Raw genomic sequence first — 115,191 nt, 5'->3', positions numbered from 1 at the left:
GCGGGGCGGGGACACCTCAGACCATCTAGGCAGTCACTTATGACTTTTTTTTGTTTTTAAATCTTTCTTCTTCTTTTTCATTGGAAAGTCAGATATACAGAGAGAAGGAGAGGCAGAGAGGAAGATCTTCCATCTGCTGGTTCACCACTGCTTTCCCAGGCTACAAGCAGGGAGCTGGATGGGAAGTGGAGCAGCTGGGATTAGAACTGGCGCCCACACAGGATCCAGGCACTTGCAAGGTGAGGATTTAGCCATTGCGCCAGGCCTACTTTGGTCTTAAGATACCTGGCTGGGAGGGTACCAATGATAGGATTGGCACTGCCTATGTGGACGGAGGTGGCCAGGTCTGTCCCCACAGGGAGAGGCCACAAAACAGCTGGGCCAGGGCTGCCACAGGTGTGTGGGTCAGGCTGCTTCTGCCTCCAGTTGTTGGCTCAACAAATAACTCCTTGTGTGAGGCGGTGGCCCAGGACTGGATGGGGGCAGCCAGGGGCCCGCTGGTGTGTCATAGTTGGCGAGTGCTGGGCACAGGTTGGAACTCACTGCCAGGAGCTGGCGTGTGATGCTTCTGACATGGCCAGTGGCATCCTCACTGGCCAGACCCTTATCAGGACCCAGCAGGTGTGGAAGGGCGGAGATGGGAGGGGGAGTGGGGTGAAGCCTCCCAATCCCGCCCGGTGTTTCCTGCAGGTCAGTCCCCATTCCAGGACCCAAGCAGTCTTCAGCAGGCATGCTGTTTGCCAGTCTGAAAGCCCTGGTGCCTCCCCGGAGCCCCGGCCAGCAGGCTCAGCTGGCCTTGTGGCTTTCTGCCCTGTGTCCTCTGGCACCTGCCAAGCCAGGTACCCTCTTCCTTGCACCTGGAGCCTCCACATGGCAGGAAACAACGGATCCAGAGCTTTCCTCCCCCGTGGGGGGGAAGGGCAGGGGGCCAGGTCAGCGGCGTCGTGCCAGGAGCCCCTTGCAGGTGTCAGTGGTCAGCCTGAGGTGCCACGGAAGCCCGGATGAACCTCTCTGGTGGCCGTGGGCTCTCCTCCACATCGCACGGGCAGCTCACGCACATATGCCCGCTGGCTCCTCGGCAGGGCAGGCCAAGTTGGGAGGTGGGCGTGGCTGGGATTGAGTGGGATCGGGAGGGGCCCGTCTCCCAAGTCGGGGGCAGGTGGTGGTGTCACGGGGGCTGGCGGCCCAGCCACATCTAGTCACACCTGGGAGCTTTGGAGAAAACCCAGACTCCTCACGCTGTGCTCAGGGCCTGGCTGTCCTGGACACGGCCCTGGCTGCACGGCTTTCACTCGGCCTCCTGTGGCTCAGGCTTCCCTCTGGGGGCTGCGCGCTGGGCCTCACAGCCCTCTGCTTATCTGCTTGACTGTGGGCTGCCAGGGGGTGGCTCCCAGCCCTGGGCATCTGGGGGTACGGTGTACACTTGGCATACACAGTTCTCTGTTCTTTTGGGGATGTCCCTGAGGATAAGACCACTGGGCCATACACCCCCTTTTTCGGGAGGGGGAGATTTATTTATTTAAAAGTCAGAATTAGGGAGAGAAGAAAACGTCTCCTTCCATCCACTAGGTCATTCCCCAAATGGCTGCAACACCCAGGGTGGACCAGACAGGAGCCTGGAGCTTCTTCCAGATCTCCCACAGGGGCACGGGGTCCCAAGCACTCAGGCCCTCCCCCACTGCTTTCCCAGACCTTTAGCAGGGAGCTGGGCAGGAAGTGGAACAGCTGGGACTCGAACCAGTGTCCGTTTGGGATGCTGGCGACTCTGGCAATGACTTAACTTGCCACAGTGCCGCTTTGCCTTTTCTTGGGGTACCCTCAGCCCGTTTCTTTCCCTCATTTCTGGGGACGCTGAAGCTCTGTGGGCCCAGGGCACCTGCTGGCGAGAAGGAGCAGCCGAGGTGACCGGCTCTGTGCCGTTCCTGTCCACGCCAGGACCCCTGGCCGGAGCCTGGGGGTGGCGGGGGCCTCATGCTGCCTGGAGCCCAGCGCCTGGGCGGTGCCGCCTCTGGCTGCCACGGCCTTCTCATGCTACACCCTAGTTCCTGGCCCCAACCCTGGAGCATGTCTCCTTTACGAATGACAAAATCCTGATTCCTAGCGGCCTCTGTGGGCTCCCGGCTGCTCCCGTGGCGCGGCCTTGGCCTGGTTAGACCCGACTCACTCGGCAGCGGCCATGGGGCTCCGTGCCTGTGGTGGCGTTGGGTGAAGCGCCGGTCAGCTGGCTCCTGGAGACCCTGGGTAACTCGTGGAGGATCGTGCGTTTGAGCAACAGGATGGCAATGATGAGAGGCCTCCATCGCTCTGTGTCTCTCCTGGAAAGGGGGTGCTCCCCTGCCCTCACAGGCCCAGGGCATATGCTAATGTCCCAACAAATGGGGCACCAAATAGATGCACGGTGTTCGGTGCCCGATCTTGCTGTGCGGCTGGAGCGATCCCTCTGGCTTCGCTGGGGACCATAAAGTTTTATGAGCTATTAAACGGTCCTAAAGCTCCTTGAACATACGAACTCGAGTTTCTGCGTCGCCCATTAAGAGAAAGTGGGTTACAGCGGAGGACTGCTACCAAGCACACCTGTTCCATCAACACAGCCCCCAGGCAGCCACGGTGCTTGGCACAGAGTCAGGTACCCCCATTCCCCCTGCCACGCCAGCCCCATCGGCTGCTCTGGACCCCCAGGTTGATCTACAGGGAGAGAACAAAGCTGTCAGGTGGGGGCCGCCCTGCACCCTCTTACCCAGGAGAATGGTCCCCAGTGAGAAGCAAGGTGGGGGCTCACAGACCAGCACTGCCTACCAGGTGTGTGGCTGGGAGTGGGGGAACCCTGGCACACACAGGGATTCCAACCCTCCCTGGGTGGGGCATTGATGGGGGTGTGAATGCGTATGGCCGCCTAGGCAGCAGGGGTGCACCCTCCTTCTGGGCCCAGCGGTGGGTGACTATACTATATCCCTTAGAGATGGGCCCCAGAGGCTCCTGGGAGCAGTGGACAGCTGCCGCTAATCTGGTCTGCCCTGGGACATAGGTGAGGCAGGGGGCCTGGCCAGCTAAAGACAGGTCCTGGATACAAGGCCTGGGGCTGAGGACTCTGTGAAAACAAGCTCAGAATGGGGTTGGAGGTGGCCCTCAGGAGGGGGGCCTGGGAAGGGTCACCTTCCATGGGTGGCTCAAGGACACCCCCAAGAGGCCCAGGCCACAGCCTGCTGTCCCCCGTCATGACCACCCTCGGCCGTGCACCCATGCCCGGTGGTGGGGCAAGCTTGACTCCTGTTTGGGGTAGGGAGAGGGCTGCTGAGTGGCCGTGTCTGAGCACTATGCCAGCGTACAGCCTGCGGAGTTGAGGCCACAACGCTAGGGGCCTCATCTGGGCAGGACCAGAGCTTAGGGGGCATTCTGGAGGCAGGGCCTGGGAGGGGGTCCTGGAAGGGGGTCCTATAGCTTTCCTAAATGTGTGTGTATTGCACGGGTTGGGGGAGGAGCCTGGCTTTTCCCTGCTTCCTGGGAATCAGCCAGTGGTGGTCCTGGGATCTTCCTGGGCCCCCAGCCAGGTCCGTCCCTGCTGTGGGGTATCCGACCCCTGACCCCAGGAGCTGGGGGTGTCTGCAGGCACTGGGCTGGGATCTGTTGCAACAGATCCATTGGGCAATTCCTGCGGGTGGGGGATGTGGGGGGATGTGGTCAGCCAGGCAGGGGCCAGCGCCTGTGTCCCGCCGTCTGCATGGCTGCCCTCGTCTCCTCCGAGCCCCTGCGGGGTGGTTGGACACTCGGCCAGGGCGATGTCACACAGGCCTGTGGCCCCTGGCCCCATGGGGGCCTGCACTTGGTGGGCTGGGGGAAGTGGGGGGTACAGCCAGTGTGCAGAGCAGAGCTGGCGGCAGGCCACTGTCCGGGAGTGTGTGTACTGCCAGGCCCCAATTAGCCCAGTATGTGGGGCCTGTGACCCGGGCCGACTGTCACGGCCCCAGATCCTCTCCCAGGGTCCTCTGGGTCCCACGACCCAGGGACATTTCCGGGGGCCAGAGGGTGCTCAGCACCCCCCCGGCTACCATCCCCCCAACCCTGGACCTGGTCCCCACCCTGGGGACAGGGCAGGGAGGAAGGAGGGGGCGTGAGGTGGCTTGGCAGTCCCATGGAGACCTTGGGCAGTAGGGGTGACCTGGGCCCTGCGGCCCCTCTTGGCTGGGAAGCTACGTACATTTGGCTTCAGGGGGCTCAGATCACAGGTCCCCAGGAGCCCCTGGCATGCTGACCTCGAGGGTGGTGATGAGTGGGGGCATCGGGGGAGGGGAGATTCCTGGCGGAGGGCCCAGGAGGAGGAGCGGAGTTGGGAAGCCAAGGCCCAAGTCCAGGCCCCTGTGTGAGCCACTGGGCCAGCCTGGGCCTGGGGGCGGTAGTCGGCAGCGGGGAGCTGCCTGGCCCTGGCCCCCGTTGGGTCCCCACTGGTCACCTGTGCAGCAGCTCTGGCTTCTAGCTGGGGCCCCCTGGGGCTCTGGCTGTGGTCCCTGGCACAAGTTGTGGGGTGGGCCTGGGCCAAGCCACGTCCTGCGCAGAGCCTGTCCGGCACCCCAGGCCCGCAGAGACTGCCTGGTCCCACTGAGTTGGGCTGTGCTTGCCCTCGTCTCAGCACCTCCCCCAGCACCCCATGTCTGTAGGTCTGTCGGGCAGCTGTCCGTGCGGCCAAAGGGGCCTTTCCTGCAGGCCTGGCCTCCAGCGCAGAGGCAGCGGCTGTGTGTGCCAGTGGGCAGGAAGGTCCCACAGGTCCTGTGTCAGGTGCTCTGGGCTCTGGGGACCCTCCATGGTCTTGGGGACAGTGGGAGGAAGAGGGGCTTCCTGTACCTGCACCCCCTCTGCCTGGCCGAGGCACCTACGTGCTGGTGTGTCTTCTGTGCCCCCTGCCTGATCCATCTGGACCTGCCTGTCTACTTGGGGCTGGGTGTGGATGGGGGTGGCTTGGGCGCTCGGCCTGAACTGCCCACCTCTGCCCACCACTCCGTCCCCTTCTTGCCCTGCTCCCCAAACTGGGGCCTCTGGCTCCTTTCTTACTTTTCCTCTTGTGGGGCGCTAGGCGACCTTGGGGTCCAGGCCCGAGGTCCAGGGCAGACCCCGGGCTCAGAGCCAGTTTCGCCCTGGTGTGTCTGTTGGCTGTGCCTGGCTCGTGAGCCATGAGGCAGGAGGGGCAGTGCCTGCCAACCTGCAGGCACAGGGGTGTGTCCTGTTTCCTGGGGCAGGGCACAATGAGGGGCAAGCAGGTCAGCCAGGCTGGGAGTGGGCTACCCCTGCCCTTCACCCTGGGACCCCTCCCTGGCTGGGGCCCTTCTGTGGACTCCTGGAGCAGGCGGGACTCGGGTGCCAGCCTGGGGAGGCCGGGACCAGGCGGCATTCTCGCTGTGTGTCCTCAGGTGGGTCCCCCAGACTTTGGTAGCCTGAGGAGGGGTCTGTCCCCCTCCTGCCATGCTGTCTGTGTTCACAGATCACGGGGTGACATGGCGGAGTCCCCTCACTGGGCCCTCAGTGGACTTCCTCAGCCCTGTGACCTCCCAGTGGTTTTTGGCACACAGGTAGCTGGGGGCGGGGCCTTGCCTGGGACTCCCCAACTCAGCTGCCAGGAGCCCAAGGGGCGGATGGCCTGGCGGCCCCAGCATTGGCTGGCCCTGCTCCCCAGTGGGCCTCCTGCTGCGGTCAGCCCGGGGTGTGGGGGGCTATGCCCTTGCTCCAGGCTGCCGGCTTCCAGCAGTCACAGGAGACCATGCCCACTGTGGCTGCCAGTGTGGGTCCTGGGGGCAGAGGTGCTGACTCTAGGGCTAGGCTGCTTCCCAGCCATGCCCACTGGAGGGGGTTGGCATAATGCGGCTGGCAGGCACTGCCCACCGTGGCTGCAGAGGGACATGCCTGCTTCTGCTTCTCCTTGCGGCACAATGGTGGATGGGGTGCTGCTGGGTGCCGGCACTGCGCCCAGCCCAGTGTCTCCACCCTCTGCTCTCTCTCTGAGAAGGAACCCTGCCTTCCCAGGGGGTTCTGTGTGTCTCTCCCAGTTGCCCCAGTAGCGTTGACCTGGACACTCGGAGGTGCTCCCAAGCCTGTCCCTACAGCTCCCGAGCTGTCCAGCAGACAGCAGGTGGCAGAGCTGGGGGTGTTGGGGCTCATGTCACCAACCCCAAGAGTGGTGCTAGGCTTGCAGGCTCTGGGTAGGAAGTGGCTGTGCCCATCTTACAGGCGTGAATGGGAACCCCAGGGTGCAGTGATGGTGCTCAGGGCAGGGCCAGTGTCTCCCCTGTGGTTGGGCCTGGTGTCTAGGGCTCACAGAGGCAATGCCTCCGCGGGACTGGAGTGTTGCCCGGAGGGGATCCCTGTGCCCTCGGAGCCTTCAGCTGTGCCCTGTGCAGCAGGCCCGGGCGCTCCAGGAGACCTGGGGGTGCTAGGCGGCCAGCCATGGAGCAGGCCCGGGAGCTAGGAGGCTGACCCTGAGCGGTGTGGCTCTGCAGTGTCTCTGCCTTCAGTGCAGGTCCCCGAGTGGCTCCTGGAACTGGGCTCTGGGCCCTCCTGTCCGTTGTAGGGAAGGCTTGGCACTCAGGCTGCCAACCCTGATGCCCCAACTGGGCTCTGGGGAGAGCAGGGAAAAGGGAGCAGTGCCACCCACGCCTGAGAGAAACACACAGAGGCAGGGCACCCTCCTGGCACACACCCACGGGCTTCAACATGCTTGTACAGGCAGCTGTCTGTGTACGCTGGCCGACTGTTGGACATGGGCACACCAGAGCTGTGCAGAGGATGTGGGACTGGACATGCAACACAGACAAAGCTGGGCACAGGGGTGAGCGCACATATGTGCACACACTCAGAGCTGAGCACACACACGGGTGAGCTCACACACATGACACACTCAGAGCTGAGCACACACGGGTGAGCTCACACATGACACACTCAGAGCTGAGCACACACATGGGTGAGCTCACACACATGACACACACTCAGAGCTGAGCACACACACGGGTGAGCGCACACATGACACACTCAGAGCTGAGCACACATGGGTGAGCTCACACACACGACACACTCAGAGCTGAGCACACACATGGGTGAGCTCACACACACACTCAGAGCTGAGCACACACGGGTGAGCTCACACATGACACACTCAGAGCTGAGCACACACACGGGTGAGCTCACACATGACACACTCAGAGCTGAGCACACACACACGGGTGAGCTCACACACACACACTCAGAGCTGAGCACACACACAGGTGAGCTCACACATGACACACTCAGAGCTGAGCACACACACAGGTGAGCTCACACACACACACACTCAGAGCTGAGCACACACGGGTGAGCTCACACACACACTCAGAGCTGGGCACACACACACGGGTGAGCTCACACACACACTCAGAGCTGAGCACACACATGGGTGAGCTCACACACATGACACACACTCAGAGCTGAGCACACACACGGGTGAGCGCACACATGACACACTCAGAGCTGAGCACACATGGGTGAGCTCACACACACGACACACTCAGAGCTGAGCACACACATGGGTGAGCTCACACACACACTCAGAGCTGAGCACACACGGGTGAGCTCACACATGACACACTCAGAGCTGAGCACACACACGGGTGAGCTCACACATGACACACTCAGAGCTGAGCACACATGGGTGAGCTCACACACACACACTCAGAGCTGAGCACACACACAGGTGAGCTCACACATGACACACTCAGAGCTGAGCACACACACAGGTGAGCTCACACACACACACACTCAGAGCTGAGCACACACGGGTGAGCTCACACACACACTCAGAGCTGGGCACACACACACGGGTGAGCTCACACACACACTCAGAGCTGGGCACACACACGGGTGAGCTCACACACACACTCAGAGCTGAGCACACACACGGGTGAGCTCACACATGTGCACACACTCAGAGCTGAGCACACACACGGGTGAGCTCACACATGACACACTCAGAGCTGAGCACACACACGGGTGAGCTCACACACATGACACACTCAGAGCTGAGCACACACACGGGTGAGCTCACACACATGACACACTCAGAGCTGAGCACACACACACGGGTGAGCTCACACATGACACCCTCAGAGCTGAGCACACACACGGGTGAGCTCACACACATGACACACTCAGAGCTGAGCACACACACGGGTGAGCTCACACACACACTCAGAGCTGAGCACACACACGGGTGAGCTCACACACATGACACACTCAGAGCTGAGCACACACACGGGTGAGCTCACACATGACACCCTCAGAGCTGAGCACACACATGGGTGAGCTCACACACATGTCCACACACAGCCACCTGGAGCCAGGCCACGGGCAGCCGCCTCCCCCACACCTGTCTGTGCAGCTGGAGCGTCCTCTTGCAATCCTTGCATTTATTCCCAGCCCTTTGTATCGGCAGAAGCTTTCAAAACACTCTGGGCTTGTTTACTGAGCAGTGTGAGAACATTTTGTCTCCTCTCCAACTTGGTCTTCCAGAAGCATAGGTACGTGCCCATTGTCTGTACATTGGGCCAACCCCGCGCCAGCCAGCCAGCAGCAGCCTGAGCGCCTTAAAGGGCCAGCAGGGCCACCTGGGAGGGCGATGGCGGAGCCTTGCACAGTGCCTCCTGGTCCTGATGCCAGGCCCTGAACAATGAGGCAGTGGAAAGCAGGAGACGGGCCGATGTCGGGGGGCCTGGGAAGAGAGGAGCTGCCTCCTGTCCTGGTGCACCCCTCCCTGTTAGGGCCCTGGGCTGTGGGCCACAGGGCACGCACAGGCTGCTTTCCTCCTGTTGGCAAGAGGCTGGGCACCTTCAGACTACTGTTTGGGCTGCACCCCCAGGCCCCTCCCTGGGCTGCACCCCCAGGCCCCTCCCTGGGCTGCACCCCCAGGCCCCTCCCTGGGCTGCATCCCCAGGCCCCTCCCTGGGCTGCACCCCCAGGCCCCTCCCTGGGCTGCATCCCCAGGCCCCTCCCTGGGCTGAGCCCCAGACCCTTCCCTGGGCTGCATCCCCAGGCCCTTCCCTGGGCTGCATCCCCAGGCCCCTCCCTGGGCTGAGCCCCAGACCCCTCTCCTGGGCTGAGCCCCTGACCCCTCTCCTTTTTTTTTTATTATTATCCATAACGTTGTATTATGTGACACAGTTCCATAGGTACTGGGATTCCTCCCACTCCTCCCAAATCCCTCCTCTCATGGTGGGTTCCTCCACCTTGCTGTGTAACCACAGTTCAAGTTCAGTTGAGATTCCTTCATTGTAAGCATGTACCAAGCATAGAGTCCAACATCTTATCATCCAGATAAATTCAACGGTTTTTTAGGGAGACCTTCTCTGGTCTGAAGGCAGAGCCAACAGAGTAAAATCCCGACCAATCAAAAGCCCCAATATAATATCAGCAACAATATACAATGTTATGGTGCTAATTGACATAGTATTGAGTGAACAATATATTGAAAATAATGCAAGTTCTTAACCACATCCTGTGACCACTCCATTGACATTTCAACAATTGAGGTGCATAGCCATTATAGGAGGGTGTGCAGTTCCGTGGACTGTGTGAGTTTGAGCAAATGAGGGTGAGCCCACCTTGGCCTGCTGAGCTTGACGTGGCGCCAGGAGACATGGGACTCTCGGAGGGTGGACAAGAAGGAAAGCAAAGCCCCCCTGCCTCCTGGGGTAGGCTGGGGGCGGTGGCAATCTGGGAGCAGCGTTGAGCTTCCTGGCAGCTGAGGTGAAAAGGGAAATGCGGCCTTTCCCGTTGAGGAAATCGTCTGTGGCGCTCGTTCCTGGAGGGTCCTTTCACCAGCCTTGTGAGGCAGAGGAGGACACAGCTAGGGGTGCCGTAACCCAGCTTCCTGGCCTCCCGCAGCTGCGAGTGAACCTGCGGGGGCTCAAGCTGTGCCTGGCTGCATGTCAGCAGGGAGGGGTGCCTGCTGGGTGATGATAACTTGGGCTGGCCCCCAAGGCTGCAGACCCCAAGTGTGGGGAGGCCTTGCTGGGGGGCTGGGCCCTTGGTGTTATTGCACTGGCATGAGCTCAGTGGCAGGCCAAGAGTGGACGAGTGGACACCCGCTGGCCGCGAGGGAAGCCCCGGCCAGAGGGTCTCTGGATCTTTCCCTCCTCACTGTTGGTTTGGTCTGCACCCTAGTGGACAGGGGCTGACCTGTCCAAGGCTCCGCTTCTTCCAGGAGCCGATCAGCTTGGGCACCGGGTGCATCCAGGGCAGGGGATGCAAGGTGAGGCCCAGGTGCCCGGCCCGTACCTGAGGGTGGCGCCTGCACGGCCGTGTGGGGGCTGTGGGGCTCGTGCTTGGCCTGCTCCTTCCAGAGAAGAAGAGGTGCCCCTGGTGCCCCTCTCACCGCAGGGGGACCCCTCCCCTCACCGCTTGAACCTGGCTTTGAGGAGGCTGGTGGGTACGCCTGGGGGCTGGATGTGTGGTCGGCTCCCTGCTTCTCTTCCGCCCGCCCCTCCCCACCCCGCAGCCAGCAGGATCTCTCTAGAACACAGAGCTGAGCGTGTCACGTGAGGGGTTGTATAGCTGGGCACGCTGCCCTGGAGTACAGCAGCACGGGCAGAGGCCCACCCGCATGGACCAGAGCAATGGTCTGTCCCTGACATTGTTCTCCCTGTCTATCCGCTTGCCCAGCCAGGCTGCCATCTCCTCCTGGCCCTGCCCGAATCTCGCTTCCTCCTGGGAGTCCCCTCATCCCTTCCCCACTTCCAGCAGAGGCTGGCTGCCCTCCAAGGAGCCTCATGGGATTGGAGCTCTTACCCCTGTGTGCTCAGGATGCCTCAGGCCAGGTGTGGCCACTGGCTCAGGAGCCCGTCTGCCCGATGTCTGGGCGTCCAGAGGCATGCAGGCACGTGTCTATCTCTGTTCCCATGGCGATGCCTTGGGCAGGGCAGCTGGGCTCCTTGCTTCTCTCCCGGGTCTCCTTCCCGCTACCCACTGCCATTCACTGTGCTGGCCTAAGGCTGCCCAGGGACGCCTGGGGGCTGCAGAGGACTGGCCAGGCTGGGGCGCCCCTCTACTCTCCTGAATGTGGCTCCCCCACCTTCCCCTCCCTCTTCTCTTCTCGCCCCTGCCACCCCTCACCATACCCCTGGGTGTCAGGCACCTGGCTGGGCCCTGCCTGAGGATGCTCTGTGTTTCCCAGCTGGCCCTGGTGCTGCCTGCAAGGTGGGCCACACAGGAGGTGTGAGGGGTGTCGCTCTGTCCGGGAGGCAGCCTGCGATTCCAGCATGGAGTTGGTGAGAGCTGGCCAGGAGGGAGGCAAGGCCGCTGTACCCGTTGAACAGGCATGTAAAGCAAGGTCAGGGAGAGGTGGACAGGCCCAGAAGCGAGCACCCAGGAGGACTTTCAGGAGAGAGTTGAGGCTGCAGTTTCCCCGTCTAGCTCCTGGGGCCCCAAGGATGAGTCAAGCCCACCTCCCAGCGCCCCAAAACCCACAGAACTCCTGGGGAGGTTGTGCTAGGAACTGGAGCTGGCTCTGGCATATGCTCACGTGGGAGAGGCAGTCGCTCACCCTGCCCCCTTCTCTGTTTCTCATTTAGTCCCAGGGTCCCCTGGGGCAGGGGCAGAGACAGAGTCCAGCCAAGAGGCAGGAAGGGCTGACGCTGCCCGGGGGGCGGGGTGCAGCCCCAGAAACTGACCTCTGGCCTCATGGTGTTCTAGCGCTGCCCTCCCCAGAGCCCCAGCATGCAGTGCCGTGGGCTCACTCTGGCCCCCTAGTCCAGGTCTCATCTGTGGGAACATCCCTGGGCACCTTCTCATAGGCCCTGTACGAGCCAGACTGCCCTGCCACCATGGGCACAGTAGGCCAAAGTGAGGCCGCGCCCGGGGGCATCCAGGTGACCAGCCCTGGGGTCACCAGGCACCTGGCTGGCAACTCTGCAGGACTCCCCGACACAGGCCCCTCCTGGTATCTGTTTTCTGCTTTGGGGACACTGTGTGACTGTACCCCAGGATTGTGGGAGAATAGAGAAGCTGGGGTGCTTGGAGAAAGACCCCCTGCCCTGGTCTGCGGGTAAGCCCTACCAGTGCTAGAAGCCCCTCCTGGGTGGAACTGGGGCTGCCTGGGGCCTGGCCCCTAAATCCTCAGTCCTGGGGATCCTCCTGGGGCTTAAGGAATCCGGGGAGACCCCAGGACCAGGAGGAGCTGGGTCGGGGTGCTGCCTGAGGCTGTCCCGGAAGCCCCAGACAGAGGCCTTTCCCTCCTTCTGAGGGTGACCCCAGCCTCAGCACAGTCTGTGCCCCCACCCCGTCCCCCACCCCGTCCCCCACCCCACCCTGTGACTCCACCAACTCAGCCCTGGCGCCCCTCCCCCGCTTGTCCCTCGGGGCCAGCAGCCTGGTCTCCACGCCCGCTTGTCCCGTCCCACCGCTAGGCTCCAAGTCCCCCTTCCGCGTCTGAGAGCAGAGGCCTAGCCGCAGCCACGAGGGGCTCCGGGCCTCCGAGAGGGGTCTCTCAGGAAATGCCCGATGGGGGTGTAGGGGTCCGGGACAGCCGACGCTCCCCTGGCTGTGGTTGGAACGCTTCTCTGAGCTGTGTCTGGTGATCAGAGCAGGGCATTCGGTTGGGGGGGGGGCAGGTATCCCTCTGGCTGTAGCACCCCTGCGGGGCCTCCACTGTTCGAGGGGTGCTGGTTGGCAGGGCTGGGGAGGCTGGTCCAAGCCTGGAGCCGCACGAGGTTGCGAGCCAAGACGGTTTCCTCGGGCCAGCTTTCTGACCAGACTAGGGGCTCTGTCCGATTCACGAGGATTAATTAGGCACCCACGGAGTGCTGGTGCCAGCTGGCTCAACATTGTTCAGGCGGATCGCTCCACAGGCACCATGTGAGGGCCAGGCTGGCCCCAGGGCCTGGGATGGAAGGGGGTGGGGAACCCTCCCTCTGGGTGTCAGTGTGAGCCGCCAGGACAGTGACCAGCCAGTGGACAGTGTGTGTCCATGTGGGGCATGTGTCTCCTGCACGGTGCTTCTCCCATGACCCCTGCACAGGTGAGGGTGGGCACGGGTGGGGCGCTCGCTGGGCTCAACAGGAAAAGCTTAGACTTCTGGAGGTCCCCAGAGGACCCCAACAGCCATGTTCCCAGCCAGGGATTTGAACTTGAGGCTTGAGCCTCCTCTGGCCCTAGAATTCCAAGTCTCGTGGTCCAGGATGGTGGTGGGAAGTTGTGGAAAGCCACAGATGCATCCCTGCACCATTGCCCACGCATGGCCACTCCGCACCATGGTTTAACACCCTCTACCACCTCCCCCCCAGCAAAGGCTTCTCCTCTGGCTCTGGGCTACTGGGAGGGTGGGTGCTGAGAGCTGCAGTGGCAGGCCCATGGGCTGGGGGTCCATGGCGGGCAGCTGTCCCCAGGCGAGGTATGGGGCTCAGAACAGGAGCCGGAGGCAGTCACGGCCCTGTGTGTATGCATGTGAGGCAGGCTGGGGCAAGCCTGATTGACCACACTGTCCTAGTGGCTTCTCTGTGGCTCAGGGGCTCTGTCCTGTCCGCTCCTGGTCCTTTCCTCGCAGCTGGCCCACCCCTGCCCTTCGAGGTTGTCCCCCTTCCCTGAGGAGGAAGCCGAGGTGAAGAGAGAGGTCCCCACGCCGAGCCTGGAGGATGCAGTGGCCAGGTGGGTCCGCACGGAGGCTCGGCTCACATCCCTGTGGCCCCCACTGCCTCCTGGACCTGCCTGGGGAAGTGCAGGGCAAAGGGCAGAGGTATGCCAGGCTGGCACTGAATCACCGCCCACCTGCCTGTGCCCTCCTGTCACTCTTGTTCCCATTCTAGCCTTACCTTGTGGCGATGCCCTTACGAGCTCTAGCACCCTATGGACAGTTACCTAAAATGACTGTGGGTTCAGGGGATGAGCTGTGGCATAGCGACAGGGAGGAAACGTAGTGACATTTAGCAATCATCTTGTCTGAAGACGAGACCTGCGGGGGCGCAAGCCGGCTCTGCTGCTCGCCTTTCCAATGTGGAGTTTGCCAGGTCCCCGTCAAGGCAGGAGGCAGGGGTGCAGGCTGAGGTGGAGGGCCGCCCGTGCGAGTTCTGTGGGCCAGCCGGGGGTTTGGATGTGTTAACGCAGCGCAGGGAGGAGAGCTGAGCACGCTGAAGCTTGGGAGAGTCCCCTTGGTGGCCCAGCTGGCTAGGTCAGGCAAGACACCCTGGGAGCTCAGTACACCCACAGCTCCAGCTCTCAGCTGGGGTTGCTGGGACAGGTGGCTGGCCAGGAAGGGAACCCCGAGTACTACAGCACAGCCTGGTACCCCACAATGATACAGGAGTGGCAGAAGAGCAAGACGGAGCAACAGACCCACAGACCACCCAGTGGGCCGCGAGGTCACCCATGGCCGACACAAGCCTGCTTTATCTGGACAACTGGCATCAAGAAGGGGGTCAGGGCCGTGGCACAGTGTGTGAAGTCCCCACCTGTGGCAACAGCACGCCCAGTTCCACCTGCTCCCCTCCGAGCCGGCTCTCCGGTGGTGGTCTGGCCCTGCCTGGCCACTGTGACCCCCTGGGAAGTGAACCAGTGGATGGAAGATTTCTGCACCTTCCTCCCTGTCTCCCGCCTCCATAACTGCCCGGCTAACCAACTTCTGCAACTGGAAAATGCAATGATTGAAGCTAAAGACAGGATTAGCAGCCGGCAGGAGAGTTCAGTTCTGGTAAAGTGGAAACCTCGGCAGTTCAAAAACTGTCTCGGGAGAAGCGAGCTGACCAGGCAGAGCAGGACAGCTGCCAAGAGGCGATGAGCACAGCACAGCACGGCTGGGGCTGGACCGGGACAGGAGCGTGCAGGGAGCTGAGCAGTCCCCAGAACTGAAGGCAAAACGGCCAGCGCAGGGACAGCGGGCAGCGCGTGTCCCTGGCTAACACGATTAGAATGAAAGCCTCACGACCGGACACTCTCCAGCTTTGATTCTATTTTGAAGTTAAAATTAAAAACAAGCTGAAGACAGAGAGGGGATCTCACCCACTGAGCACCGAGTGTCCTCTGAGTCTGCTCAGAGACCGCAGGGCCAGGACGCGAGGCGGTGGCCCGGGTGTGCAGTGCCCGCTCAGAGACCGCAGGGTCAGGACGCGAGGCGGTGGCCCGGGTGTGCAGTGCCCGCTCAGAGACCGCAGGGCCAGGACGCGAGGCGGTGGCCCGGGTGTGCAGTGCCCGCTCAGAGACCGCAGGGTCAGGACGCGAGGCGGTGGCCCGGGTGTGCAGTGCCCGCTCAGAGACCGCAGGGTCAGGACGCGAGGCGGTGGCCCGGGTGTGCAGTGCCCGCTCAGAGACCGCAGGGCCAGGACGCGAGGTGGTGGCCCGGGTGTGCAGTGCCCGCTCAGAGACCGCAGGGCCAGGACGCGAGGCGGTGGCCCGGGTGTGCAGCGCCCGAACTCGGAGTGCAGGGTGGAACCCGAGCTGGTGGCACAGTGCATGCTCCTTCCACCGCTCGGTCCTACGTGTCCCCTGAAAAGGATACCTGTGTGACATGGCACACCTGGATGACAGCACCGCAGCAGCAGGAAGGTGAGGGTTTGCAGATGCCAGGAAAAAGGTCTGTTTAATTTCAAAGAGAAACAGAAAGAACTTCCATCTGCTGGTTCACTCTCCAGATGGCTGCTGAAGCCAGGGCAGGGCCAGGAGCCAGGAGCCTCTTCTGGGTTTCCCACGAGGGCGCAGGGATCCAAGCGCTTGGGCCATTCTCTGCTGCTTTCCAAGCACACGAGCAGGGAGCTGGGCTGGAAGTGGAGTAGCCGGGACTTGAACCTGTGCCCCTGAGGGGTGCTAGGGATTGCTTTATCTACATCACAGTGCTAGCTCCAGGAACAGGTTTGTAAGGAACAGGTGTGCACGTGCTGCTAGAATTGGTTCAGGATTCATCTGAACTGAATTGTTATGTTAATAGTGACTCCTAGAGCAGCTGTGGGAAATGAACACACACACACACACACACACACACACACACACACACACGACGACGTACAGATGGCAGAAGCATGTCCTTTCCTGCGATTCAGGAAATACAGAATAAACCCAAGTCAAGCAGATTGCAAGCTGGATAACGCGATGTGACCCAGCAATATGCTACCTATGGGTCTGTGTGGTCAGCTCTAGGACTTATTTGATTGACAGGCAGAGGGACAGAGGTTTTCCGCCAACACGAGATGCTGGCGTCACAGGTGGTGGCCCTTCTGGCCACAATGCAAGGCTGAGCCCAGCACCCAGTCAGGCTGACACCTACAAAGCTCCCGAGCCGCTGGCAGCTGACACGCCCACGGAATGTTCTCTAGGTTGGAGCTTGTGCCAGGGCGTTTACAAGGTCCCGGAATCATGCAAGGGCCCTCTCTGCTCACAGTGGGACCCGACTCACACGGAGGACATCTGAGCAAAGCGGAGGACTGGTGGAGGGAAGCAGCATTTTCTGTGATGACTGAGGTGTGGAGAGTTACGGAGACCAGCGAGCTGTGAGGACCGTGGTGACGGGGGATGCAGTTAAAGCAGCACCTAGAGGTACCCACAGCTCTGGCCGTCCACCGTGAACAGCAGGGGGGTTGGGTGACACGTCAGGGATCCCTGGGATGAGCGGCTGATGTCTCTGCCAGGGTGGTCTTCTGAGAAGACGGGCAGGATGGGCTTTCTGGGAGAAACCAGTAGTTCCTCCATGTCCCAGCCCCCTGACCCCATGTTCCTGGCTGCCTGTAGGTCTGGGGCCCCTTCAGAACCCAGGACCCCTGGGAAGAGGCTGCCTCAGGGATGCAAACTCATGGGGATGCCTCCTGGTGACCCTCTCCTGGCCCGGCCCCCAGCCCAACCTTAGTGAGCCTCAAGTCCAGTACTGCTGACCTGGGTTTGCCCAGGTTGGGCAGGAGGGCAAACATCGTCCCCAAGAGCAGGCGAAGACCTGTTGCTGGGAGAGGCTGTCCATGGCCGAGACCTCTTTAAGCAGCCTGAGCAACTGAAGACCAGACAAGATCCAGGCCCATCAGGATGAGTGCAGCTCTGAGGGCAGGGGGCTCCATGCCTGGACCGCAGCCTGGACCCCTGCCTGCCTGCCCTGGGCTCCCCCTCTCGGCCCTCAGGAGCTCCTCTGGGCAGGATAACCCGGGATGAACGTGACCACAGGGCACTCACTGCTCAGGAGAACTGGTCTCCAGGCCTTTGGGCAGCAGGCGGGGAGCTGAGCCGAGCTGTAGCCTGTGGGACTGTTGGTACACAGAGCCCGTTTACTGCATGGCAGCTCAACTCTAGCCAGGCCCGACCGTGCTGGGGCCGTTCAATGATGGGCTGCCAAGAGCTAAATTAGAGTCGCTGGCTTTGGGGTGGTTCTAACTGGGGCCCAGCAGAACGTCTCAAATGGCTAACCCTCTCCCCACCCCCAAGCACCGGGATCCCATATAGGTGCCCATTCGTGTCCTGGCTGCTCCACTTCCCATCCAGCTCCTGTTTGTGGCCTGGGGAAGCAGTAGAGGATGGCCCAAAGCCTTGGGATCTTGCACCCGGAATGTGAGAAACCCGGAAGACACTCCAGGCTCCTGGCTTTGGATTGGTTCAGCTTTGGCCAATATGACCATCTGGGGAGTGAATCAAGGGATGGGAGATCGCTCCTCTGTTTCTCTTTCTCTCTGTAAATCTGCCTTTCCAGTAAGAACAAATAAGTATTAAAAGAAAAACACAAAAAACCAGCTCCATTTGATGCTTGGGAGCAGGGATGGCCCAGCTGTCCACTTACCCTGCACTAGACAACAAGCCAGCTGCATCCTTCACGTGGGCATCCCCTCAGGGCGGGGGGGCATCCCCTCAGGGCTGGGGGACAGCGGGGGGCAGCTGGCCTTGCTCAGGGGACAGAGGAAGCTGTCTTCCCCTTAGCCTCGGCTGCACTGCCTGGCTCTGTCTCCACCATGTGGGCCGTCCTCCTGCCCTGCTCGCAAACATGTCAAGATGGGCGGGGTGGGGACCACTGCTTCCATCAGCCAAGGAAGGCCTGGTGCTTTGGAGCAGTCAGAGACCTTGGCTCTCAGTTCCTCTTGAGTTGGCCAGGGCTTGGGGGCAGAGCCAGGGCTTGGGGAGCTGCCCGCAGGTCTCCCACGTGGGTGACAGGGGCCCAGTGGTGAGCTGGTGTTGCCTGGCGGTGTCTGTGTTGGTAGGAATCTGGAGCTGCAAGGCGGGGCTGGGAGCTGAGCCCAGGCCCTCCAGTGTGGGGGGGCAGAACCACTGGACCTCGCTCCAGGAGTCTTTTCTGAGCACACCAATGGCATGTGACACCCCGTAATGCATGTGCAATTGTGTGTGTGTGTATGTGTGTGTCGGGGGTGAGGCCTGTGAGGAGGTGGCAGTGTGTTTTGGGGTCACGGCACATGTCTGGATCATGTGACCAGGAGCGGAGCCTCCAGCTTGCTTCTGGGTGGAGCTGAGGTGGGTCCTGCCCCTGCCCCAGTGCCCACCTTTTCTGGAGAGGCCAGAGTGCCTGTGCAATGGTGGGTGGGTACCTCTGGGGCGCCATTGTGGGCTGTGCCCCTCTGACCTGCAGGGGAGCCCAGCCAGCACCTCTGGGTGCAGGCTGTTCAGGCACACTGTGGGGGACAGGGGAGGGGCCTGGGGCCACCGGGCTGACCCAGGCAGGAGGACGAGGCTGTGGGCTGCCTGGGGAGCGGCTGGAACTAGGCTGAGGCACACAGAGGGAGGAAAGTCAGGGAGGGAACCGCTCTGGGGCCCAGGATGCCCCCATTCCTGCCCTGTTTGGACCCTGGGGCCACAGTCCGCCCCAGCTGGGCAGGGGTGGGCTCCTGGGAGCCTGTGTGTCATGGCATTGGTTGGCAGAGGTTGAACATCAAGCACTGTGGGCAGGGAAGCTGGCTCTGTCCCGAGGCCCCAGGGTCAAGGCTGCGGCCCCCAGTACCTCCCTCGGTTCCCCAGTGCAATCCACAGCAGCTCCTCCACTGTTCCCCGGGGAGCTCCGAGGGGCTCAGACGAGGGCCTGACCCTGGAACCTGGTGAACATTGTGGGGTGACCTTGTGTGCCCTGGACTGGGGCCCCCAGGGACACTTCTCAGGGCACCAAGTCCCCTCAGGAGGGCACTGGTGGCACCTGTGGCTATTGGAGGGCGGACGGATGGCCCGGGAGGATGAGCCAGGGTGGGTGAGCCCAGGGCCTGCCTACCCCTCCTTGCTTTCCTCCCTCCTCCCTGTCCCCTTCCCGCAAACACAGCTGAGACCTGCGGGTCCAGGGACAGTCAGGACCACGGGGGTGGCCATCAGGACTGGGCTGAGAGCCCAGGGCAGCAGGCGGCTCCCTCAGGTTACCCAGACATGGGTGAGCCCAGCTGTCCACTTCAGGGCAGAGGGCTCTGTGCTGGTCTGGAGACTGACGGGACAGCAGGAGAAGGGTCCTGACGGGTCTCAGGCCTGGGTGGGCCCCATCCAGTGTGACCTGGGGGCTTGATGTCCCCCAGGGGGCTCCTGGTCCTATGGGGGGTGTTGTTTTTTTATGTTAGCTCTCCTGCTATACACACAGGCGGGAGAGACCTGCCTGCGGGGCAGCCAGGACTCCATCCCTGGGACCTGCAGCACCTGTCCCTCGGGTCCCCCAGCAGGAAGGGAATGCAGCTAGCGGTTGGCCACTCCATCAGTCATGCGTGAGCCCCTGCCCTGGGGACAGTGCTGGCTCATCCTGAGTCCTCAGCAGGGTTGGCAGGGCAGGCAGAGCAGTGTGTGGGCAGTGGTGTGTTGGGGACATGGCGGGCAGTGGTGTGAGGGACATGGCGGGCAGTGATGTGTGTGGGGGGCATGGCGGGCAGTGGTGTGGGGGGCATGGTGGGCAGTGGTGTGGGGGACATGGCGGGCAGTGGTGTGGGGGACATGGTGGGCAGTGGTGTGGGGGACGTGGCGGGCAGTGGTGTGGGGGGCGTGGCAGGCAGTGGTGTGGGGGGCATGGTGGGCAGTGGTGTGGGAGAACATGGTGGGCAGTGGTGTGGGGGGCATGGTGGGCAGTGGTGTGGGGGACATGGCGGGCAGTGGTGTGGGGGACATGGTGGGCAGTGGTGTGGGGGACATGGCGGGCAGTGGTGTGGGGGGCGTGGCAGGCAGTGGTGTGGGGGACATGGTGGGCAGTGGTGTGAGGGACATGGTGGGCAGTGGTGTGGGGGACATGGTGGGCAGTGGTGTGAGGGACATGGTGGGCAGTGGTGTGGGGGGCATGGCAGGCAGTGGTGTGGGGGACATGGCGGGCAGTGGTGTGAGGGACATGGCGGGCAGTGGTGTGCAGAATGGGAAGGACCCACCATGTCTGCTTGTGGCAGTGCCGCCCTGTCCAGCAGGACCGAGGCGCCCTTGGGGCCTTGCAGGGTTAGGGGCATCGGCTGCGTGGTGCCTGGAACCCTGTGGCTGAGGTCCCAGTGGACTGTGCTCACTTCTGCTGGCATGTTTGAGTTGTACGCAGCTTGGGGTCCTTACCCCTGAAGGACGCTCCTCTGCAGGGCACTCCCCTACTCCCCCACAGGGCGCTCCCCCCACAGGGCACTGCCCCACTCCCCCATAGGGCGCTCCCTCCACAGGGTGCTCCCCCACAGGGTGCTCCCCCCACAGGGCGCTCCCCCCACAGGGCACTGCCCCACAGGGTGCCATCCCAACAGCTTCCAGTCACCCTCCCATGGGCAGCACCTTGCCACCTGGCCAAGTGGCCCAGCCAAAGGTCCTAGTGGCCACAGACCCCTCGGTCCTGCATATGGGGACGTCAAGGCCACTGCCCTGATGCCTGGGGAAGTAAGGTACAGAAATCACGCTGGGCAGGGCGGGGCGGGGGGGGCCGCTGGGAATCCTTAGACCAAAGTGAGGAGTGGGGCGAGAGGTGTGGCAGGAGACAGGTGGGTGCTGCTGAACTGAGCTGGGAGGCTTCCTGGGGGAGGAGACCAGCTTGGTGGTTCCATTCGGCAGCAGCTCCTTCTGTGTTCCTCGCTGCCCAGGTCCGGAGCGGCGGCCACCCAGGGGGAGGGGCTTGCCTCTACAGCCCCGGCCTCTGGGGGACCTGCTGGCAGGCGTGCTGAATGAGGGGGAGTGACCTTTCCATGTGCGGCCACAGCCATCCCGAAGGGCACATTCCTGCACCCTTTCTGCTGCTGCCCCAGCTGGAGGACTCCCTCGATGCCAGAGCTGGTAGGCAGCCTGCACCTCCATGCCAGAGGGAGTTTCTCGGGTCCTGGGGGTCCCTGTGGCCGCCCTTGGAGGGGGCTCTTAGGAGGGCTTTGGAGCATGGTCCCAGGGCCTCAGGTCTGGCCTAGGATCCCGGAACCCTGGGTGCTGGCCCATGCTGGGATCTGGACGCCGAGGGATGCCGAGGGAGCCCCCAGGGCCTCGTCCTCTCTACACTCAGGGTGTAGCTTCCAAGGCTCCCCTCTGCTTCCTTCCGGGAGAGCTGGGCCAGCTGGGGCCACGCCCCGCCCGGGCTCCCCGTGCCCTGCGTGCCCTGCGGACAGGGTGGGGAGCGGGGGTGTGAGGCCGACCCCCTGGGAGGCAGATCCGATTCTCCAGCAGGGCCAACTCACAGCAGCCAGGGGTGTGTGCATTTTAAATTATTATTTGAAATGTAAGAATTACAGAGAGAGAGAGATCTTCCATTTGCTGGCTTACTCCCCGGATGACCCCAATGGTCAGAGGTGGGCCAGTCCGGGATCGGGAGCTTCTTCCACGTGGGGGCAGGGCCCACGCACTTGGCCATCCTCCTCTGCGTTCCATGGCACATCAGCAGGGGGCTGGATCAGAAGTGGAGCAGGTGCCCATATGGAATGCCAGGGCCAGGACGGCTTTAAAGGGGGTGAGCCCCCTGCCGCCTGCAGCAGCCCAGGAGAGCCTGAGGGTCATCGCTTCCCGTGCAGTCACCAGCCGTGCTGCCCAGTGGTTGAGGAGCGTGCAGGCACTGCCTGCCCACGTGCCTGCGGCTGCCCCTGACCTTGGCCTCTGTCCTCTCTGGACAAACTTGACCCTAGAGGGCCTGGTGTTTGCTGACATGGCTTTGTAGCAGCCGGCATGACCTGATGAGACTGTACCTGCCCCGAGCTGCCGTATCCAGCAGAGCCAGGGGCTGCAGCAACAGGGGCCCACCCAGATCTCAGCCCTGCCTGGTGACCTGGGCTCTGGGTGGCTGCAGATACTCACAGGACCTGAGTCAGGGTCTCCTCCAGGCTCAGTGGTCTCAGAGACAGCCCCTCGGATGGACTTGCTGAGGTGTGTGTGTGGCTGCCAGGCTTCCGGGAGGGGCTGGGGCCACTGCCTGGGCCCAGGCCATCAGTTTCCTGTCCAGGTCCAAGGGCCTGCCAGCGTGACACACACACACACACACCCTTGCCTCCCAGAGCACCCAGCCAGGTCCACCGTGTCGGCCAGCACCCAGCCTCTGACCAGCAGCATCAGGACCCAGCTGAGCAGCTGACCCCACCACCGGCTGGGGCTCCTCAGGACTCGTCCTTGGATGTTCTCAGGACAATGCAGGGTACCCGCCACCCAGAGGTCTCCTCCCGCCACGGGGCCCCGCCCATCCCAGACTCAGTCAGGTGAGGGGCCAGGAGAGCCTAGGACCCCGCCTGCCTTTCCAGGACACCTGGTCGGTTTGCTGCCTGGGGCTGACTGCACTCCAGGGTCCTGCCTCCTCCAGCCGGCAGGAAGTTGACAGTAATGGCCGGGGGTGTGGCAAAGTGACAGGATAGGGAGGGGACTGGGGGGCCTTGGTGCAGGGCAGCCCTGTCCTGAGGGGCCAGGGGACACTTGCATGTGGTGTCTGGGTTCCTCTAATTTCTTGCTGAGCCCCCACGTTGACTGCCCAGATGAAGTGCAGCAAGAGACCACCCCTCAAATGTATCGTCTGCTTGCGCTCAGAGGAGGGGGCTCGAGTGGGGGTGGGTCTCCGTGCTGGGCTCTAGGGTACCATCCTCTGCCGAAGCCAGACATGCGAGGGAGTTGGGGGGTGCCCAGGCTGAGGGGAGGGCAGGGCAGGTGCCACCTCCTCCCAGAAACAGCCCCAGGCCCTGTCCAGCCTCGGGGGCCTTTGGTGGCACTGCTGCCCAGCCCAGTGATGGGGCAGGCTTTCCAGAAAACACAGCCCCCTGCAAGAGTGGGCAGGGAGGCCGGAGGGGGGAAGAGCAGGCCGGGAGGGGCGGCAGGTCGGGGCAGTGACCGGATGGGAGGGATGGGCCTGGAGAAGCCCAGAGCCCCCGAGGCCAGGGCGGGGCACCCACTGCTGTGTCCCTGGCACGGAGTCCTGCCCAAATGCCCACAACATTCTGCTGCCCTGGCTCCTGCTCCGGGACCTGGGCCCAGGTGGCCTTGGCAGCCTTACCCCTGGCTGGAGACGGCCAGGCGGGCTGGGCAGGGGCGTGTGTGTGTGTGTGTGTGTGTGTGTGTGTGTGTGTGTGGCCACCTGTGCAGAGCATCAGCCAGACCCCAGGCTTCATCCAGAGGCAAGAGCGAGTGAAGCCGTAGGGTCAGGCAGCTCCCCGGGAGCAGGACCTGGCGCCTCGGGGAAGGAGGTCTGCTGGATGCACACGTGCTGCCCAGCATCTGCCCACCTGAGGAGGTGGCACAGGGAACCACAAGGAGCAGGAGGCCCCGCCAGTCCACACCAGGCCCCCTGAGGTTCCCCCAGGGCCCAGCCAGGCCTCACCAGGCTCCACCAGGCCCCCTGAAATCCCCCCTGAGGCCCCGCCAGTCCCCCGTCTCAGAGAAACACTACTGTCATGAGCTCATAGAGCTACGCGCTTTCCCCGTTCCCCAGGGTCCGGAGCCTCGGGTGGGCGCAGGTGAGGGCCAGGGATTGGAGGATGCGGAGCGCGGTGCTGGAGGGAGGGGCAGGTCAGGCCCTCAGCAAACCTCCAGGGAAGGATGCCGGAGGTCTCATGCCTTTGTGAGCCCAGCACGCACTGGGGACGGGACACGCTGTGACCGTGGGCCCAGTACACCCCGGGGACGGGACGTGCTGTGACCGTGGGCCCAGCACGCACCGGGGACGGGACACGCTGTGACCGGGAGCCCAGCACGCACCGGGGACGGGACACGCTGTGACCGGGAGCCCAGCACGCGCTGGGGACGGGACACGCTGTGACCGTGAGCCCAGCACGCGCCGGGGACGGGACACGCTGTGACCGTGGGCCCAGCACGCACCGGGGACGGGACACGCTGTGACCGGGAGCCCAGCACGCACCGGGGACGGGACACGCTGTGACCAGGAGCCCAGCACGCACCGGGGACGGGACACGCTGTGACCGTGGGCCCCGCACACACCGGGGACGGGACACGCTGTGACCGTGGCTGTGTGGCTGGCTCAGGTGCTTGGAGCTGCATGCCTGCCTGTGTGTGTTCACGTGTGTGCACGTGTGCGTGGCAGCCGCTGCCTCACACAATGGCCACGATTGCCTGCTGAGGCACGGCTGTTCTTCAGCGAGGGCGCGTGTCTGCATGTCAATTGGCTGCCTCAACAATGGCCGTTTAATTAGCGTGTTTTGAAGGGGAAATGAGGAAACTCAGAACAAATCCCAGAAAAAGCCTCGGAGACGCGAGGGGGGGTGGGTAGTTGGGGTGGGGGCTGCCACCCTGTCCCCAGGACTTGACGGGCTCAGCTGTAGGACAGCACGGCTCGGTTCTGCCCCGACTGTGGGCCACGGGCCGGGGACGTGGCACGTGGGCACGAGACCTGCTCGGGACTGTGCCCAGGGACAGAAGCCTCCCCTTCGCGACCCGGCCCTGGCTCCCGTTCCCTGGGTTCCCTGCTGGCGATGCTGGGGGGACAGTGAGGCCAAAGGGGCACATGACCCCGGAAGGACAGAGGTCTGAGGGGGCTTCACAGCTGTGTGTGTTGCTGAGGCATCCCACTGACACTCCCACTGTGGAGGGAAGCCTCGGCCACCCCTTCCTGCGTGACCAGGCCACTCCAGGGCCGAGGCCCCTCTTCCCAGCTGCCCACTGGGCAGTGTGGAGGCCCAGGTCTCAGGTAGACGCAGGCAGAGCCAGGGCTACTCAAGCCCCGGACCAGTGGGCACCACCCCCAGCCCACCCACGTCCCGTATGGAGCACAGGCCGCCAAGCGCCCGTGCCTCCTGGGCCCCTGAAGTGTCTCAGTGGCCGCTGGCTTCCCCAGCCCCATTCCTTCCACTCAGGCTTGGGTGTATTCCTGGCTGGCCTCATAGCCAGGACTCCTCGCAGACCTGGCGGGCTGGGGACGGGGCGTGGGTGCTGGCCCAGACCCCGTGTCCGTGCCTCTCGCCTGGGAGCGGGGTGCCCCTGTGCCCAGCGTCCCTGCCTGCTCTTCCCCATCCTGACCTCACAGGGGTCCAGCAGTGGCCTGAGATCGGGCCGGGGACCCGGCAAGGTGCTCGTATCTCACAGCCTTTGTGTGTGATTTCTAAAGTTCACGTTGGGAAAAGCAAGTTGTGAAAACTGTGTAATAACTGTGTGAGCCAAAAGCAGTGTATATGTATTTATATATTTTCATGATTTCTTCATCAGCAGCGCCTGTGGAGAGGCATCCGTTCTCTCTCCCAACACTGTGGGCAGCAGGGCCTGTGCGGGGGCTGGACCTGGGCACCTGCAGGCACAGTGGCTGGCTCTGGGCCCAGCTCTGCCCCCACTGCCATGGGACGTGGCCTTGGCTCCTTCCCATAGAAGCGCTGGCTGCCACAGGGGGCTGTTGGGGACCCCGCAGGGAGGCCTAGCGTCGGTGGTTGGTGCCCTGCCACCAGGGGCAGCTTCGCTCCTGGGGCGTGGCTTTGAGCTGGCACCAACCTTGCTAGCTGCTGGGGGCTGCAGGCACTGGGCACGGCCACTCACAGCCCACTGACCTGGGTGGGTGGGTGGCCAGCAGGCTGTGGGGTGCAGGGCTGCACAGCCCCCTGCCCGCTGCAGCCAGCTAGGCAGCCTCACCCACCACCCACCGGCCACACACGGCCCTGCCTCCTTGCCCCATCAAAGTCAACAGACCCGTTTGAGCAAGCGTGGAAGTCACAGCAAAGCAGAAAGGTGTTAGCCGACGCCCAGCCCCACCCAGGGGCTCTGTCACTGTCCACTCCTGCCCACTTGCCCCCTTGACGGCCCTGTGTGTCCTCTGCACCCTCAGATCTGACCATCCTGTCTCAGCCTGGGAGACCTGGGTGGGCTCTCGGGGACCGCTGGACAGGACCAAGTCCTCCCAGAGGACTCTGTGCAAGGGGACAGGCCCACGCTGGGAATGGACCTGGTCAGGGCCCCCAAGTGTCCACGCGCATGTCAGACATATGAGACACCTCCCCGCCTCGGGGAGCCGGGCAGCAGTGGGGGTCAGGGTGGGGGCACCCCGTAGCTCCCCCCAAAGCAGGTCGGGAGGTTTTGCAGGCTTCTCCCGCCCCCTCCGCACCTTCCCCAGGGCAAGGTCTCTGTTTCCTCCACCACTGCCACAGGCGCCGGTGCCTTAGGGTGGGGGCAGGGGCGGAGGCCAGAGCGAGGTCTCCATCCATCATGCCTTGGCCCCCCGCCTCTCTCCCCCCAGGCCCTCCCAGGCTCGATTTGCTGGCTCGGTCAAGGCTGTCTTCCAGGTGACCATCGCTCAGAAACATAACCTCATTATCACCTTTGGCAGCTTGGCGCTGGGGACAGGCTGCCCGCGGCTGAGGGAGGCCCCCGAGCAGCTGAGCTCAGGGCAGGCACGCGCTGAAGCCCCTAGCAGGCCGGGACCCCGATCCGGGCAGGCCTGACGGAGACGGATCTGTGAGATTATGGGGCTGCGGGGAAATATTACATTATGATAACAAATCACTCAGCTGATTGGAATTTAATTACGTCTCTTTTATCTTGGTGATGTTCGTGCACCTGGGCTCGGGGCCCTGGATCTGGGGCTGCTGAAGCAGGCATGGGGGGGATTCAGTCCCAGGGGACTGTGAGGCCAAGCTCTCGCCCCCGCCTCGCCCCCGCCTCGCCCCTGCTGCTGCTGCCTCTGCAGAGAAGGCCAGGGGTCCTCCCCTACCCCCTGCTGAGAAGGACCTGTTTCAGCTGGGGTGGGGGACGGGTTGTGCCGGGTTCATGGCAGAGGCTGCTCAGGTGTGCCAACCCGTTCCAGCCCGGTCCTCCTAGGGGGCGTGGGAGCTGGCGGCTCAGGGGTACCCCAGAGCAGGTGCACAGGAAGGCAGTCTGAGTGCCGGCTCCCAGGCATCCACCGCTGGGGCCTCTTGGGCGGGACTCGATCCTGCTGCCGATGGGCACTGTCTGGGCTGGGCTTGCAGAAGCTGTTGTCTGAGGGATACACCTGGCCAGGTGGGTACAGGCCTGCGCTACAGTCACCATGGGGCCACTGCCCAGCGCCCGGCCTGGGGAGTTGGTGAGCAGTGAGGCGTTCATGGCCCCGAGGTACTCTGACCTCTGGGGACCCTCTGTGTCCCCTTTTTGGGGTGTAGCTACTCTGGGTGTTGGAGAGCATCGTCCTGGTGGCCCTGGGGCTGGGTGCACACTGCTCCGAAAGCTGCTGAGTTCATCTGCTCTTGGCTGTGCGGTGGAATTAGCGCTGTTACCGAGTCGGCTGGTGGCTGCTGAGTCATCGCGGGAGGCAGTCCGTCAGCTGGGCAGCCAAGGGCGACAGCAGCCGCAGCCATGTCACTGCCTTGGGGATGGAGGGAGGCGGGTGCCTGTCTTCTACCCTGTTTCTGACAGAAATTGAACTGTGTGTGTGTTTGTAAGTGCACGGGGGCCTGCAGCGCGCCCCTCTCACCTGTAGTGAGTGGACAGGGGCTGCACTGGGGCTGCCGGTTGCATGTGGGTGCCATGTGAGCTGGCGTCATGGGCCTGGGCAGGCAGCAGGTGGAGGTGGGTGCCCTCAGCAGCAGGTGCCTGGGGGTTGGCCCTGGAGCTTCCAGATTTGGGGTGGTCTGTGCTGCTTGTAGAGTCCCTGCTTTGTCCCCTGTACGGCCTCCCTCCTCTGGTCTGAGGACAGCGAGGTCAGCAGAGCTGGAGCCCCAGGGACAGAGGGAGGCAGAGCTGAGCTCTAGAGGGGCACTCCATCACAAGTGGCGTTCCTCGGGATCCTCCGAACAGAGCTGGAGTTCTGACACGGCATTGGCTTTGCGAGGTTTGATCATCGTTGGTCCTGCAAGATGGGAAGCTGGAGCAGGTGCAGCCAGCAGTGCACATCCCAGCACGCAGCCCCTGCCAGCTCCTGCCCTGGCTGTGTACCTATGTGTAACCGTGTAACCCTCCGTGTAACGGTCCCCTCGCTGTAGCTACAAAGTTGCCTCAACTCCCTTCTCAGCACTGCATTGCATCCTGAGTCCTGCCGTCAATTCATCACCTCGGGAGTTTTCCCTTCTGCACTCAGCGCTCAGTGCTCAGTGTTCAGCGCTCAGTGCTCAGTACTCAGTGCTCAGCGCTCAGTGCTCAGTGCTGAGTACTCAGTGCTCAGCGCTCAGTGCTGAGTACTCAGTGCTCAGCGCTCAGTACTCAGCGCTCAGTACTCAGTGCTCAGCGCTCAGTGCTCAGTGTTCAGTACTCAGCACTCAGTGCTCAGTGCTCAGCGCTCAGTGCTCAGTGCTCAGCGCTCAGTACTCAGTGCTCAGTGCTCAGTACTCAGTACTCAGTGCGCAGCACTCAGTGCTCAGTACTCAGTGCTCAGTACTCAGTACTCGGCACTCAGTGCTCAGTACTCAGTGCTCAGTACTCAGTACTCGGCACTCAGTGCTCAGTACTCAGTGCGCAGCACTCAGTGCTCAGTACTCAGTGCTCAGTACTCAGTACTCGGCACTCAGTGCTCAGTACTCAGTGCTCAGTACTCAGTGCTCAGTGCTCAGCGCTCAGCATGGGCAACCAGACACTTTCTTGCACTCCTCCCCCACCCCTGGATCAAAAGGTGCTGCCCACCTTGAGGGGCCCTCTGCCCTCAGGCATCAGGGGACACTCCTAAAACATGCCCAGAAATGTTTACCCGAATACAAGGGCTCCCCCGGGCAGCCAACGCAGCGAGGTGGCCACACGGGCCATGGCGGGGTGGCGTACACACGCGGGGCCTCTACACCCTGTGATGGCTTGTGCAGCAGGCGTGGGCCTGACTCCTGGGGTCATGTGTGTTCTGGCGTGGAGGGTTACACGCTGGGGCTATAAGGGGCGCTGCAGTGGCCTGGGGCGCACTAAGGACACGCAGCCTCTGCATGGGCGCAGCTGGGAGCAGAGTCCCTGTGTCCCAGTCCCCAGGAGGGCACCAGCCCCTCATTGTGGAGGGCAGAGCAGGGCCCTGACGGGGAGAGCCAGCCAGGTGCAGGGTCCCAAGATCTTGGGCCGTCCTCTGCTGCTTTCCCAGACCATGAGCAGGGAGCTGGATGGGAAGTGAAGCAGCTGGGACTTGAACTGGCGCCCATACGGGATCCTGGGGCTTGCGAGGCGAGGTGTGTGCTCATACGAGTGTGTGTAAGGCTGTGTGTTTGTGTGTCTCAGCGTGTATATTTATGGATGTGTATATTGCATAAGGTGCAGGGCAGCCCGGGCAGTGCCTGGACACCTGATATTCCATGGGATCGTCCGGTACAGTCTCATAGGTGACTCATGTGGCCGGTCCTTCTCCCAGGACCCAGGTGTCCCCCGCTTGGTCTGCCTCCTCCTGCTTCCCGTGCCTGGTGCCGGCCCTCCTGGAGTTCCGAGCTGCCTCTGGGTGGGGAGTGACATCCTTGGAGCCTGTAGCCCCCCCAGCAGCTCCCTCTCTGGGATGCCCAGGCTGACTGCACGGGGATCCTGAGGATACAGACTATGGTGGAGGTGCCAGGAGACCCCAGGGCACCTGCAGATTTAAGGGATCTTGGGTTGCTGAGTTGGGGGCTCCCACCAGGGGCCAGCGCCCACCAGACCAGAGGGCAGGGCCAGGCCTTCTTGAGGAGACGGCCTCTGCCCCTGAGCTGCCTCCGTAACACCCACCCCTGCCTGGGGGTGCCATCCCTGCACGGCTGCATGGCCCATGGGGGTCCCCTGCTCCTGTGCTCACTGGGTGAACGGATGGCAGGCAGAATGTGTGCACCCTCCCTCTGTCCAGCTCAGCCTTGCTGTATCCAGGGGAGCCCCTCTTCTGGGGACTGTGGGCCAGAGGGGCTTGGCTGGGCACTGACTCCTAGCCCAGCGGTGCCCCCAGCTCGCCCTGGGCCCAGTGCTTGCGAATCTGCAGTTGGGGCAGTCAGCAGGGCTGGGGGCTGGGGAACGGGTGGGGCCGTGCGGGGCTGACAGGATGGTTATTCCATACCTGGTGTCTGTGACCAGCTCAGGGCAACGCCGGGGCCCTGACCCCAGCTGGCAAGGAGCATCTTTCTCTGGGGCTTTCTCTCAAGGACACCTGATCCCTGAGGCTCTGACCCTGTGAGCTCGGGGCCCACGGCCTGGGTGCAGAGGGGCTGGTGTCTGCTGCTCCACAGGGGTGTGAGCCAGGGTGCAGGCTTGCGAAAACAGATTCTCCCTAGAATTTGGCAGGCAGCCCACCCGTGGGCAAAGGGAAGGCAGGGTCTCTGCGGCAGGACCGGAGAGCTGGCACCTTTAGCCAGTCAGTCACAGGGTCTTACACATCACCCTGCCCGCCATGCTGCTGTCCTCATCCCTCCTGAGGCCCCATGCCCCTGCTGCCACCCCCTCAGCCACCCCTTGCATGGTGGTGGGGGGAGCTACACTTGCCTCCCTGCAGGTCCCCAACCCCACACTCCCTAAGACAGGAGCTCGTGGCACACTCCAGGTGCCAGGTGAGGGTGCAGAAAGCCCAGGTCCCTGTGTGAGCCATCCAGGACCCGGCCTGTCAGGTCCCTGACTCTGGGGGCCAGGCGGGCTAGTACACCATCCCTCCTTCTTGTCCCCCTTTCTGTACACCAGCCAGCCCTGGAGCCCACACCCCTGGCTGCATCTGCTTTCCTGTGGGACTCCCGCCCCCACGAGCTCCTCTCTTTAGGGGGCAGGAGTGGGGTCTTCCAAAGTCCCTGCCAGACTCTGCCAGTACACTCCAGAGCCCCCAGGGAGATCCTGTCCATGAGTGGGATGGACTAGGCCTTGTGGGGCTGGTGCCGGCCCCTCATTCTACCCACTCAGGAGACAGACTCAGACTTAGAAGTACAGTGAAATCCACGAGGCTTGAGCACCACTGGTCCTGTAGCATCAGACATCCAAGGAGTGGGCACGCCTGGAGCAGGTGCAGCCAGCAGTGCGCATCTCAGCATGCAGTCCCCTCCCACTGCTGCCTGATTGGCTGAGCACTGCAGGTACACTGCAGGCCCCTCCCACCACTGCCTGATTGGCTGAATATTGCAGCTGCACTACAGGCCCCTCCCACCGCCACCTGATTGGCTGAGCACTGCAGCTGCACTGCAGGCCCCTCCCACCGCCGTCTGATTGGCTGAGCACTGCAGGCCCCTCCCACAGCCGTCTGATTGGCTAAGTACTGCAGCCGCACTGCAGTACCCTCCCGCCACCACCTGATTGGCTGAGCACTGCAGCTGCACACCCTGATCCCTGGCCATAGCTACAAGCTGCCTCCCTCCTCCTTTCTCTGCACTGCAGGTTCCCCGCCCGTGACTTACCCACTCCAGAGTGGGAGTTTGACGGCAGGTGCCAATCAGCTCTTGGTAGCTTTCTGTTCTGTGTTGAGCTGGACCACCAGACACTTGATCACAGCCAGGCGGAGCCTCCTATTATTGCCTCACACAGGCCAGGTACACCGACCACCCTGTAATGACCAGACCTCTGCGTCCACTCACACGTGGGCATCCGCTGGGTTGTTCTTTAGGTCCCAACGGGAGCTGGGGTGAGCGTGGGCAGAGTCCCTGGGTGAGCCCTCTGTGAGGGCTTCCTGTCACCTCTGACACACGGCGTGGCCTGTGGAGGCTCCTTGGGCTGCTGAGACGTGGTGGGGTCTGAGGGGGTTGCGGCTGGAGTAGGATCAGGGCTCAGCCACACACCTTCTTCCCATGGGGGCAGTGCCAGGAGCTCTGCCTGCAGCCTTCGCCCCTGGCCGGGAACCTGACAGACCTCCCGCAGTCCCCTTCGCTCTCGCCAGGCCTTGCAGGAAGAGGGGTAAACAAGGACACAGAGGCTGGCCTCTGGTCAGGCTTTTTCTCTCTTTGAAATCGGGTTTTAATAGGGTTAGAGGAAGATGGATGGCCCAGTCCGGGCAGGGGGCTGTGACTGGTCTCCCTCTCTGCCTGGAGCCGGACCCCAAGGCCCATGGGAGCATGGAGCTAGCTGTCATTGCCCTGGTCTTTCCTGAAGTCTCTGTGCTACCCCTAGGGTGGAACCCCTAGCTCCAGCCCAATTTCCAACCCTTTCCGTGCCCAGCCCTGATGTCAGCTTTAAACTCCTCCTGCCCAGCCTTCATCCCATTTTCCCCTCCTGTGGTCACTCGGTCACTTGTGCTGGATGCTCCGCGGGTCAGGGATCGGCTGCCCATGTTGTGGACATGGAGGGTTGGGCGTAAGCAGTGGCCCAGGTCCCCAGGCCCCAGCCTCCCCCACTGAGGACACCCTACCCCTGGGCACTGGGGGCACCAGGACAGGGGCAAGGCTGCAGCCAAGGGACATTTTGTCCTGGGCTCTTGGAGCCTGGGCAGCCACATCGGGCCTAGGGGCCCCAGGATCTGCTCAGGCCTTGGGGTGGGGGGCAGTGCTCCAGCCCCTGGCTGTCCCCAATCTCCCTCAAGGAAAGGGCGTGGTTTTGAAAGGAAAGGGAGATCAACTCACCGAACAAATAGCCAGGCTTGGGAGCTTGTATCCTCCCACCCCAGGACAGGCCCCAGCCGCCGAGGCCACTGCCCCTTTGCAAGCACAAGGGTGGCTCTGTCCGGGAAATCAAGAAGGGCAAGCAGCCGAGACGGCCACCAGCGGCTGAGTGGACGGCAGCAGCATGTTGCCCAGCCAGGAAATGGGAGGCTGGCTGGAGTCTGCGCAGCTCAGGAGCACCCAGGGGAGCAGCTGGCCCGGCCTGAGCGGCCACGTGCTGGGATTGGAACCGACACCCCCACGAAGGACGCGGGTGTTACAAGCGGCAATTTGGCTCAGTGTGCCACGGGGCACCCCCTGCTTGCTGACAGAGCGGGAAGGCTGGGGCTGTGCTCCCCTGGGCTTGCGCAGGTGGGCGTGAGAGGCCCCCCGTGTCAGCAGTGGGCGGGGCCTCTGGCAGCCCCTTGGGACTCCTTCACTGTGCAGGTGAGGGTCTCTTGCAGCGGCCGTGGCTCAGTCTCCCTGCCCGCGCTTTGGGCCCCTGCACCCGTGTGGGAGACCCAGAAGAAGCTCCTGGCTCCTGACTTCGGATCAGCTCAGCTCCAGTCTTTGTGGCCACTTGGGGAGTAAATCATTGGACGGAAGATCTTCCTCTCTGTCTCTCCTCCTCTCTATAAATCTGACTTTACAATAGAAAATACATAAGTAAATCTTTAAAAAAATAAGAAACTAAACAAAGCAGCAGCAGCAGCAGCATTTCCCACCCGTGGGGTCTGGGTCAGGCTGAGCCAGGAGGCTGTGGTGAGGGCACTGACAGGGTGGCAGCAGGGTGGTGAGAGAGCCATGTCGGGGCTCCCACACTGGCTGGTGGCGCTGGCTTCTTTCCTGCTCCCCTCCCTCGGCCGGCCGCCCACCAGGGCAAGGGACCAGAGACAGGGCAGGGCTGGCCCGCCTGTGTACCCACCAGCTCCCATGGGTTACACAGGGAGACCCTGGAGGAGGGAGCCCCAGGTGGAGGGTGCTGGGGTCCGTCCTGGTGTGCAGGTGACGCCGTGTGGGGCGCGGGAGCTCTTTGATCCGCTGTTTTCTGTCCTTCCAAGTAAATTAATGATAATTCCCTGTGATTACCCACACTGCAGTGCATCCTGGGAGCGGCTGCTGGCCCGAGGCGATATTTTTAAAGCTGCCTAACACGGTTGGCTTCGCAGACCGGCCAGCATCTCGCAGCAAAAGCGTCCCCGTGCACCTGCCAGGATCCGAACACTCCCTGGCAGATGTATGTGGCTGCGTGCCTGAAGCCAGCCCTCCTAGCCCCCTGAGCTGTTTGGGAGGCCTGGGCAGCTGTGGCACACTGCCTGCTGGGCGCCCCCTCCCACCCCAGGAGCCCCACCACCCGGGGCATGCCCAGGAGCACGCCCAGGGCTGTCCTCTGTCCCCGCTGCTTGAGGGTGCTGGATGTTGGGGGGGGGCCTGAGGCACAGGCGTCTCTAACTTCCGGTTCACCCTGACTTTTAGGGAGCCCCGGTCCGCGCGGTGTGGAGGAGGGCAAAGGTGTGAGGTGTGGCCAAGGCCTCGCTGAGAAACACCGGCTGGGACTCCTCTCCCACCTGAATGAGCATGCTAAAGGTATGGCCGAGCCCTGTCTGAACTTCCAGGCTACGGGGTTCAGCGAGGTTGACGGGCACCTGGCATGGCATACACTCCCAAGCTGCACCCCACTTCCCGCCCAGCTCCCTGCTAGCCCGGGAAGGCAGTGGAGGAGGCTTCCATGGGGCAGACCCAGATGGAGTTCCTGACTCCCAGCTATGGCCTGGTCCAGCCTGGCTGTTGTCACCAGACACTTCTTGGGAATTCTGTCCTTCTGAGCAGGGGGAGGGGGAGGCCCTCCCTGCCCAGGGTCCGGAAGCCTCTGAGCTGCGGGTGTCCGCTGAGTCTCAAGCTCCCTGCTCCCGGGGTCCTGTCACCAGCTGGAAGCTGAGCCTCCAGGCCTGCCAGGCTGAGCCCTGTGGCTGTGCTCCAGTCCCGTGCAGGGGGCAGGACGGGAGAGGTTGGGAGGACCCCTGTGTGGAGGGGGTGGAAGGACAGCCGCCAGGACACAGTGTCTCGGGCCTCCCCACAGGGCCTTCCCTGAGCCTGCGGCCGCGGGTCGGCCTCCCCCTCCGCCGAGGCCTGGGAGTACACGCACCTGCTGAACCCCCCCTCCCCCACTTCTCCTGCAGTAGGCTTGAGGGGTCATCCCTCCTAGTGCACCCCCTCCACTGGCTTCCTTCATGGGGCTCCCTTTCTGGAAAACCCCAGACTGGGGCCGGGTCCCTCCGACACCAAGCCTCTGCGACACGCTGGCCTCACCCCTGCCTCCACCCCCTGGGCCAGCCAGCCTGGCAGTGTTTACTGCTGGCTGTGTTCTCAGCTCTGAGCGCCAGGAGAGGTGCTTGGGGGCTGAACCCCAGACAGACACCCCAGTTGGGGAATGAGAGACCAGGCCCTTCCTGCTTGTTGTTGTCCAGCTGGGCCCTTGCAGAGCCCCTGCCCTGCTGTCCTTGGGTGTCTCTGCCCTGGGACCCCCGGGGCTGGCTGAGCTGGGGTTCCCTCGGCCTCCGTCTGCGGCCTGCGGTCCTGCTCTCCCCAGGCCCCAGGCCGGCCGGCCTGCTGGGGGCGGGGAGCATTTGGCAAGTCGTCACCTTGGTAAAACCCTATTAGAAGTTGGAAATCCATTCTCCTCCTGCTGATCTTTCTGCTTTTCATTTAGCAAACATTGATTTCCTGCTCTGAGTCTGCAGTCGGAGGCGCCCCTTTGGGGTGATTCAGTCGTCAGAGCCGCGGGCTGTGCGTCTCTTGTCACCTCCTCCACGGTGGCTTCATGACCCTTGACAGGCGTTTAGCCTTTTGCCGTGGCCCACCGCCTCCCTCAGCTAGGAAGGGTGCCCCCTGCCCTCGTCCCTGCGAGGCCCCAGCAGCCTCTGGCGGGAAGCCAAGTTCAAGGTTGTGTCAACACCAAACACCACCAAGTGGCAACGATCCAATTAACCTGATTAGTGTGGACAGCGCCTCCCGCTGCCCTCCCACCCCTTCTTGAGCCCCCACAGCTGTGGGGGCCCGTGAAGCCTCCTGGGGTGCAGGGGCAAAGGCCCTGTCCCTTCCACTCTGGGGGTCACAGGCCTCTCTTCGGGAACTGTGGCTGGCCCCCTATAAACCTCCCAAGAGAGCATGTGGTGTGGGCCGACTGGGTCTTGCTGTACCCCTCGGGGGTGGTGTGGCCCAGCACCCCTCCCTGGCCTGTGCTTGGTGTGCCCGGGAGCCCTGACCACCAGGCTGTGTGGGGAGGGAGGTGGAAGGAGGGAGGGGCCTCCCAGGGTGCTGATGGTGGCTGAGCAGGCCCTCAGCAGCCCTAGCTCTGAGTCTGTCAGCTCATCCTCGGCTTCCTGAGGATGCCTCCCGCCACCACCGCCCCCTCCCCCACCCGGGAAGTGCCTCTGGGTGAGGCTGCAGGACCCCTGGCCTGGGCAGCCCTTCTGGGCACTGGCCCTTGGTCCACAGCTTCTCCTTGCAGTTGGGCCCAAAAGGATGGCCATGGGACAAAGAACATGATGACAGTTGTAAAAATGACGATAATGAAGATGAGGATGGGGAAGGTGATGATGGTGATGATGGTGGTGATGGTGGTGATGGTGGTGATGGTGGTGATGGTGATGATGGTGATGATGGTGGTGATGGTGATGATGGTGGTGATGGTGGTGATGGTGATGGTGGTGATGATGGTGATGATGATGGTGATGATGGTGATGATGGTGGTGATGGCGATGGTGGCGATGATGGTGATGATGGTGATGATGGTGGTGATGATGATGATGGTGATGATGATGATGATGGTGATGATGATGGTGGTGATGATGGTGATGATGATGGTGGTGATGATGATGATGGTGATGGTGATGGTGGTGATGATGGTGATGATGATGGTGATGATGGTGATGATGGTGGTGATGGTGATGGTGGTGATGATGATGGTGGTGATGATGGTGATGGTGATGATGGTGGTGATGGTGATGGTGGTGATGATGGTGATGATGGTGATGATGGTGATGGTGGTGATGATGGTGATGGTGGTGATGGTGATGGTGGTGATGGTGGTGATGGTGATGATGGTGATGATGATGGTGATGATGGTGATGGTGGTGATGATGATGGTGATGATGATGATGGTGATGATGATGATGGTGATGGTGATGATGGTGGTGATGGTGGTGATGGTGATGGTGATGATGATGATGGTGATGATGGTGATGATGGTGATGATGATGATGATGATGGTGATGATGGTGATGATGGTGATGATGGTGATGATGGTGATGATGATGGTGATGATGATGATGGTGATGGTGATGATGGTGATGATGATGGTGATGATGATGATGGTGATGATGATGATGGTGATGGTGGTGATGATGATGATGATGGTGATGATGGTGATGATGGTGATGGTGATGATGATGATGGTGATGATGATGATGGTGATGGTGGTGATGATGATGATGGTGGTGATTTTGGTGATGGTGATGATGGTGATGATGGTGATGGTGGTGATGGTGATGGTGGTGATGGTGATGATGGTGGTGATGATGATGGTGATGATGGTGATGGTGGTGATGGTGATGATGGTGGTGATGGTGATGATGGTGATGATGATGATGATGATGGTGATAATGGTGATGATGGTGATGATGATGGTGATGATGGTGATGGTGATGATGGTGATGGTGGTGATGGTGGTGATGGTGGTGATGGTGATGGTGGTGATGGTGATGGTGGTGATGATGATGGTGATGGTGATGATGGTGGTGATTTTGGTGATGGTGATGATGGTGATGGTGGTGATGGTGATGATGATGGTGATGATGGTGATGATGATGGTGATAATGGTGATGATGGTGATGATGATGGTGATGATGGTGATGGTGATGATGGTGATGGTGGTGATGATAAAGATGGTGGTGATGGTGATGGTGGTGGTGGAGGTGATGATGATTGTGATGATAGTGGTGGTGATGGTAAAAATCTCACAAAACACTGGCTCACCCAGCAGCCAATCAGTGAAACACCTTCCCTGAGAGTCCTGGCCTGGTCATCCCCGCTCTGGGGAGAGCTGGGGTGCAGCTCCTCTCCTTGGGACCATGGGGTAGCTCTGCGGGCCACTGGTGCCACAGATCATGATGGAAATGGTGGCCAAGATGTCCAGGGCCATGCCAGCCTTGTAGCTGCCTTAACTGGCCCTTGGGGTGTTGTGGCAGCCCTGACCTGGGCCAGAGGTAAGAACATAACCCTGCAAGGCCGCAGGATGGTGAGGCAGTCACAAGAGGCCCACAGAGCAGCTGAGCCCCAGCCAGAGAAGAAGCCCTTTCATGCCGTGTGGAGCAGGGCAGTGACCAGGCAGACCCCAGAGAATGCCTGCACTGCTCTGTCACCGAATGCAGCCCACTGGCTGCTGTGGAGTGTGCCACACCCAACTGGAATGTTGAATCTGTATGGGTTCGCATCCCAGCCATGCCCTGAGAGCAGCACGCTGCATTCCCAGGCAGCTCCGGGCCTGAGCACTTGGCCTGGCCTCGGGATGCTACAGGCAGAGAGAGACCGAGGGCTCCTCACAGCGGGGTGGGCACACATGTGTCAAAGCTGGTATTCAGGCCCAGCGTAGAGGCCTAGTGGCTAATGTCCCTCCCTTAAACACGCCGGGATCCTATATGAGTGCCAGTTCTAATCCCAGCAGCTCTGCTTCCCATCTGGCTCCCTGCTCATAGCCTGGGAAGGCAGTCAAGGATGGCCCAAAGCCATGGGTCCCTGCACCCACATGGGAGACCCAGAAGAGCTCCTGGCTTCAGATCGGCACAGCACCGGTCATTGCACTCACTTGGGGAGTGAATCATCGGATGGAAGCTCTTCTCTGTCTCTCCTTCTCTCTGTACATCTCACTTTGTAATAAAAATAAATAAACTTTTTTAAAAAGCTGGTATTCACAGAATGAAGCTGGTCAGGAGCTCCCTGGGGCCCTGGGCAGGCCACTTGGCATGGGAAGCGGCCTGGAGGGTGAGGCTGGACAGCGTGTGAGATGGAGTGACCGGCCAGCCCAGGGATCCCTGTGCAGGCCAACGCACTGCCTTTGTCTTGCCAGGCCCTGCTGCAGGGGGAACCATTGGCAGGCCCTGGCTTACTTTCCGAGGGTAAAAAAGGATGGGCAATGCGGAGGAGCTAGGAGACTGATGGACTAGATGGGCTACCCCAGCCCACAGAATGCCAGTGCTGGCCCAGCAGGGCCGCCTCCCCTGGAAGGGAGCCCTGGGGGAGCTGTGCTGGGCCTGGACTTCCCTGGGTTTGCAGCCCCTGCATCCCTGCCCTCTGCCGCTTGCTCTCTGGCTGTCCAACACGGGACAGGGCAGGTGGCAGGTGTTCCGAGTCTTCCCACTCCGAGGCCCCGAGGGAGCCTCAGTGGGGTACACCGTCTGTCTCAGAGGGGCCTCCCTCCACCAGAGCCTCGCCATGTCTGATACCATGTCCTGGGCACCCAGAGCTGACACAGCACTGTGACACCCTGTTCCACTGTTCTGATCACTGGGCCGTTCTCATTTCAGGTACCTACGCCTTATACTCAAGCTCATACTACAGACACCCACCCCCAGGTCACACACCATGGACAAACCCCCCGTGTGCATGCCCTGGACACACGCCCACACTGCACGGCACATCCATGACCACTTCCGGTGCGCACTGCGCTCCCTGCCCCGGCCCTGGGAGCCTGATGCCCACTGCCCCCTCTGCCCTCTGGAAGCTCGTCCTGCAGGCTCTCCTGTCTCTTGGGCTCCCGGACGGGCAGAGGGCTGGAGAGAGGAGAGGACAGTGCTGACACAGGCACAGCCACGGGTCCCACAGGGGCAGCCACGTCCTGTGGAGACAGTCACATCCTATTGGGGCAGCTGTGTCCTTTGGGGGAAGCCACATCCTGGGGGGGGCAGGCATGTACTGTGGGGATAGCCACGGCCCACGGGAGCAGCCACGCCCCACGGGAGCAGCCACGTCCCACGGGAGCAGCCACATTCCATGGGGGCAGGAACAGCCCCCACTGAGCACTCTAGGCTTGCCTCTGTTCGGGTGACACACACGTACAGACCCTGGCTCGCTTTCCAATGTTCAGGTTTTGCTCCTATTTAATCTGAAATGTTATTTGCATATTCCAAGCATGACTTCTCTGTGGGTTATATGCCTTGCAAATAATTTCTCTCAATATGTGCGCTATTTATTTTCATTTCTATTTATTTTTAAAGGTTTATTTCTTCATTTGACAAGTCAGCACTGCGGAGAGAAAGAGAGAGATCTTCCATTTTCTGGCTTGTTCCTCAGTTGGGCACTAAGGCAGCACTGGGCCAGGCCAAAGACCAGAGCCAGGAACTTCCTCCAGGTCTCCTATGTGGGTTCAGGGTCCCAAGGCTTTCCCAGGCCTCAGGCAGGGAGCTGGATGGGAAGTGGGGCTGCCGGGATTAGAGCCAGCGCCCATATGGGATCCTGGCGCATTCAAGGCGAAGATTTTAGCCACTAGGCCACTGTGCCAGGCCCCTGCTTCATTTTTGTGTTCTTACAATCCTGAACCAAACTCCAGTTTGTAGAATTTGCCTCTTGATCTCCTTCTGGTGGTGTCAGTATTACATTCACCCCAAACTTTGGAATTTCATTTTTTTTTTTAAATTTTCAATGTATTTTGAAGGACAGCGGAAAAGCCTGCATCTGTCCAGTCCCAGCCCAGACGCCGGTGACACTCAGGCCGGGACAGGCAGAAGCCGAGAGCCAGGGACTGTGCCTGGGCCCCCCGTGGATGGCAGGGCCCGAGGACTTGAACCCTTGTCTGCTTCCCGCAGGGTGTGTGCTGGCAGGAAGCAGTGACAGCCAATGGAGCTGGGCCCGCACCCTGGCACCCTGGCACCCTGGCGTCCCGGCACCCCGGCATGAGTGTCCACACTGGGTGTTCACCCTGAGCTGGCCCCGCCATCCGTGCCAGGGGGCTGCTGTGCTGCTGTGTGAGCATCCAGTTGGTGCAGCAAAGCTGCTGGCGTGTGTCACACACACACAGACACACTCAGACACACATGGACACACACTGACACCGACACCAAGACACAATCAAGGCGAGCTCGTGGAGGGTGAAATTAAAAAGCAAAGCTGGAACATGCGAGTCGACTGGCACACTCGGACAGGTGCCCACCTCAGCGGCTCTGCCCTCCCCTAAAGACCAGAGGGCCCTGGGATTCCCTCACGTCGAGGAAATTGTGTTTGTGTAATTGAATGAAGACGAGTTCTACAGTCAGCATGCAGAAGTCAGAGGGCCACGCAGGACGGCCAGGTGGCTCCCACGGCGTCAGAGGGCCACGCAGGACGGCCAGGTGGCTCCCACAGCATCAGAGGGCCACGCAGGATGGCCAGGTGGCTCCCACGGCGTCAGAGGGCCACCCAGGACGGCCAGGTGGCTCCCACGGCGTCAGAGGGCCACCCAGGACGGCCAGGTGGCTCCCACGGCGTCAGAGGGCCACCCAGGACGGCCAGGTGGCTCCCACGGCGTCAGAGGACCACGCAGGACGGCCAGGTGGCGTCCACGGCGTCAGAGGGCCACCCAGGACGGCCAGGTGGTATCCACAGCATCAGAGGGCCACCCAGGACGGCCAGGTGGTATCCACGGCGTCAGAGGGCCACGCAGGACGGCCAGGTGACATCCACGGCGTCAGAGGGCCACGCAGGACGGCCAGGTGGCATCCACGGTGTCAGAGGGCCACTCAGGTGGCATCCACGGCGTCTCACAGTAGTCCTGGCCACGGAGGGGCGTCACTGTTGGCGGGGAGTGGTCTTCCCCAGGTGCTTCTCTGTCTGAGCTCGGGCTGGCTTTGTCCACCCACTTTCTGTGCACTTTCTGTGACTGACCCCAGCAGCACCTGACAACCCCACACACGTTCCCCTGGGCCGCCTGGGCCGCCTGCTCCTCGCAGTAGCCACTGCTTCGGTTGCGGCCGCCATCAGGACGGTAGGGGCAGAGCCGTGACGCGTTCGGGGTGTGCAGCGTTTCCACGGGGAGCCTGGCCCTGTCCACTGCTGGGCACTGCCCACGCAGGCCGTTGCTTCCACTTCCACATCTCGCTGAGCCGACGCAGCCGCCCGGTGTGCTGGTGTGTCTCCTGTTGTCATCGACGCCTTCCAGCTGGGGCCTGAACACGCTGGGTTTGCCTCCCCAAACGAGCGGGTAAGGACGGCCGACGCTTGTCTGGCTCTCCGTTTGGGGCTGGTGTGCAACGCGCTGGGTTGAGCTGGCTCTTGTAACGCCAGCACCCCTGGCTGGAGCCCGGCTGGGCTGTTTCTGTCGGTGCAGCGGGACATCACGGCTCTAGGAATTGCGTCCCTGCCGTCCCCGGCTCCCGGCTTCGGCCTCGCCCTGCCCCAGTGTGGCAGCCGTTCGGGGAGTGAACCAGCAGATGGAAGATCTCTCGCCTCTTCTCCGCTGTTGTTCTGGCTTTCAAACAATCTAAAAAGCCGAGCTGCCCCGTTGTAAGCTGCCGGCTTCCTGGAACGTCTTCCCCAGGGGGGCCCCTCTTCAGCCGGTCGCCACTGCCCTTTGCATGCCTGTCCCTGCTTTGGCTTTGGCAGGGTTCCTGGCTGAGGCCCCTGCTGCTCCTGTCTGCATTAAAATGAAGGTTCACTTATTTTTATCTAAGAGAGTAATGAGAGAGAGAGAGAGAAAGAATCTTCCTCCAGTGCCAGGTTCCATAAAAGCCACAGTGACCAGAGCTGAGTTGATCCGCAGCTGGGAGCTTCTTCCGGGCCTCCCACGTGGGCGCAGGAGCCCGAGGGCCTGGGCCGTCCTCCACCGCTTTCTCAAGACATCAGCTGGCAGCTGGCCGGGAAGTGGAGCAGCCGGGACAAGAACCGGTGTCCACATGGGATCCTGGCACTGCAGGCTGAGGGCTGGTCTACTATACCACCACATTGATATCTGAACCCCCAACCCCCAAGAATCAATTTTTTTTTTTGCATCTGGGGAACTTTTGTCTCCTTACCCAGTCCATTCTTGCCCACATTTATGGGTAGCTTCCTCAGCATTGCCTTTTGTGCTTCTCAGCAGGAAGGCCTTGGACAAACGTGTGAAACTGTGTGGGTTATTTTTCTCACTTTGCATGCTATTTTTGAGGTTTTCATTCCAGCCTACAGGAGGCAGGAGCTTTGCGCTGTCGGTCTTGTGTCTGTGACCACTGTCTCCTGATCCTCGTGGTGGCGGCTTCGGTCCGTCCCTGGACGTGACCAACCTTCGGCCTCCTCAGCTGCTGCCGGCCGCCTGGCTTCTGCTCCGGGCTGGCCGCCTGGCTGGCGAGTGTGGAGCACCTGGGGGTGGCCCAGCCGCGAGAGCCCTCTGCTCGCGAGCTCCCCTCCTGGGTCCTCATGGCAGCCGTGGCCACACCCTCTGCCCTCAGGAAGCCGTGTCCTGTCCCCCGTCTGAGCGGCGTGGACAACGGCACGGCTGCCAAGCTCCCGCTCCCCCGGGGCCCCAGTCCTGAAGGCCCGGCTCTGCGGGCAGGCCCCAGGTCACACCAGCAGGAGCCGAGACCTCCCCGGGGACCAGGCAGGCTCTGGTGACCACACGGAACTCAGCTTGAGGCAGATGACACGGAAGGGCCACAGTGTATTCTGTCTGGAGAATCTGCCCGGGAGGGTCCTGGCCTGCCGCTCAGTGCTGGGCCCCGGCGTTGGCCTTCCAGTGCGGCACTTCCCCTGGCCCGCCGGGCCCAGCTCAGCTCCCGCTGCCCACCGGGGAGCCCCAGTGCCCGGGGGTGTCTGGGCCGAGCTTACTCACGCTGGGCCATGCCGTAGGACGAGCTGTTTCCCTGCCAGGCCTGGCAGTCCTGGGGGCCGGCGTCTGCGTGGTATTTGCTCAAGGCAGGCCAGCGTCTCGTGCCTCTGTCCATGAGGGTCATAGGTCGCCTGTAGGGTGGACACAGAGCCCGGGGCTGACGTGGCCAGGATGCGAATGGCTTCTGCGGCTCCAGCCACAGCTGCTGTCCCAAGGCCCCAAGGGACCGGCAGGAGGGGATGGGGTCTCCAGGGCGCAGTGCAGGGAAGCCCTCCCTGCCTCAGGAACAGTGACTCCTTGGGCATGGGCATGACCTACCCAGAGGGGCAGAGCCTACCTGCAGACTTTGGGGTCTCCAGGAAGGCCTCCTCCAAGGTGGGCACCCTCCACCTCGCCCGCTTGGAAGGGCAGAGTACGGGGGTTGGCGAGGCTGAGCCCTTTGTGCCTCTCCTGATGGGCCCTGGCCCCTGGGCTGGTGGGGATGCGACCCCCACAGCCAGGCACACGACCTGGCAGGCAGCAGCATGGCCTCTGACAGGTAGGACCTATGTGAGAAACGTGGGAGCCTGTGGCTGGGGCGTCACTGCCCAAGGGAAGCCTCCGCTGTGGGTGGGGGCCACCCAGGAGGATGGAGTGCCCCCAGGGCGTGGTGAGGCTGGACCTGTACTCCAGAAATGTGTGCTGACACCTTCCCAGAGCCAGAGAGAGACACAGAGGAGAGACACAGAGTTGCCAGCTCTGGGTTCCCTCCCCAGACACAGCCAAGGCCAGGCTGGGCCAAGCCAGGCGCCCAGAGCTCCTCCACTGGGTGTCCCACACAGGTGGCTGGGCAGCACCCTGCGCTGCCTCCAGGAGCGTCAACAGGGGCCAGCTGCCCAGTGTGGGCTGCGGGGCCCCAAGCAGTGGCTGAAGCTGATGAGCCACCACGCCTGTTCCCACCGGGAAGCCGTCTCAGCCAAGGTGCTGAGCGATGGCAGAAAGTTAGTCCCGGCCCCCGCCCCGTGGGCCTGCCAGGGACTTGCTGCTTGCCACGGGCCCGGTACAGGGAGCTCTGGCCTGGGCTTCGTGGGCCTGCCTGCCTGTGTGTGCCTGCCTGTGTGTGCCTGTGTGTGCCTGCCTGTGTGTGTGTGTGCCTGCCTGTGTGTGTGTGCGTGCCTGTGTGTGAGCCTGTCTGCCTGTGTGTGCCTGCCTGTGTGTGAGCCTGCCTGTGTGTGTGTGTGTGTGCCTGCCTGTGTGTGTGTGTGCCTGCCTGTGTGTGTGTGCGTGCCTGTGTGTGAGCCTGTCTGCCTGTGTGTGCCTGCCTGTGTGTGTGTGTGCCTACCTGTGTGTGTGTGTGTGCCTGCCTGTGTGTGTGCCTGTGTGTGTGCCTGTGTGTGCCTGCCTGTGTGTGAGCCTGCCTCTGTGTGTGTGTGTGTGTGTGTGTGTGTGTGTGTGTGATTATCTGTGTGTGTGTGCCTGTCCTTCACCTGTGCTGCTGCTGGTGGTGGGGAGCACATACTGGCAGGGGAGGGTCCCCAGCTTTGGGGCCACATGGGAGCTGGGCTCCCTGGGCCTGCAGCAGCCAGTGGGGCAGACACAGGTGCCGGCTGGGGGTTGGGTTGTGGGCCGGGCTGGGTGCGGGCAGCAGGGAGTGACTCGGGCGGGTAGGCAGGAGGTAGAGTCGGGGAGGGCTGCCTGAATGGACTTTATCCTGAGAACAAGGGGTGCACGGGGAGGGGGCGGGGTGTTGGCTGGGAGTGTCGGGATGGGGGCGGGCAGGGGCGCTGCCCGTGTGTGTCCCAGGCAGGGGACAAGCCAACCAGCGAGAAGGTGGCCTTTGCGACATGACCGTGCAGACCCCCCGGGTGGACCTGGGCCGCCTCGAGGTGCAGCCTGGAGCCCAGACAGGCCCTCCAGGACATGCATGTGTTCCCGGCACTGGTGGCCAGCCACCTCTGCCCCTAGCTGCGCAGCTGGTCTGCACTCAGCCGCAGTCTGCAGAGCAAGCAGTGGGCACAGCCCGGGGCCCCAGTCCATCCTTCAGTGCCGCGAGCCCCTCTTCGGGCCACCATCAGTCATGGCTGCCACTGCAGCCACCCACAGCGGACTGGAACCGCGTGGCGGAGGGCTGAGGCCAACGGAGAGTCTTAACCTCGCAGCCAAAGATGGTTCAGAGCACGTCTGTCAAATAAACAGCGTGAATCACCACCTGTTATCTTTACGGGCAGGTGGGCCCCATCGGGGGCTGGGCCCGGGGCTTGGGCTGCGTATTCATCCGCCTCTTATGTTCACACAGGTGAACGGAGAGATTTACTGCGTGATTGTCGATCATAAATGCCCCCGAGAAAACAGTATCTTCTCACTCGAGGGGCGGCGTCTGCAGGGCCTGGCAGAGGAAGCCAGGCAGGACCTGCCAGCCTGAGCCAGGCGGGGTTGGGTTGGGACCTGCAGGCCGGCCCCCTCTCTTCCCCAGCCAGCTTCTGGGTGGTTCTTGTCTCCCATTGCTTGGACGCAGGGACTGAGGTTCAGGGAGGGCCTGCCCGAGGACCCTGCGAGGGTAGGCAGCAGAGCCGCCCCCAGCATCCGCCTTCTCCGTGCCCCAGCACGCTGCGTTCCAAGTCTGCGCCCCTTTCTCTTGGAATTCTGCTCACACCAGGCACCCCGGGCCTGCCCTCCCGGCCCGGGTAGCGGGACAGCAGACAGAGGTGGGAGAGCAAGGTGGCCTCACGGCCTCCAACCTCAGTGAGTGGGAGTCAGTCATGGGGGGGCTGTCGGCCTCAATGTTCCCAGCCGTGAAATGGGAGCAATGGCACCTCTCAGGGCTGTGCACAGTGGACTGGGCATGCCCTTGTCAGCCCGTGTCCTCTGCCTGGACTCCAAGCGGCCCAGGTACTCGCACAGGGCCCGTCGCTCCTTCCTCCAGGCAACTGGGTTGATCCAAGCCCCCACAAAGCTCCCTGGGGTTTGGCAAGCAGGATCCACTGCCGGCATTTTTGGGGCCCCGCTCCTTCCCTGGTCAGCACGGGGCTGTCTGCACACCTCACAACAGGCTGTGGATGCCGCCCCTTGCTCCAGAGTGCAGGGATGCAGGTCCTGTCCCAGGCCTGGCTGGCAGTGGCTAAGTGCCTCCCCCCGCTAGTCTGCCTGGTGAGGGGACCATGTGGTCCCCAGCCCTGGCATTCCTGGCACAGGCACAGCCGAGGTCCAGCAGCCTCAGGTGCCCGGCCTTGAGTCCAGGCAGGCCCAGCTGCAGATGGAGCAGAGGCAGGCGTGTGAAGCAGGCATAGCACCTTAAAAAGCACCTTTCAGGGACTTTAAAAAAAGCCAAAAACCAAAACCAAGACACAGAACCCTCTCACGGCCCGCGGGTAAATGGTCGGATATTACTACAAAAATATTCTTGGCTGGGGAGCGGTGGTGGGGGGGTGGTGGTGGTGTTTTTCCATGGTGGCTGCGACCTGGCAGTTCTGAGCCGGCAGCCAGACCCGGGAGCCCCGAGCAGAGCGGAGCGGACGGGAGACCACAGAGCCAGCGGCCCAGGCCTCTCCCAGCCGGCTGCAAGGCAGGGCTCCGGCAACAGTTCCCAAGACTCCCGGGCCAGGGGCGAGGCTGCAGGAGGGGAGGCCACCCCGCCCCGCGCCCCACTGCCCTCCCTGGGAGGCGGCCTTCTGCCCACACCACTTGGGGGTCTGCCAGGGGAGCTCGGGAGCTCCCCCAGCAACACTTTCTGGTGGTAGCCATGCCCCCTTTGCTGAGCCGTTCCTCCACAGCGCCTGCTGCCTCACAGGGCTCCCCAACTCAGGGCATCCCCCCCAAGCTCGCACAGCCCCCTCTGCCCCGAGACCCTCGGGCAGGGCCACGGCCGCACATGCCGGCATGCCGGTGGCTCTGGGCCCACAGGGAGCAGGGTGATGCGTACTTGGAGGCGGCTTCCCGGCCACTCTGGTCTCGTCGCCTCTCTGCAGGGCCAGGTGTGCTGGGCAGAGCTGGGCCGGCTGAGGCGGGCTCCAGCTGTGGGACCCAGGCCCACGTGAAGAACCGTGTCCAGGACAAGGGCTGCATGAAGGGCCACAGCCTGGGAGACGGGGCAGTGGCTGCTGTGACAGAGAACAGACAATTAAACAGACGGCTGGACACGGGCCTGGGTGGGGGAGGCTCATGGGAACGGACGAGGAAATGGCAGAAAGCGGGCAGAGGCAGGCAGAGCTGCCCACCCTGGGCCGCCGGCCGGCCTGGCCCGCGCCAGGGGCACCTCCTGCCTTCATGGTGCTGCGACTGGCCCATTTCCCAGAGACGCAAGTGAAGGCCAGAGCGTGGTCACCCAGGCCGCCCTTCTCTCTCTGCGGGGCAGCCTGCCAGCCACCAGCCCTGGGTGACCAGGGCCCTCGCAGCCCGCCCCCGGAGCCCCAGCCGGGCAGCAGCCCCCGAACCAGGGTCCGGCACCAGGCACGCGCCCGTGGAGGCGCGCAGGTCGCTGGTGCCCAGCCCCAACTCCAGCCACCCGGGGCCGCGCAGCACTTCCTTTCGTTTTCAAACAAACCAAATCACGATTTGAGAAGCCTGCGCGGGAGCCGGCTCCTGGGATGAAAAACAGCCGCGGGCCAGGCAGCGTCCAGCGCCCCCGCCCCGGGAGGCGCTGCCGGGCCTCGGGCAGGGGTCGCGGCCGGCGTCGGAGCGGGAGCCGGGCGAGAGCGTCCCGGGAACGCCGCAGCCCGCACCCCGGCCGGCCCCTTTGTGCGGCCGCCGCAGACAATGGCCCGGCGGCGGCCGCCGGACTCGGGGCCCCGCGCCCCTCCGCCCGCGCCGGCCGTGCGGTTTATTTTTTTTTTTTTTGGGCAGGCGGGGAGGGAATTCTGCGCCCGCCCCCGCGCGCGCTCGCCCCCGCCCCGCGCTCCTCCCACGCCGCCTGCTCGCGGCTCCCGGGAACCCCTGGCGGACGCAAACTTGCAAGTTTGCGCGGCGCTCGCAACTCGGCGGCGGAGCGGGGGAGCGAGCGGAGGAGCGAGCGGGCGGGCGCGGGGCCGGGGCCGGGCCGGGGCGCAGGGCGCAGGGCCGGGGCGCAGGACCCGGGGCGCAGGGCGCAGGACCCGGGGCGCAGGGCGCAGGACCCGGGGCGCGGGCGGCGGCGTTGCGCCCAGTCCGCGCCCGTCGCGGGCCCCCCGCCGCCCCCCCGCTGCAGCGCCGCGGGCACGCGCGGCGGGGGCGCGCGCGGGCGGCCGGACGCGCGCGCGCGCACACACACACACACACTCTCACACACACACACACACACACACACAAGTAGTTTACATTGTTGCCCGACTTTTGCAACAACTCGCCGCGCCGCGGCCTCCGCGCGCCGCCGCCGCCGGCTCCCCGCGCCCGGGCCCCGGCCGGCTGCCCGGGCCGCCGCCTCCCGCCGCCTCCCGCCGCGGCTGGGCATGAGTTAGTCGCAGACATGGACACCAAACATTTCCTGCCGCTCGGTGAGTGCTCGCGCCGCGCGGGGCCGACGGGGGCCGGGGCCGGGCCGGGCGGCGGGCGGGGGCGCGCAGCGGGGAGGGAGGGAGTGGGGGTGGTGGGCTCCCCGCCCGCCCGCGCCGAGAGTTGGGGCGCCGCGCCGGGCTGGGCCCGCGGCAACTTTTCCCCCTCCTCCCCTCTCCCGGCCCGGCGGACGGGGTGTTGGGGGGCCAGGGCGGTGCGCGCGAGGGTCCCCGCCAAGCCCCTCTGCTCTCCGCCCCTCCGTGCGGGCGCAGACCCGGGTCGAGCGGGAGGAGCAACTTGTGCGGCCGGCCGGCCTCCCTGGCATCGGGACGGGCCGGCGCGCCGGGCCGCGGGTGGCCTGTGCGCGGCCGGCCCGGAGGAATCGGGCCGGGCCCCCGAGCCGGGCGGGTCACCTCGGGCCCCCGCTGGGCAGGCCCCTTCCCGGGAGCGAGCGGGGGCCCTCACTCGGGCACCCCCCCATCCCGGTCCCTGCCTGCCCGTGCCTGGCCCTGCGCCGGCGAGGAGGAGGCGGAGGACAGCTCGGGTCTCCTGTCCTCCCACGGCCGGCCATCCTGCTCGCAGCTCCGGGCCCTGGACTGCCCGCCGCTCCCGGCCCTGGACTGCCCGCCAACTCCAGGCCCGGACCGAGCCAGGAGGAGGCGGAGGCGGAGGAGGCTCGGCCGCCCCCAACCCCCTGCGGCTCCACAGGGCCTGGGCACCCATGGGTACCCAGGAAGGAGACTTTATGAATGCGCTGGGGCAGGGTGGTGATCTGCTGTTCGGGGCGGTGGCCAGGCTGTCAGGCCCGGGTGAAGAATTTGTGCGGGATGGAAATGGAAATAGCCGAAGCCCCCAGGGACCCCTCCTGGCCTCTGCACCCCCTGCAGCCAGGGTGCACCCCTGAGGGGAGCTCCGGGGAGGTAGAGGTTGGGGTGGGCTACTTTTTAAGTTTCAGGGGTCCCAGGGGTTAAGTAACCCTGGGGGTACTGTCTCCAGGTGGGCCACCACTTTGATTTTGCAGAGTATGCATGGGGTGTGGGGCGGACAGGGCTGATCCTGGCCAGGCTCCCCAGTGGGACGTGGTGTCTTCCATGGGCACGGGTGCACGCTCACAGCCAGGCTCTCCCCGAGGGTCCCGGCTCCAGTGACACCCTGAGTACCGGCTGTGCTGCTTGACCACCCGGGAGGGAATGGGCTGGTGCTGGGAGCTGGCGCGTGAAGGGCAGGTTTGGGGGTGTCCAGGCTTGAGCCCCCCCAGAGTCTGGGCAGGACAGGCCGGAGCAGCAGGCCTGGCCACCCTGGCAGTCCCTGCCCTGAGCTGTGGGGAGAGACCCAGGTTCTCATGACATGCGATTTTTTTTTTCTAAGCTTCTGACTGGCTCTGGCGTCCAGCGCAGTTGAAGGTCCATTTAAGCGGCTACTTGCCTAAGCCCTTTTGTCAACAGCGCCTAATCCCTCGTGGGGGGTGAGTGTCAGAGGGCCTGGCTTGCCGTCCTGGGCCCTGCTGGCCTCGGGTTCCGTCCTGGAGCTGCTGCGAAGGTGTGGCTGCCCCTCTCGGTGCCCAGTGCCACCAGGCGTGGTGGGCCGGGGAGCTGCCTGGCCCGGAGCACTGGGAGAAATGCCACTGAGAGGCCCGCCTGGGGCAGCCCCGGCCCTGCTGCCCAGGGCTGGCCTGGCCCCCGTGCCTGTGGGGGAGAGGAGGGCCTGGCAGGCCCCGGGCTGCATGGCGAGTCTCTGGTCCGAAGGTCTCAGGCCACGCCAGACCCTGTCGGTTGCCAGGGCGGCCGGGAGCGGAGCCCAGGCTGCCTGACCGCCCTGGCGAGGGGGGCACGCAGGGAGCTCCGAGACGGGGGGCTTCTGGGAACCTCAGGACCCAAAATAGAACACCAGCCTCCCGAAATAACAGGGTCACGTGGCGTCACTGAGGCCGGGCCTGGCCGGGCAGCTCCCCGGCTGACTGCGGGGGGCTGCTGGGGGGGTTGTTTTCATAAACTCTGGAGTTGGGGAGGGTTTGTGTTTGTTGACTGGGAAAGTGTCAGGGCAGGAAAAACGGCCCTCAGATGCCAGACTGACCGTGGCCGTGGCCATGGCCTTGCTTGCCTGCTGGCCGGTCAGCCTGCCTTTCCACAGCCAGCTGCCACGCGTGGGCCCCAGCACACAGCCTGAGTCCTATGCCCTGAGTCGGGGCAGGGAGCGGGGGACCCCTGCATCCCTGTCCTGGCGTGTGGCGGCCCCAGGCCCCCCGGGCTGTGGGTGCAGAGTGGAGCCCGCGGCGCCGATCACACGGGCTCTGTCAGCACTTCCAGCTGGCTCTGTCCTTCAGGAGCCGTGGGGGACATCGTGGCCGGGGTGGTGGTTCCCTGGTGGTTGCAGAGGTCGGGATGGACAGGTGGCATGTCCGGAAGTCAGAGGTGTCCACCCAGAGCTGGGGGACACAGCCCGGGAGTTGCCTTCCCTGGGGCATGTGGGGTGTCGGCCCCTGTGAGTGTCTCAGGGCTGGGGGCCTGTGTGCTAAGCAAGGTCTGGCCCCTGGAGCTTGGGGGTCCTGGGCCTGGCTCAGCTGTGCTGTAAGCCCGGGCATGCGGCCTGTTGGCTGGCTCACAGCCGGGCGCTGTCGCTGCAAGCCGAGGCCTGCCTCTGCTTCCCTCCTGTGCGGGGCTGGTTTGTCTTCCCAGCTTAGAGGTGGGAGCTGAGCTGTTCGTGGGCTGGGCCGAGTGTGGGGCCGGGGTCTGGGGTGTCTAGTGGCGGCTGTTGTCTGTTTGGGGAGGGGAGACGTCTTCCAGACTCTCCTTCTGATGCTGTCCCTTTGCCGCCTCTGTCCCTTGCCCTCTCCGGCTCCAAAAGGCCAGGGGCCCCTCGAGCAGTCGGTGGGATGGGCGACCCTCACTGTCTGTGCGTGGCATGCTTTCTGGCAGCCCCTTGCGGGGGGTGAGGGTAGGGGTCGGGGCCTCTGGGCCTCTGGCCGAGGTCTGCAGAGCTCGATGGGAGGAGGCCATGGAGCAGGCACGGTCACTGGTGTTGCCGTGGGCAGCAGGCGCAGCAGGCCTGGGACAGGGCACGTTGCTGTACACGGAGAGGGGCCTGGGGCCAGCCTGGTCACCCCGTGGACTCTCGCTGGAGCTCCGCGAGAGAGTGAGCGGGCGAGCAGGGCACACCCCCACCCGCGCCTGGCGTGGGCTGCTCCGTGCGGTTGCACCCCAGCACCTCGCACGCGGGCAGACTATGCAGTAATGTTGGGAAGCGGTCGTTGGCTTCGGCAGCTGAGCGAGTGTGAAATGAGGCAGGGAACAGCTTCGTCAGACCGGCCGGCCGTGACGGGAGAGGGAGGGCCATGCTGCAGGCCCTTCCTCGTGCACGCCTGCTCGGCATGGGTGTGGCTGGGCGAGGCGGGCCTGGGGGGCTGGCGGAGGAGGGGGGTCCCTGGCTCTCTCCCTGCTGCCCGTGGACCTCCGCCCTGCCCAGCGAGCTTGCCCTCGGGCCCCTCCAGCGGGTGCTGCGGGGTACTGCGGACTTGCCTTCTGCCCTGAGCGGTGCCTTCCCGTGCTGCTCAGCTGATTTCACAGGCTGGGTGGGGGACAGGTGCTCTGCCCACCCCCCAGATATTCCTGTTCCCCGCCTGCTGGGGTCTGGGTCCTGCTGCGTTGACACCAGTGAGGGCTGCGGTCCCGCTGTGTCAGCCTGTCGCCTGACACCGGAGCTCTGGCCTGTCTGCGGAGGGGAGACCCCGCGTTCCTCACTTGGGGTCTACCTTGGCTGGGACAGAGGCCTACCAGAGCATGGGGCCATGGGCTGGGCGAGGGGTCCGAGTCTTGTCAGCTGCTGCCTCCCTCGACCTGAACAGGGCTGTGTGGCTGCTGAGGGACCCGGGGGGCACGGGCAGGGTCTGCCTGCACATGGTCGCCAGGGCAGGGATGCTGCAGATCTCAGCGGTCCCTGTCCTCAACACACACCATGTCCTCAGCACACACACACACCTACACACACACGGCCACACGTGGCCTCAGCACATACACACACACACCTACACACACACGGCCACACGTGGCCTCAGCGCACACACACACACACACGGCCATGAACCACACTGTGTCCTCAGCATGCATACACACATGTGGCCACGAGCCACACCATGGCCTCAGAACACACACATGGCCACGAGCCACACTGTGGCCTCAGCACACACACACACGTGGCCACGAGCCACACCGTGGCCTCAGCACACACACACGTGGCCACGAGCCACACCGTGGCCTCAGCGCGCGCACGCACACACACACACGTGGCCATGAGCCACACTGTGGCCTCAGCACACACACACGTGGCCACGAGCCACACTGTGGCCTCAGCGCGCGCACACACACGCACATACGTGGCCATGACCACACTGTGGCCTCAGCACACACACACACACACGTGGCCACGAGCCACACTGTGGCCTCAGCGCGTGCACACTCACACACGTGGCCACGAGCCACACTGTGGCCTCAGCACACACACACACACAGCCACAAGCCACACTGTGGCCTCAGCACATGTGTATACTGACACACACAAGCACACCTCACACCCTCTCTTCAACTTGCACGTGCACATAACCACACTTTACTTGAGCCCTGGCGCTCATGGTCCCCAGGGGCCCTCTGTGCACTCTTGTGGCCCCTGCCCTTGGGGGAGCAGCATCCTGAGGGGTCCTGCGGGGTGAGGACCGGGGTGAGTTGTGCGAAAGGAGGCTGGGGGCCTGGACACCTTCCTGGCTGGAGTTGAGCCTCCAGGGGCTGCTGCCAGGTGGTCCTGGGCTGACCTAGGGGTCCCCACCTTTCCACCGGCTGGAGGCTCAGCTGGTGCCATGGAGGGCACACGCCTGTGTGAGCTTTGCTCCCTCTGCCTGTGCCGGTTCACGGGGCCTGCCCTGCCGTTAACTGAGGCGTCTCAAGGCCTGGGAGTTGTGGTGTCTCCTCTGTGTGTGTTGGGGAGGGTCCTCAGTCAGTGAGGGCAGGTGGCAGAATGGGCAGCCGCCGGAAGGCCCGGCTCAGGCCCCCGAGTGCTGCGGGGGCAGCTGTACCACGTGGGCGCAGGGCAGGGTCCCCGAGGGCCATGGTGGGGACTCGGCACTCCCTGCCACTGTCCCTGGGATTGGTCCTTGGAGCCAGCCCGAGTGGTCTGTGCCCGCAAGAGGACACACACGAAGGCCCTGCCTGAGATGTGAGCCTCAGTTTCCCTGGCTGTGCCCCAGGGAACGGGCTCAGGGTGCCCGCCAGTCAGGGCTGGGCGGGGAGGGGCGGGGAGTTGGGCCGGGGCCAGGCTGTGTGTAAATCCTCCAGCCGCGCGGATAAGCCCCGCGGAGTTCAAAGCCAGCCCGGGGTTGGAGCGGGGCTGTAATGAGGTTACTGATTCAACAGGCTTCCTGGAGCTGCCGCCCAGAACGAGGGAGGCTGGGAAGCCCCGGGCAGGGATCTAAGTATCCCGTAATTGGCCAATTTAGCTTAAGTGTCCGAGCAGGTCCCGGGCAGAGGTCAGGTGGCCGCGGCCCAGGTGTCTGCACACCGGGTCCTCCCAGGCCCCTCCTGAACGCCCCTGCCCGAAGCACCCCCTTCCTGCCTCCAGCCCCCTCCCTGCAGCCCCTCATCTATGCAGGGCGGAGCCAGGTGCAGACCCCTGCTTTCCGTCACATCTGCATGTCCTCTGCACACCTGTGGTACTCGCTTTCCTCACGGTGGGGCACTGTGGGGTGACTGTGCCCTATGGGGGCTTTGGCCCTGGTGTGGCGGGCACAGGCTCAGCTTCAAGGCCTCCTTAAGGGAGCACCCAGCCCTGGGGCTGTGCCATGGAGGTGTGGCCAGGGCCCTGCTCTGCTGCTATCCCCTGGGTTGGTCACAGTGGGCACCCCTGTAGCCAGTAACCGTGGCCAGCACAAGGGCTGTGGGCAGCTATCTGTAGGACAGGCCCAAGCCAGGAGGATGGGCCCAAGGAGGCTCAGGCTCCTTGGCCAGGCTGAGGCGAGCCCCGGGGTGTACAGCCGGTTGTCCACTGTGGTGTGGGTCATGCCTGGCCTCTGACCTGTATCCCTCAGGGTGGCTTGGGGCCACCACGCCCCTCCAGGTGGTAGCATCTTGCGTGCTCAGCCGGTAGGTGAAGTGGGCTCAGGACAGCTCCGGCCCCTCTGGATAGCTCTCCGCCTGGCCCTGGGCTGCTCTGCCTCCTCCGTTAGGCCTGGGGCAGTCAGGGGAGCTTCACGGAGGAGGTGAGGCTGCGCTCGGGTTTTGAAGCGTGAGGAGGAGTTGGGAAAGCTTCTCCAGGGAGTTGTGGCCCGCGCCACGGGGGCAGCAGGGTCCTCCTCGGAGGGTGTCAGGAGCGTCTCCTCCAGTTGGGTGGCTGGCGGCTGTGGTCAGCTGGTCTGGGCCTCCCATGCCGTGAGCTATTTCCGTCCCCATGCTGGCTGCCCCTGGGTTGGCTAGGCATCCCTTATCCCTTATCCGCCAGGCACCCAGAAGGCTCTAGTGTGGAGCGTGACCCATGCTGTCCCTCCCCACCCTCTTTGCTGTCACCAGCTTGGGGTGCCAGCTCCTGGCCCTTCCTGGGGGGCAGGGATCCCTGCTGGGGGCCGCCCTGGGTGTTCCCCTGCTTGAGCACTGGGCTTGTGTTGACCCCTCGGCACCCGGGAAAACAGCTTCGACTGGGCCGGAGTCCACGGGAGGTGGCGGTGCCGACCCCACCGCACCCCTGCTGCTGGACTTTCAGCCTCAGATCAAGGTCGAGGGGAGGGCGGGGCGGCTGGGGCCGCAGTCATTGGGTGCCAGGCCTCTGTGGGCCGGCCGCAGGGGCAAGGCCGGGCGGGGGAGTGGCCCTTCCAGTCACTCTGGGCCAAAGTGCAGGGCACCTGTCCCGGTGGGTCCTCTGGAGCCGGGGCCCTGGCCTGCGGCATTCACTTCCTGTCTCAGTGCCCGGCTCCTTGTTGACACACTGCCAGGAAGGTGTCGGGCAGGGTGGAGCTGGGACGGTGGTCCCGAGACCTTGGGTCTGCTCCCTCTCCCCCAGGGTTTGCTGGCTCCCACCTGCTGCCACCATGCCAGGTGCTGCACAGGCCCGGTGGCATCTGCTGGGCCAGTCGGCACTCCCTGGGGTCCGAGAGCTGGGTCTGAGCTCAGCCCTGGGAGCGTGGGTGTGGAAGTCTTTCCCGTGGCACAGGCTCCCTGTCTCTAGGGGTCTCTGGCCAACTCCCAGAGGGGAGGGAGTCCTGCTGTATATATGGGGGTCTCTGGCCAATTCCAGGAGGGCGGGGCAGTCCTGCTGTGTGTGTCTGGGCCTGGTACCATTTATGGGAGTGGGACTAGATGGGTGCCAGGCTCAGAGCTCTGGGGTCCCTTGGGCTCACTCCTCCTGCTGGGCTCTGCCACCTGCTGGCAGACATAACCTGGGCTTCCCTGGACACAGATTCTGGGGTGCGGCACGAGGAGCCGTGCCCTCTGCCCCCGCGGGCCCTGGCTCCTTCCCAGCTGGGAGGGCCTGCACGAGCTGCCACCCGCTGTGGCCTGTCCATCTGTCCGATCTGGTTCCTGCTGGCCCAGGGAGGTCGAGCCCAGCCAGGCCCTACCCTGCAGGTGGCCAGGGTGGTCCTCAGGCTTGCCACTTCCCGTGGGTGATCCCAGACCAGGCCTTGGTTTTCTTATCTGTGAAGTGGGACTGATTGCAGGCTGGGGGGGGGTGTGTGAGCTTGTAGCTGGGGCAGTTGGGTGGCCTTCCTGTCCCAGCCGGGCTGGGCTGGCAGGAGGACGTGGCGGAAGCAGAGGTCACCCTGGTGGGCAGGGGCTGGGCTTTCCGCACGGGTCACGAGGGATGCACGGGCGTTGGTCTGGAGAACTCACGCTTGGACTTAGCTATGCCCTAAGAGCCTCAGTCCCCGCTCCCTGCCCTGTGGGACCCAGCAGTGTTTGCCCTTGGGGAGCCTGGTCCCCAGCCCCTCGTGGGGTCCCTGACTGCAGCCTAAGTGACTGTCGCGTGCTGGACTCGGATGCAGGGGGGGAAGGCAGCTCGAGAACTCGTGCAGGCCCACTGGTTGCAGGCCTGCCGCAGGCGGCTGCAGGGTCTCACACCTGCGGGGTCCCGGCCAGCAGGGAAGCGGGGTAAAGGGCGAGAGGTGGGGTCAGAGCACAGGACCTGCCTAGGAGGCCAGGGCGGAGCAGCTGCAGGGGCCTGGGCTCTGGGTGTGGAGCCTGAGGGGGGTGGGCAGGGTGCCCCGGGGTGGGGTGGGGGCTAGGCTGCCAGCCTGGAGTGTGTGGGGCCACCTGGAAGTCCCTGGGGGATTTGGGGCTCAGTGCCTAGAGGAAGAGGGGGCTGTTTGTGTGCCCATGGAGGGGACACCTGGCCAGGCTGTGGGGGTGGGGACCGAGCCGTTGCCAGGCTGGGCAGGATCCTGGGGTGGGGAGGGTGGAGGAGCCCATGAAATGCGCCCCGACCGCTCCTGTGGGAGGCGGCCCTGGAGCTGGCTTCTGGGGCCCCCAGCCCTGCCCCTCTGTGGCTTGGGGCTGTCCAGGTCCGGGGGAGCCGTCGGCTTGCCACTGCCCTGGGCCCCCGAGCAGGGAAGGGTCCTGGCAAGCCGACGAGGGATTCCCCGGAAGTAACGTCCTCCCTGTTCAGCTGGGACGCTGAGCCGGAAGTGGCATGTTCTGGATCCCCGCCAGCAGCTGACCTGGCGGGAGAGGGGGTTTCTGGGACCTGGGAATGCTTCCCTCCCCAGTGCACCCTGCTCGACCCTGTGTGTCCGTGGGGACAGCTGTACCTGGGGAGGCGGTAGTGGTGTGTGTGTGTCCGTGGGGACAGCTGTACCTGGGGAGGCGGTAGCGGGGTGTGTGTGTCTGCTTACTGTAGCTTAGTCTGTTTCTATTGGCCAGCTTGCCCGGGCTGCTGAGTGGGCAGGTGTCTGGGACACGGAGCTTGTCCAGCTCGCCGTGGCTGCCTTGTCTTGGGTTGCAGTTTGTGTCTGCTGTGGGTCCCAACAGGGCAGCATCTTCCAGGTCACTGAGTCCCAGTGAGGTGACAGCCGCTGGTGGTCCTCTGGAGAGGCTGTGCCCGGGCGCAGGGCTGCCGTGCCCGGCAGCCTCTCGTTTGAAGCCACTCCGTACTGCTCAGGCTCCTGGACACGGGTCTGCGGCACGGCAGGTCCGGGCAGGGGCTTGGGGGCCCAGGGCGACCCCCTGAGCTTGAAAGTCGCCAAGGCTCCGGCAGTAGCCCGCCCCTGCCTCCCTCCCCTGCTGGCCCTTCTGCCCTGCTTGGCCAATGCCCAGCCTGCGTCCCGCTTGCTCCTTGCCTCCCCTCCCTCAGGTCTGAGAACAACGGGGTGATTGTTGTTACCTCCGTCGGTCCGCGGCTGCTGGCCTCTGGCGGCCTTCGCGTGGGCACCTGGCTGGTGCCTGGTGTCTGGGCAGCGTGGGAAGAGCCACTCACCTGGGGTCGGCCCCAGCACTCGGCCCCCTCCATGCCTTGTGCGCAGGCGCTCTCTGGCCACGGACGCATGGTGGAGAGTTCGTGCTGCGCTCCTGCTCCCTGCTTGGCTGTCAGGGCCACACTTTCCTAACTGCCCTGCCCTCTGCCCACCAGGGCACCTGCAGCCAGAGCCACGTGTATGAAGGTAAGGGCAGGTGTATGCCAGTGGCCAGGGCTCTGAGCTGGAGTGCGCATGTGCGCGCTCGGTCCGGTGGGAGCCCGCGTTTCTGCATCACTGCCTTGCAACACGTGCCTGCCCATCTGAGCCTGGCTCCGCCGTTAGCCCAGGACCCTGCAGGAGAAGTCATGCCATGACTGCTGGCCGTGGAGCAGTGTGGTCACTCGGGCAGGCCCAGCCCTGTGTGTGCCGGGGGCAGCGCTCCAGCGGGTCAGGGGCAGGTGGGGTTATGAGAAGCCGTGCAAGGCCCCCGTGGCAGGCGTGGAGCCTGTGACAGGCCAGGGAGGATGAGGATGCTGATGCGTGGGGAGAGGCTAGGGGCCGGGGGCGCCGGGTCACCCTGTGACGTCAGTGCTGGGGGACAGGAGTGTTTTGGGTGTTGGGGAGGGAGGGAGGGGCACCTGAAGTCTCACCGTGAGCCGTGGGGACTTGCACCTGCCTCCCACCCCGATGCCGCCAGCCAGGGCTGTGGCAGGCATCGCTAATCTACCGCCACAGCCCGGTTCCCTCCCAGCAGGTGCCAGGGACAGTCCAGCGTCCAGGAGTGCCGAGCGGTGTCTTGACCTGGAGTCCCACACACTTGTGGGTGGGCTGGCAGCTTGGATGTGGCCTGCCCCTAGGACCCCTGGCTGCTGTATGGTTTGACGCCAAGAGCAAGGGGTCTGTCTGCTGTGAGGGTCTGTGTCCCCAGGAGACCTAGCCAGGCTGAGCCAGGGTCTGGAGCGCAAACGAGGCCGACTAGAACCCGGACAGGCTCCTGGGGAAGGGATAGGAAGGGAAGCTTCCGCGCATTGTGTGGGCGAGGAAGTGCAGGTTTGAGAGTTGTGTGGCGGCCTGCGGGGACAGGCTGCTCCGTGGCTGCTCCGTGGCTGCTCCGTGGCTGCTCCGCGGCTGCTCCGTGGCTGCTCCACGGCTGCTTTGTGGCTGCTCCGCGGCTGTCAGGCCAAGCCTGGAAGTGGAGGGGCCGTGCGAAGGCAGTGGGCGCAGGCCTGGGTGGCAGCCCCAGCCACGCAGGTCTGTGGGAGGGGTGCTCTGAGCTGTGTGCACCCCACATACCTGCTCCCCGGGAGTGTGCCTTGCTCCGTGCCCACTGCAGGAGGCTGAGGCCGGAGGGGTGCAGCTCCTGGTCCCTGCGCAGTGTTGGTGGCCGCGCGGAGGCGGGGGCGCCTGGAGCATGGCCCGCTTCCTACACCGGCAGCCAGCACTGGCTGCAGTGACTTTCTGTTTGTTTCCTATTTTTACTTCCCTGTTGGCTCTTTTTAGCAACTCTTGGGTTGGAGGGGCCCCGCCCTTGGGCCCAGGCCCGGGACCTCTGAGAAGCTGAGTGTGTGCATGTGTGCATGTGTGGGCGTGCTTGGTGTGTGCACACACACGTGTGTGTGAGAGATGGGGTGAGCGGCAGCACAGAGCGCAGCTTAAGCAGCTCCTGGACTTGTTTTCTCTCTCCGACATGCTGTCCTCGGGGTCCCGGCCTGGAAGGGCTATGCCAGGAGGCGAACCAGTCTCCCCTCCTCCCCTCCCCTGGTCGAGGGGGTGTGTGTGCCCTGGGCAGGGGCCACGGTGGACTTGGATAAATAAACCCTCAGTGTCTGCCGGGCCTGGCTGGGCAGACGCTGGGAAGAGCAGAGCCCGGCCACGGTGCTGGGGGCTGTGCGAAGCCCCCTCCCGTGTGCTGCCTGTGTGGAGTGGTCTGCGGGCTGTGCGAAGCCCCCTCCTGTGTGCTGGCCTGTGTGGAGTGGTCTGCGGGCTGTGCGAAGCCCCCTCCCGTGTGCTGCCTGTGTGGAATGGTCTGCGGGCTGTGCGAAGCCCCCTCCTGTGTGCTGGCCTGTGTGGAGTGGTCTGCGGGCTGTGCGAAGCCCCCTCCCGTGTGCTGGCCTGTGTGGAGTGGTCTGCGGGCTGTGCGAAGCCCCCTCCCGTGTGCTGGCCTGTGTGGAGTGGTCTGCGGGCTGTGCGAAGCCCCCTCCCGTGTGCTGGCCTGTGTGGAGTGGTCTGGGGGCTGTGCGAAGCCCCCTCCCGTGTGCTGGCCTGTGTGGAATGGTCTGGGGGCTGTTGTCCCCACCCCCACGTGAGCGATGTGTGGGGCGTGGGCATTGGTGGTACTCAGTGTGGTGATGAGGTCAGGAAACTAGATCCTACAACCTTCCTAGCATGTGGGGCCGTCCTGGGCCAGGACGCTTGGCCTGGGGGAGGTGGAAGGGGACCCCAAGGCCGCGTGCGTCTCTGAGAGTTCATCTTACTGTGGATCCTGTGGAGCTGTGGCTGGGACCCCCTGGACTTCAGCCCTCCCCTGAGGGCTGAAAAGTCACTTGTGGGGTACCTGGGGGGCCGGGGAGGGACTGTCCATCAAGTTGTGCACTGGGTGGGAGGGGGCCCTTCCTGTGGGCCCTGGGAGGAAGCGCGTCCCAGGCACTTTCAGGGGCAGCTGGTTCCGGAACCATCCGGGGCCCCCGGGATTTCCCAGGCCAGGATGGGAGCCTGGGTGCTGTCTTCACCACGGGCCTGGGGGGCATAAGTGCCTTGTCCCCTGGGGTGAGTGGCCAGGTTGATTCCTCTGCAGCCGCAGGTGGCCCCAGGCGCCCCCCTGCCTTCCCTTCAGGACCTTCCATGGTTGTGGGAAGCCGTGTTCTCGTCCCAGTACCCACCATCTGGGTGCTGGCCTGGACTCCCCCCTCACTGCCCCTTGCAGCCTCAGAGAGGTGGGCACAGCCTGGCAGCCGTCCCAGCCGTGCTGGGCTCGGCCCGAGGTCCCTGGCGGCTGTGCCATGTGGTTCTCACCACTCAGCCTTCGTACCTGCCTGCTGCCTCCTCCCCCCGCCCCCACCCTGCAGGCCTGGCCCTGTGGGGGAGGTGGGGGTGCTGTGTGTGCCCTGGCTGGAGGGCAGAGTGGGTGCGCACCTGAGGCTCTGCACCCCATCCTGGGTCCTGACTCAGCAGCTGTCGAGTGGGGGACACAGGGATCTTTTAGCACAGCTGTACCCCAACGGGCTGAGTCAGAACACACAGTTCCTGCATGGGGTGGGGCCAGGGAACCTGGGGGCTGGCTTTTGGGGACCTCACTCCCTCGCTACTCCCTGGCACTGCTTTGGGGCTCCTTGGGTTCCAGCTCTGTGGTCTTGGGATGGCCTTGTTCTACTTCTGGGCCCCAGAACCCTGTGCCGCTTCCTACAGGAGGCCCTCCTGGGTTTGATTCCCCTGCAGCATCTGTGTCTGTGTGCTTTCTGTCCCATCACGCCAGTGGCAGCAGTGAGAGCCTATGCCAGCCTCAGTGATGTGTGCCATGGCCCATGGCAGTGTTAGGCAGTGGATGAGGAGCTGGGCAGGAGCCCGGAAGCCCCCAGAGTGGACTCGGCTGCATGGGCAGGAGAGAGCCAGGGTCAGCACCCCGAGGCCCACGGCTAGACCTGCTGCGTGGACGGCAGATCCAGCCAGCCTGGCAGCGCCTGCTCTGCCAGGACCCCGACGGGAGGTAAGCAGGTGGGAGTGGACGTGCTGGGGCGGGGCAGTGCCCGCGGCTTTCTGCTGGCCGCTGTGGGTGCCGGCTCCCTCAGGAGGGTAGCCGAGGGTGCACGTGCCCTGGGGACTTTTCCTGCTCCTTGCCCCCGTTGGCGGCTGTTGTTGGGGCATCTGGTGGATGAGCAGGGACCATGATGACGGTCAGTCCACCCCAGGTGACCGTGGCCCAGCCACCTGCCTGCAGTCTGCTGGGGGATTTGTGCGGTGGCTGAGCTCGGCTGGACACCAGGCTGGAGCTGGAGGCTCTCCCTGGCGCTGGCCGCCGTCTGTGGGTGAGGCACGAGGGAAGGTGCTCAAGCCCGGTCAGTCACCGCGGAATCTGGGTCAACTCCCGCCCACAGCAGGCCGGGCAGTGATGGTGCTGCCTCCTCCTACGGGAAGCCCTCCTTGGTTCTTCCATTGGGGGGTCCAGGTGCTTGGTATGTGTGTGTTTGTTTCACTAATTTACAAGGCGGAGTTAGAGAGAGAGGCAGCTTCCATCCTCTGGTTCACTTCCCAGATGGCTGAAGCCAGGAGCCAGGAGCTTCCTCCGGGTTTCCCAGTGGGTGCAGACGCCCAAGCACTGGGACCGTCTTCTGTTGCTTTTCCCAGGTGGACTGGAAGTGCAGCAGCCGGGACTAGAACCAGTGCCCATGTGGGGTGTCAGCATTGCAGGGAACAGCTTAACGTGCTAGGCCACAGCTCTGGTCCCGACGTGTGTGTGGTCTGTCTTGCAGGAGCTGTGTCTGGAGTGGGGGGCAGCAGCCGGGATGGGGAGGCAGGGCGGTTCTCGGTACCAAGGGCTGGGGTGTCAGGGACCACACAGAGCCCCCCGCAGGAGAGCACCAGGCTTCCTCGTCCTGTGCGGCTGGCCCCGCCCCCGTTGCCTGCTCGATCTGGGAGGTGGGGTGGCAGCTCAGGCCCTGGCACCCATGCGCCGTCCCCACCCGCTCCCCCTTGAGCACAGGCGCAGCCCCCTGGCCCGGCTCTGGACCTGCCACCCCCTCCCCTGCATGCTTTTGCGTTGGGGCAGTGTTCCTCTGGCCACTGCCCCTTTGGTGCTCACTTGGCCGTCAGCCCCCCAAGAGGCCTCCCTGTGGCCACTGGTGACAGTGACCTTGCTCCAACTGGGCACCGCCACCTGCTTGGCCTGCTTGTCCCTTCTGAGCAGCCGGCACGCCCGGGGAGTGGCTTTGTTCCTGGTCTGCTCATGGGCCCCGGGGCCTGGGGCTCTGGGAGTGTAGTGGGTGACGGGGTGCACCCAGGGGCTGAGCCCATGTTGGGGAGTTGCAGCCACAGAGGGCTCCTCTGTGGGCTGTGGGTACTGAGGCAGCAGAGGTGGGGAAGGGGGCCGCGGAGCTCGGCCAAGGCGCTCCTGTCCCTCACCTTTCCCATCTCACAGAGGAGAAGGCTGAGGCTGCAGGTGGGGGTGCCCGAGGCGGGGCTGGGTGGGCTTGGGGAGAGCCGCGTCTCCCTGGGTGGGTGGGAGCGGGTGTGGGAACCTGGTGCCCGCGCGGGGATGGCATGGGGCTGCCGTGAGAGGTCGGGCAGGGAAAGGGTTACGGCGTCGAGGCATGTAATCATGTTTCTAATTTTCTCGTGTGATTTAATAAAAATGTAAATGACCGGGCGGACAGCTCGGCCGGCGCGGCGCGGACCGAGATGGATGGCGGGTGCACTCGCTAGCCGTCTTTGTCTCTGCTCCTGCGCCAGGGACGGGCTCCACACCCCTCCGTCCTGATGGGGAGCTGGGGCGTCCGGGTGTGTGCCCGGGAGCGGCCCTGGGTGGCCTGGCTGGGCTAGGAGGACCTGAGGCCCGGCTCCATGACGGCGCAGTCCCAGGTACGTGGCTGGGCCGTGAGCCACAGTGGGCAGGGCTGGCTTCCTCGCGTGATGTGCAAGCGGAGTTGTGGGTGTGGGAGAACCTTCCAGCATGGGAGAACCCTGGGGGGCAGTGTGTGTGTAGAGGCCCCCTGCGGTGACCTGCCCAGAGCTGGGGTAGAGTGTGGCAGCGTGCTATGACATGGGGCAGGCCCAGGCTACGCTGGTGGTGCTGGGCAGCCCCCAGGGAAGGAGTGTGGCTGTGTGTGGGGGCAGTGCCTGGCAGGTGCTGGCTGTTGGTGAGACCAGGGCCGAGGGACAGCCCCTGGCCTTGGGGACAGCAGGTGGATTTGGGTTTATGGTTGAAGCCTCAAGCCTCATTGGGGTCTGGGGGACCAGGAGCTGGGGCCCGGAGTGGGAGTATGCTGGCCAGGCTGGGCAAGGCCGCTTGGGGCTGGACGGGCAGTGGCTGCTGTGCCGAGCTTTGGAACTTCAGGGTCTGTGGCCACAGCTCGCCTAGAAGGTTCCAGGTGCAGTATTTCGGCAGCATGGCCTAGGGTGTGACAGCCAGGAGTGTGTGGTGGGCTTCGGGGTTGTAGGGTGTGGTGAAGGTCTTGTCACTTCCTGTGAGCCCAGAGGGCTGCTGGGCCCTGCCGCAGGTACAAGGCTGGTCATGCGTGGACTGTTGACCTGTGCGGATGGAGGTGGCCGGGGCAGGGGCTGTCTTGTTCAGGTGCTGCGCTGCCCCCATAGCCACTGGATGTCCGCTGAGGTGGAGGGGCAGCGGCTGCCTGGTGCGTCCTGACCTCCGCCTCCCGCTCGGGGTCTGGCCAGCTGTGGCCTCTCCTGTCAGGCTTGGTCAGAGGTGTCGGATGGCCTCTGGGTGTGAGCCCCATGGTGCCTGCAGGACGCAGCGGGCGGCGCGCCTCCCGGGATGTTCCCCGGGGAGCGGGCAGGCCACCCCAGCCTCTCAGCGAATACCAGCTGTGTCCTGTGCGAGTGGAAGCTGGCACGCTGCCAGCGGGCGGGGCGGCTCCGCCAGGGGGGCGGGCTGTTGAGACCTAGTTCTGTCACCGGCGATGAAGGTGTTGATGGGCAGTGCTGGCAAGGAGGGTGTCAGGGCTCCCGGTGGGCGTGCTGCCAGCCCCGCTGGGGCCCATGTGAGGGGTGTGGCCAGGCAGTCGCCAGGGTCCTGTCTCCCTTGCCCCCTGAACCCGCACAGTGCCCGGAACCCTGTGGGGTCTGTAGCTCTGGGTAGGGCAGGGCTGTGTGGTGGTGGGCGGACGTTCAGAGGGACCCAGGGGGACAGACGGGGCTGGGTTGGGGCTGGAGGCCGATGGGTGCCGTTGTGTGTGCTGAGCCTGGATGTGAAGCTGGTGAGGGTGCTGAGGGGGCAGTGTGCCCTGGGTGCTGGTGTGCAGCAGCGTGTGTGTGCACGGGTGCTGCGAGGGTATCGGCTGGACACGGGCAGTGGTTGGGGTCTTCAGGTCTGTTTGCCGGCCGGTGCACCTGCTGGGGAGGCTGGCTTGGGGGGGTGGAGGGAGAGATGGGCTGCGGGCAGTTCCTCTGTGCAGGCGCTGCTGGGACCGCCAGAACATACTGCTGCTTCGTGTCTCTGCCCAGGCTTGGGTCAGGGAGGGCACACCACCAGATGGCCAGCCTGGCGCATCTGCCTGCTTGTCAGGAGTCGCTGCGCTGGCCACAGCCTGTGATTGAACGGCTTGGCCGAGCTGGCTGAGCAGCTGGTCAGTGTCAGACCCCCACGGCAGGGTGTGCCCAAGCTGCCTCCCTGCCTGGCACCTGCACGCCACTCCCAGCGAGCCCCTGCTGCTCGGGCCTGTCGGTGGTCAGGGTCCCATGGGGGGCTGCTGCTGTGTTGGCACCAGCTGGGCTGGGGCCGGGGGTCCCAGGCCAGGCAGGGTGTGTACTTCATCGCTCTGGGGTCTCCCCTGAGGACCCCATCCCCCCAGACTTGGAGCCTTCCCCGCTCTGGGAGGGGCAGGGAGCCCGCGCCATGGGACACAGCCTGCTCTCGGCCTGTGAATATTTCAGCAGGATTAAAAATTGAAGGGAGGTGGAGACAGGGCCGGTCGGAGGGTTTTCTTGCCGGAGCTGTGCGGGTGGTCGCGTGACAGCCCCCGTGCGGTCCTCGGGGAAGCTGGGGTGCAATCATTAGTCCGTGCCCGTGAGCAAGTTTTTAACTGTCTTGCTGAGAGGTGAGTGGCACGGAGGCCATGCATGCGGCAGCTGTGCCCGGGCTGGGGGCCGTGTGTGTGCTCTGTGCATGTGTGCTGGTGGCCCAGTGGACATTCAGGGGCCTGTCGAGGGCATGGGTGCAGTGACTGAGCTGTAGGAGGGGGGTCCCGCAGGGGGGCTGGGCCTGGGCCTAGTGGGGGCTCTGACAGATGTGTGGAAACCTGGAGGAGGGGCTCCCGGGAGCTAGCGGGGTGCTGAGAAACAGGCCGTAGGGGTGCCTCGGGGGACACTGCAGGGACATGGATGGGCCGCACTTCCTGCCTGCCTGGGAGTGAGAACCTCACAGCAAGCCCCCAGATGGGCGGCACGGAGGCTGGCAAGGCTGCCAGCGGGCGGGGCAGCCTCAGGCGGGCAGCAAACCCTGCGGCCGAGGGACCTCCCGGCCTGTCGCCCGCGGGCCCTGGCGTTTGTTTTCCTTTGGTGGAGCTGTGTGTAGCCAGTGCCCGGCTGGCTTGGCCTGCAGCCTGCCCCCTTGGGAGGTGCGCAGCCCCGCCTCTGGGTGCCTCCTTGGCCACACCCCCGGGCGCTGGGGCTGTGGGCAGCAGGGTCCTCTCTGCAGCGGGAAGGGACCCCGCAGCTGGGACTCGGAAGCATGAGGAAAACACCGGAGTTGTTCCTTGGAGAGCAGCCAGGGCTGACCCCCTGCTGCCAGCTCAGCTCGGGAGGCAGTTTTCCTAAATGGGCAGGCAGCGCTGTTAGTCCCCTGCCTGGCACCCACACCAGCCCACCTGCAGGTGGAATTTCTGACTGGCCTTGGTTGTAGGAGGCCCTGGGCCAGCCCGCTGGACAGAGGGGACCCAGCTGGCATGTGTGTGCACACATGTCCGCAGCCACAGGCGTTGTCGGGTGAAGTCTCAGGGCCCAGGGCTTGCCACGGGAGGAGCCGAAAGCTTCCCCAGGTCCCCGTGGGGCACGGCTGGAGTGGCCGAGCCTCTGGCGGATGCTGGGCCCCGCTCACGGGCAGGACGTGCTGCAGCAGCCGGCGCGCTGTGTTTGAGGGGAGTGTGCCTGAGGATGCGACCGAGTGGGGAGCTGGACAACTGCCAGGCTGCTCGCCGGGCTCGGGGAGCCCCAGGGGCAGCTGGCAGCACACCTGGGCTGAGCTGGGCTCCACAGGCAACAGGGCACGCATGCTGCCTCCCAGGCCGGAAGCTGGGGTGCCTGGGGTGGGCTGTGGGCCGCTGAGGTCAAGGTGGGACAGCTGGGCAAGCAGGGCGCTCCGGCTGGCTGCCCATCACACATTGTGAGGACTACAGGGGGAATGGGTGGGCAGGGTGCAGGCGACGCTGTCTTCATGCCAGCGGCTCACCTCGTGTCACTCTTCCCACTCATGTTGCGTGAGGCCACGTCTGTCCCTGGCTTGACTCCCACGTTCCCAGCCAGCTCCTCGGCTCATCTGTCCTGCGGGTGAGACCTGCCAGTGTTAAGTGGCGAAACGAGCGACAGCCCCACGGTGGCATGTCCATGGCTCGGGGTTCTCGCCTTGGCTGGAGCCTGGAAGCTCCCGGACCACACTCCCGCACAGCCATGGAGCCCCAGAAGGTTCTGGGGGAGCTGCTGGGCCCCTTCCTGCAGCTGCTTCTGTGGGCCACCTGCCTTGGGCAAAAAATCTTCGTGTCTCTCTTGCTGGTGTGCCCTCAGCTGCCCAGGCCAGTGTTGTACAGGTCCCTAGAGTCCTCCCCTGCGAGTGGGTGCCCACAGACTCTAGTGGGCAGGGGGATGGAAGAGCCAAGAGGCTACTGAGGTCTGTGGGGCTCCCTCTCTCGTCTGCACCCCCGGCACCTCCAGACAGGCTTCCGGTGGGCTGGCCCTGGCTTCCCGTGTGCCCGGCTCCACTCTGCCTCCCCTGCTTGTGAGGACGGTCACAGGGCTCAGGGCAGGGTGTGTGTGGGAGAGGGGGCCATGTCCACTCTGCAAGAAGTGGAAATCCCAGGCATCTGGGCCCCTGTGCTGGGGGCCCTGTGTGGGCACTGCCCTGGGGTGGGGCCCGTGGTGGGTGCTCCTGGGTCTGCCCACCTGGGCTGTCTCCCCACCTTACATTCCTGGGGCGTGCAGAGGTGTGGCTGGACGGTGCTGCCCTGTGGCCTTGCAGGTGCTGGGGTCCCAGGGAGATGGGGCGCTGTGCAGTCAAGTTTCTGCAGGTGGTGCTGGGACCAGCGCCATCCTGGCCCTCCTGCGGCAGGCAGTCGGGACCCCCCCATTCGGGACCCCCACCCCCTGCCACCGCCTGCAGGTGCTGGAAAGCTTCCTGCGCCACCCTCTTCCCGCCCCCCTCTTCCCGCCCCCCTCTGGTCCCCGGCTGGGGGTCAGACTGGGGGTGGGGGAGCTGGGACTGAGGGAGTGGGCTGCTGGGGCAGCCGGCCTGGGGCAGGTAGCTGGCTTGGCCCAGTGAGTCCCTGCCGGGCGCCAGGTGCTCACGCTGCCTTCCTGTCAGGCGGTTTCTGGCCCTGCTGGAGGGTGTGACATGCACGGTTGGTGACACACGTGGGGAAGGGCACTTTCCCAGCCTTCCTCTCCCCTTCCCCCTTGGGGGGCCTGCCTAGCTGCCGGCCCCCCCTGGCTCTCATGTGGCGAGGCCATCTCGCTCTGCCTCCCTCCCGCCCCGTGGGAGCGAGCCCACGGCGTCCCGGTGCTCAGCTCCCATGCAGGGTGCCCCAGGGAAACAGGCCCCCGAGGAGCGAAGACACCAAGGGGCAGCAAACAGAACCCTGCCCAGCCCAACGCCCGGGCCTCCTTATCTGTGTCGCCACCGCCTGCCGATGAGGTGGGCAGATAATGGCCCAGCGGTGCGGCTGGGCTGTCAGTCGGGTTTGCCTCCCCCGGCGGGCTCCTCTGCAAAGGCTGGCCGAGGGTGGGTGGGTGCAGGGGGCGGGGAGGGGCAGCCGATCACGTCTGGTCCCTCTCCTGCGCCTGGGTTTCCTCCTGCAGCGTGGTGTGGGGGTGTAGAGGGCAGGGACGGGGGTGTGGAGCCACAGCAGGTGTACTTTTCTTGGTCGGGAGTCAGGTTTCTGCTCCGCTGGAACCTTCTGGAAGGCACTGTGTGCCCTCTGGGCCCAGCCTGTGTTCTGAAGTGGAGTGCTAAGCTGAAGCCTGCGTCTTCATCACTTGGCCCTGGCGACCTTCCACCTGCCTTAACTCACACCCAGGGGCACGGACAGGGGTAGGGGGTGGGAGAAGATCCTATCCCGGGTCCTGGGCGCTGCAGTCAGGTTGTGCGAGGAGGCGGGGCCTGCCCTTGCAGCCTGGGGCCTGGGAGTGGCTTACAGCCAGACAGCCACTATTTCACTGGCTCCTTCCCAGCACCTGCTCCAGGCCCAGCAAGGAGCCCAGCTGGCCTGGTGGATGAGCCTCTGAACTGGGCTGCAGGCCACTCACAGGACGTGGGTAGCTGCAGTCCAGGCTGACGGGCGCCTCCCACATCCTGGGGCAGGGTGGAGCTGGCAGGAAGGCTTCCTGGAGGAGGGGTCGGCCCCGAGGGCCCAGGCAGGGGTGTGTGCCTGTAGAAGCAGCGCAGCGTCGGGTCCGAGGTGGTCCTGGGAGTCTGGCGCTGGGCAGCAGTGGGAGTGACTGCAGGAGCCAGCAGGGTCGCATCTGAGGGGCCTCCCAGCACCAGGGGCCTCATCCTCTGTGTGTGTGTGGAGCCTGGTCCAGCCAAGCTGTGCAGCCCAGGCTGTCCCTCGCTGGTGCATGGCAGGCCTGGGCCAGGCTGGGCAGGGCTGGAAGGGTTCTCCCCAGGGTTGGGTTTGGGGAGGGGCTGCAGCTGTGGGCTTGCAGCCCTCGGTGGGCTGCAGGGACCGGCTGAGCCCACCTGCAGCTCCACCAGGCAGGCCTGGTGATGCCGCTTTGGTGTGCTGGGGCTAACTGCGTGGCAGTAACTGCTAATCAATTAATGGCTGTGAACCTGTCGTCCTACCCCCCGCCCCCCAACCTTCACCCTCCAGTGCTCCTGCCTCGGCCCAACAGGGAACTCTCACCCGGCTCTTAGGGTGCTGGGTCAGGTTGGGGGTGCTGCAGGGCTGGCACCTGAGCCCCCCAATTAGAGGGTCTGAAGGCTGGGGAAGCAGAGGCCCTGCCCTCTGCAACCCCTAGAGCCTGGGTCTGCTCCAGGCTCAGGTCAGTGGGTCAGCGTGGGGTCTCTGGCTCTTCCGTGGCTGGCTGTGTGCCAGGCAGATGGGGAAGGAACCCCTGTTCTGGGGGCTTCTCTCTCTCCAGTGGTTGGCCTGGTAGAGACGGATGTGCTCTGGAGGGTCCTGGCCTTACGTGAGGACCCTGCTTTCTGCCTGGGGCAGGGGCCAGGGGCATGGGTGTGGGGTTGGGCCTGGGACCTGCTGTCTGAGCTGGTGACTGTACCCGCAGCCTGGCAGGAAGCAGCTGTTCCCTCCCAGGGTCCGTCCCTGCTGCTGGTCACCGGCTGTGCTGTGACGGCGAGCGCCAGACCCCGCAGCCTCATGGAAAGCAGGGTTCTGGGTTCAAGTGCATGGTCTGCTGTGTGCCTGAGCCGTGGCTGGCGTTAGTGGAGGACGTGGAGGGAGGCTGCTTAAACCATGTACGTACCTCTTCTGGGGTCCCCACTGGGGTCCCCGCTGCCAGCGCTGTGATCACGGGCCGAAGCCAGGCACCTCTCAGGCCTCAGGACCCCTTGGCCATCTGCTGCAAGGATTTTCCAGAAAATAGAACCCCATTCTCAAGCTCTGGGGTTGCTGTGTGTCAGGGGTGGCCCCAGGTGGGTGGGTCAGGGCCCTGGGCACCCCAGGTGGGCGGGTCAGGGCCTAGGCACCCCAGGTGGGCGGGTCAGGGCCCCGGGCACCCCAGGTGGGCGGATCAGGGCCTGGGCACCCCAGGTGGCCGGGTCAGGGCCCCGGGCACCCCAGGTGGGCGGGTCAGGCCCTGGGTACCCTGGCGGAGTCGTGGGGTGGGCCTGGCCAAGTGCACGTGTCTGGCCTGGGTGGGAGTACCCCCATGTGTGCCTTGAGCTGGGAGGCCCCCTTCCCCGGCCGGCACGGTCAGGCTGGGTCTGCCCACGCGCCCTGCCACCTGACTCACCCAACCCCAACCGTGACCACTGTACCAGTCTATTCATAACTGGTTCTGGAACTTTCTCCCCTTTAGGCGCTGGGTAGGGTGCCAGAGGGAACTCGGAGGGCCTGCTCACAGGTGAGCGAGGGGCGCCTCCTGTCACCTCCTGCCGGCCCGCCTGGCCCCAGACCGTGCACGGCACACATAGGGAGAGGGGCCTGGGTGTGCGGGCTGTCGGGGAGGTCTGCCTTGGCCAGGACACTCAGGACCCAGCCTGGTTCCTTCCTGTCCTTCTCTGGCCTGCGGGGACATGTGTGGGCGGAGGTGGTGGCGGCAGGAAGACGGGGTGGCAGCTGTGGCCGTAGGCGCTTGTGAGTACTGGTCAGTAGGACTTCGGTTTGGCCCATGCTGGCACCTGCCGTGGGTAGCCCATGGGTGTTTCCTGCAGTCACTTGCGTGTCCTGATTGACCAAGGCTCAGGAACTCCCAAGAGTCCACGGTTGGGGGTAGGCGGTGGCTTCCAGGGCTGCTGGGCCAAGTGAGTGGGCAGAGGCAGAAAGTTCTGGAGTGGGAGCTCCGGGCCCGAGTGCCGTGGCCTCCCTTCTGATCTGACCTGGTCTACCTGCTCCGTTTGCTCAGTGGAGAGAGCGCCGTGCCCTTGGGTGCCAATCCGCATGGACCGGCTGAGTCCCTGGTGCCTCCTCAGCTGAGGGTGAGCCTTGGCTGGGCAGGGCCTTCTCCTGCCCTCGGCTCGGCCCTGCCAGCGGTGCTCTGAGCTGGGCAGCGTGGCCCGTGGGCCTGGTGGGGGAGACCCCCCAGCTGCCCCACATCCCTGGGAGCACCGATTACAGTTGTGGAAATGCAGACTCTCACAGGCCCCTGCAGAGCTCTGGCCTCCCCCCGTCAGGGGCTCGGGGTGCTCCAGGGGCATGGGGGACCTGCTGCTTGGCCAGCCCAGCCACTGTACTCTGGGGTCCCGTCCGATGGTCACGGCTCTGAGACCCTCAAAAGCAGGGACCTCCTCTCTGTAACAGGAAATGAGGCTGGGGCCTCTGTGAGTGGGAGGTGGGTGAACTGGGCAGGCGGGCGGTGGGCTGTGCGTTTGGCCCTGTGCAGGCCTCTGGGGACCCCCCCAAGTGCCCCAGCTGGAAGCCCCTTCTCCCGTTGGGGGCAGGAGTGCCTGGCCGGCGTGGGCAGGATTGGCAGGCAGGGCCGCCTGTGACAGCAGCGTGCCTGTGGCCTGCCTTGGTGGTCTTGCTGCTGGCAGGACAGGCCGGGCTGAGCTGGGGGCTGGACCTGTGTGTGTGGGGAGCAGTGTTGTGGGTGGCCAGGCTAGGCAGCGGCAGGGTGCGGTGGGGAGTGGCTTGCTGGGGTTCTGGCCCAGGAGGGCAGGGGAGTGGGCCAGAAGGCACTCTCCCTTCGCTCGCTGCCCCCACCCACTGGCCTGCTCTGTGTTGGAGCCCTGGCCTCTGCCAGGGACTGGGGGTGTCCTCAAGTGGCCACCCTCGTGCTTTGTCTTTTGGAGATAGGTAACCCTCAGTGATGGGCTTGGGGCCCAGCGCACTCGCCAGGCGTGTGCCAGGCCTGTCCAGTGTGGGTGCTGCCTGGTGGGAGGTGGGGTGCGGCCTCGGCCCCTGCCCCTGCCTGGCTGGCTGCCCGTTCGCTCCGGCTCCAGCAGGCCCTGGCGTGGGTGCGGGAGCTCACGTGATCCTGGCTTCTCCAGCTGGCGCTGGCTGCTTCTGTCTCCTACTGGCGGCCACATCTGGAATGCGTTACCTCGGGGTGTCGCAGCCGCAGAAGCTCCTGGCCCGGGAGGAAGGGGCCCCCTCCGCCGGCGTCACCCGCAGCCTTCAGCTGCCCTGGGCTGCCTTGTCCCCCGTGGGCTGGCGTAGGGAGGGACAGGGAGGAAGTGGTGCCCGTTTGCCCCCGCAGGAGGAGCTGGGTGGGGCTGGAGACTGGGCCTGGGGCCAGCCTGGCCTGCCTGCCTCCTTTTGCTTTGCAGTGGGAAGGACCTATCTGGCTGTGCCCAGGGCTCCTTGCTTGGCTGGATCCCCAGACTACGGGGTCCTCCCTGTAGTACAGACACACAGGGACGGGAACCTGTGTGGACAGAGGGACAGGGGTCGGAACGTTCTAGAAGTGTACCTTGGCTCCTGCTGGGAGGGCCTGTGTGTTTGCAAGGCCAGCCCTTGTCGCCGTCCTCATGCCCTGCCTGTGGCCAGCGCCAGGCTTTCGGGCTGCCTGACTTCCGCTCCTGGGAGGCTGGCCGTGCTGGGCGTGGACGCAGCTTGCAGCCCACGTGGGAGCAGCCACGCCCCAGCTCCTTGTGGGTCCATGTGGGAAGGGGGCTTCTGGGGGCAGGTCTGTGACGTGTCCATCCTGTGTTCTCTTCTTGGGGCCCAGCAGAGTGGGAGGTGGCACTCGGGAACAGGATTGGAGCCCAGTCAGGGGCTGAATGTGTATATGGTCCGTGCCGGCCGGGGCTCAGCCTGCCCGTCTGTGCAATGGGACAGGAGCTGCTGGCACCGACCGAGGCACAGGGCGACTTGGCGCCTTTAGCTCCCGCTCCGCCCCTGGTTTGTTGCAGAGCTGCGAGGGGTGGCGCCTGAGGTGCCAGGCAGCTCCTCCTCCTCCTCGGGCTTCCTCTCCCTCCCTGGGCCTCCACCCAGGGCCCGCCCAGCCTGTCGCTGGCAGCTGCAGCTGGTTCCCCGGGCCTTGGGCCCAGCAGCAGGTTTGTGCTGACGCTGCAGGCGCTGCTGATGAAGCTAACAGTTCTCGGAGCTCCCCGCAGACAGCCTGAGATGCTATCAGGCCGGCTGGAGAGATGCCACGCCACACCACGCCACGCCACGCCACGCCCCTGTCCTAGCAGCTTGTCACTTAGCAAACACTGCTGGTTCCATCTTCTCTAGCTTAGCTGGGGCACTTGGCCTTCTAGGTCCCCATGGAGCCCACAGGCAGCCCCTGCCTTCCCGGGGACCCTCCCTGGCCTTGCGTGGGTGGGGGACGGGGCTACCGTGGTGAGCTGTGACACCCATGGTTGCCTGGTTCTCTGGAGGTGCCAGGTGGTTCTTCCCACCGAGTTATGGTGGGGGCAGGGGCCCTATCTCTGTAAGCCCTGGAGAGATCTGAGGATGAGTGGGCAGATGTGGATATAAGGCTGTGAACCCCCACTTCCCCGAGAGGGTCAGCAGCTCCGGCACTGTGACAGCTGCAGCCAGGACCCCACGTACTGAGGCTGGGTGGGCGGCCTCCTGTGCTCGGGGCCTCCCTGCACTGCCAGGTGGCCGAGTGGCTCCCCCGTGGGCTCCAGGGACTCGGGGAGCCAGGTAGGTGTGTTGTTGGGAGAACAGGATAAAACCCAAGTTTATTTTGCTGCATTTAAAAAATTGTCCCAGTGTGTGTGTGCTCTGTGAAGAGTCGTGTGTGTGTGCGAACAGTGCCGGGTGCCACACCTCCCCGGGCCTCTCGAGCCCTTGGAGGGGCCTGTGCATGGCGGGGAGTGCCCAGTGAGGGGCTTGCGTCCCACTGGCCCGCTCGCTCGCACCCCAGCTGGGAGTGTAAATGGGGGAGAGCCCTGCAGTGGCTGTCGCAGCCTCAGCCCGGCAGGTGCCGTGGGCTGGACTTGTGGCCCTTGGCCGCCGTGGCTTGGGAGGCTCAGCTCGGGGCTGCGGCTGCACTTTGGGTACAGCAGCCACCCCCGTGAGCCCCACCTGTGCTGGCCTGTCCCCGAGGGTCAGGTGCAGGGAGGGCGCGTGCCTGTGTCTCGCCAGCCATCCTTCCTGGATGCTGCTCGGGCGTGTTGAAACTCGGCTGTGACACAGCCGCAGTGTTGAAACAAGTGTGTGTGCATTTCCCAACATCCTGCCGGCCCGTCACAGGACTGGGTGTCGGCCCCGTGACGTCAGGGCAGGGTCCTCTGTGCTACCTGCTCCTGGTGGCTTCCCCATGGACAGAGGGGCAAGTGAAGGCTCGGTGAGGGTTGAGGCATGGGACGTGAACCCCAGGCCTCCGAGTGCGAGGGGCGGGAAGGGAGGCCAGGGGCCCAGGCCTGGCTGTGACGCATGGCCCTCGCGAGGGTGGTCTAGGGTCCGGCTTTGCTGCCAGCTCCGCAGCATGAACTGCTTCCTGGAGCTCTGTGAGGGAGAAGGTGGGATGAAGGGCCGGCCAGGTGTGAGCAGCCTGTGACAGTGGCCCTGGCGGCCAGGCTGGCTGCCGGGTCGTGCAATTGTGGCCTTAGCCTGGGGCGGGGGTTGGGGGCGGCGTGATGTGGGTCTCCCCACACCAGGCGCGTGTTCCTGGGAGGAAGCTGAGGTTCAAAGCTGCCCAGGACCTTCCTGGGGACAGCAAGGACGCTGCCCCGACCAGGACTCTGCCCTCCCGTCCAGGAGCAGCTGGACATGCCCACACCATGTGACCTCGGTCAGGGCCTGTGCTTTGCGCTGTCCTAGGGGCAGAGCTGGGCGGCCAGGTCCAGAGCCTGGGTGAGAAGATGTTGCAGGGAGCCGGAGAGGGGTTCAAGGCCCGTCCCCTCACCGGCTGGGTGCAGGCCCGTGAACCCTAGGAAACACGTGATGAGGCCCTGCATGGGCGTCAGTGTCGGCGAAGAAGGGTACACCAGTGTTCTGGACGAGGAAGCCGGACCCCGAGGGGACCGGGGCGGGTCTGGGCCCTGCAGCCAGGCGGCCACTGCACCCTGGTTTCTGGTAAGGTGGCTGGAGGAGGCTGTGGGTTACAGATGGCACCAGAAGGGGCAGGGCAGTGGGCATGATATGAGCTCGGTGGCCATGCGATCATGCGAGGTGTTACGGTTGGCACCCGCCTCGGGAGCAGCTTAGCTCCTCCAGGTCCTGAGGACCTCGTGCCAACCCATTTCCCAGATGAGAGCACCATGGGGCCGCTGTGGATGTCAGCCTGGAGGTCAGGTGGCTGGGGCAGCGTGCCCTTGCGGTCTGTGCATCTGCCAGCTATGCAGCAAAGGAATAGGGGAGCCTCTTGGTGGCCCCTTGGCCTTGGGAAGGGGCTGGCCGGATGACTCGGGACCAGGTGTCCCTGCGAAGGTCTGGCTCCGCGATGGGACGCGGTGGGCCCCTTGGCTGTGTCCAGGCTTCCCGTGAGGCGGCAGCCGAAGGTGCCGTCTCCTCTCAGGGGCCGAGGAAGTTCCCCCGGGGGAGGTTGAGTCTGACGCTGCGGCCCCACCCAGCTGTAAGTAGTGCTGCCAGAACTGGCACCAGGGTGCTCACCTCGGGCACCTGTGCCTCAGGTGGAGCGTGGCCAGGGCTGAGGATGGGTGAGGAAAGACCTGCCTTTTGTTCTCCATCCACTTCTGCAGTGCTGTGGTGCCCAGCTGGCTGGGTGGGGGAGTGAAGCTGTGGCTCCCAGGTGGCCAGAGGACGCCCCCTCCCCCTCTGGGCCTCCTGGCCCTGCAGGTGCTGGCTGGTGGGGGAATCCCCCTGCCAGGTGGCTGGGGGGTGCTGCCCTCCCACCCCCAGGCTCCTGGCCCTGCAGGAGCCGGCTGTCATGGCTGTTCTGTCCCTTCTCTGCTGTGACCGGAGCAGGTGCAGCTCCTTGGTGTCCCTGCTGTGCTGGAGGAGGCCAGAGACTCATAGCGGCCGCATTCCTCGGAGGTACCTCCTCCAAAGAGGAAGTTGAGGCACAGAGAGGCGGCCCGAGTTGCTTGTACTTGTCCAGCCCTGGACTGGCGTCCGGCCCTGGAGTCTCCTTGGAACTGGGTCTTCACTGTCCCTTCACCTGCCCACCGTCACCCCTCCCCCGTGGCTGTATTTGGCACCTGCTCTGTGCCAGGCCTAGGGTCGGCTCTGCATGCAGGGCTCCTCAAAATGTGGTGGGCTTAGGCAGGTGGGTAGACCGAGACCACCCCAGGTGAGAGCCTATGAGGGGCTTCCTGCAGGTGGTGCATCTGGGGCCGGGAAGCCTGGGGGAATTCCAGAGATGGTTCAAGGCTGGCACCAGGGTCTAGCCTGTTTCTGGAATGACCCCAGGGTGGGACAGAGAGTGGGCAGGGGTGCCAGAGAGCATACGTCAGCGTGGGGTGGGCCTGGCAGGGAGGTGGCTGCAGCCTCCTGGCCAGGCACTCTAGGAACCATTTCTGTCGCTGACACCCCAGGGGTTTGGGAGATGGGTGTTGGCAGGACTGCTGGTCTGGCTGTCCCAGTCCCAGCTGAGAGTCGGGCCTGGCAGCTGGCAGAAGTCTCCAGCAGGCCCTGGCCCCATGTGAGCCCTGTCCCCATCTGGGTTACCAGGGCCTCGATGACACCCTGGGCCTTGGAGCCAGGGTGGCCGTGCCGGATCCACTGGCACCTCTGCCCCAGTGCCACCAGCCAGCGTGGCTGTGGTGAAGTCGGGCTCTTTGCAGACCCGTCCCCTCCCAGAGTCCCCCACCCCGTGTGCGGTCACCAAGCCTCGGCTGTCTGCTGTCCAGGAGCCTGGATCAGGAAAGGGAAGGAGGTAGGGGCATAACCGTCCGATGGGGCCCCGGGCACCTGGGGCAGTGAGTGTGGCAGGGCGGGGAGGGCGAATCTGTCAGACTGCACTGCCCATGGTCCCCTGCCCTGGCTGCCAGTCCTACCTCTGCCCCCTCGTGCTGCCCTCCACTGCCCTCCAGCACCCCTTGTCTCTGGCCACTCGAGGAGGCGCTTGGGCCTGGGTGGGTCCGTGGAAGGGTCCCAGCAGAGAGGGGTGGGTCAGCGAGGGGCAGGGATGTTTGGTGTCTGGGCAGCGGGCTGAGCCTTGGGCAAGTGTGTGCTGACCCCAGGCCCACTGCCCAGATGCCCTCCCCGCTGCTCTCTCTGACCCTGGGCCAGCTGCACCGCTGGTCTTAGCTGCACCACCTCCACTCCTGGCCAGTCCTGCTCAGCTCTGGAGGCCCAGGTGCTGGGAGCCACGGTGGGGACAGCCTGTGGGGCCAGGGGGGCCCCCACTTCTCCAAGCCCCTACTCTTTGTGGCCTAGCCAGCACAGTGGTGTCTCCAAGGCAGTGAGGGGCCCAGCTGTGCAGCCACGTGGCACGGCCAGCCCCTGGCCAGAGCTTGCTCCTGTGTGTGGGGGCGGCATGGGCCACACCTTGGTCATGGAGCCTTCTGGCTGTTTCTGTTTGTTTGAGTGTGGCCTGGGACATGCCAGCTTCCTAGGCTCTGAGGCTTCCCTGTGGTACCCCCTGGCTACTGCGGGGTGGACTGCAGGACCCCGTGGTTCTCGTGGGAGCGGAGACAGGCAGAGCCCTGGCCCATGCTGGGCTGGCTTCCTGTCTGTGTTCCCCTTTGCAAAATGGGCCTGGTCCCTCTGCCCGGCTGCTGGCTGTGCGTGGGACGGATGCCTCGCCGGCTGCCTGCCAAGCTCACGTGTTCCTCCCCTCCCCATGCCGCGGTGGTTGGCATGTCATGGCAGGGGGTGGTGGTGCTTGGCCGTGGTGATTTTTTGGGGGGGATGTCTGGGTTGCAATGTGAGTGGGCTTGGTGCTGCCCTGCCTTGCCCGGCAGAGGGAGAGGGGCCCAGGTGGGTTGAGAGCCTCTGGAGCCCCAGCCTCTGCCCTGAGCCCCCTAGCAGCGGCTCCACCTCGCCTAGACCGTTGTGCTTGCTGTGTGTGTGTGCAAGGGGTCCCATGTCTGGGTCTTGGACCCCCCATGGTGGGGGGAAGGGGTGTGAGGGATGAGGTGGGCCCAGTCGCAGAGCAGAGACTCGAAAGCTGTAAATGTGGAGAGGGCCTGGCACTGAGCCGAGCCGAGCCCCCTGCATGGATGCCCTGGAGCATCGTGGGTGCAGAGCAGGTCTGGGCTGCCCTGGGGCTTAGGAGCCAGCTGGGCAGGAAGTGGCTAGCTGCCTGGGTTTTGGGTAAGGCCAGGGAGGGGCACAGAGCGAGGCGAGGCCTAGGCCTTGGGAGGGCCCAGCACCATAGACCCTGGCCTATGACGGTGGGTTCCAAGGTGGTGGCCCTGGCCGGCACCAGGCTGTGTGGCACACAGAGCTGGCCGTGCCCGCTGCCCCGGGGTTTGCTGAGGGTCCCAAGTGCCCTGCAGATCAAGAGCTGATGGTGCAGAACCCTGCTGTGTCTACTGGCCACTCTGGGGCCAAGTGTTGGAGCTGGCTTGGGGTCTCCTTGGCTTCTGGGGGTCAGGTTGTATTGCCTGTCCAGTACCCAGAAGAGAGGCCATGCTGTGTCCTGGCCTTCCAGGGGGTGGTAGGCTGGGGCTCCTCAGGAGCAAGGTCACTGCTGCCCTGACCGCTGGGCTCCCGGCCCCACCCTGGGCCCCGCACCTCCGGCTCGCTGGTCTTGCCTGCCCAGCCTGTCCTGATCCCCTTGGCCAGGACTGTTTTCAGGTTTCACCCATTGCCAATCCCAGCCCCTGAGCCAGGCCACCCCTAAGCTGGTCCCAGGTGTGTTCTGGGCCCACGCCTGCCCCTCTCTGGCCATCTTGGGGTGGGAGCTATGGCAGAGGATGCAGCTGCCCAATGCTGGGGGTGCTTGGAGGGAGGGAGGCCTGCCCGGGCAGCTGTGTCCAGTCCAGGTTGAGACCGGTCTCCTGCCCTTCCCCTGCTGGACGCTGTTCCGAGTCCCCGGCCTCCCTGGGAGCCTTGGAGGTGCTGTCCTGCAGCCCCAAGGCAGCTGCCAGAGCTTGAATCCCAAGGCTTGGGGAACTGCATTTGGGTATTTGTGGGCTGACCTCCCTGGACATGGCACTGCCAGTGTCCCCCCCTCAGTACAGGCAGGGCCCCGTCAGCCCTGTGTGTGGGATACCGTGGCCCTTCTGAGAGCTGGTGGGCCCAGCACGCCCATGCACTGTTGCTGCCAGTGTCAAGCCCGGGCAGGTGCGTGTGCGAGGTAGGCCTGGTGAGTCATGCAGGCCTGGGCCCGGGGGTGGAGCGGACAGGCAGGCCCCCTGTGGGCTGCCATGCTGAGGCTTGCCACTACCCGCCCATGGGCTGGCACCGTGGAGTAGGGCCTGGATGAGGGGTCTGACTGGGGCAGGGGCCAGGTCAGAGTTTGGGGTCGGTCTCTGCTATGGGGCTGAGGTGGCTCGAGACGTGGGCATGCTCCTTCAGGCCAGTGTCCATGTGGCTAAGTGACCTCAGAGCTGAGGCCAGGAACTGCCAAGGAGTCTTGGAGCCAGGGGCTTGTTAGATTCTGTGTGACAGAAAGAGGGAAGGCTTCCCGGAGGAGGTGGCCTTGGCCAAAAGACCCAAGGGGGCAGCTGAGGGGCTGGGCCTGGGCGGAGGGGGAGGGTGGCCGTGGTGATGGGACAGGGAGGGAGGCGGGGCTGGCCTTTACGGGGACCTGGCTGACAGGGAGTAAGTCAGAGCCCTGAGGGGGCCGCCCCAGGGGCAGCAGGACCTGGCACAGGCCTGGGCCTTTCCCCAGAAAGGCATGTCGGGGGATTGCTGTGGGCCACACAGGTGGCATCTTGGACTAGCCCTGTGAGCATCCTCCTGCCCCCGCGTCCCCTCCTTGCTCCCTGTCCCAGAGCCAGCACTTATGTAGAGGCCAACAGCCTGGCAGGGCCTCATGGCAGCCCCTCGCTCTCTGTGCCAAGGTGTCCTGACCGCCTCCCCTTCCCCCCGACCATCACTGCCAGGAGTGAGCCAGGGAGCAGGCAGAGGGCTGAACTGGGGGAGACACCTGGGGCCACACTTTACCCCTCGGCCCTGCCTGTCCACTGCTTGAGAGACCATCAGCCCTGCCTGCCCGCTGCCTGCAGCCCTGCCTGCCCGCGGCCCCTCGGCCCTGCCTGCCCGTTGCCTGCAGCTCTACCTGCCCGCTGCCCGTGGCCCCTCGGCCCTGCCTGCCCGCTGCCTGCAGGCTCCTCAGCCCTGCCTGCCCGCTGCCCGCGGCCCCTCGGCCCTGCCTGCCCACTGCCCCTCGGCCCTGCCTGCCCACTGCCTGCAGGCTCCTCAGCCCTGCCTGCCCGCTGCCCGCGGCCCCTCGGCCCTGCCTGCCCACTGCCCCTCGGCCCTGCCTGCCCACTGCCTGCAGGCTCCTCAGCCCTGCCTGCCCGCTGCCCTGCCTGCGTGTGACCCCTCAGCCCTGCCTGCCCGCTGCCTGCCTGTGCGTGGCCCCTCAGCCCTGCCTGCCCGCTGCCCGCGGCCCTGCCTGCGCGTGGCCCCTCGGCCCTGCCTGCCCGTTGCCTACAGCTCTGCCTGCCTGCTGCCCGCGGCCCCTCGGCCCTGCGTGAGGAAGGAAGCTGAGGTTGGGGTGGTGTTCTGTGTACTTGCCTTTGATGTGTGTGGAGCACTCTGCCCAGTGCTTGACTGGGACAGCCGAGGCCTGGCTGGCAGCACCACTGGGTGCAGGAGCTGGCTGCTGGGCAGGCCGGGAGGGGAGGAGGGAACGTCACCCACAGGGCCTCTCCCTGGGGACATGTGCTGGACAGGAAAGGAGCAGATGCAGTGGGAGCCTTTGCCTGGAGGGGCTTGGGGTGAAGACAGGGCCCACTCACTGTCACCCTGACCTGGGCAGGGGCTGTGGGTGCTGGGAAGCCTGTAGCAGTGGTGGGCATGGGTCCCAAGCACTGGCATCTCTGTGCCCGTGCTGCCAACACTGTGCAGGCCTCACAGCCACTTGGAGCTGTGGAGGTGACATCATGGTGGCCGAGTTGGGGCTCCCTGCCAGGCAGAGCATGCTCCACCCCTCTGCCAGGGGCTTGCTCAGCATCCAGGCACCACTGGCTGGGCCTGCCCTGGGCAGGCTGACTTGGCAAGCTGTGCTGGGAGGTCCCTCGCCATGCCCAGTGTGGCTCTGCACTGCTGGGATCTTGTACCGTCTGAGCCCCTGACGGGGCTCCTGTGGGCTAGAGGCAGGGCACGGCCGGCTGGGGGCACCAGCTTCCAGCCCTGCCCCGGGCCTGTTAGGTGCTGGCAGTGCCAGTGGACCGTGGAGGAGAAAGCTGGCGGGACTGGCCCTGCGACTGGCCATCTGGGCTGGCTCTGCCCACAGAGGGTGGGTCTCCTGTCACGGATGAGCCACGCGGGACTGGACGAGGAGGGGGTGTGGTGGCTGGGCTGAGTCAGGAGACACGTCTGTGTTGGCTGTGAGTGTGGCTCCGTGACCCGGAACCCCACCTGTCACTGGTGGGTGGAATGTTACCGGCACCTCATGCTCTCTGGATCTGTCTGGGGTCCCGTGGGAGCTGCCCAGCCCTCCCTCCCTGCCCGGGGAGCAGAGCTAGGAGGAGCTGCAGGTCACAGGCCACCAGCAGCCACAGCTGTGCTGGCCAGCTTGCCTCCTCCATGGGGGCTGGGCCAGGATCCATGCCCCGTGTGTGACCCTCCAGGTGCCATGGGGCCTGGATCTAGACCAGCTGGGGTGCTGGAGGGCAGTGGGAGCAGGTGGGGAAGGGCAGCACCCCGGCTGGACCTCGGCCGGGGTCTGCGTGGAATAAGCAGAAAGCCCGCTGCCGTGTCCCCCGCTCCCACCCCCAGCACGGTCACCCTGGGGAATCCTCAAGTGCTTGGTGTCAACCACGCCTGTGTGACCAGGTGTCAGGTGCAGAGGGAAGTGAGCCAGGCCCCAGGCCCGGGACCTTGCAGCTGAGTGTGATGGGGAGGTGGCAGGCCCCAGGCCCGGGACCTTGCAGCTGAGTGTGATGGGGAGGTGGCAGGCTCCAGGCTGCAGGAATTCAGCAGGGAGCCTTCGGTATGCAGTGCCCAGTGTGGCGGTGTGTGCTGGGCGCTCAACCAGCGGTGAGGTCCCTCTGGCCCGGGGAGGAAGCAGCCCGCTGTGCTGCCCTGTGCCTCGGCAGGGTCCTGGGTGCTTCCTAGGCGCTTAGGCAGGGCAGTGCCCACCTCCTCCGGGCCAGGGCAGCTAAAGGCTTTGTGGAGGACTCTTGAGTGGGTGGTCCCGGAGGCAATGGGGGCATCGCTGTGGTCTCTACCCCCATAGGGCAGACTGGAAGCACCCAGCCTGTGCTGGGCTCCTGCCGTGTTCAGGCAGTGAGGGCTGGCTGCCCAGAGCTGCCCGGGTCAGGCCTCGGCCCTTCATGGGAGTGGGAGGCTGCGAGGTGAGCCCCTGCTGGGGGTGCTGGGCTTGGCATTGGTGGACACCCCACAAAAGACTCCTGTGCCCAGAAAAATGGTGTCCTCGTGTGGCTGGAGAGTCTGGGAGCTGTGAGGGCCCCCTTGCTTGCTGAAGCCCCCGCAGACATTTGTATTGGGGTTGCTTGGCTGGGGGTTCCACGTGCCCCCTGAAGCCTCCCAGTGCCCATGCTGCTGGTCTACCCTGTCCTGCATGCCTTGGACATCTAGAATCTGCCGCTGTGGGAGCCATGTTCTGCAGTGAGCCTGCCCCCAGCTGGGGGCCGCGGTAGGGACCCAGGCCGGGGCAGGGACAGGCAGGGACAGTCACACCGCATCTGATGGAGTGGGCTGGGCTGCATGTGCCCGTGCCTCGCAACACCCAGGCTCCGCAGCCCCCTATCCCCCACCCCCAGTGCCAGGCCATCTGCAGCCACGCCAGCCGGGCCTGGGATTGAGGAAATGGGGCCGGAGTTGTCGTCTTCTTCCAAGAAGTGCTTGGCTTCTAGCGTTGGGAGCAGCCGCCTGTGGCCACAGGTGTCTGGGCAAGGGGTGGTGGGCCGGGCGGGCCCTGGGAAAGGGGAACTGGGGCGCGGGCAGCTCCTCAGGGCACCACTCGCTCCTGACCAGCTCCCGGCTGCTCGCAGGGGCAGGCCCTCCTCGGCTGCCACCCTCCCCGAGCCGCCACGCTGTATCGCCCGAGGCTGTGGGGGCCGCTGGGGCCATCCCCATGGTGGGACCTCTCGCCTGGCCTCGCCATGAGGCTGCGCCTGCTCGCCTCGCTCTCAGGAGAGGGGCTAGCCTGGAGGGCTGGGAGCCACAGGTGGCTGGCAGGTAAGTGTCAAGCTGAGGGGCCGTAGGGACAGGGGAGAGGGCCTGGGGTCGTCGCAGGTGTGAAGGGGCCGAGCTCGGGCAGGAAGCATCTCCCTAGAGGTGCCCATCGGGACTGGGCTTTGGGCATCTGCCTCCCGGGCTCTCACTCTCCCTGGGCAGCTGGGCCAGAGGAGAGAAGGGGGGAGTGGTTGCAGGTGAGGGAAGGAGGCTGGAAACCTCGGGCCTGGGGGGCGATCTGGTAGAGCCAGCTCCATGCCTCTGGGATCCGCTGCGAGCGAGCAGGGGTGGGGGGCCGCTAGGGGTGGAGCTGTCTGGAGCTGTTTCCGGGGTGGTCCCAGTCACCACTCCTCTTCCCTGCGCCCCCTCTGGACCCTGCTCTGGCTGCAGCCTCTTGAGGCAGTCTTGTGTGTGGACAGGGGTCTCCGATTTCCACCTGGAAGGTTCCAGTGGGGACTGGGGTCTCACATCCTGGTGGCTGTCCCCCGGGACTGGCCTTGTCTGTGAAGAGGCTGAGAGAGAAACCGGGCCGTAAGGCTGGGCTGGTCAACTGCTGCCAGGCGACTTGTGAGCAGACCTCTGGGTGGCAAGAGGCCTGCTCCGTGCCTGCTCCGTGCCTGCACCTCTGGGTGGCAGGAGGCCTGCTCCATGCCTGCACCTCAGGGCAGGGTCTCGCCTGGACGGCAGCCGGTGTCCTGAGTGCAGGTGGGCAGCGATGAGTGGTGTGCTGCGGGGGGCCCTGGCCCAGGCCTGCCCTGGCTTGGTATAGGTAGCGGAGAGCACCCGTACCGATGCTGTGTTCCTTCGCTGACCATCCACGTGGACTCCGGATCAGGGACTGCCCAGAGCGTCCATGGGCTGGTCGGGCCAAGAGATGCCGGTGCAGCCATGGGGGTGGGGGACGCCCGTGGGCTCCGACTCCCCACCAGGGCACCTTGCTCCAGGGAGCTCTGTCCACTTGATGGTCCCGGGCCCTGTCTGGGCCTGGACGGGAGGGTGATGGGAGGATGTGGGGATGTCCCCGAGGAAGGCTGGAGTGCCCAGGATGGTCCCAGAGTGGCCCTGGCTTGCTGGTGTGGGGCCGGGCTGGGCAAGTGTGCTAGGAACCCAGGATCCGGCTGGGGCTCGGGTGACGAGGAGGAAGATGTGCTGGATCCCAGGCTGCGGGTTCCACGACAGAGCGAGTGGGCGGTGGCTTCCGCGCCACCCAGAGCAGGGTGGCTCAAAATGAAACCAGAATCACTTCTTTCCCTGCCGGGGGTGGTGTGGGGGAACCGCCCGCCCATGCCCACAGACGCTGGGGCCCCTTGGCAACACCGGTGGCCCCAAGCAGGCGGGCACCTGCTCCAGGAATTCCCCTCCCAACCCCCCACCCTCCTCGAAGGCCTGGGCAGCCGCATGGCAGTACAGGGCGACAGCCTGATGGGAAGCTGCGGTGCCCAGGAGTCCCTGCCTGGCCTTGGAGAGGTGAGCTCCTCCCAGGTCCCCCTGGGTGCCCCTGGGGGTGGTCTTTGTGAGGCTCAGCATTCTGGGAGCACCGGGGGCAGGAAGTGGGGGCGGGGGACCTGGGCCGCAGCTGTGGCTGGGGGCTGAGGGTGCCCCATGCCTGGCCACTGTCTACATGGGCCCCGTACTTGTGCAGGAGTACAACCATGGTGACCGCTGCTCCATTTGTAGGACAAGGCCAAGGCTTCAAGTGCTGTCCCTTTGGCCACGCCCCTGGTGGCTGTGGCTCCTCCCACAGGGGGAGGAGAGTCCTGGAGGTCCCTGATGTCTTAGCCGTCCACACGCACCTCTGGTAGCAGGCGGAACAGTCCTGCCTACTCTGCCGTGCTGTGGGGCAAGCTGCCGACACCGGCTTCTGGGGCTCTTGTCCTGGGTGGTTGACTCGGCTGACTTCCTTTTGGGGAACCGTATGGGGTTGGAGGGGACCCCAGGCTGTGGCCTAGGAGCGGGGGCATAGCCGATGAGACACCCTCTGATTCCTCGCATCCTCCCAGCCGCCTCTGGAGTGGCGAGTGGCCTACACCTTGGGAACTGGCATTCTGTGCGCAGCATGTCGGCTCAGCTGCAGGTCCGTGGTCACGGCAGGACCGTCCCCTCCAGCCAGGCCTCTGTCCTCCATGGGTCCTGTGGAAGGGGTGTGGCCGTGGGGAGCTGACGTCCACCGAGGCAGTTGTTGGGTACCTGTGCCACAGGCAGAACAGGGACAGGCAGCAGGGGCCTTGATGCCCGTCAGCGGGCAGCGGGGAACACCTGAGGCTGGGCTGAGGGTGGAGGCAGCTCCCATCTGTCTGGCCACCTGTCCTGTGGTGGTTCTGACACCTTGGGATTAGTGGGCGACCCGAGCAGGGGCTCCCACAGGTTCCGTCTGTGTGAGCTCAGTGACATGAGACAGGTGGCTGGCTGGACCTGGGGCTTCATGCCCTGAGTACTGGACCTGGCCTGGCTGCTGTGGACGCTGGGTGTCCTGGGGAGCAGGCATGGAGGGGCTGCCCGCGGCATGGACCCAGGCCCTTGTGCCTTGGGTGCTGGCATCAGACACCCTCAGCTGTTTCCTGGAACGCCGCCTGGGTGCAGGTGCTGACAGCTCCCGGCCTGCTCCCCAACCACCCCTTCCTCCTGGCTGTGCTCCCCACTTCCCTCCTTGTGGCTGGGCGCCAGCCGCACCTGCCACCACTGGGTCTGACCACAGCACCCCTGGCAGTAGGTGTGGGTGGGCGCCACTTCCTGTTCTCCCCCTGCCTCTGGCCAGATCTCAGGTCTGCTAGGGAACCTGAACACCACCATGCCTTTGCTATGGGGATGAGCCTGCCAGCTCCTGTGGGCTTCAGCCTCCTGTCTACACTCGTGGGCTGTCTGAGTGGGCCACATTGCCACCATCAGCTCAGTACTGCTCCACCATCAGTATCCTGTTAGCATCCATGCCAGCATCATCACCATCACCACTGTCATCATCACCTCCATCACCACCACCATCACCACCATCATCGTCACCATCACCTCCACCACCATCATCACCATCACCACCATCACCACCACCATCATCACCATCACCACCACCACCATCACCACCATCACCACCATCACCACCATCACCACCATCACCACCATCATCACCATCATCACCATCACCATCATCACCACCATCACCGTCATCACCACCATCACCACTGTCATCATCACCACCATCACCACCATCACCATCACCACCATCACCACCGTCATCATCACCACCATCACCATCATCACCATCACCACCACCATCATCACCAGCTCCATTAACACCAGCACCAACACCATTGTTTTGTATGGCGATGATAATGATGGTGATGGTGGTGCTGAGGATGGCATAATGAGGTATAGATGGGTTTGTGTGCTTACCGGATGTGTTCACAGACTTTTGCTCTGTTCCTGGGCAAGGTTCACTGGCTGGACCCTCGGGCCAGGATGGCTCTGCCTGCATGAGGAGCCTGTGTGCCAACTCCCTGCATCCTGGAGTCAGCTAAGACCTGAAGGAGGGCGAGATGTGGCCCTCCCCCCGCCCCGTGCTCATCCCTGGGGGTGAGCAGCCTGCCTACCCCAGGCCCTTTGTCAACATGCCCGGCCCTCCTCCCAGCCAGCCACTGGTTCCTCACGGAGGAGCCTTCCAAGGCCCAGGAGGAGGGTCAGTGGAGGTGAGCCCAGCCAGGCACCCCTCTTGGGTTTTGTCCACATCGGCATGGGAGCTGGCTGCGATGGTTGGGGTGGGCACATGGTCAGGTTCAGCATCCAGGGGAGGGGTGGGTGTGTGCTCCCAGAGGCAGCAGCCAGGCAGGAGCCTGGCGCTGCCCCACACGGGATCCCAGGGACACATCTGTTCCCTTCTGGAGACGAAGGTCCATACTAGCTGCCCAAGAGACTCAGGACCATATAGTGAGCTCCTCCCTCATGTGGGTCCTGGCAGCCGGACAGGGCAGCAGGAGGCTGGGTGTTGGCACCCTGATAGGTGCCAGCCCATGGCCCTGCCAGTCAATGGACTTTGGGGACCTTAACCTTGACCCTCTCTGCAGGGTGCCCCAAGCTTGCCTGCCTTGGGCCCTGTGTGGGAGCTCCTGGGGAGGCTGGCCAGGTTGACCCTGTCATCCTTTCAGAAGCGAGTGGCCTGGGGACCAGGGCCGCGGGCTGGGTGGGAGGAGCCGAGCTTGAGCCTGGAATAGCTGTCTCCATCGACGGCATGCCCACCTTACGGAGGCGAAGACCAGGGCTGTGCTGCACTGCTTGGACAGGGAGGGGTGGGCATGGTGGCTGGCTGGGGTGGGTGGGAGTCCCTTCCAGGGCCAGCACCTCCTCACCCCGGGGTCTGTGGCACTTCCTCCCTCCTGGTGCTGCTTGCCCTCCACCCTCAGCCGTCTCCAGCCATGCCACTTCTGCCTCCTCCAGGGGCGGGGGTGGGGTACAGGGAAGCAGTACTTCCAGAAGGCTGGGGCCGGAGGTGGGCATTCCCACAGCCCCGGGACTCATGAGTGGCCCGCCGTCTGGTTTCGGTTCTGGGGGTGTCCCCAGGCAGGGTGGAGGTAGGAGCCCTTGTACTAAGCGCCAGCTCCCATGCCCCTTGGTCCATGCCACCCGTGTCATGTCCCCTGCCCCGTCCTATTCAGGAGCTCCCGTGGTCTCCGTGGACCCTGGTTTGGGTGACCACCATGGTCCCCTCACCATCTAGCCAGTGGCTACCTGGCATCCTGCCATGGTGGGCTTGTTCCTACCACGGGGCTGAGCTTTGCCCACTGAGAGTGGGGGTGGGGGGCTCCCCAGTGCCCAGCTGGGGGCTTACCCCCGCCCCGCCTGGTTTGGGCCAGCGTTTCCTGCTGTCTCCTGTGCCCACCTCTGGCAGGAAGGGAGTTGGTGGGGGGTTCCCCAAGTTTCCTGTGACGGGGCCCCAGGGGCATGGAAGGGCTGTGGGCCTGGTGGGTACTCCAGGGGCACCCCGTGAGGTGGAGGCCTCGTGGGGGTGAGGGCTCATGAGGCAGCCCTGGGTGCTGTGGGCAGGTGGCCTGTGCCGTGGCGGGGCAAGGCCTTGGTGACAGCAGTCTTAGTCCCCACCGCCCCCAACACCCTCCTGGAACCCGTTTGGCATGGCTTCGATGCCAGTGAGAGCACCTCCTCCCCCAGGGCCAGTCCCCCAGGCCCAGGGGTTGTGTGGGTCTAGGGCCTGGAGGCCCTGTGTGCCGGGTTTGGCTGCCCTGGTCCCAGCCCCCTCAGGTGCCCTTGTTGAGCCCAAGGTGTTGAGGCTGCACTTGGCTGTGGCCGTGGCCCTAGCTCGAGTGTGATGTTCTCAGAGTCTGGTCTGGCCCTGGCCAGGGCACAGCGGTGCGGGAAGTGGGTGCACGTGCGGGCTCGTGGGGCGCCCGGAGGGGACAGGCGGAGGACATCCGGGTGATTTTCGTGTTTTCTTTTCAACATTCCCTTCCTGGCCACAAAGCGTATCTCTTGCAGAAGATTCCAGAAAACACACCCAGCCCATTGTCACCCAGGCCGGGGAAGGTGTCTGCCTGTAAACAGGAAGGGCCCAGGCGTGGGGGTCTGGGGCGGAGACCGGGGTGCCCGAGCGTCCCCTGCGGTTCTGTTTGGAGCATTGGCCGGACCTGCGGGCCTGTGCCCCTGTCCGGGGCAGCTCGGGTGGAGGTACGGCTTCCTTTCTCAGAGCCCCTCCTGGTGGCTTGCCTCCTCCGCCTGTCTCCAACATTTGCAGTCTCGGCCTGGATGGGGCAGTGTCTTGGGGAGCAGGGAAAGTTTGGGGTGCAGTCTGGCAGTAGCTGGCAGGCAGGTGCAGGCTCTCCTCCCTGCTTCCTGGTATTCTGGCTGTCCCATGGCTGTTTACCCTGCGGCCTCAGAAGCCCAGGAGTGTTTCGGGGACCCTGTGGGTCTCCCTTGTGGTGGGTAACTTCCAGCCTGTGCCACAGGACTCCCTCCTGGCCCACCCGCCTGGCTCTTCTACGGGTGTGCTTGAGCCAAGGTGGCAGCTGAGAAGCTGGCATCTCTGCTCGGCTGGATGGTGGGTGGAGGGTCCTGGGCCACGGCAGGACCCTACGGGCAGTCAGCTTCCTGTTCCCCCCCAGCTGGGGGCTCCTCTGGGTTGCACAGGAAGTAGGGCCAGGCCTAGCCCAGAGTTCAGTTGTGTGGGCTTGGGGGCCAGCAGGGCTGCCCTGTGCACCGTGACAGGTGGCGTGGGTGAGGCTGTGACCAGACCAGCCGTCTCAGGCCCTCTCTTCTCCTGCTGTGTGTGGGCCACAGTGATGGTGCCATTCTCCCCAACAGGGTCCCAGGGTTCCGTGAGGGGCCTGATCTGCCCATCTCTTAGGGCTGCTGCCCCCTGGCTGGCTGCTGCCCCCTGGCTGGCTGCTGCCCCCTGGCTGGCCTTCCCTGAGGGCCTGGCTGTGGGGCCCTTGGGGTGAGGGCTAATAGGGCCGGTTTGCAGTACCGTTCTCTGCCAATGGGCTCCGCCACCATCAGACTGCAGTTGTTTCCATTGGTCAAGTTCAGCTACTTGGTTTAGTCCCAGGGCACTGCAGGGGTCCCATGAGGCCTGCCGGCAGAGCACCCCAAGCCGGACAGGTGGCAGCTGCTGGCCCTCCCGCCTGATGCTCCTGCTCCCAGCGTGCTGGTGGGGGCTCGGGTCCAGGCCTGCTCCTGCTGGGTGGGGGGTGCTGGACGCATCCTCACGCTGAGTGGTGGGGGCCGTGCTGGGCTCAGGGGACTGCAACCTTTGTGCTTGTCTGCACCGGGGACCCCGTGTGCTTCCGCTCGGTCTGGCCCAGCCAGTGGGCAGCAGATCTGCCTCCTGGAGCCTGGGAGCTTGCACCTGGAGTGGGGAAACTTGTAGCCGTGTGTCAGGTGGGGGTGCCAGTGCCCCCCGGGGAGCCTCCCCGGAAGTGCCCTGTCCACACAGGACCCTGGTGCGTGGGGTCCAAGGGGCTTGATGGTCGGCTGTCTTCCTTGCCCCTGCCATGGACCTGAACGGGGCCGGCCGGTGCTGACCAGCCTGGCCCTGCCTGGATGGCGGCGTGCGTTCCCACTTGTGGGCTCCCAGCCCAGGCCTCTGTCAGCCCTGGGGTCAGACCAGTTCCTGTTGAGCAGCTGTGGTTCTACAGGCATTGGCCGAAATTCCTTTTGATCTCAGACCCCCTGCTGGTCCCCTGACTGCTGGGCACTGCCCTGGGTCGGCCCTGGGGGTCCGGCTCTGTGTGGGTGGGTAGCAGGCTGTGTGAGCGAGTGGCTGGGGTCCTCTGACCCTGCCTCTGACCCCGGCTTCTTTCTTCCAGACTTCTCCAGCCCGGTGACCTCCTCGCCCCTCAACTCCCCGACGGGCCGGGGCTCCATGGCTGCGCCCTCCCTGCACCCGTCCCTGGGGCCGGGCCTGGGCTCGGCGCTCGGCTCCGCTGGGCAGCTGCACTCACCCATCAACGGCATGGGCCCGCCCTTCTCGGTCATCAGCCCTCCCGTGGGCCCCCACTCCATGTCCGTGCCCACCACGCCCACCCTGGGCTTTGGCACTGGCAGCCCCCAGGTGAGTGCTGGGTGGGGTGGAGGGGCAGGACCAAGGGCGGCCTGGGCTGGGGCTTCCGGCAGGAGGCACTGCCAGCCCGTGTCCCAGGCGAGGGGCTGTGCCGTCCTTCTTCCAGGGCCTGGACCCCTCGGGGCAGTGCACACAGCAGGTGGACCCTCCCTCCCTGGGCTGATGCTCCCTACTTGTAGGGTCCTGAGCTCTGGAACAGAGGTGAGGGGTCCTCCCTGTCACTTCTTTGCTCACCCCTGGGCCGGTGGTTGTCCTGCCACGGCGGCCACGTCCAGGCGTAGTGCCCACGATGGCGCCAGGCTCCACAGTGGTCCCTGGTGGACTCCTTGGTGACACCTCCCATCTGCTGGGTACCGCTGCCTTGCCTGCGATTTGCTTGGTCTCTGTTCTAGCACTGGCCGCACTATGGCCGTGCCCGGCTGGCCCTTGCGAGAGGACCCTGGGGGCCCTTCTCCCTAACCCCTGGTCCTGGTCCCCTGACCAGCGCCAGCCCCTGCTGCTCCTCCCAGCTTGGCTCAGCCGCTGGCCCACCCCTAAGCACTGGGGGCTCCAGCTGCCCACAGGGGCTCCTCCCTGCCTAGAGCCACATGGCCAGCGCTGCCAGTCGTGCCCAGGGCGCTCCCACTCCAGAGCACCTGGGGCACATTGGGGTCTGGGGTCAACCACTTCCTGTCGAGTGGGGCCTGGCCTTGGCCTTCTCCCATGTCTTGGAGCAGTCCCCCTAAAACTCGGGGCTGTATGCAGAAGGTCACAGCCCTGTCCCCTCCCCTGAGATCTGAGATGAGCACAGGCACAGGTGCCATCTGAAGGAGGCCTGACTGTTGGCAGCATGGCTGCCCGGCCTGGCTCTTGCTGGATTTCTGATGCCGGTAGGCACTGGGGAGCTGGTGGCAGTCTCTGCCTCCATCACTTCCTGGCTGCCCTGGCTGGTACTTGAACCAGTGGCAGGTCCCCTGGGGCACCTTGCTGGCTAGTAGCTCAGCCGCGTGTCTTGCATGCCCATGGGCTGTGCATCTCCATGGAGAAGGAGGGACTGAGCTGAAGGCCCTGCAGGGCTTTGCATCCTGGGGTGCCCACCTGGCCATGGCATGATTCTGCCAGCAGTCCTAGGAGCACCCAGTAGGTCTGCAGGGCTATAGCCCTTCTGTTCACACGTGTGCCAGAGCCCAGGTGCCCATGGGAGAGTGCCAGCATGCCTCAGCCCTCTTGCCCTCCGCAGTCAGCTTGCACGTGGCTGCTTGGCCTCCGAGAGATGCCCGTGCCCGGCTGCTGGCCGTCCACCCCCCGCGGGGCCCACACTTCCTCCAGGACCTTGGGGCTGGTTTCCGGGTTTGAGCCGTTTGTCTTGGAAACCTGTGGTTCCTCATGTTCGTGGGAGTGTGGGTGGAGGTTCCGGGCGGGTGTGGGGGGACAACACGTGCCCCTAGCCCCAGCCCCAAAACCGCAGCCCCACAACCACAGGGGCAGAGCTGCCGGAGCCCGTGCTGTCCTCTGACTCCGGCCACTGTCAGGGCGGGCTTGGCTTTCTGCCCGGCTCTGCCTGCTCCCCTCTGTGCTGCCATGTGCCCTGAGCCAGGCCCGGACTCCTTGGGAAGACCCTGTGCTGCCCGGGTGGGTCTCAGCCGTGGACTGCGAGGGCCCCGCCAGCTGCACGTGGGCAGAGTGTGTGCCTGAGAGCTGTGTGCCGTGCCAGGCCTGCACGGGTCGGGAGCGGCACCTGGGCTGGCCTGGTGGGTGACGGAGGCCCTGGAGGCCCTCGGGCAGCTCCTGCTGGCTCACTGGGGCCTCCTGACTGGGGGCTGCCCTGGGCTTGGGAAGGAGGGGTGTGGTGGGTGTGTGCCCCCCACCGCCCGGGTGGGGCTTGAGTGAGGTGGGAACTGAAATAAGTGCCAAGGCTCCGAAAGGGGAAACAGGGCAGACCCCACCCTGGTCACATGTGCGAGGCTCCCAGCATCCTGGGTCTGTCGGGAGACGGTGCAGGGAGTGTGGGAGAAGGTGAGTGGTCACGCCTGACCACTGGGCCCTGCAGGGTCAGGGTGTCCCGAAGCTGGGGAGTCGGGGGTCCGGGTGGCCTCGGGCCTGCGGCGAGGGTGGTGGCCTGGCCTGGCCTCACTCTGCTCCAGCCATGGCCCAGGAGCTGCCTCTGGACAAGTGGGGCTGCCCTGTGCCTCTGTGCCACCACCTGCCCTTCCCCCTGCTCGGACCATGCCTCAGTTTCCCCGTGCAGGCAGCGCCTGTTCCCACACAGGGTGCATGCCCATTCTTAGCTCCCAGCTTCTGCCTGTCCCAGGCCAGGGCGGCTCCGTGCAAAGCCTGAGCGGGTCCTGACCCTGCCTGCTGGGCCCTGACCCTGCCTGCTGGGCCTCCAGCTTCCTGTGGTCCCCCTCCCCACAGCTCGGACGTGACCCCCTCCCAGAGGGGCTCTCACCAGTCTCTGCCTGCCTGGGCAGCCGCCTTCCGCGTGCCGAGGTCAGCTGGGCGTCCAGCTGGGGCCTCGCACGCTAGCCTACATGGCGCCACTGCCGGGTCCCGACTGCCGGGTCCGACTGCCGGTCCCGGCTGTGCTCCAAGCAGCCCCCAGGTGGCCCCTCACAGCGGACCTCAGAGGGGGGACCCTGCCTGGGTGCTGTGTGCTGGGGCCTGTGTGCTGATGTCACCCCAGAATGGACCAGGCAGACTGTCAGCTGAGGTCCTGCACGCCAGCTCACTCCCAGACCCCTGGAATGGCCCTGGCTCCCCTCCCCAGCCTCTGTGGCCTCGGGGAGCCCCTCAGAGCCGGGCGGGGGGCTGAGAGCCTCATGTGATAGGCGAGGACCTGGACTCTGGGCAGCTCCCACTCTTGCCCCGACCTCAGGGACCCCACCCCCAGCTGGGAAATAGGAGGGCAACTCTGCTCCCCCTCCCGGGGCTCCCTGTGCCAGGAGAAGCCAGGGCTGTCCAAGCTAAGGGCACCTCTGGGGCCAGCAGGGTGTGCTTGGGGTGCAGTGCTGGAGGCCTGCATCTGTCTGCCCCACTCTGGCCTAAGTCCTGCTCCGTGGGTCCTGCTGGCTTCCAGCACCCCTGCATGCCCCGGGGGGCCAGCGCGAAGGGAGGCTTGGGGTGCCTCCTGCCGCTCGCCCAGCACGGAGCGCTTCCTGTCCTGTGAGAAGGGGGGATGGGGCTTGGAAGCACAGAGGAAGGAAACTGGCTCGGTGCCCCCTCCCCCTGCAGGAGGTGGCCTGGAGCCAGCCGCGGGCGGCCCCTGGGGAGTCAGCAGCTTTCCAAGTCGGCAGGGGTTTGCAGAAGTGGGGATGGGGGGCTGCTGCTGGGGTCCTGCCGCCGCCCAGTGCGTGCAGACGGCTGGCAGGCGGCGGCGCAGGCGGCGGCGGGAGGCAGCGGGAGGTGCCTCCCGGCCCTGGGCGCTGACTGCAGAGCTGGGCTGCGAGGTGCGGAACCAAAACTGCTGTGTCATTGCGACGCGGCAGCTGTTGCCAGGGTGACCGGGTGAGTTCCCACGCTGGCCCTGGGGGCGGGGCAGAGCGGTGTCCTGGCTGCCAGATGCCCAGAGGGGGTACGCTGTCGCCCCCAAGCCTCGCGACGAGGGCATTGAGGGAGCCTGGCGCCTCTCTCTCTTTCCCTCCCTCCATGGGGGCCTCTGTGGTCTGCTTTGTGGGCCAGGGGTCCCTTGTGCACCTGCCACGCCCTGGGGATTGGGAGGTGGGAGGCTGTGGGTGATGGGTGGGGGCTGTGAGCAGGATTGGGGTCCTCCATGGAGCCCGCCACGTACAGGGCTTTTTTTGGGGGGGGCAGGACAGCCTTTCCGGGCCCGAGCCAGGCATATGGATTCCTCCTTGGGCTCGACTGTGTGGCTGTGCCCTGTTGGCCACAGGGCTGTCAGCAGGGTGTCAGGGGCCGCCCCCTGCGGGCACCTGCCTCACCCGGGCACCCCTCCTTCTGCAGCTCAACTCGCCCATGAACCCTGTCAGCAGCAGTGAGGACATCAAGCCCCCACTAGGCCTCAATGGCGTCCTCAAAGTCCCCACCCACCCCTCGGGAAACATGGCGTCTTTCACGAAACACATCTGCGCCATCTGCGGGGACCGCTCCTCAGGTAGACCCGGGCCCAGCGCGGGGCGGGGGCTCCCTCCCAGGCCAGCTCTGTCCTCGCGCGGACAGGGCAGGTGCAAGGGCGTCTGCCTTGCTCCGGGGGCACGGTGAGGCGGGGGCGAGGAGACCTCTTTTGTGGTGGGCTGAGTGTGCGTGGGGAGTAGGTAGGAGCCCAGGACATCCAGGCATCTGGCCAGTCTTGGCTGCAGCCCCCGGCGACCTGTGGAGGGTGCCCGCTTGCTACCTGCCCACTGGCCCTGGGCCTCAGTGTCCCATGCATCTGACTGGCGGTTCTCTGCTGGGCCCTGCTCCACAGCCCTGTCACCCACCCAGGCAAGCACTATGGCGTGTACAGCTGCACTGTGCCGGGTCTGGGTGCAGGGGGTCCCCGCCCAGTGGCCGCTCAGCAGCCCTGCCTGCCCCGCCCCCCCAGGCAAGCACTATGGCTTGTACAGCTGCACTGTGCCGGGTCTGGGTGCAGGGGGTCCCCGCCCAGTGGCCGCTCAGCAGCCCTGCCTGCCCCCGCTCCCCACCCCCCAGGCAAGCACTATGGCGTGTACAGCTGCACTGTGCCGGGTCTGGGTGCAGGGGGTCCCCGCCCAGTGGCCGCTCAGCAGCCCTGCCTGCCCCCGCTCCCCACCCCCCAGGCAAGCACTATGGCGTGTACAGCTGCACTGTGCCGGGTCTGGGTGCAGGGGGTCCCCGCCCAGTGGCCGCTCAGCAGCCCTGCCTGCCCCGCCCCCCCAGGCAAGCACTATGGCTTGTACAGCTGCACTGTGCCGGGTCTGGGTGCAGGGGGTCCCCGCCCAGTGGCCGCTCAGCAGCCCTGCCTGCCCCCGCTCCCCACCCCCCAGGCAAGCACTATGGCGTGTACAGCTGCACTGTGCCGGGTCTGGGTGCAGGGGGTCCCCGCCCAGTGGCCGCTCAGCAGCCCTGCCTGCCCCTGCCCCCCCAGGCAAGCACTATGGCGTGTACAGCTGTGAAGGCTGTAAAGGCTTCTTCAAGCGGACGGTGCGCAAGGACCTGACCTACACGTGCCGTGACAACAAGGACTGCCTGATTGACAAGCGGCAGCGGAACCGGTGCCAGTACTGCCGCTACCAGAAGTGCCTGGCCATGGGCATGAAGCGGGAAGGTAGGCCGTGGCGCTGGACGGGGACCCCGCACCGCCTCCTCCTGGCACACGCTCTCGGCCATGTGGGCACCGGCTGGGCTTCCCACCCGCCTTCCTGAGCGGCGTCTGTATCGGGGAGATGGACCATGAGCCCCGTGTTCTCTGCCTGGGCCCCTCGAGGCAGACGGCCGGGAGCTGGCGTTCCCGGAAACCACGGCCAGTGGAGGCTGGAAGGCCCAGGGCCCGAGGCTGGTCTCTGACCCGTGGCAGCCCAAGGGGCCCCTTCCCCTCTCTGTACCGTGTGGTTCTGCACACTCGGCCCTGATGGAATGGGGCTCCCTGCAGCACCCACACCGATGCCTCCCCGTTGAGCTGGAGCCCCAGTCGGGGTTGGGGGCGGTGCCACAGATGCCATGTCGCATGGCTGCCCGTGTTGTACTGTCTCCTCTGCCTGGCCGTTCTTGCTGAAAAACAAGAGCGCCAGCTGGACCCCACCCATGCCGCCGTGGCCCTGGCTGTGGCCCTGGCTGTGGCCCTGGCTAAGGCCCTGGCTGTGGCCCTGGCTGTGCCCCTGGCCACCATGGCCCTGGCTGTGGCCCTGGCTGTGGCCCTGGCTGTGCCCCTGGCTGTGGCCCTGGCTGCGGCCCTGGCTGCGTCCCTGGCTGTGGCCCTGGCTGTGGCCCTGGCTGTGCCCCTGGCTGTGCCCCTGGCTGCGGCCCTGGCTGCGGCCCTGGCTGCGGCCCTGGCTGTGGCCCTGGCTGCGGCCCTGGCTGCGGCCCTGGCTGCGGCCCTGGCTGTGGCCCTAGCTGCGGCCCTGACTGTGGCCCTGGCTGCGGCCCTGGCTGTGCCCCCTGGCCGCCATGGCCCTGGCTGTGCCCCTGGCTGTGGCCCTGGCTGTGCCCCTGGCTGTGGCCCTGGCGTTGACGCGTTTGTGCTTGGAGCTCACGGTATAGGATAAGCCAAGCCCAGGGGGTCCAGGCCTTCTCCGGGGTCCAGGGCTGGGCTGGCTCTTGTCCCGGCCTCATGTCCCATGCCAGCGAGGGTGGAGGAGTGGAGCTTGGGGATGTCTTGAAGCCAGCCAGGGGCAGGCATTGGGTTGCACACTTTGCCAAGTCCAGAGCCCATGTACGGCATCACTGCTGCCCTCTGTCCTTGGTGCCAGGCGGGCAGGCGAGTGCTGGCCAAGGAGAGACCCACCTGACCGCTCCCTGATCTTCATCTCCAGCCTTTGGCCAAGGGCTGTGTGCCCAGAGCAGCCGCACAGCTTGTTCTGCTTGTCCCCAGGACCTGTCTTCCTGCGGGGTGGGGGTGGGGGCGTGCTGTGTTCCCTGCCTGCACCCCATGTCCTCCGTGTTCCCTGGAATAGGCGGCCCTGCCTGGGACAAGCCAACGCTACCTGCCCCTGGGGCCCTGACCCCCACACACACTGGGCAGACCCCTATGAGGAGGGCTCCCAGGTGGCGGTGGCTGTGACTGTGGGCTCTGAGGGTCAGGTAGCTGAACAGCACTGCTCGGAGTGTGAGCCGTCAGCCCGGCGCCCCTCTGCGCAGCTGTGGCGCAGCTCTGGGCCCTGCCGCCTGGCGCAGTACTGCCAGGAAGATCGGGCTGGCGCCAGGCCCGGCTGGCCTCAGGCAAGGGCTCAGCTCGGACCCCAGAGTGGTTCTGCCACGGGCAGGAGGGGTGTTCCCCCTGACCCTGCACCGCTAATGAAGGGTGCAGTGGGCGATAACATCTCGTGTTGGGCAACCGCAGGGGCCTGCACTCACAGGCAGCCACCACCAGGGACTCGTTGAGCCGCATTCCCGGACTGGGGGGGTGGGCAGAGGCCCCTGGGAAATGCATGGGTGGGGCCCTGGCCCCTGGCCAGGCTGCGTCCAGGCCTGTTTGCGAGAGCAGCCAGGGGCCAGGGCTCGGGACCTGCAGGTGTGCTGGTCTGAAGGGACAGATGGCCTGGGCCCTGGGGAGGTGACGCTGGGCCGGCCTGGGAGGGACAGCACCCCCAGGAAGGCCTTTCCCCATTCCTTCCTGCCTGCAGGATCGGGGGCAGACAGTGTAGGGCCATGTGTGTGTGTGTGCGCGGTAGTTCCCGTGCAGGGACGCGCCTTCTGGGCGTGTGACCCTGGGCACGTGGGTTTCAACAGCGAGGCCTCTGTGTTCTCAGCTGTGTGGTGGTGGGTGGGTGGCAGGCGAGCCAGGGTGGCGGCCGCAGCGTGTCTGCACATAGGCATACATACGTGTCTTGTGGCACCAGCACATACGTGTGCCTGCGTGGCCGTTATATATCCTCGCGTGTGCCTTGTCGAATCCCTTGAGGGACAGAAGGCCAGCTTTCCCGAAACAGGCAGCCCCTGAGTGTCAGGGCCCCGGCAGGGCGTCCTGGTTGCAGGGCCCCTCTTGGCCGTTGGGGATTTGGTCCTCCTGTCTCAGGCCTTGCCTGGGCTATGTCTCAGCTGGAGGATGGGGAGCGGCACCCTTTCTTGGGGTGTCTGTGGGCCCTACACCCCCAGCACGGAGCCTTGGGCACTGCACCAAGCCCACCTGCTCCACCATTGAGGATGGTGTAGCGGTTTGGACCTCTGGCTGCTGCTGCTGCACCAAGTCCCGAGCCCCAAGCCTGTGCATCTCCCGCACCTGGGGCCCGGGCCAGCTGGGCCTGTGCCTCCCACCTCCTCGCGCTGCCCGGAGCATAAGGAGGCCCTGTACTTAGAGACACCTCCCGTCCGGGCTCCCCGGCGCCAGCGGAACACAAGTCAAACAGGACTGTGTCTAGAAGGTGATGGAATTGGCAGCACATAAATCCCTCCCCCCCTCCCCCCCTCGTCCCCCTCGCCCCCCTCGCCCCCCTCGCCCCCGCCGGCTGTAAATCACACGGTAATATTTGTGATGCTGCGGCTGGGGCCGCCGGGCCCTTCACAGCTTCAAAGCGCTTCGCAAAACATTTGCTAATTAATTCTTGGCCGCCCCCGCCTAGGAGGCTGGCGTCCAAGAGTCCCCTTCCGATACCCGCCTGCTCCAGGCACCCTGGGGTGCCCGCACCACTGGCCCAGAGCCCCCCATGCCCACCCGGGACTCTCCTAGAGAGGCAGAGACCCCAGAACTGGGCTGGCTCCGGGGGCAGAGGGTGGGCGTTGCAGGGAGGGGTCCTGTGGGTGTTGTCCTGGCTTGCCCCCAGCTGAGGGCAGTTTGTCATAGCTTCCCTCACCTGGGGGGCAGTGGGTAAGGCTGCCTGAGCCCAGGGCCTGCAGCTCTGAGCTGCTGAGCGTCCTGACGCAGGTTCCCCGCAGCCCGTGGCTCCTGCCCACCGTGACAGGCAGGTGCCTCCTGCGAGGGGAGAGTGCCCGGAAGCCTCAGCATTAGCTTTCCCTGTGCCCACATCTGGGCATGGCCAGTGGCTCTGGCCCAGACCAGATGAGCACCTGCCACGTGCAGCAGGGGTGAGAGACGCCTGGCTTGCACAGCCCCTCCACTCCCTGAGCTCCTTGCCGTCCACAGCCCTTGGCTTCCTGCCCAGCCCCACCTGCCATCAGGTGTAGCAGAAAAGCTGGGCTTGCAAAACGTTGCCTCCGGGCTCCCGCCTGGCTTGGCCCAGCTGCTATGTCCTGGAAGTGCCAGGTGGGCCTTCTGTCCTTGTATCTACCCACGTGGATGGAAAGTCCCAGGCTCCAGCCAGCCCGTGGGGTGCTGGGGGGCGGGGGGCACAGCACTCATGTGGCACTGCCTGCCGACAGAGGATGCTCTTGGCTTTTGGTGCTTGGTGGCAGCTGCAGTGGCATGGGGGGCGAGGGTCCCTGGGCAGTGGCTAGAGGGGGCTGGGACGCAAGCGGCATGGGGGACGAGGGTCCCTGGGCAGTGGCTAGAGGGGGTTGGGACGCAGGCGGCATGGGGGCCCAGTGGAGCCCGGGCAGTGGCTAGAGAGGGCTGGGACGCAGGCGGCACGGGGGCAGGGGGGTGAGTGTTCCTGGGCAGTGGCTAGAGGGGAGGGGGCTGGGACGCAGGCGGCACGGGGGGCAAGGGTTCCTGGGCAGTGGCTAGAGAGGGCCCAGACGCAGGTGGCACGGGGGCCCAGCGGAGCCCGGGCAGTGGCTAGGAAGGACCAGGATGCATGGCTGCTTCCCTCTCCCTCCGCTGTTTCTTCAATTCTCTGTCTCACCTGAAGGCAGGGCCAAGAGGTGGCCTGAGCTTGACCCCTCGGAGCCCATGGGGGGCAGGTGTGCAGGGGGAACGGGAGGGACCGGTCTGTGGCTTGGCAGGCCTCTGAGAGTGCCTGCAGCCGCCAGGTGGCGCCCGCAGGGTAGGGGCCAGCACCATGCCAGGCCCAAAGAAGTGGCAGTACCCACAAGCCCTCAGAGGGTGCTGTCCTGGGGTCTGGGGACAGAAAAGCGGGGTGCCCACCTGGCCCGCCCATGGTGGGTCGGGGAGTCGGTGCTGTTGGGCACCAGGTGCTTAGAGATGTGGGTGTAGGGCAGCAGGGGGCACACGCTGAGGCCTCCTGTGGGGCAAGGACTGCGGGCGCCCCGTCCTGCAGCTGTCCTGCTCCTCCGTGGGGCGGGGTGGCAGGTGTGGCTGTCGTGGGGAGGTGGGACTAGGGCCCCTGTTGCGGCAGGACCTGCTGGCTATGGCAGCTGCCTTGAGCTAAGCACCGTCCACACCCCAGCCTGCCCCCTGGACCCTGCCAGTGTGGACATTCGCAGGCCGACAGGCGTGGGCAGGTGGCTCCCCTGGTGCTGTTTAGGCCGGTGGGCTGGGGCCTGGGGGAGGGTCGTGGTACCTGGCTGCCCTCAGGGCCAGAGGACCCTTTTCTTGAGGCCTGACCCAAGCTGCAGGACTGGTCAGAGGCTAGCAGCTGGTGGAGTCAGCTGACCAGTTCTTTCTGGCCTGGGCTGGGAGTGTGGGCCTGGGGGCCCAGTGACCAGTGCTGCCTCCAGGGTCCCGCCCCAACAGGCCCGAGGGACAGGTGTGGCCAGTGGAACAGCAATGGACAGTGTTTGGATGGGCAGGACCAGGCCTGAGAGTGGCTGGGCAGGGCCAGGAGCCTGTCCACCCTTCTCTAGGGCCCCGTAGGGGTAGGGCAAGGGAGTCTGCAGGGTCGCCCCCTGTCGGACTCAAAGGCGAGCCCCTCCCCATCATGTGGGGCCTCCTGCCCCGGCCCAGGCCGTGATGGCTGGCACTCCATGGCTGGCTGGCATGGACGCTGCTTCGGGCTGGCCTTGGGCTCACGGGCGCCTCCCCGCGTCCCGTCCGCAGCCGTGCAGGAGGAACGGCAGCGAGGCAAGGACCGGAACGAGAACGAGGTGGAGTCCACCAGCAGCGCCAACGAGGACATGCCCGTGGAGAAGATCCTGGAGGCCGAGCTGGCCGTGGAGCCCAAGACCGAGACTTACGTGGAGGCGAACATGGGGCTGAACCCCAGCTCGGTGAGTGCCGCCCGGGGTGCCCGCTGGCCCTCTCCGCCATCTGCCTGGTGCTCACCACTGCCCACCCAGCCCTCTCACTACCTGCCCGGGCCTCGCTGCTGCCCGCTCAGCCCTCACTGTCCACCCAGCCCTCACCACTGCCTGCTCAGCCATCACTGCCCACTCAGCCATCACTGCCCACCCAGCCCTCACCACTGCCCACCCAGCCCTCTCACTACCTGCCCGGCCCTCACTGCTGCCCGGACAGCCCTCACCATTGGCCACTCAACCCTCACTGCCCACCCAGCCCTCACCACTGCCCACCCAGCCATTACTGCCCACTCAGCCCTCAACTGCCCGCCCAGCCCTCGCTGCCCTCCCAGCCCTCACTGTCCACCCAGCCCTCACCACTGCCCGCCCAGCCATCACTGCCCACTCAGCCATCACTGCCCACCCAGCCCTCACCACTGCCCACCCAGCCCTCACCACTGCCTACCCAGCCCTCTCACTACCTGCCCGGCCCTCACTGCTGCCCACACAGCCCTCACCATTGGCCACTCAGCCCTCACTGCCCACCCAGCCCTCACCACTGCCCACCCAGCCATTACTGCCCACTCAGCCCTCAACTGCCCGCCTAGCCCTCACTGCCCTCCCAGCCATCACTGCCCACCCAGCCCTCACCACTGCCCACCTAGCCCTTGCTGCCCACCCAGCCCTCAACTGCCCACCCAGCCCTCTCTGCCCACCCAGCCATCATTGCCCACCCAGCCCTCACTGTCACCCAGCCTTCACCACTGCCCGCCCAGCCATTACTGCCCACTCAGCCCTCAACTGCCCACCCAGCCCTCGCTGCCCACCCAGCCCTCACCACTGCCCGCCCAGCCCTCACCACTGCCCACCCAGCCCTCACCACTGCCCGCTCACCCTCGCTGGCCACCCAGCCCTCACTGCCCACTCAGCCATCACTGTCCGCCCAGTTGTCACCTCTGTTCACGCTGCTGAGGCACTGGGGGCCTCTGCCGCCTGCGCCATGAGCTCCTGTCCTGGCTGGTGACCCTGTGGGGTCCAGTGGTTTGGGGGTCAGGGTCTCAACCCCTTGGTGGGAGGGGTGCTGCAGGCAGCCTGTGGCACCATCCCTAGGCCTGTCTGTCCCTTGAGTGGACACAGGCGAGGGGCCGTGTTGGTGCAGCTCCCAGCCGCAGTCAGAGAGCCCTCACCTTGACCCCAGCTGCTCCCACGTGACCTGCCGTGCTCCTTGACCCCTTCCACCCTCAGAAGGTTTGAGGGGAGGGGAGGCAGGGGTGGGCTGCAGCCCTGGCCCCAGGCCGCTATGGGCGAGTGCTGGTTGTCCTCTGGCCCTGACTCTTGGTGGACGTGGACCCCACCACGTCTTCGTCTGGGAGGGTACCGAGCTGGGACGGAGCCCCTCTCCCCTGCCGGCCTCATGGGACAGAGTTGGGGTCACTGACTTGGTTCCCTTGCTCTGCCCGGAGTGCCATCTCTTGGGCTCCTTCTGAGGTCGTGGTGTCACCTTGGGGAGACCCCTGCCCTGAGCCCTCACTCCTGGGCCTGCCTGGGGGTCCTGGCCACCGTTAGGGGCCCACGCCCCAGCACTCAGCACGCGGCCTAGGTCGCCAGCCTCTCAGCTGCCCAGGCAGGGTCTGCCAGGGCTGCCTGTCCAGCAGAAATCCCCCTGCAGTGGGGCCTGTGGGCATCCCGGCCATGCCCCACCAGGCCCTGGGCTGAGCGCCCTGCCCCTCCCTCCCTGCAGCCCAACGATCCGGTGACCAACATTTGCCAGGCGGCCGATAAGCAGCTCTTCACGCTCGTGGAGTGGGCCAAGCGGGTCCCACACTTCTCCGAGCTGCCCCTCGATGACCAGGTCATCCTACTGCGGGCAGGTAAGTGACCAGGCCGGCTGGCGAGACGGAGCCACGGGTGGGGCAGTGCTGTCAGGGCCCCAGACCCCGCCCCTGTGCTTAGGAGCTGTGGGGTGCGGGGGTCTCTGCTGCGGGTGGATGCTCCGTGTCCCTGCCCGTGAGGGTCTGCGTGAGACCGGCTGCCCACTCTGCGTGCACAGGGACATGGGTGCAGCTGAGTGCTGTGCCGGGGTCAAGTCCTGCTGCTCCGTCCCTCCTCCTCCTGCCTCAGTGTTCATTTGCAAGGATCCACAGCTCTGCAGGGCTCAGCTGCACCCATGGGTGCTGTCCCTGTCCCTGGAAGGCCCCCGGAGGGAGCTGACACTCGTTTGAAAGGTGAAGTGAGAGAGTGAGCGAGCACTCATTAGCTCCCATTTTCTGATTCACTCCCCAAATGGCCACAGCAGCCGGTGCCCTGCCAGGAGCTTCAGCCGGGTCTCGCATGTGGGTCCAAGGACCCGCGGACTTGGGCTGCTCTCTGTTGCTTCCCCAGGCACATTGGCAGGGAATAGGGTTGGGTGGCATGTGGGTCTGCAAGCAAGGGGCACTGAGCCCTCTGAGCCCCTCCGTGGCTCCATGCTAGGGTCTGACTGGCAGGCTGGGGGCTCTGTGCCCAGGGGCAGTGTGAGTTGTGGATACAGGGCCCTCTGCACTGCAGATCCTGGGGGTTGGCACCGCAGGGGAGCTGGGGACCACCAGGTTAGCTTGTGGTCAGCATTACTGCCAGGCCTGGTGTCTCTGCTTTGCTGGGCAGTGTCCCTAAGGGGGGACACGGCAGCCACAGCCCCACAGTAGTCCCATACTAGGGCAGGACTGTACTTGGAGCCATTTGTGGGTCAACGCTGCAGGATTAGGGCCCCTAGCTCAGGGATGGCTCCACCCCTGCCTATCCTGAGGGATGCGGGGCAGCAGAGATGGCCCTCAAGGGCTCTGGGTGGAGGGGCAGACAGGCAGGCCACGGGGTGTGGCAGGGGCTGGGAGAGTCGGTGTGGCTCGGGGTGGAGGGGCAGACAGGCAGGCCACAGGGCGTGGCAGGGGCTGGGAGAGTTGGTGTGGCTCGGGGTGGAGGGGCAGACAGGCAGGCCACGGGGCGTGGCAGGGGCTGGGAGAGTCAGTGTGGCTCGGGGTGGAGGGGCAGACAGGCAGGCCACGGGGCATGGCAGGGGCTGGGAGAGTCGGTGTGGCTCGGGGTGGAGGGGCAGACAGGCAGGCCACGGGGTGTGGCAGGGGCTGAGAGAGCCCTGTGGCTCTGGGTGGAGGGGCAGACAGGCAGGCCACGGGGCATGGCAGGGGCTGGGAGAGTCGGTGTGGCTCTGGGTGGAGGGGCAGACAGGCAGGCCACAGGGCATGGCAGGGGCTGGGAGAGTCGGTGTGGCTCGGGGTGGAGGGGCAGACAGGCAGGCCACGGGGTGTGGCAGGGGCTGGGAGAGTCGGTGTGGCTCTGGGTGGAGGGGCAGACAGGCAGGCCACGGGGCATGGCAGGGGCTGGGAGAGTCGGTGTGGCTCTGGGTGGAGGGGCAGACAGGCAGGCCACGGGGTGTGGCAGGGGCTGGGAGAGCCCGTGTGGCTCTGGGTGGAGGGGCAGACAGGCAGGCCACAGGGCATGGCAGGGGCTGGGAGAGTCGGTGTGGCTCGGGGTGGAGGGGCAGACAGGCAGGCCACGGGGTGTGGCAGGGGCTGGGAGAGTCGGTGTGGCTCTGGGTGGAGGGGCAGACAGGCAGGCCATGGGGCGTGGCCTGACTCCATCCGTGCTCCAAGCCAGTGCGGAAGTGGCTCCCCTCCAGGAGCTCTTGGGCCTTGAGGGGTGAGCTGGCCACTGGGGTGGATGCCAGGTCCCTCAGAGTAGCCAGCAGGGACGTGAGGGGGCAGGACCACTGGAGAGGATGGGCTGAGCTCTGCCCAGCTCCTGGGCTGTGGACGGGACCAACCTGCTGTCCTGACTTGCTGGGTGTTCTGGGACCCACATGCCCCTTGCTTGGCACCCTACGATGCTGGCATTACATGGAAGGCACTGAGGGGCTCAGCTCACCCAATGGGTGGTCCCAAGTGTGCAGGCTGGTGGTGTGACCAGAGTGAACATGGGGCACAGAGGGCATGGGCTTGGCGGGGCTCCGGAACACCTGTGTGTCGTGTCCTTGGGGCGGGGTGGTGGCCGGCACTCTATAAATGCACGCCCAGGGCTGCCTGCCTTCCTCTCTGAGGAGCATCTGGGCAGGTGGGACCTGCTGGCTAGGTCTGTATGAGGCAGTGCCACGCCCACTGCCAGGCTTCTCCCCTTGCTGTGGTTGCATCCGGGGCCTGGGGGAGGCAGCCCTGCTTTGGGGCCTCAGGGGATCTGGTCACTGCCCCAGCCCCTCAGGTGACCAGGCTGTGGAATGGGGTCGGGTACACCCAGCTGTGTGGGGCTCCCTGTGCCATGTCTCAGAAGCTGCCACGGGAGGGTGCAGAGTGTCCCATGGCACCGTGGTTACAGGAGCCTGTCGGCCAGGAGCCGGACGCAGCTCCCACCACCTGCCCGTGGACTGGCCCTCAAGGCTCCTGGGCCACAGCTTTGGGGTCCTTGGTTTCCCTGCGAGGTGGTCTGTGGAGAGACTGAGCAGGGTGACACGTGACCCCATCATCACGGAGCCCCGATGTTTTGTTCTCTACTTTAACTCCTTGCCGCCTGCTCTAGTTTTGAGAGCTGTGGCTCCAGGCCGCCCTGTTTCCACCCTGTGCCGGAATCCCCCCGTGTGGCACATGGAGCCCCCGAGTTTAGGACCAGGCCGGTGGTGCTCGTCCAGTGTGTTGAAGTCTGGATGACCTGGGTCCCCACGTTGTCCCAGAGGACCCCGAGACTGCCAGGGCCTTGCTTTGTCCCCAGACCTCCATGCTCGGGCGCCTGTCCCGGGGACCCTGGCGCCAGGTGGCTCTGGGGGCGGGGCTCGGGGCCTGGCTGAGTGACCTTGCCGTCTGTCAGGCTGGAACGAGCTGCTCATCGCCTCCTTCTCGCACCGGTCCATCGCCGTGAAGGACGGGATCCTGCTGGCCACGGGGCTGCACGTGCACCGGAACAGCGCCCACAGTGCAGGGGTGGGCGCCATCTTCGACAGGTGTGGGGCGGGGACTGGGGGCCACTGCGGGGGACTGGGGGGCACTGCGAGGGGACTGGGGGGCACTGCGAGGGGACTGGGGGGCACTGCGGGGGGACTGGGGGGCACTGCGGGGGGACTGGGGGGCCCTGGGGGGAGACTGGGGGGCACTGGGGGGGGACTGGGGGCCCTGGGGGGAGACTGGGGGGCCCTGCGGGGGGACTGGGGGGCCCTGTGGGGGGCTGGGGGGCACTGTGGGGGGACTGGGGGCCCTGGGGGGAGACTGGGGGGCACTGCGGGGGGACTGGAGGCCCTGGGGGGAGACTGGGGGGCCCTGCGGGGGGGACTGGGGGCCCTGCGGGGGGGACTGGGGGCCCTGGGGGGCACTGGGGGGCCCTGTGGGGGACTGGGGGCCCTGTGGGGGACTGGGGGGCACTGTGGGGGGACTGGGGGCCCTGGGGGGAGACTGGGGACCCTGGGGGGATACTGGGGGGCCTTGCTCGGGGACTGGAGGCCCGGGGGGGGGACTGGAGGCCCTGTGGGGGGACTGGAGGCCCTGTGGGGGACGGGGAGGCCCCACTGGGGCCAACACCACATGGGGTCCTCTGTGCTGCTGTGGACGCTGTGCCTGACCGGGCTGCCCGTGGGGCCCCAGCCACCTGCCCACTGGGCCTGGACAGTGTGAGGGCCAGAGGACGCAGAGCTGTGGGCTCCGCCTGACGCCTGGGTCCCCGCTTGCCTTGGCTCCACGTCAGGAGGTTCCCGGGCTGCGAGGGGTTGGCCCTGTCGCCTGCCAGGGCGTGGTCCCAGGTGGCATCGGTGTGACAGGAGCTCGGGGTTGGCCCTGTCACCTGCAGGGTGCTGACGGAGCTGGTGTCCAAGATGAGGGACATGCAGATGGACAAGACAGAGCTGGGCTGCCTGCGTGCCATCGTCCTGTTCAATCCCGGTACGGCCCTCCTGTCCACGCCCGTGTCACCTGCTCCTGGTCCTCTCATGGCCGCTGAGCCCCGCTGGGCGAGGGGCTCTGACCGCCTGGGGACCCCCCACTGCTGGGCGAGGGGCCCTGACTGCCTGGGGACCCCCCACTGCTGGGCAAGGGGCCCTGACTGCCTGGGGACCCCCAACTGCTGGGCAAGGGGCCCTGACTGCCTGGGGACCCCCAACTGCTGGGCAAGGGGTCCTGACTGCCTAGGGACCCGCCCCCATTGCCGGGCAAGGGGCTCTGACCACCTGGGGACCCTCCTCTGCCGGGCAAGGAGCCCTGGCTGCCTGGGGACTGCTTCCCCTGCCCCCCACCTCACCCCCACCACCAGGTGAGGGGCTCAGAGCCCCCGGGACCCTCATCTTGCCAGGCGAGGAACCCTGACCGCTGTGGCCTCTCCCTGCAGACTCCAAGGGCCTGTCCAACCCGGCGGAGGTGGAGGCGCTGAGGGAGAAGGTGTACGCGTCACTGGAGGCTTACTGCAAACACAAGTACCCGGAGCAGCCCGGCAGGTGAGCCGATGCCCCAGGTCTGCGTGTCCCGGCAGGGCACCCCGTGGCAGCTCCTGCCTGGGGCCGCCCCAGGCCCTGATGGTGAGGGCTGGGTCGCACCAGCGGGTAGCAGAGGCTTCCCTGTGTGTACACAGCAGGCGCACAGGGCTGGAGCAGGGCTTGTGTGCCCCACACCCTCCCGGGGGCCGGCCCTCGCTTGTGGGCACGTGCCTCATCGGGGCAGGAGGCTTCATGTAGACTCGGCCTCCCGTCCGGGCCGCCCCGGTTCCCTCGCTCTGGCGTGCACACGGTTAAGTGGCCTGCTGCCCGTTGAGCCCTCATCTGGTTTGGTTTAAAGTGAAACTTCCCGGAGGAGGAGGAGGAGGACGGCTTCCACAGGAGGGGGTGGCCGGCTGCCTGTTTTCCCTGGCTTACAGCCACGGCCCGTCTCGCCAGCTCAGCAGAAAGCGGCCCGCGGCTGGCCCTGCTCCAGCCCTGCGCCCCGCTGCTGCCTTCAATGAGGACGTGTGGCGAGGGCTGCCATAGAGGGTGGCTGGGACAGGACCCAGGCCCAGCTGTTGCTCCCAGAGCCCCCGGCATCCGGCCCCTCCCCTAGGAACCTCCCGAAGAGTGGGGAGCCCCAGAAGCTCTCAGTACCCGCCCCGTGTCCCGGGGACATGCCATCGGAGTGGGAAGGGCCCCCTGCTCCCCCGAGCCAGGCACCTGCTCCCCCGAGCCAGGCACCTGCTCCTCTCCCGTGGGACTTCAGCCCGTGACTCCCCTCCGTAGCTCCCCCCGCCCCGTCCTGTGCACTCAGGCGCCGTGTGTCTGTAGGGGTCGCTGCTTTAACTCGGTTACCGCTAGCACCCGGCCCCTCTCTGTCGCTCTCTCTCACACGCACACACTGCGGTGTCCAGCTGCCGACACGCCCTGGCCCAGCCACCCTTGCAGGCCAGGTGGGCGGATGCGGCCCCCGTCCTGGCCAGCCCTCACGGTCCCCACTGCCGCCCGCAGGTTTGCCAAGCTGCTCCTGCGCCTGCCGGCCCTGCGCTCCATCGGGCTCAAGTGCCTGGAGCACCTCTTCTTCTTCAAGCTGATCGGGGACACGCCCATTGACACCTTCCTCATGGAGATGCTGGAGGCCCCGCACCAGATGACCTAGGCCGCCCGCCAGCCCGGCCCTCGCGCCCGGCCCGCCTGGACGCCAGCCGCCCAGCTCGAGCCCGTCCCTGCCAGCCCGCGTGGACCTCCGCGGCGGTGCCCTTGGCGTGTCGGCCCAGCCTGCCCGTGGCCCGGGATGGTGGCCGGAGAGGCGAGAACTGGCCTGAGGCCCAGCCGTGGCTCCCAGCCCCAGGGTCGGGCAGCTTGTGGAGTCACAGGGTGGGGGAGCCGGGGGCCGGTGTCTCTCGCTTTGCCGCTGGTGTCCGACACCTCTGGGGGCCTGCTTCCCACCTTGGGGCGGGGGCCTGGTCTTGGCCCACTCAGAGCACGGGTGCCCGCCAGGTGTGAGGAGGGGGCACGTGGTGGCAGGTGTGCCTGGTGGGACCGCCGCCCACCCCACTCCAGGCCAGCAGCCTCCCTTTGCTCAGAGTGGAGGGGAACGGCTGAAAGGCAACTAGACGGGACCCCATGTCCCGGGGCTGCCCCTGGCGTCAGTCTCTTGGTTTAGCTTTTCTCCCCGCACATGCGCCCCTGTGCAGCCTGGGGTGCCCAGGCTACTGTGCCCAGGCGTCTCCCGCCCGAGGTCTGGCCAGACCTGGCAGTGTGTCACGGGTGGAGACAACACGGCTGCTGACCATGTCGTGATCGCACGTGGCAGCCGTGGCCGCGGGGTGGAGGGGGCTGCGGCCAGTGGCCAGGTTCGAACCAGAGGCCCTGGGCCCGGTGCTGTCGGGCTGACGGCTTGTGCTCGAACTGTTCCTGGGGTTTTTCTCACGCCCGTGGCGGCCCCATGTGGCCCGTGCCCTCTGTGGCCTGTCCTGTGCCCTCCGTGCCATGTGGCCTGTCTCAGGGTGAACTCGCCTCTTGCACAGAAGGCCCCGGCTGCCCAGCGTCCTGCCGCAGCCCAGCTCTTGCCACGTGGGGTGGGGTCGTCTCCCTCTCCTCCAGCTGCTGCCCCCCTCTGGATGGGCAGCTCCCGGGCGGGGGCGTCCTGTGGGCTGGGGGAGTTGGGGCGGCAGCAGAGGAGGGGCGATGTCCTGGCGTCTGGGGGTGTCCCCGAGCCGAGCTGGCCTGAGGTGTGCGAACCCCTGTCGGCCCTGTCCTGAGGCCACGTGGACTCCCGTCTGGCCAGCTCTCCCAGCTCCCAGGATGTCTGGGCCTGTGGGGCGCTGAGGGGACAAGTCAGACACGGGCCCTGCGGGTCCTGCCAGCCACCGACACCCCAGCCCGACCCCGGTGCCTTCTGCAGCCGAACGCCTCCGAGCCGCTCAGTGTCGGCGTGCTGTGCTTCTGGGGCGGGGGGCTCCGCCGGCCGGCTGACCCGCTCCGTCGCGGTGGCCCGCCAAGCTCTCGGGGCTTTGGCCATCTCGCCCTGGGCCCCGGTCCCTTGGGCACACAGCCCCTGCCACCCCGCACGGCCAGCGTCCCCATGCTTCAGCCTGATCTCGCCAGCCCTGTTTCGTGGGCGTCGGCCGTGGCTCGCCACGTGGTTGAGCCAAGTGTGGGTTTTATTTAACCAGCTCTTCGCTACTGCTTCAATCTGATTCAAATATGGTGATTCTTTTGTAATTAGTATTGTTATTATTGTTATTTTGGTGGGACAATCTTTAATTTTCTAAAGATGGCACGCACATGGATGTGTCAGACTCAGTCCCTGCCCCCCGTGCCCGTGCCTCTGGGGCCACCTCGTCCCAGCTGCCATGTCTGGGGCACCTGCAAAGCCAGGCTTCCCTGGCCTTGGCCTGCAGGGGGACAGGCGCTGAGTTGGCAGGTGTGTACGGGGCATGGGCCTGGGTGTCGGGCCTGTGTCTCGCGTTTATTTTTAATCAAGAAGACTTCCCTTCCGTTTTCCTGCAAATCCCTGCCTGTTGGTGAGTCCCTGCGGCCCCCTCCTCGGTGGAGCCCCCCGCTTCGGACCTGCGGCCCCGGGCGAGAGAACGCATCTATTTTCAGATGCTTGGCGGCGGCGGGCTCTGGGAGCCCCCTCCCTCCCCAGCCCGAACTTCGGCAAGGACGGCAGATCAGAAAGTGGAGACGGGAGGAGACGTCTGACACACCGGGAAAGGTTAAAAGAAAAAAAAAAAGAAAAAAGAAATCTATTTTTGTACAAATGTAATTTTATCCCTCGTGTACTTGGATGATGCTGCCGGTCAAGGCCGAAGCTCCCTGCGGCAGGTGCAAGAACTCGGGCACCGCCTGCCCGCCCGGACTCCCGCCGTGGCCTCGCTGCCGTGTCTGACTGTGAAGCCACCTCCCCACGCGGCTTCCCCACGCGGCTTCCCCAGCAGCTGCCAGGGCCGGGCGGATAAGGGACAGAACCGCGGAGCAGCCGAGCGGGGAGGGAAAGTCTGGGGAGGAGAAACTAAATATGAACGTTTCAAAATATATTCAGTGTTCTTTGTTCCGCGTGGGGCTCTGCTGCGTGGTCTGCGTGCGAGGGATCCCGAGGGGGCTTCTGACCCGGGGGCTGCAGCTCGTCCCTCTGCCTGACGGGGCACACCCGGCTGCCCAGCCAGTGGTGATGCCGTGTGCTGTCACGGGCGATGCACGGCCTGTGTGTGCCTGCTGTCCGTGGGCTGGGCTGGCCCCGGGTGTGGACCCAGCGCCCTGGCCCGACTTACACCCCTCTGCGGCCAGCCACGCTCCTGGCCCCGGGTGTGGACCCAGCGCCCTGGCCTGACTTACACCCCTCTGCGGCCAGCCACGCTCCTGGCCCCGGGTGTGGACCCAGCGCCCTGGCCTGACTTACACCCCTCTGCGGCCAGCCACGCTCCTAGCCCCGGGTGTGGACCCGGCGCCCTGGCCTGACTTACACCCCTCCGCAGCCAGCCACGCTCCTGGGCGAGGGCTGCCACGGCTCTTGTGTACTCACTACCAACACGCATGCTACAGACCCACGCACACAGATGGTTACCACGCGTGTGCAAATGTTCGGTCAGACACTGGTCGTGTGCTCACATTCTGCCAGGACTGATGGCAGATGTGGGGGTGGGGGCGTGCACAAGGCTTAGGGCTGGCACCTCATGCTGTCACACCCCCCCTTCCAGCAGTGTGTCAAGGCGGGGGGCGGCTGCACCCTGATGCCCTGGACCCTGACAGCTGGAATGGAGGCTGCCTGCAGGACCCCTCGGACGTGGGACCAGCCATCTGGTCAGGAGGGGGCCTGGCAGCCACGCTTGTGGCCATTAACCTGCTGGGTGTCACAGGGGACACCCCAGGGAGAGGTCCCTGGCAGTGACCCCCGGGTGTCCAGCTGCCGCCTCCAGGCTGGCACAGCTGTGCTGGGCAGGTATTCATGTCCTGACCGCTGGGCTCGGATGGACCAGCCGCCGGCCCCACCTTCTGCCTGCCCACTACACACAGGGCCAGTGTGAGAGGCCACGGGCTCGGAGTCGGGCTCCCCCTGCTGGTCATCAGCGCCTGTGTCCTGGGCCCAGCCTCTGGGGCATGCCTGACCTCTCCTGCGGGGTCTAGGGGCACCAGGGCAGGGCGGCTTCTTTGGGGCTCCCAGTGCCCACCCGGCAGGGCCACCGGGCAGGGCACTCCAGGTGGGGTGGGATCTGTGAACTGCAGAGTCGTCCTGCGGGGTGACTGCTGCAGAGGCCCGTGGCCAGCTGCTGCTCACCCAGGACAGCCTGCTGGCCTTTATTGTCTGAAGACGGGAGTGCCCTGGAGTGACAGGTGGATGGGGAGGTCAGGGACCCCAGGGCAGGGCGGGAGCAGTGTAAGGTGTCCCACGTGGGCTTCTGGCGTGCACCGCTGGCTGCCCGGCCGTTGCTGTGTGTGTGTGTGTGTGTGTGTGTGTGTGTGTTGGAGGGGGTGGCGTTGAGACCAGCCCTATGCACTCATCTGCGGCAGCCAAGCCACTTCTGTGCGGATGGCCAGTGAGACCCCAAGCACAGTGTGCTTTGGGCCATTCACGGAGCCCCTGGAGGAAGTGCAGGAGGCAGGGCCAGCTGGCCACTCCCTTCAGTGAAGGCTGGGTACCGCTGCCTGTGGGACAGCACTGCCCTCTGCTGGAGGCACTGGATAAGACCGCTTCCCTCGGTGGCCCCTGTCCCTTTGGGGGGGCTTTTTCTATCTGCTAGAATCACCCAGAAACTGCTGGAACCCCAGGCTGATGCAGCCGGGTCTGGGGTAAGAGCCGCCCTTGTGTATGCTTGGCTGGGACCCTGGGAATCGGCTGTGTGCAGAGATGAGAGTTTGGTCCTGGAAGGGGGGAACTGGGGGTGGGGAGGCGAGGGCAGGGCAATGGGCAGGTCCCCCCTCCTGGAATTGGTCTCCCTGTGTCCATCACCTCCCAGGGTCACCAGAAAGTCCATCAGCTGTCATTTCCTCTCTCTTTTGGGAATAAAGAGTAGATACTGGGGGTGGCAGGGAGGGCTGGCTGTCCGCCGGGGAGCTGGCCAGAACTAGAATCGTTGGCGATTCAGCACAGGTGGACGTGTACAAAGAGGCAAGGGGGCTGTGACCCCGCTGAAGCTGAGAAATAGGGCTTGAGGTCCAAGAGTGGTCAGTGGGCGGCAGGGGTGGGAAGGGGGTCCCACGGTGAAGAGAAGACTCGGGGATTCCCCATCCACCCACCCACCTGTCTGTCTGTTCGTCCATCCATCCACCCGCCCATCCATCCATCCATTCTCTGTCCACTTCACCATGCAGACATGTATCAGTTTATCCGTCATTCAGCCATTGATTTGCCATCCTTTTGTCAGTATCCGTCCATCGTCCATCGATTTGCCATCCTTTCGTCTGTCCATCTATTTTCCATCTTTTGGTGACCCTGCACCATTTGTTTTGTTGATTTCCACTCACCCGTGCGTCCGTCCATCATCCATTTATTATCCACTTGTCCATCATGCGTCCCTCCCTCCATTCGTCCGTCAACCACGTCTGTCGTCCGTGTCTCCGTGCACCTGCAGTGTGCAGCGCCGTCTCCTCTGATGCCGCAGTGGCCCAGGACCGCGCTTGGGAGGAATCTGCTCGCGACAGGGGCGGGTGCTGGATCCCATGACAGCCTTGTTCTCCTGACACCCGCCCCACCGGGCAGTGGCACCCCCGCCCCAGGGAAGGTCCAGGTCCAGCAGGGTGTGCGATGCGATGGCTCAGGGTCTCCCTACAAGGCCACCCCATCGCTCAGGTGACCATGGCCGCTGGGAGAGGTGACTGCTGCTCAGCCCATGCAGTGCTGGGGCTCTGCACCTCAGTAGATGCCAGGCCTGCCTTGCAAGACCTCACAGCTGGCGGCACTGCTCTGCCAGCCGTTCATGCCGCCAGGGGAGGGTGTGGCAGAGTCCCTGATGGAAGAACCCCACAGCTGAGGCGGCTG

At 65.1% G+C, this 115,191-nt stretch overlaps 1 protein-coding gene across 3 annotated transcripts; it reads left to right on the top strand.

Moving 5' to 3' along the window:
* The first annotated feature begins 48,848 nt into the window (after positions 1 to 48,848).
* On the top strand, positions 48,849 to 112,252 carry RXRA (retinoid X receptor alpha). 3 transcript variants are annotated; one of them, XM_040963375.1, is made up of 10 exons: positions 48,849 to 48,995; positions 91,392 to 91,636; positions 95,585 to 95,735; positions 96,687 to 96,866; positions 102,090 to 102,259; positions 104,010 to 104,139; positions 107,117 to 107,249; positions 108,086 to 108,177; positions 108,620 to 108,725; positions 109,719 to 112,252. In XM_040963375.1, exons 1-10 carry the CDS (start codon positions 48,968 to 48,970, stop codon positions 109,864 to 109,866), a joined length of 1,383 nt encoding a protein of 460 aa, XP_040819309.1. In that variant the 5' UTR covers positions 48,849 to 48,967; the 3' UTR covers positions 109,867 to 112,252. The 3 variants fall into 3 exon arrangements, with proteins under 3 accessions (XP_040819309.1, XP_040819310.1, XP_040819312.1); XM_040963376.1 differs by lacking the exon at positions 48,849 to 48,995 and adding an exon at positions 74,883 to 75,942; XM_040963378.1 differs by lacking the exon at positions 48,849 to 48,995 and adding an exon at positions 75,170 to 75,211.
* The last annotated feature ends 2,939 nt before the right edge of the window (positions 112,253 to 115,191 follow it).

The sequence above is a fragment of the Ochotona curzoniae genome, unplaced genomic scaffold, assembly GCF_017591425.1.
Source record: "Ochotona curzoniae isolate NIBS_2020 unplaced genomic scaffold, NIBS_Ocur_1.0 scaffold_3208, whole genome shotgun sequence".
NCBI lineage: Eukaryota > Metazoa > Chordata > Mammalia > Lagomorpha > Ochotonidae > Ochotona > Ochotona curzoniae.
The sequence above is the reverse complement of the archived record's forward strand: the minus strand, read 5'-3'. Positions and strand labels throughout refer to the sequence as shown.

What these genes read in the sequence shown, in the direction of transcription:
- RXRA (XM_040963375.1), top strand. Translation starts at nt 48,968, where the DNA reads ATGGACACCAAACATTTCCTGCCGCTCG. An exon ending in GTGGGCGCCATCTTCGACAG is followed by an intron (nt 107,250 to 108,085) that starts GTGTGGGGCGGG and finishes TGTCACCTGCAG; the next exon opens with GGTGCTGACGGAGCTGGTGT. An exon ending in TACCCGGAGCAGCCCGGCAG is followed by an intron (nt 108,726 to 109,718) that starts GTGAGCCGATGC and finishes TGCCGCCCGCAG; the next exon opens with GTTTGCCAAGCTGCTCCTGC.